The following is a 144,179-nucleotide window of genomic DNA, read 5'->3' on the forward strand; positions in this document are numbered from 1 at the left end:
AGCGCCATAAACTTGAGTAAAAATCCTGTCTTACACTCACGTACCAAACACATTGAAATAAGGCATCACTTTCTACGAGATCATGTAGAGAAAGGAGACGTTACTTTTGAACATGTAGAAAGCAAGAAGCAACTAGCTGACATCTTCACCAAACCACTAGCAACGGAGCAATATTTCAACATTCGTAGGGAATTAGGGATACTCGATATCTCTAATTTGGGATAATTACGTTTGTTTTCTCTTAATATTATTTCTTTACTTTATGTATATATCTATTTGTCTTGCTAACATGTTTTTAGCATAAAGGTAGTTCATCATCAAGCCAGGCGTCATATTGAAAAAGCGGTAACGTAATTGTTGTTCACTTCCAAAAATATTATTGATACTATAATATGCTATCAATTAACATGCTTATAGTGACCTCATGCATAAAAACTGCTCCTGCTCACATATGTGTCTCATTCTACCATTAACTACCTTTTACCTACTACACTATACATGCTAGCATTATTATCTATGGTTCTCTTGTTACTCTTCTATTCTCCTGTTTTCTCTTTTTGATGTTGACAAAGGGGGAGATAGATGCTGGATGTACGGGGGAGCTTTGTTGAGAGATTGCCCTGTTGAAAGATAGATGATGGATGTACGGGGGAGCTCTGTTGAGTCCTTGTCACTTACTACCAAAGCTTTTGACTATTGGTTTGCCATCATCAAAAAGGGGGAGTATGTGAGTACAAGATTACACTCAAAGATGTTTTTGATTTATGGCAAACTCAAATGAGCATTCAAACAACAAGGAGGAATCAGAAAAGCAAAGCATTTGATCACTCATGAAAGCACAAGGTGATCCACTATGCATATAAGTCGACTCAACACAAGCTGGACATGAAAAATGCAGAAAATCAGCAGTTAGGTCGACCTACTGTCAACCTAGGTCGACCTAAAATGAAGGAAAATCCATATACCTCTGCTAGGTCGACTCACAGACCATTTAGGTCGACTCAAAATGAAGAAATCTTCATATCAGTCTGCTAGGTCGACCTACATGGCAACTTGGTCGACCTAATCTGTGAAAATGTCCCCAGAATGCATCAGAAGAGGATTCTGGTCGACCTACTCCTTCAACAGGTCGACCTAACTGGGAGCAAAATTCTGCAAGCTCTGTTAGGTCGACCTAAGCACTACAAGTGGTCGACCTAACTGATCAAGAAAGTTCAAAAATCAGTTTTTCTTGGTTCTAACTGTTATGCAATCATATATATTGTGCAAGGGTAATTATTCAAGTAACACCAACGACTGAAAGATACACAAACGCTTCTCATCTTCGTTCTTCATCATCTCCAACACAATTACACATAATCATTCTTGCGTTGCGGGTTAGTGATGAGTTCGATAACGTCCATGGAACGGAATTGAAGATTCCTAGTGGGTGAAGGTTTGTGGGGTTTGTTGGTGAATAAAATCTGCGGGTTTTGTCCTCCACGACGGGTGGTTCTTGGGGGTTTTTATCAAGAGGCGTTCATTGAGGATTCGGCTGAGTGTAACGATTGAGGAACGGGGAGTTCAAGGAATCAAGACACTGCAGAAGGGAATCAAAGTGAAGCTCTTGGATAACCTTGATCTTGGTCAAGATTAAGGGGGAAGAAGATTCAAAGGATCGACATAATTGGTTTATCGTTTATCGCTTTGTTATCTTCTTTGTATATACTCTTTCAACATTAATGAAAGATTACCCAATTTCAATTTGGAATTGGGGGCAGACGTAGTCGTAGCGAGGACGATCGACGAACTGCCTAAACAAATATCGTGTTCTTGTCGCTTTTACTTTCTCTTTTACTTTCTGTTCATAATTGGTTATAAGTGCAAAATTGATCAACGATTCAAGTGTTAAAATTGTGAATTAAAGTTCTGCACAAACATCACAATTCACCACAACTTGAATCACTATCAATTTGAACCTATCACCAAGTGTTTGTGTTTTTGCTTAATCCAATCTTACTGCATTGCAAATCAAAGTTGTCAATCTAGAAGTTAATTGGATTTCAGTTGTTAAACGTATTGGTTAGCTATCATATTACTTCACCATCAATTCCACTTACTCTTTGGTTTTGAAACACATACGACCTTTGCAATAGCGGTCCAGAATAGACGCAAGTCGATTCAGAACCGCTTTCGCTCGAGTCTGTAGAAAAATCTGTAAAAACTTAGTGAGATCTATTCACCCCCCCCCCCTCTAGATCTATAGGCCAGCGTCTAACAGTTTAGCAGTGTGATTGGAGCCTTGATGCAGCTTTGGAATTCTGTTTGCACAAATTTTCGCCTTTGCCACTTTTTGTTTTGATTTAGGGTAAATGATTGGGGGAGGGGGAGTGTTTTGATAAATCTGCAGAAATCGCAGTATTTCGGAAGTGAACTTCCGAAATAATGTTTTCGGAAATGAACTTCCGAAATAAGTCAATTTTTTAAAAAATGACGCTTTCGGAAATGAACTTCCGAAGCAGGGGTATTTTGGAATTTTCGCTGGAGGTGACCCCCATAGGGAGGTGGCCAAAGAAATTTTCTTGGTCAAGATATCCTACAAATACTCAAAATTTGACATCAATGAATCAAAGACACCAATAATTATTTAAAAACTTAAATAAATTTTACATAATTTATAAATGTTAGTGTTAGTGTCAGACACCGACATAATTCATATTTTTTACTTTTAAAGGTCGGTGCTACATAAATTCACAGTAATTGCATTGCATCATCATCCAACGTCTAAAAGTAGTAGCTACTTCATTGGCTGAATTAAAAACAAACATCAAAAACACTAAAACCTAACTACTAACGTGTTGAAACAAAAGTGGAAAAGTTTTATTATTTAAATAAATTTTTTTTTTAACTATATCCAAAATAGGTTGTTGAGGAGCCTTTATCGTGAAGTTAGCCTTTTTATTCCATCTGTCTGTGGCAGTTTCTATCAACTAATGTCAAAGCTTATCCTATATAATAATTCCCTTGAAAGACATATGAACAAACAATTTATTAGTTTTAGTGTGGAGTCTTAACCATCATCATTTTTTATGAAAATGTGGAGATTCAATGTATCATGGGACCATCATGATGTTTTCATTTGCACGCAGTTGCATCAAGACAAAAGGAACTGGATTAAACTTTTACCATATTTGTGGTGTGTTTGTTTGGTTTTAGACGTTGAAAAGATGGTTCATTAATTCTTATATTGAGTTTTCAAATAGCTAGTTAATCATTTATTGTGTCTAATTGAAGATACTTTTAACGTATACAATACATTTATTTGACAGAAATATAAGCATGCACTTATTTGTTTGAAGAATTCAATTCAATTCAATTCCTTCAAATGATCATGTTTATAAAAACAAATCTGTGAGATATTGGATCGAACTCTAGTATGGCCGAAGGGTAGCTTCTTGGTTCGACAGGGTTAAGCATGAAGTCGAAGGTTGTTCACATGCTTGTGTCGAAGATGCTAGGGTTGTTAGCATGTTAAATTAGGTTTTAGTGTTTAAACCCTAATTTGTTAAGTTGGCTTGTTTATTAAGTTGGCTTGTGTAATGGGTCTTGTGGAAAAAGCCCATTAGTTAGTATGTTAGGTTTTATTATAAATAGCATACTAGTCTCTCATCATTGCTAAGCTGCAAATCCTAATTTAGGGTGAAAGAGGTTATTTGTTATTCTTGTAAACTTGTAATCTTGTTTTAAGAGAAAGTATATGAATAGCAGTTATAACCAATTTCTTGTGTTCTTCTTATCTTCCCTAATTCCCTATTATACTTTGTTATTGGTATCGTTTTTCACAACAAATTGGTGCGGTGAGCGTGGAGAAGATGCTTTCAACAAAGTATGAGATTGAAAAGTTCACCGGAGTGAATGATTTCGGTCTGTGGCGTTTGAAGATGAAAGCCCTACTGGTTCAGCAGGGTTGTTTGGAAGCGTTGAAGGGAGAGGCAGCCATGAATGCGGAATTGACGGCAGCGGAGAAGACGAATATGATCGAGAAAGCACACAGCGCAATTTTGTTGAGCCTTGGTGATAAGGTTCTCTGGGAGGTATCAAAGGAGACGACGGCATCAGGGTTATGGGTGAAACTTGAAAGTTTGTATATGACCAAATCGCTGGTAAATCGACTCTACCTGAAGCAAGCTTTGTATTCATTCAAGATGATTGAAGACAAAGTATTGGCTGAGCAGTTGGATATGTTCAACAAGCTGATTCTTGATCTTGAAAATATTGATGTGAAGATCGATGATGAAGATCAAGCGCTGTTACTATTGTGTTCTTTGCCTCGATCACATGCTCACTTCAAAGAAACTCTCTTGTATGGAAGGGAGTCCCTGACGTTTGAAGAAGTTCAATCAGCCTTGTACTCTAAGGATTTGAATGAACGAAAGGAGCATAAACCTTCGACTGTTGGCGAAGGTTTGGCCGTTAAAGGAAAACTCTTACGAAAGGATGGTAAGTTCGACAAGAAGAAAGGCAAAAGCCAGTCGAAGTCTTACAGTAGCGAAGCATCTGGCATTCGATGCTACCATTGTAAGAAGGAGGGTCACACAAGAAAGGTGTGCCCTGAACGCCTGAAATATCATGGAGGTAAGGATAATGGCAACGCTGCCATTGTTCAAGATGATTTCGAATCATCTGATATTCTTGTGGTTTCAAGCAGTGACTCTAAGAAGGAGTGGATTATGGATTCAGGTTGCACTTGGCACATGACTCCAAACAAAGACTTGTTCGAGGAATTATGTGATCAAGATGGTGGATCAGTATTGCTGGGAAACAACAAGGCTTGCAAGATTGCAGGTGTTGGATCTGTGAGATTCAAGCTCCATGATGAGTCAATAAGGTTGTTGACTGAAGTCAGGTATGTTCCTGATTTGAAGAGAAATCTGCTTTCTCTTGGTGAATTCGACAAGAAAGGATATGTTTTCCAAGGAGAGAAAAGTATCCTAAGAGTCATGAAGGGTTCGAAGGAAGTCTTGAGAGGCGTGAAGAAACAAGGCTTGTATACCCTTGAGGCTGAAGTTGTAAGTGTTTCAACAAATGTTGCATCCACGAAACCTTTGTCGAAAACAGAAATCTGGCACATGAGATTGGGCCATGTCAGTGAAAGGGGTCTGGTCGAATTAGGGAAATAAAATCTGCTTGGTGGAGACAAAGTCGAAAAGCTGAAGTTTTGTGAACCCTGTGTACTTGGAAAATCTTGCAGAGTGAAGTTCAACAAAGGCAAACAAAGAACACATGGATCCCTTGATTACATCCATGCTGATCTTTGAGGGCCTGCAAGGTGTCCATCACATTCAGGAGCAAGGTATTTTCTATCCATAGTAGATGATTATTCCAGAAAATTATGGGTATTCATCCAGAAGACTAATGATGAAACTTTTGAGAATTTCAAAAGTTGGAAGACTCTGGTTGAAAATCAGACTGGCAGAAAGGTCAAGAGGTTAAGAACCGACAATGGCCTTGAATTTTGCAATGAGGCATTCGACAGTTTTTGTGCTGCCTCTGGTATTGCAAAGCATAGAACTACTGCAGGTACTCCACAGCAAAATGGTTTGGCTGAAAGGTTTAATCGAACTATTTTGGAGAGAGTCAGATGCATGTTGACTAGTGCGGGGTTAAAGAAGGTGTTCTGGGCTGAGGCTGTTTCGACAGCAACATATCTGATAAACAGATGTCCTTCGACAGTGTTAGATATGAAGACACCTGAAGAAGTTTGGTCGGGACATCCACCAGATCTCGACAAACTGAGAGTATTTGGCTGCATAGCCTATCCTCACATTAGGCAAGACAAGGTCGAACCTAGAGCTCTGAAATGCATGTTCATGGGATACCCTGAAGGAGTCAAAGCTTATAGGCTATGGTGCCTAGAGCCAGGTCACAGGAGGTGTATCACCAGTCGAGATGTAGTTTTCAATGAAGCTGAAATGGCTTTCAAGAAAACTGATGATGATGGTCGAAGTGCAGAAGAGCTAGAACAGGTAGAGATTCTTGTTGAGGTGGAGCATGTTGATGCTGAATTGCATATCCCTGATGAAGTTGAAGAAGAAGTAGAAGATGCTGAGGAAGTTGAGGAAACTGACGATGACTACCTATTGTCGAGAGATAGGTCGAGAAGAGTCATAAAGGCACCTCAGAGGCTTGGGTATGCAGATCTTATAGCTTATGCCTTAATCTCTGCAAGTGAGGTTCTAGACGAAGAACCTAGAGACTACAAGGAAGTTATGAGGAGTCGAAATAAGACTGAATGGCTGAAGGCCATGGATGATGAGATGAAATCTCTTCATGATAATCATACTTGGGAACTGATCAAGAAACCTGTTGGGGCAAGGTTAGTCAGCTGTAAATGGATTTTCAAAGTTAAGGAAGGAATTGAAGGAGTGACGTCGAAAAGATACAAGGCAAGGTTAGTTGCAAGGGGTTTCACTCAGAAAGAAGGTGTCGACTTCAATGATGTGTTTTCTCCTGTTGTGAAGCATAGGTCCATTCGAATGTTACTTGCCATGGTGGCACAGTTCGATCTTGAACTGGAACAGATGGATGTGAAGACTGCGTTCTTGTATGGTGATCTAGATGAAATGATCCTGATGAGGCAACCTGAAGGGTATGTCGAAAAGGGGAAGGAAGATTGTATGTGCAAGTTAAAGAGATCTTTGTATGGGCTGAAACAATCTCCTCGATAGTGGAATAGGAGATTCGACAAGTTCATGGCACACATAAGTTTCATTAGAAGTCAGTTCGATCACTGTGTTTACTTCAGATTTCGACCTGGTAATTCATTTGTTATTTTGTTGCTTTATGTGGATGATATTCTCATAGCAAGCAACAGTGTCGAAGATGTGATGAGGGTGAAGGCTGAACTCAATAAGGAGTTCGATATGAAGGATCTGGGAGCTGCTTCCAGGATTCTTGGAATTGACATTCGAAGAGATAGAAAGAAGTCGAAGTTATGCTTATCTCAAGAGGCATATCTACGGAAGATTCTCGAAAAGTTTGGTATGTCGAATTCAAAGCCAGTTGTGACTCCAACAAACCCTCAATTCAAGCTGAGTATTGATCAGTGTCCCAGTATTGATGTCGAAAGAGCCTATATGAATAGCATCCCATATGCTAATATAGTCGGTTCTTTGATGTATGATATGGTTTGTACTAGACCCGACATAGCATACGCAGTAAGTCTTGTAAGCAGGTACATGGCAAACCCTGGAAAGGCTCACTGGCAAGCATTGAAGTGGATTTTAAGGTACATAAATGGGTCTCTGAATAGAGTCTTAATTTATGGTGGAGCCTTGGGTGAAGATAGTAAAGCAGTAATAGAAGGATATGTTGACTCTGATTATGCAGGTTGTATGGATTCCAGAGAATCTATTTCTGGATATGTTTTCACTATGTTTGGCACTGCAATTAGTTGGAAAGCAACACTTCAGAAGGTTGTTGCTCTATCAACCACTGAAGCGGAGTATATTGCCCTAACTGAAGCTGTGAAAGAAGCATTGTGGCTTGAAGGTTTTGCGAAGGAGCTGAAACTTCAAGGTCGAGGTATCACTGTTAAATGTGATAGTCAAAGTGCAATACACCTGTCGAAGAATTCAGCCTATCATGAGCGAACTAAGCACATTGATGTGAGGCTGCATTTCGTCAGAGGAGTAATCGAGCGTGGAGAAGTCCAAGTGCTGAAGGTTTCGACTGAAGACAATGTTGCTGATATGATCACCAAGACATTGCCGAGTTGCAATTTTTTCCACTGTATGCAGTTGCTAAAGCTGCACGAAGAAAGCTAGTTTGTTTCCTTGATGTTGTAGAGTTAGATCCAAGGTGGAGATTTGTGAGATATTTGATTGAACTCTAGTATGGCCGAAGGGTAGCTTCTTGGTTCGACAGGGTTAAGCATGAAGTCGAAGGTTGTTCACATGCTTGTGTCGAAGATGCTAGGGTTGTTAGCATGTTAAATTAGGTTTTAGTGTTTAAACCCTAATTTGTTAAGTTAGCTTGTTTATTAAGTTGGCTTGTCTAATGGGCCTTGTGTAAAAAGCCCATTAGTTAGTATGTTAGGTTTTATTATAAATAGCATACTAGTCTCTCATCATTGCTAAGCTGCAAATCCTAATTTAGGGTGAGAGAGGTTATTTGTTATTTTTGTAAACTTGTAATCTTGTTTTAAGAGAAAGTAAAAGAATAGCAGTTATAACCAATTTCTTGTGTTCTTCTTATCTTCCCTAATTCCCTATTATACTTTGTTATTGGTATCGTTTTTCACAACAAAATCTAACATCATTTGAGAACACTTTTTCTTTATGAAATTTTATCCAAGTTGACTTTGTCTCTCCCAACAAAATATGAATACACACACCCTTCATTTTTATTGTATGGTAGTGTTAAATACATATTATATTATATTATATTATTATGATAAATTATAAGACACGTTTTTTTTATATGAGTGTTTTTTATATGAGTTTAAAGATAGTGCACTGTCAATGTAAAACAGTTTTATACATACAATTAGTCAAAATGTTTTAATTTGTCATGTAATTTCAATTTTTTAAAATTAAAAATGAGATTTATTCTGATGCACATCACTCATTGGTTGACAGTGTAAAAACACTTTACACTGTCAATGCATTTTCTTTTTTTCATTTTTATATTTGTAATCTCTTAATGTAAGATAATGGATTAAATTTACAAAACATTAGATATTAGATAGACTAGTACCAAATAATTTTTTTGTATTTTACTGTGATTGATTATCCATGTGGTGATTAATGTTTTAAAAATCAAATCGATCATCAAATTAATAAGGGTATTGAACTATTGAACTACTGGTAAACCATATGATTAAATCAGATTAAACCAAATAATTCGGTTGAATAAATTGGTCTCTATAACAAAATTATATAGTTATTAAATTTGTCGAACCGAATGACTCGATCTCTAAAAAAATCACGACACCTAGAAAATTTCAAAATTTTCAAAATATCATAAATTCACAAGTTCATTTTTTAAATTTAAGTTCTAAAAATAGTTAGCACACACAAGAAAATATAAATCCAAATAAATTTAAAAAAAAAAATCTAATTGTAACATATACTGAATATAAAATAACTTATCTAGTAAAATTTAAGGAGGGAAATGGTTTCTAATAAGTTTTGAACAAAATATACTTATATTTTTATTTTATTTTACTTTTTAAAATTATCAAAACGATGTCGTTTTATCTAATAAAATAATAAATATTAAAGGTATTGGTTTTCCAAAACCACCGATTTTCCTATTTTAATCGATTTTGGCCAGTTCTGGCCGGTTCACACCAATTCAATAGCTTATCTCCAACAATCAGACCAGACCGATGGCCACTCCAGTTTCTGGTTTGACCAGCCGGTTCAAGCCAATTTTTAATGCACTGCATTAGACAAATAAATTTATACCAGACCTTATTTGATATGTTAATTTACTAATTAAAGTAATATAATTTTTTACTAAACAATATTATATATTGTTCTGTTGCGGAACCAGAAATTGAGAGGATGATAGAAACTGCAGCGGAGTGAGGCTTCTTAAGCACTATAACATTGAGGCATCGTGGATCAAATATTACGATCACGGTGCTCCTTGAACCAGAGAAGTTGATCTTGAATCAGTGTAGTTATTATTCAACACGGCGTATCAAAGAAAGGGGGGTTACCTGTTTGGTTAGCACTCCAACACCCAAGTCAGTTTAGGGTTCAAGATAGTGGTAGTGAAAGTGGATATTATAGATTGTGTACTTGAAAAAAATATTGTGAAGGTATTTATACCTAGGGCTTGGTGGAGCAGACTAGATAATGGACCTTGTGTAATTGGGCCTTTGGTCGGCACGAAATAATTGCCCTTAAGATTTGTCGGGCATGCTTGATGTCGGGGAAGTCTTCTAGTGGTCTTGGCCAGCCTTTAAGAATGTTTGTCCAAGCGTCGGCTAGCATACCCTGATTTGGTTTTTCAAAAGTGTGATGAGGATGTAAGCATTAAGTGCCATCACATTATTGAAACATTTCGTCATCTTTCCTTTGATGTGTGACTTGAAAAGGCATGGGGTGATGTGACGTGACTTTTTATATACTTGGGTACACTTGCATTTGGTCGCATTTCCAAGATGATATCTGACCGTTGATTCAACTTTTTTCTTGTTTTCTTGGCTTGGAAGTATTGCTCTGGTTTTTCTATCTATGCCTTTGCTTAATTATGGCAAAAAAAAGGGAGTGATTGATGTTTATAGATAAGCTAGTTTGAGCTTGTCTTGATTTGATTTCTATATGTAGCAATGTAACCACCTTGCATGATCTCTGATACTTGCTTCATTGATGATGTATGTTCTGATGTGATGTGCTTTTTTTGTAAGATTTACTCCTGCGCATCTTGTAGATATTATAAGTTGTTTTAGCCAAAGTTTGCCAAAAGGGAGATTGTTGTTCCTTTGGTTGGCTGATTTATGTAAACTAACATGGGCAACAAGATTTAATATGTGAAGAGGCATCATAAGGAAAAAATGTTCTAGCATGAGGTACAACATCTGGCCTCAGTCTGTTAGTTATATTTCGTGAGTAAATTTGAGCGTGACTGTGTTTGTTTTTAAGAAGATTGCTTTTGGAAGAAGCTTGTTAATCCAAATCAATTTAGAAAAAGATTTTGTTAAATCATAATCCATAAAGGTTGAAGAAGATTTAATTAGATATATTTTAATTAAAAATATTTGGATTTGGTTTAAATAAAAAGATTTGGATTTATTGGATTTGCATTGAAGAAAAAATTTATTTAAATATGCTTTGAAGGAAGATTTGATTTAGATTTATTATATCCAAGATTGTTTTGAAATTGATATGCAAAGATATTGTTGAAGATTTATATTGCATGAAGAGATCTTATTGGATATGTTTTTAATTACAAGATTTTGGATTTGCACTTAATGAGAAAATTTTCAATCTCTATTAAAGATGATTTAAAGTGTGATTCAGTTTTTGAAAGAGATTTATTATGAATCATTTACTTGAGAAGTTGGAATTATGTTTTATATCAAGCAAAAAAAATTGTTTGATTTGTTTAAGATCCAAAATTTTGTTATGTGGACAGATGTTATGCCAAATGTTTCAACAATTTGTGCGACATATGTCTTAGACTGTTACTTGGTGAGCAAGATTAATTAAAGTATAACTTGTCCTTTTAGGATTTGTTTCCTTTTATGTTACATCAGAGATATAAGTGTGCTAGCTTGAGTTTGGATTTGGAAAAGATCTTATTTTAGCAAGATTGCATGTGGAATGTGTAACACCCCAAATCTACCCCGCAATCAACAGGAAATATCAGAGTATAAAATCTCAAAAATAACGGAACAGAACAATTCAGGGCATCACAAAAACAACCAAAGTTACATACACATATCATGCTCATTTACTTAGATACATAAAACACATATAGGAGAACAATATCGAAGTCGTTAATCATCAATATTAAATAAGTATTCACGTCGCAACGGAAATCAAGTATCAACGACAATATAAGTCATAACATCATGGCCACATGGCACAATATACCAACAAATCTCAACATGACATAACGGAGAAGTCTTAACAAACATAAACGATAAGAAACAAAACATGAACAAGTAATCCAACGTCCCCCCGAGTGCTACGTATCAGAGCATCGACACACACCAGCTCGAGCTATAGGTACACGACTAATCCGCATCATCACCTGCACGTTACCAACGGAGGGTAACATTCAAACAGAAGGGGTGAGATATCATTCATTATAAAGGAGCGTATGATAATATTCAAAGCAGAGAAATAATCATACATTTGGTCATCACTTCTCTTCACATGTCATATACCATAATTCACATCATTCGATATATTATTCACAACAAATAGATCAAGTTCAATTAAGGCACACACGATCAATTATCACGTACAATCGACGAAGTAATCAACACTTTAGTATCACTTAACATTCATGTCATGTACACACAAACATCCAATTACGACTCTTTAAGCGACATTACTTATGCAACTCAAACAATGCAAATGCATGTGGTACCATTGGAGTGACCTCCCGTCTCAAACATCGCCATTGGGCCATAGTCGTTGCCATTTCTCAGGCTAATAGTCGTTGCCATCTTTCAGGCTAATAGTCGTTGCCATCTTTCAGGCTAATAGTCGTTGCCATTCTCAGGCTAAAAGACACTTATGCAATGGATACGACACAATAATATATATTCACCAAGAATCATATATTCACAACGTGCGACAACACCGTCTTAACCTCATCTAAACTTCGTCTAAGCATCATTACTTTTGTAGTAATTCATTGCCTCGCAACTACGACACTATATTATACCATCATTCAACAATGGCTCATCTCACAACCACATATACATCATATAACAATCCAATTCAAGAAAGATCCAAAGAGTTCCCAAAGTTATACTAAGCATATACAATAGAAAGACATCAACTAGGGTTTCACGTAGGTTCAAACGGCACTTGAAAAGGAGTTACGGTTCAAAAGTTACATCATTTCAAAGTTGGAACCATTTTTGTAAAGCAGGGTCCGCTTAGCGAAGGGGTCCAGAAGCGAAATACACACAAGGTCCGCTTAGCGAAGCACTAGGGACTCGCGATATAAGTGAAGAGTAAAACAAGGTCCGCTTAGCGGAGGCGCGATTGTGCAGAAATTCAGTAACAGTACCAGACCTGCATAATCCTCCTCCCTTCACCCATAACTCGTTCTAAACATCAATTAACCAGGTATAAGCACGAAATCTATCATCATTCATCACTACATATCAATTAAAACACATTTCAAATTATAGATTCATGCACTTTGTTCATAAGCCCTAACATCTCTACACACAACTTCCATGGATACAAACATACAATCAAATCCCACCCAAAACATCATCATACATCCCTTTAGCATGAAAGAATCCCACCCTTACCTTAGGTTTGGATTGAAGCCAACTCTATGAACTTGAATCTTGAAATTCTCCCTTTCTCTTCTCTTCACTCTTCTCTTCTATTTCTTAATTTTATGAAAAATGAGTTTCTATTCTCTAAACCTCTAAAACCCTTGTTTTAGTTAACCTTACTATCTTTCTCATGATGCTAATGGGCCTTAACTCACACCCTACACTTACTAACACCTACTTGGGCCCAATAACTCTCCTAATTCATCAACTTATATTAACTTATGCTATTTACTATTAATTCCCAAAATAACATAACTACCACATAAACACTTAATTAGCGAAATAAAACACATAGCATAACATGACATAATTAATTAAAATGCGCAAACTAAAAAAATGGGTGTTACAGAATGCTTATTTTGTTTCAATCAAGGATCTCAATCTTCCTAAATAAATATTTGATTTATCATGTGTGGTTTTGGAGGATGTGGTATGAATCAAATACAAAAAGAATAATCAAGAGACTCATATCTATTCAAAGTGATCAATCAAGATTGGTTATCATCATTACTGAAGATTGATCTCATGCACTTTTTAGAAGTCCAACTGAAATTCACGATGGGCTTTTGGAGCTAGACTTTTGTGGCTATATAAAAAGTTCATCTCCTTTATGAAAACTCGAACCTCAAGAGAAAATATATACTCATTAGGAGAATTTTATTTTAGTAAAGTCTTTGTTTTTTTGGTAATACTATGTTCCTAGATACTAATTTTATAATCCTCAGTGTTATTTTTATTCTGCCTTTATTCTGTTTGTTTCGCATTTAACTCATCATACACATTGTGACTGACATCTGTCCATGCGAAGAACAATATTTCAATGTTTGTCATATTTTACTTGGTATACCTTGGCACTTTGATAATGATATCACTTTTTGAGGATGGAATAACGTGAAATTGCTATGGCTCCTATTTTGTAGTTTGAGAAGAATCCAGGAGGTAATATATGTGTAGTTTCTTTGTGAGGACACATCGTGAAAATGAGCTTATGAGGTTGTTAAAGAAACTGCATTTTTCTGCCAAGTGGTGAGTAAATGGTTGATGAATGTTGTAAAGGAGGAAACAACAATTCTAAAAGAAGTGTTAGGGGTCCTAGAGAATTTTGGGGAATTGGCCACATATCCGCTACCAAATAATTCGCCTTCTATGCGAGATAAACGTCGGAAACTTAAATCTTTTCATATAGGGGACGATGTGATGGTGTTTTGTGTAAGGAGAGGTTTCATGCTAGTATTTACAGCAAGCTACAACCACTCAAATATGACTCGTTCATAGTGTCCCGAAAGATCAATGATAATGCTTTTTAAGATAGAACTCGAGGCCGAGTTCTCCAGAGGTGGAGGAGACTAATGTAGGAAGACTTTTTACGCCTTCCGAGTTTGTTTACAGAGAGCAGTAAATAATATTTGCTTAAAGCGTAAATGACCTTAACTCTACTGTGAAGCCATGTATGGTGATTTATCAAGAAAGGTTGTTGCTTCTATTTTGTGTTCATAAGGAGTTGTTGGATGTTGTTGAGTACAACAATTTTTGTATGATTAAGTTCTCTTTGGCCCTGGTTCTGTATTGGCTCTGTAACTTCAACAATGGTTCTGCACTATGGCATTTATTTTAGTTTTTTTTCTGTTGTGATCCTATCTTGGAAGTATTGCTCTGGTTTTTCCATCTATGCCTTTGCCAAATTATGGCAAAAATGGGGAGTTATTTATGTTTGTAGATAAACTAGAATGAGCTTGTCTTTATCTGATTTCTATATATAGCAATGTAACCACTATAACACCCCAATTTCAATTAAATTATTTTAATTGATTTATTTGTGACTTTAATGTGATTTATTTAATTATTGTATTGTTGTAATTAAATGAATAGGGAGTTTGGGTGTGTGTGTGTCCTTGAGGTGAGAGTGTGGAGAGAGATCTAGAAGTTGATAGAATTAATTTAAAATTATTTTTAAAATTAAAATAGTGGTAGTTTGTTTGATTTATTTAATTAAAATGAGAAAATAGAGAATTTGGGTAAAAAGTTGAAGCATAACCTACGTGAGGGCAGGAAATACAAATTTAAATAGATCAATACCCTAACTATTTAAGGTTAAGCATAAACTAAGTTTAAGGAGGTATTTAGACAGTAAGTGAAATTGGTCTAGAGAGGCATAAAAATAAGGAAGAACTTGAAGATTAGAGGGTGAGAGAAGAACATGCAAACTATAAAATATTTATTGCTGCTAGGAGAACCAGGTAAGGAGGGAGAACTACTTCTTTATTGAGTATATGCATGAGGGATAGAATGAGAAGTCCTTAACCTCCAATAAGATTGTTGGGTGTTTAATTAAATTTTGTAATTTAATGATGAAATAAGACACCATTTCTATGGACTCTGTGATGAGTTTTCCAAAGACATCGAAGGGTGTGATTCTATATGGGTTATAGTTGATAGGTTGACTAAATCAGCATATTTCATTCTAATTAAGATTACTTATCTGTTGTAGGGATTGGTAGAGTTATATATATTGAGAAGATTACCTACAACAACAATTTTCATTCTAGTATTGAAGTGGCACCGTTCGAGGCGTTATATGGTAGGAGGTGTAGGGCACCTTTATGTTGGTATGAGTCGGGAGAGAATGTTGTAATTGGACTTGAGATTGTTCAGCAGACCATTGAGAAGACCAAGGTAATCCAAGAGAATATGAGAGCTTCGTAGAGTCTCCAGAAGGGCTACCGTGCTAAGAAAAGGAAAGCACTTGAGTGACAGGAGGGAGAACATGTATTTTTTTAGAGTTACTCTGGTAACTAGTGTTGGCCAAGCTTTAAAGTCTCGAAAGTTCACACCATGTTTCATTGGTCCATACCAAATCTTGTAGAGGGTATGAGAGATGGCCTATCGGATTGCTTTTCCACCGCAGTTTGCTAATCTTCATGATGATTTTCACGTGTCTAAGTTGAGGAGATATATTCTGGATCCATCTCATGTGATCCCAATAGATGATGTATATGTGAGAGATAACCTGACTGTAGAGGTATCACCCATGCGGACAGGGGATCAGAAAGTGAAGTAGTTGTGTGGTAAGGAGACTGCTTTGGTGAAGGTAGATTGAGGAGGACCATGTGGTATAAACGTGACTTTGGATTTGGAGAGTCAGATGAAGGAGTCGTATCCAACTTTGTTTGCTTAAGGTAATTTTTTAGGGCGAAAATTCTTTAACTAAGGGAGAGTCCCCATTTTCAATGAAATTATTTTAATTAATTTATTTGTTACTTTTATATAATTTAATTTTATTATTGTGTTGTTGTAATTAAATGAGTAGGAAGCTTTGGGGTGTGCGTGTGTCTTTGAGGTGAGACTGTGGATTGAGAGTTAAAGGTTTATAGAACTAATTTAGAATGATTTTAATAATTAAAAGGGTTAAATATACAACACCCCCTGTAATTAGAGCTGTCAAAATGGGCTCGGCCCATTGGGCCGACCCACGAGCCCTATATTTTATCGTGGGTCGGGTCGCAAAAACCCTTTAAAAACACAACCCTATCTTTTTGGGCCAGCCCACCGGACTTATGTTTTTCACGGGCCGGGCCGGCCCATTAAAAAAATTTGTAATAATTTTAGTTAATTTTGGAGAAAAAATATTGAGTTAATGTATAATTGCATAAGAGTATTTCAATTGAAAAAGAAAAGTTAAAGAGGATGAAGATATGTTTCAAGATGACATGGTTAAGGAAATAGTTGTGAGATAAAGAGAAATTTTGATAAATATTAGAGATAATATTCAATTTTTCCATACTTTTACATAGATATCTTCATGGGATTCGTATATATGGATGTTGATTTGAGGAATATTTTAAATATCACTTAACAAAGTTTATCATTACTCTCTACTTATGTTATGTTACGTAGCTTTTATTCATTACATCCTTTCTATAAATTTAAAATTATAATATTGAAATAAAGGACTGACTGGCCCATCGGACTGGCCCACCGAGCCACATGGCCTATTAGTAACTGGGTCGGACTCATTTTTTGCAGCCCATGAAGTTATCGGGCCGACCCACTTCAGGCCCTTTATATGTTTTGGCCCCCAGGGCGGAAGCGGGCTGGGTCGGGCCGACCTATTTGATAGCTCTACCTGTAATGTTAGCGAGTTTTGATTTTAGTCCATAGTAAAGTTTTTTTTGTAATCACCCCCTTGCAATTTCCAGATTTCTTCAAATACCCCCTGACTGCCACATTGCAGCAAAGATTCACTCTTGCTACCAACGTGGTATTTCCTTTTGATTTTTAATTATTTTTGAAATCCACGTGGAAATATTTATTTTTTGAAATTTTAAAATAATTTTATTACTGTTTTTATTATGAGGGGGCAACACCCCCTTGTAATATTAGCGATTTTTTATTTACCCCCTCATAATAAAAGCAGTAACAATAAAGTTTTTTAAAAAATTAATTCCACATGGAATTATAAAAAAATTAAAAATTAAAATAAAATAACACATGGACTGCCCCATAGGCAGCAAGAGAAAATCTTTGCTGCAATGTAACAGTCAAAGGGGTCTTTGATGGTATCTGAAGATTGCAAGGGGGTGATTATAATTTTTTTTACTAGGGGCTAAAAACAAAACTCGCTAACATTACATGGGGAGTTTGTATATTTAACCCTAATCAAAATAGTGGTAATTTATTTGATTAAAATGAAAAAAATTAGAGAATTTGGGCCAAAAGTGGAAAATAAGAAAAATAGAAGGGAGGAATGAGTGAGAGAGGATTAAGTGAGGGAGAAACAAAAATTTTAAATATATTAATACCCTAATTATTTAAGGTTAAAGATAACCTGAGTCTAGGGAGGTATTTTAATAGTACATGAAATTGGTAAAGAGAGGCACAAGAATAAGGAAGAACTTGAAGGTTAGAGGGTGAGGGAAGAACATCCGAACCAGAAAATTTGCACTACTGCTAGGAGAACCTGGTAAGGGGGAGAACTACTTATCTAATGGATATATGCATGAGGGATAGAATTAGGAGTACTTAACCTCCAATAGGATTGTTAGACATTTAATTGAATTATGTAATTTGATGATGACTTGCTGTTATGTGATGGTGTTGATGATAGACATTCGTGTACTATGATATGTGTTAAATTCTGTTTTGAGTTATTGATGAAATTCCACCATTGATGAGTTTTGAAGTTACAACTTATGAGAATATGACAAGTGAGACAAATATATAGGTTTGATCGTATGTTTATGACAATGATTCAAGTTCACTGATTTTGATTTTGTTGTAATTACTAAGTAATCTTTAAGAAAATAAGGAAATTATGATAATGATTTCATATGATCCTATAAAGGCCTAAACATTTGTCATAATTACACTAATATCATTCTTAATCCTTAAAAGTTTGACCATAACTGAGTGAGTACGTGGTCCAATATCACTCAATATATGTTCTCTTCATAACAAAAATCTTAGTTTAAATTATAGATTTTTCAGTCACTCTATTTCGCAATTTATTCATGCAAATATGTACTCTAGAAAAATGTTAGTTGATGATAATATTTGAATATTATTCTAATTATTTATAATTTTCTTAGAGAAGTAGGATCATTTATCCAAAATTAATAAATAACTTAAATGTTTACAATTCAATGTTGTAGTAATTAAATTTGGTTTTCACTTCTATTAGCCAATTAATATGTTTAATTTTGGCATGATTCAAAATTGTGTGTAAGGATTTAATCTAGATTGAGTTTAGTAGTTTACCAGTCAAAGTAAATCTTGTGCAATTAATATTTGATAATTAAAATTAAAGTCATTATGAATATATTTTATATTAAATTTTTAGTAAGTGACTTAGGCTCATGTACTAAATAATGGGTTTACCGTTTATGCAGTGAATATTGTTTGAATTTGAAGTTGTTTACTAAATTTTCAGTATACAAACAGTGGAGACAATGGATGCTTTATTGTTATGGCAGACTCTCAATATGCCACATGTATTTTTTAGAGATCCCATACAAATCCTATTTTGATCCTGTTTGGAAGGATCCTCCTGAACACACCCAGTTTCGGAAGCATCTTTTCAAAGCATATCATTGCAATATTTACACCTTTATGCAACGTTAAAAAATGATTGTCAGAAGACCTATTAACAAAACAAAAGACAATGGTTAAGCAATGATTTTGTTAATATTCGTATAAATCATAGTTGATACAATTTTTAGGGCAGGGTTAGTAGATTTTTTATCAACCAACTTCTCTCTCTTAATGTTTTATGTTTGCACTCATGAAATGAATTTTTCTATAAATATCATTCAACTTTTATATAAGTATTTTCTTTTCATAACTGTTGTCATTGAGTATACTAAATTTAAAAACTAAATATAATACTTAAAACATATTTCTAGAAAAGTTCGTTTCATGAGAGCACATAGAAAATATTAAGAAAATAAAGAAGTCAATTAATAAAAATTGTATTCACAATGGCCTAACAATCGTATAGATTATAACATATACAAATAAGTAATTAAATTATTGCCTAACATTGTGTTTTGACAACAATTTTTTTTTTTTGCCCTCCAGCAACAATTCATTAAAGTTGCCTAAAGATGTAAATATTGTAGTGATATGCTCTTGAAGGATGCTTATTAAATTGGGTGCGTTTGAAATGATTCTTTGAAACATGGTCAAAATAGGATTTTTACGGGGTCATTGAGAAATGCATTGGGTGTATTAAGAATCTCTTTATTGTTATATGATTACTAATTAAAGTCTAACTTGTATTTTTGTGAAGGAAGTGGAGAAAGAAAGGTTAGCAGATTATCCATTTTAAAAAAAAAATTGGTTGTGTTTTGGGCCGCCCATAAGGCCTAGAGAAGCGAAAACCCAATGACGACCCAAAACATGTGAGCTCTTTTTCTAGAAGGGGCAAGTAATCTCTCACACAATCTGAAGACCAACTTCATCTCACACCTTGCCACGTGCATTCAATTGCCAACCACTTCTCATATTTAAAGAGGAAAACACACCACTTCACAAGTATTTAAATGCGTTCTCATTCAAACTCTACTTTTTACTCTCTTACTGACTTAAGTGTTGGAGTGATAATCTTGCAGGTCATCATCACCCTCTCCACCGCATCATAAACTTAAAACCATTGCAACAAATTATGAACCCGCTCTTTTTGATAAACTATAGTTCCAACATGGAATAAGTTGTATGTTAAGTAATTTTGAAGCATATGATGATCCTATTGATGCGACCATAAAAAATGCCTCTTTAATTTAGAAACCCTAAGTTTTAAATTTAAAATATCACATTATCTCAAATTTGGTTACTTATGGGAGGATCACAAATGTTAATCATCATTTCCTTTGATCTCTCTTCCATTTAAAAAGACATAATATTGATTATTTGAATGAATTACACGAAATTCATTGCTTGAAAAATAGAGGATATTAAAAGCATAAGCTATGTAGTTTGCATTTAAGAAAATAAAACTTTGATCGTGGAGTGCACATGATATTTCCCAAAGATGCATTTATGAAACTTTTTTACTAATGTCATTGAGAAATCCATGGAAATATTCGTGGATAAATTCTTGGTATTTTAAGACTTTTTTGAAAAGTGTTTTAACAATAAAGATTTAAAGTTAGTTAGATGTGAAAAAAGAATTTTGGTAGTAAATTGGTGGGAAATGATATTTCATCATCAATGAAGGAATTATTCTTGAGAATAAGGTCTAAAAAATGATTGGAAATAGATCAAGATAAAGCAGAGATCTTTAAGAAGTCACCCCTCTAAACTATGTAAGAGTGTTAGGATTTTATTTAAACATGTTGGATTTTACAAAAGTTTTATCAAGAATTTTTTCAAGATAACCTAACCTCTTTGTTAGTCGCAATAATATTATATAACATTGGATGACATAAAAGCCCCCGTTGATGCCCAAATGACCTACAACACCATTTAAAATATATTGTGGTGTTTGTCTTTCACAAAAAAAATACCTAAAAAATGCAAATCCAATACTAATCAACTGACTTTCCTACTACATGAACATGACCTAAAAAATTGGGGATGAAAATTGAGTAAAGAGCTAGGTGGCATACCATATATCATGTATTTATAGTGATAACACCATTTTCGTGAGTTATCTAAGTTCCTCATAGTTAAGTTTATCACTTGAATCTTAGATGGTTAACATTAGTTTTAAGTGTTTTTAGGTAAATTGTGATGTTTTGTAGCTGAGCCTACTATGTGCTCCATCTTTGTATTTTCCTTGGTTTTAATATTTTGAAGGATTAGTCAATCTGATGAGTGGTGTCACGAAAAATCTTTATTGTTGATTTCCAATTAACTTAATGTTAAAAGATATTGGTTAATGTGGCGACACCTGAAGCAAAAACTAAATTTGAGAAGATTCTATAAGTTGAACAAGTGTTGAGTTGTCAAGCTAACATATAAGGATAAAAATCTGCCAAAAGAATTAGAGTTGTCACTCTATGTACATTGTATTATACTATCCTAAGACATGTAGTACCTCTAAAGGAAGGGACATGCTTTATTCTTAGGCCAACATTTATGGATAATTAAAATAGGCCCAAGAATGGAAAATAAAGTTTTAAATAAACAGAAAACTTAGGGAATTACTTTTTCCATCATAAGCATTGCTCCCCCACCGTAGTGAAAAACCAAAATTGCCCTTACAATTCATAAATGCATCTCTGGACGCACCCCATTCATATACAACTCATTTGTTTTGAACCAGGGCCTAAGGTTATGTCAAAAAATAATACAGAAATGCATCTTCGTATAACTTAAGGAGATGCATATCCAGACATTTTTTTAATCAAATTCGCGCCGAAGTCTATCCTCTTTTCTCATTTCACTTTTACTCTCTCAACTCACAAACTCTCCCAACTCACAAACTCTCAGTTTTTTCAATGTTTCATCTATATAATGCTTGTGTGATTTAATTATAGGCATTATGATTAATAACCAAGCTAGTTTGAGGCACGACAGAGTTATGTAACATGCATCGGTTCAGAGGGAAAGAGCCTGAGTGTCGCAAGCACCAGTCGGTTCTAATTCACTTGATGGGAAGCGTCAAGTTCTTGGTCTCATGCATCCCCTCCTTCATCTTCCTGGAGGAGGCAAGTGTCACATCCTGATGCCCGATAAGCTCCACTAGTATAGGTTGAGGTACCCTAGGCACCCATGCACTCCAGAGATTTGGAGAAGGCCTGTTCGACTTATCGCCACTATTTCTATATCCGAATCATGTTGCTAGGCATATGTGACTAAGAGGTAAAATTCAATTGTATTCATTCTTTAAAATACATGTGTTATAATATTCGATATTTTTAGCGATGATTTATTTTTCAACAGGACCTTGATGCTTTAAAATGCATTAACCATGGCCGAAATATTGCGGGTCCTACGCATCCTCATGATTAGTGGTTTTAGGATGTGCTGCAACTATATGGGCCACGAGACATATGCAAGACCAGGTATATTACGATTAAACATGGTATGCTATCCGTGTTTGTTAAGAGATGGCATTCTGAGATGTCATATTTTCATCTTCCACATGGTGAGACGTCTATCACCCTGAACGATGTCTCATGCCTGCTGCATCTTCCGATAAGGGAAATATTATTAGACCACGACAATATTATTAGAGATGAGGCATTAGAGATGATGGTGACATACCTGGGAGCTGACCCAGGGCTTGCCCTGAAGGAGATAGAAGACATCCGAGGATTATATGCATATCAGCTGACATGTTGTACTTACTTGACATGTCCGTTTTTGTGATGCTGATGGGCAGATTATTCAGCATAAAGCATACACATTAAGAGCATACATGTCGTACTCGCTTGACATATGTCCGTTTTTGTGGACAAGAGTGCCACTTATGGGATATCCATTTTTGGAATTACTTCAATCGGTTAAATATGTTTTTGATCGCTACAAAATTGCCAAATTTAACTTTTAATCTTTATAAAAAAAGTCATGTTTTAGTCTCTACAAAATTATTTAAACACGTAATTTTAATCTCTATAGAAGGACTAACATTATGCAAAAATAATTTTATAAAAACTAAAATAAGACAAATTTAAGATATTTAAAAAGGACAACAACATATTTAACCTTAATTCAATTGTTTATTTATTTACTTTTATAAAAGCTATATATTTTTTTAATTTACAAAAAGCATAAAGATAAGATGAAGCGGGTATTTTTTAAAAAGGTCTTCCTAATTTTTATTTTAACAATTTTTTTTTTTTGCTTTTCGCACCCTAATTTTTAGAAGAATGAAATCCGTAATAATTCAAATTTCGTGTTAAGAGATCATAACACTTAGCATGAAGTCGTCGGTATTTCAACAATTTTGTTACCAAATACCAATACATTATACAGCGTAAAGCAATCAGTTACGTGAGCAACAGTGGTACAAAGGGTAAATTCAAAGTAGAAGAATGGTAAAATTTTCCACAACCACACCCGCAAAAGCATAACACAACACAAAGCATAGTGTTAATTTTCCTTTCAATTTCATTCATCAGCATCTCTCTCTCTCTCCACTGTCTCTCTCGTGCCAGTATTTCTCTTTCTCTTGAATTTGACGGCTCCGCTAAATTAAGCGGCAAACAACCAATCTCACACCGGTTTCCAACTCTCCATCCTTTCCCGTTTCTCTAACGTCCTTCCAAATTCAGTTTCTCCCTTTAACCGCAACCACAACCGCTCAACTTTACAAACTAACAACAGATCTGAAACAGATCCAAAATGGAGGAAGCGTTGGAACTCACACGCGCCAAAGACACCAAAGAAAGGATGGCCGGTGTGGAGCGTCTCTACCAACTTCTAGAAGCTTCTAGAAAGAGTCTCACCTCTTCTGAAGTTACTTCGCTCGTTGATTGCTGCATCGATCTTTTGAAGGATAACAACTTCCGTGTCTCTCAGGGCGCGCTTCAGTCTCTCGCCTCCGCGGTTGTTCTCTCCGGCGAGCATTTTAAGCTTCATTTTAACGCTCTTCTTCCGGCCGTTGTTGACCGTCTCGGTGATGCTAAACAGCCTGTCCGTGATGCTGCGCGGCGATTGCTTCTCACGCTCATGGAGGTTTAACTTTTACTCTTTGTTATCGATGCCGTAGTGCTGACCTTACTTGATTTTACCTTTAATTGAATTTTAATTCAAATTTGAGTGGTAATTAACGGTGGAAAATTATGATGGATAAGTTTGAGTATACTCAAGTGGAGACTCCACGGCGTCTAAATTGTTCGAAATTTTGCATGAAAGTTTTTACTCTTTATTGTTTGGTTGAGTATATCAAGTGGAGACTCGTGGTTCTGGATAGAAAATTATGACGGAAGTTGATTCATACAGACGATCTCACTTAGTGGGATAAAGCGGATTGTGTTGTGTTGCTTGTTTGAATTTATTGGCTAGTACTGTGTTTTCTTGATTTAATTAGCACGGTTAGGTCTTCAATTGTAGTGGAGGACGTCTTTCGGATCATTTTGAGTTGTTCCCTTCATTAGTTAAAGGTTCTTTAGGGTCATTTTGAGCTGTTCTCTTCATTAATTAGGTCTTCAATTGTAGTCAAGGACGTCATTAGGATCATTTTGAGTTCTTCTCTTCATTAATTAAAGGTTCTATCGAAATTCCACGATATGATTCATAGCTTCATCACAGAAAATACACTCTAGAATCGTGTTTTAAATTGTTTTGTCTCTAACCACAATAAAATAATTAATGTTAGACCATTGAATTATTATTTTGTAACTTTTTTTACTGTATCTAATTCCAGATGAGCAATACGAAACACTTAAGTAAATGTCTTCAAGTAACGTTGCAGAAGAAAATGCACGCAGGATTTCATTTTCTGTAAAAATTAAATTTGTCTTGTGCATATTACCTAGTGATATTGATAGCCATGCTCTCTATTAAGTTTACAAAAAATATGTAGCTACAGAGTGACTGTTTAGGGAAAATAATCGTTTCTAATATGGCATATGGCGAACAGGTTAATCTGGAAGGTAGAATTGCTATGTCTTATAGATCCACTTGATTTATTGCATAATGTAGAAAGCATAGCCATCAATATCACTAGGTAATATGTATAAGCTTGTAATTTATCACCAAATGAATGTAGTTTCACATGGACAGTCTGTCAAAGTTGGATTTATCTACTGTTTGACCTTTTTGAAGGTTGAGTGTTTCTTTTATGCTGCCATGCTGCATCTCTCCCTAATAGTAAAATGCACAACGTTTCATGTGTATTCTGGAGTTTATGTTCTGTTCTGCTTGCATTCTGAAAATGATTTTTTTGTACCTTTATTTTGGCATTCATTTTCAAATATTATTGTTATTTGCAGGTTTCTTCTCCTACAATAATTGTTGAAAGAGCAGGATCCTCAGCTTGGGCGCATAAAAGCTGGAGAGTCAGAGAGGAATTTACTAGAACTGTAACATCTGCAATAAATCTATTTTCATCTACCGAACTTCCACTTCAACGGGCTATCCTACCTCCTGTATTAACTTTTACAAATAAGCAGCGTCTTTCTTCGTACGATTAAATAGTTGTAGGATCTGATACTAATTCCTTCCAATACATGATCAATTGTCAGGTTTTGCAGTTGCTGAGTGACCCAAATCTTGCTGTTAGGGAAGCTGCTATTTTGTGCATTGAGGTAAGTATGGCTTATTTTGTATTGTATATTTTAACTAAAGGGTTAGGTGCCAATGGCATTATTGAGTTTATGTTAGCTACTAAAAAGGGTTATGCCATATCAAATCAATAGTTAATTTTAAATTTTCATAATCTTAATTTTAGCTAAAAGTAAAAAAATAATTGCTTGTATTGCTTTTTGCTTTTAGATGAAAAAATTAAACCAATGACATAGATATAGAAGAATAAAAATATGGAAGTGGGTATAATGTAGGACATGGTTGGATCTTTGAATTATGCTAAGTTGTGGTTTTTGGTTATTCTATAATCTCAAAGCATATTTTGTTTACTAAAATTTATGTTATTTTTCAAGGCCTGTTGCATGTGAATTTCATTGCTTTAATATTGAGAATGGATCTGGTGCTGATTTGTTCTTTTGAAAGTTTGAACTTATCCATTGATGGAAATTTGCTTGTTCTGCATATCATAAACAACTCGATTACGTTTATCTTATTTTATTTGACACTTCGGAAATTTTATCATGATGCAATACACCCAGCTCCTGAGGCTAGCAATTGTGGTTATTTAAATACAGTGAATGTTATTGTTAGTGCATTTCTTTGACATTCTCTTTTACAGGAAATGTATAAACAAGCTGGACCTCAATTTCGTGATGAGCTTCACCGCTACAATCTTCCTTCATCTTTGGTATATGTCAAACAAGAATTGATTTCCCGACTGTTTTTTTCTTATAAATATCTACCCACACAAACACATTTAAACTTATGGATTTGGACCTTTGAAGGTCGATTTACATTTTAATGTCAGCTATTGTGTGAGTTTATTAATTATATATCCATACCGTTGCATCATTTTGGTTTCAGGTGAAAGATATTAATGCCAGGCTCGAGGGGATTCAACCAAATGTTCGCTCTTCAAATGGTATTCAAAGTGGTTATGTTAGTGGAGAAATTAAGCCTTTGAATCCCAAGAAAAGTAGTCCAAAGGCGAAAAGTTCTTCAAGGGAAGCCTCTCTTTTTGGAGGTTAGAATATCTGCAATTCTTTGATCACAAACATTTCTATGTTAATTTAGTATCAATACAATTTTATACACGCATTGCGGATTTATCTTATGCATGATTTTCCTCTTTTACAGGTTAAATAATTGTATATATTTTCTTAGCTTTATGAAAAATTGTTCGTTTGAGATAGTTGCATGATAATGACATTACCGGGGCATACTTTCAAAATTTTATGATGCTGTATATGTGAAGAGGGGACGTGTTTGTTTAGTAGATCCCATTTTTGGGTTTGAGTTTATACTAGTTTATTTCCTTCTCTATCTTATCATTGAAGCTCTCATAACTTAATGTTAGAGCTTTTAGTTTTGATGATATGGGATGTTATTTCAATTGGCACTGGCTGTGTTGATTTTCCTTTTGTTTATTTGGTCAATTTCTTTTTGGAATTTTGGGATACTGTAGCTTACGTGCATCCTTGGGTAACTCCACAAGTTATGCCTGCATGATAATTGGGATTCTACCTTTAGCTTTAATTACCCTTTGCCAGGGGTCCGCCTACTTTTAGTTGTCAAATGGTGGATATTTTCTTCTGCACTTGTGAAAAGATTGACATGAGATGTAAGTGCAGAATGTGTAAAAACTTAGATTATTTTAGTGGTGAAACTTGGAATAAAATGATTGAAGGGGGAATGATATGGTTCAAACTTCAGAAGAGATAAGTAACATTCCTAGTTATAAGTTTGCAAAAAAGAATTCCACATTGCATGTAGTTAAATTCTTTGCATAGTCAAAAGTATGTTTTCAATACTTATCCATACCTTCTTAATTGGGATGGTGACACTTTAATTAATGAACTATTTAAATGTGCATTTTATTTGTTAAATCATGAGCAGCAGAAGGTGATGTCACGGAGAAACCCATAGACCCTATCAAGGTATACTCAGATAAGGAGTTAATCAGGGAAGTCGAGAAGATTGCATCTATCCTTGTGCCTGAAAAAGACTGGTCCATTCGTATTGCTGCTATGCAGAGAATTGAAGGTCTTGTTCTAGGAGGTTAGTGTTTCAAAATTCCTTTTCAGGATTGTGTACTGATCTTCATATGCTTATAATACAATATTAAGAACTTGTACCTGTCTTGGGTCTCTTAAGAGGGACAAAAGGTTGTTTTTGTAGAATATCTTTAACTTGAAGGACTAATTTGAAGGATGTTATTGGCAATGTTTTATGAATTTGGTTTTGGGTTTTTATGGGTGATAGAAACATAAGTTGAATAAATAAATGATAGAAAGGAAAATCAAATTCTATTAGGCTTGTTTGGCTTGACTTATTTAAGCTTATCTACATGCATAAACACTTGTTAGACTGTTTGAGAGAACTTTCGGAAACAACTTATGACATGTCCAGAAGTTGTTTTCGTCTTATTTTCATATAAGCTCTCCAGGATAACTTTTGAAAAAAGCTCTTAGCCTATATGCAAATAATTTGACTTTATTTTCTCTTTTGTTATAAACATAACATATTTATTAACACTTAGTCACTTATATGATAAGTTCTTATGCTAGAAGCGCTTAATTAAATTATTTATCCAAACAGGGCCTAAGACCAAAAACTACAGCTGTGAGGGATAAGAGTAAACTTTTGTCCCATTTAAAAAGGAGCATATCAGGATCCTAGTTCTACAATAAATTGATCGGATTTCAAAGCCGACATTTCAATGCTTCTATTATGTATTGAGTTATCTTTGTTTGTATATGTTGATATTTAAATATTATTTAAATGATGTAGGAATAATCTATAAATATATTGTAGAATGTTCTTAGCATATTCTTATGTAGTGAATGCTACAGAGTGTATAGTTGCCTAAATATAAAGTTTTTGTGACGCAGCCTGAATACACGCCTTATCCACATGCCTCTTGTATCTTCCTATTTTCTATCTAACGATAATGTTTTTCTTAATCAATTATTTTCTCTATATTTAAGGAAAGTAGCTCTACATTTATTGTAATTTTAATTGATTGGAGAGTTGTCTTTTTGTTTTGGTTTGTAATGATTTCTGAATTGTCATAATACTCTTCTTGTCAGGCGCTACTGATTATGCTTGTTTTCGTGGACTCCTGAAGCAACTTGGCGGACCTTTAAGTACACAATTGTCAGACAGAAGATCTAGCATTGTAAAGCAGGTGATCCAACATTTTTATTGTATTATATTGTCATTATTTAACAATAGTGTTTTTGTTTGTTAGTTAGAAATAACTGTACCGTGTCAAGGTGAAAGTTTGATTTCTTGTTCATCCTTTTCTATTTTAACACCGAGGTTTGTGAATTATCTCTGTTGAAGGCTTGAAGCAATCCTGCTTTGTGTATCTTATAGTGAAAAGTTCATTTATTCGTGGACCTTGTCATAGGTGAGGTTCTTGTTATATTTAATACTAATACCAATCTAATTTTAGCTTGTTGTTTACTGTATTATAGGCTTGCCATTTATTGTGCTTTTTGTCAAAGGAACTCCTGGGCGACTTTGAAGCATATGCTGAAATGTTTATACCAGTAAGTTCAACCAGTTATCTTTGGTTGTCATGATTGTGATACTTTCAAAACTATTGATTCTTGATCTGATAATCAGGTCCTTTTCAAGCTGGTTGTGATTACTGTGCTTGTAATTGCAGAGTCTGCAGATAACTGCATAAAAACGGTAATGTAATCCTAATGATATAATTGTTTGCATCTTTTTATGTCTTTTACTTGTTTCATTTTCACCTTTGTCATCTATCTTTCCAGATGCTGCGCAACTGCAAAGTTCCTCGCGTGCTTCCTCGTATAGCAGATTGTGCTAAAAATGACCGCAATGCAATACTTCGTGCAAGGTATGGATTGTCAACTATTGAAATGATACAAGAATTTTTTGGGTTTTTATAACTTTTTGTATTGTAGGTGTTGTGAATATGCTCTTTTGGTCCTAGAACATTGGCCGGATGCACCAGAAATACTTCGTTCAGCTGAGTTATATGAGGATATGATAAAGTGTTGCGTTTCAGATGCAATGAGTGAGGTAGAATTATAGTTTCAGGTTATTTGGCATTTAGTAAATATTTATGCATTGAAGTTGTAAATTTGACTAGCTTTTTCGTTGGACTGTTCTTCTCTCTGAGCTATGAATAATAATTTACACAACTTTGGTTGGGGTGTGTGTTTGGTTAGGAATAATTAAAATTCTGAAAAATTTGCATCAATAAAATTCATGCAAAAAAGCTGTGTCGCCGAAGAAAGGGGTCTGTTGATCTGTTCAATGCTATGTGTGTATAAACCTGCACCGCACATGCAGAAATGTAATGACTAGATCAGTTTTACTTTTCCAACATGAACATAGAGAGAAATAAGCATCCAAAAGGAAGTTGTTGTGTGAAACTCACTACTCTCACCGCATTTGGTTAGGAATAATTAAAATTCTGAAAAATATGCATCAATAAAATTCATGCAAAAATGCTGTGTCGCCGAAGAAAAGGGCCTGTTCAATGCTATGTGTGTATAAACCTGCACCGCACTTGCAGAAATGTAAGGACTAGATCAGTTTTACTTTTCCAACATGAACATAGAGAGAAATAAGCATCCAAAAGGAAGCTGTTGTGTGAAACTCACAACTCTCACCGCATTTGGTTAGGAATAATTAAAATTCTGAAAAATTTGTATCAATAAAATTCATGCAAAAATGCTGTGTCGCCGAAGAAAGGGTCTGTTCAATGCTATGTGTGTATAAACCTGCACCGCACTTGCAGAAATGTAATGACTAGATCAGTTTTACTTTTCCAACATGAACATAGAGAGAAATAACATCCAAAAGGAAGCTGTTGTGTGAAACTCACTACTCTCCTGCTGTTATGTTATGTCGCCTAGGCTCTGTTTGGATATCTTAAAAACAAACGGAGTGGAATGGAACAGAATAGAGGTTCCATTCCCTTGTTTGGATATTTTATGACAGAGCGGAACAAATTTCTTATCCCTCCCAAATCAGAGGGGAAGAAAATGGTGGGAATAAGTGATGAATTGAAATAAATACCACTCCATTCCATTCCGCTCCATCCAATTTTAAATAATCAAACGATGGAATTTTGTTATATTCCATGCCGTTTTATTCCTCCATATTCTATCTATCCAAACAAAGAAATTAGGGTGAGACATGAAATCATATTTTCTTGCATACATCTATGCTTTTTATCATTTGTAACACATTCTTTTAATTTTATTTTTTATTCTTCTATGTAAAAGGTGTCCAAATAATGTGTTTTTTTTATTCTGTTTTATTTTATAATGATTTTTGGTAAAATGTTTTGATAAATTATCATGCAGATCAGTTACTCTAAAGTCTAAACTATGATAGTTTACTGTATTATTTAGCAAGCCTTTTTATCTATCAAATTTCATATATAAACAGAAAGCTTCTAGTTATTTATTGACATTATGACATTGTTTATAGCAACCATATTACTGTTGCTATAGTACATGTGCATGCAAATGATTACTGTGTAAATTTTTTTAGGTACGGTCTACTGCAAGGATGTGCTACAGAATGTTTGCAAAAACTTGGCCAGAGCGTTGTCGTCGCCTATTTACATCCTTTGACCCTGTTATTCAACGGGTATACATTTATGATCTTGAGGGTGTTTTTCTTCCTTTATTTTGTTGTTCGAGTTATCTCTTAACGTGAATGTTAACTGCAGTTAATAAATGAAGAGGATGGAGGAATACACAAGCGACATGCTTCACCTTCCATTCGTGATAGAGGTACACTGATGTCTTTACCCAGTCAAGCCTCTGCTTCGTCTAATCCACCTGGTTATGGAACATCTGCAATTGTTGCAATGGATAGAAGTTCAAGTTTATCATCAGGGACATCTGTCTCCTCTGGCGTACTTCTTTCACAGGCTAAGTCACTTGGTAAGGGTACAGAACGTAGTTTGGAAAGTGTGTTGCATGCAAGCAAACAGAAGGTCACTGCTATTGAGAGCATGCTTAGAGGCTTGAATATATCTGATAAGCATAATCTATCGTCTCTTCGGTCATCAAGTTTGGATCTAGGTACCAAATAAGCTTGGCTGTTAAATATTTTTATTTTATTTTCAATTTTCAGGACTTTAAACTATTTGATGGTTGGTGGTAGTGGTGTGTTTCTTTTGTAAACTCTTCATGAACGGCTAAATTTTTCTCTTATTGCCCCTAGTGCAGAAGTTGACCCTCCATCGGCTCGTGATCCGCCTTTCCCAGCTGCTGTCTCTGCATCCAATCATTTGACAAGCTCTTCAACAACAGAACCTACTGCTTATGGTGTCTATAAAGGTAGTAACCGGAATGGTGGTCTGGGTTTGTCAGACATAATCACTCAAATTCAAGCTTCCAAAGATTCTGCCAAGTCATCATATCATAGTAATGTTGAAACCGAGCCATTACCATCATTATCCTCATATTCAACTAGAAGGCCTTCTGAAAGATTACATGAAAGAAGTTCTGTTGATGACATTAGTGACATTAGGGAGGCTAGGCGATTTACTAACCACAACACTGATAAGCAGTATCTGGATGCCCCTTACAGAGATGGAAACTTTAGAGAATCACATAATAGTTATGTGCCTAATTTTCAGAGGCCACTAGTGAGAAAGAATGTAGCCGGACGTATGTCTGCTGGCAGGAGGAGGAGTTTTGATGATAACCAGCTATCTCCTGCAGAGATGTCAGGTTATACAGATGGACCAGCATCTCTTCATGAAGCTTTGAGAGAAGGACTCAGGTCAGGTTCTGACTGGTCTTCTAGGGTTGCTGCCTTTAACTATCTTCACTCATTGTTGCAGCAAGGTCCAAAGGGAACTCTAGAAGTTGTTCAGAATTTTGAGAAGGTAATGAAGTTGTTTTTCCAGCACTTGGATGACCCTCACCATAAAGTTGCGCAGGCTGCTCTTTCAACACTAACAGATATTGTTCCGGCGTGTCGAAAGCCTTTTGAGGGTTACATGGAAAGAATACTACCACATGTCTTTTCTCGGTTAATTGATCCTAAAGAAGTTGTTAGGCAACCATGTTCAACAACATTGGAAGTTGTTAGCAAAACTTACAGTGTAGATTCTCTCTTACCTGCACTGTTACGTTCACTAGACGAACAAAGGTCTCCAAAGGCTAAATTGGCCGTGATTGAATTTGCAATCAATTCCTTTAACAAGCATACAATGAATGCAGAAGGCGCGGCTAATATTGGCATACTAAAATTGTGGCTTGCTAAGTTAACCCCTTTGGTTCATGACAAGAATACCAAGCTTAAAGAAGCAGCTATTACTTGCATTATATCAGTGTATACTCATTTTGATTCAATTGCAGTTCTTAATTTCATTCTGAGTTTGTCAGTGGAAGAACAAAATTCTTTGAGACGAGCCCTTAAACAGTACACTCCTCGCATTGAAGTAGAACTAATAAACTATATGCAGAATAAGAAAGAGCGACAACGATCCAAGTCTTCCTATGATCCATCTGATGTTGTAGGAACATCATCTGAAGATGGGTATGTTGGTTTCTCCAGAAAAACTCAATACCTTGGAAGATATTCGGTTGGTTCCCTAGATAGTGATGGTGGTCGGAAGTGGAGTTCCCAGGATTCAACTCTTTTGAAATCCAGTCTTGGTCCAGCAGCATCTGTTGAAAGAGAGGATCATAGTCATAATCATAACCATAACCTTGAGACTGACTCTAATTTGGACAGTCTTAGCTCAAAACCTAAAGATCTTGCATATTCAGTCAATCCAATGGGTCAAAATTTTGGCGCTCAATCTAGCCAACTTGGACAAGTGGACAGTAGAATGAATTTCGAGGGTCTTTCAACTCCTCGTCTAGATGTTAATGGTCTGATGTCATTAGATCGTTTAGATGTTGGTGATGGCTATGCACATGACGAAGAATTTTCTTCTGCATTGGAACCTAATTATCACTCAACTGAAGCTGTAAAGATTAATTCTATGACAGACACTGGGCCCAGCATTCCTCAAATTCTTCATACGGTGAGTTGTGCTACTGGTGGAGGACCAGTTGGTTTTTTAAATCTATTAGTTGAAAACAAAAGATTCCGTAGGAGATATAAAGAGTGGATGAGAGGAACTTGAAGGAAATGAACCATTCTCCATGAACAGCATAATGTAGTAAAAAAAGTAGGAAGTAAAAGAATCACATGCTCAAGTCATGGAAAATTGATCAAATAATCAAAGGAAGTAAACAATTTGTCAAAATACTGATAAAAGGAGAATGGTTTATCCTCAATTCCTCAAGGCTCTGTTTACCCAATGGAAAAAGTTATAAATGAATAAGTTCCTTAACTAAACCCCTTTAACTAGATAGCCAACTGCTCGAATAATCCCTGATTAAGTTTTCCTTTTCATCTATCCTAAACAAAAACAGAATCCCCTAACTGTCATTGGCTATAAAACCCACAAGGAAGCCAAGAACACAAAATCTAAAAGAAAGAATGGCCACCGTCATTTTTAAATCTTTAGCATTATGCTGCAGCTAGTAGGAGTGAACATAAGACAAAATTAAACCTTTGTATCCTCACCCTTCCCAAAACCTTGTTAATGAGCTGCAGGGAAATTGTCTACAGTAGTGCCAGTGGAACAAACCAAAATCTCTAGAATCAGCCTCGAGACTCTAAAAGCAGCCAAGTCAAGTTACATTGTAAAAACAAGTGTCTGCTAGTGGATACATTTTTATCCTGCTTAACAATTTTTTGGTTTATTTTGATAGTTGTATCATAAACTGTTTCACATAAAAACTCAAAAGATATAGTTATTCTACGTAGATATTCAATGCTAATGAGGGAAGCCATGTTTCAAGTAAACAGACTGCACTTCAACAGTTATTAGAAGCTTCTACTACAAATGATGAGTCTGTTTGGACCAAGGTATGCTTGATTTGATGTTGAGCGTTTCTCTTTCTTCTTGTCCCTATGTTTGGTTGTTATTGCTTATTTACCAAATGAACTCTATTTTGGAATGAAAAAGTTAATAACATCCATCAAATTTCATTAATCAAATTTGGCCTTTTGTTGTGTTACTAAATACTAATGTTGATTATTGGATAGTTAATATTGATATCAAGTAAGTCTTCTTGTATTTCTATCTTTGATACTGATGTTATAGGGTTTTATACACGGAGGAAAGAGAGAAATAAATACTTTGAATTCTGGTTATGTTTCATCACAATAGACCTAATGCTAACCTTCCTTTATTCTGCTATCGGACTCATTATTGTAAGTTCCTGGACAAACAAGATGGCTGGACTGATTATTAATCTGAAGAGCTCTTTGGCAAGGAATTCAGGATTTTAACAAAACATAAATAAAATTGAACTTGAGCTTGATGTGCAAATCAGGCCTAAATAAATCACACAACATGGAGAGCTGTTTGGATTCTTTGGAATGTTCTATAACCAGGAATATTTGGAAAATTTAAATCCATAAGAAAATTTAGGATACCCAAAAAAATATACCTTGAATTTGAAATTGAGCCAGATGTGTAACACAGCTACCATAAATAATTCATTCTGGCATGACTTATTTGTGAGATAGTGGAAGTTATCATTGGCATAATTCATAATGGGGAGACTGGTGTAAATTACTGTTAATTCATCACTGAATTAGAATAGTAAGACCAAATTGCATATGGGATAGCCTTGGCCAAAAATTTAATTTGGGAGAGTTGGGGCCAGAGAACATTTAGGATGGCCAGGGTTAAACTTAATTTAGGATAATCTGAAATCGAGATGAATTGGTCCAAGGCTGTGAAAAGTTTCAGAAGCAATAAAAAATGTATACGAACAGCCCGAAGAAAATAACCATGTAGATGATGTTTTCTTATAATCGATTTCTAGAATTAAGTAAGCTTGATGGAAAAATATGGTGGAAAGGACACAGGATGCTATCACACTTAAACCATACAATATTGAATTTGTAGGGTTTTAAGATGAGTAAGGAATATGGAAAATAATAAATACTTTAGATTGTGATTGTGGTTTAATTCAGAAGAGTATTCCTTAATATATTTTTTATACCAGTATTGGACTCCTAATTTTGATGAAATTTAAAGAAATATGGAATCATATCCAAAAGCGGTGTTTGTTTTTCAAGATATAAAATAACATTCTTGAAAATGATACTCGTAGGAAAATCATATATCGAAATTCTATTACCTAGGTAAGTTCAAAAACATGTTTTGAAGCATTTAACATTAATGGATAGATTTATATAATTTAATATGTAGCAGAAAAAGGTGGGAATGGAATTTATTATTTATAACATGGATATAATTTCAATTCCTATACCATGAGAGAGAAGATACCCACCCTTCATGGGAATAAAGATTGAAATAATTGTGGGAATCTTATTTACTTGGGAATTAATAATGCCTAAGGTGTTTTTTTGCAGAATTTTTCTCTATTTTCTAAAAATTGTAACAAACAGGAGAATGTAATGTTTTCACTTTAAATTACCTGGGAATGATTCTAGAAACCCTCAAACGAACACAAGAGAATAGTCTTATTGAAGTTTTAGGGTTTTATATAAAGTGAAGAGAGAAAGATTAAAGGCTTTATTATGTTTACTGCTTGATATCATTGAGGATTATGATTTGATACAAAAAGGCTAAACATCAACACTTATTTATATTACCACATGACTCAGAATTAACGGGACAACTGTTGGAAATTTCGCCTTCAAATTTTAAGAACTTGTTAGAGTCTAGAGGAGCTTTGGAAGAAACAACAGACTAAACGGACTAATGCTCCAATGCTCCAGGCAAGGTTGATCCTACATATGATCAGGGATGGGTCAGAAGATCGTGAATCTGGGATCGTTAAGATCCTACCAATTTTGCGAACTTATGTGTATTGCATATTTGTTCATAAATATACATATAAAACACGTAAGTTATTTATAAAAACTTCAACATTCAAATCACATCCAAAATACTTAAAATCAAAGATCACAAGATTCATAACACACCTATCACCAAAAAAAAAAGTTTCGCAACACACCAGGTAGATAATGAACAGATTGGCCGAGGAAATAAATGATTTGGTGGTTGTATTGGAAAGTTTTAAAAATTAATGGGATTAAGTAGGTATATTGGGAAGATTTTTAGAATATAATTTGGAGTTAAGGGGGAGTTAACAGGTAGATAATTCTGTTGCTGCATTCGTAGTATCCTTAGAATCTGGGCTTGGGGTCTAACCCAAACCACAAATCCGGTTTATAAAGTGAGGGTTTCTTAAGTGTTATAAACACTAAATATCTCTATAGGCAATATAGGATTAAGTACACCCTTCATATCTAGCACATGTATCAATGCTTGAGTTTTGACTATTTGTTTGTGCGCAATCAATCAATTGGTGTATAAATAGATAATTTCTGTTTGAATATGAGTAATATGTCTGGTTTAGTTAACAAAATTGCTCAATATATTTGGATTTTTTTTATCACTAAGTAATGGTCATTTTATGGTGTACTTGCAGTACTTCAATCAGATTTTGACAGTTGTGCTTGAGGTACTGGATGATTCGGATTCCTCAGTCAGAGAGCTTGCTCTTTCATTGATAGTAGAAATGCTAAAAAACCAGGTTTGTATTCCATTTTAAGCCATTTATTAGACAGCTGTTATCAGTACTTGGCACCATACATTTTTCTCCCTCTTTAAGTATAAGGCATTTTTTGGACTTCAATAATATCAAAAAAATAATCTCTAGTTTTCAAAATTACTATTTATTTTCTTACATTTATTTTTAGCAGAAAGATGCATTGGAGAATTCAGTTGAGATTGTAATTGAGAAGCTGCTTTATGTTACAAAAGATATTGTTCCTAAGGTAGCCGAAGTTGTCCTATTCTAGTTAGTCTTTTCTACTTATCCTTTATTTTCCTATAGTCTCAGTTTCTTTCATCCCTTATTCAGGTTTCAAATGAAGCAGAGCACTGTCTGACCATTGTTTTATCTCAGTATGATCCATTCAGATGTCTAAGTGTATGTATTTCTTGATTTTTTAATTCTGTAGCCACCTTATTCCCTGTAAAATGTTTGGGAAAAGAAAATGGGATTTCACCTTGTTAACTTAAAAGCTAATGCTCAATGTTTAAACTGTTTCAGGTTATTGCCCCTCTACTGGTTACCGAGGATGATAAAATGCTTGTCACTTGCATTAATTGCTTAACAAAGGTAATTGTCTCTTGAACAACCTTTTTACTATTTTGGAAATAAGCCATTGAACCAATGCTATATTTCAATATTGGGGGTATTGTGCCCATATGCTATACCAGTGTCCTGGTGATACTTGTAAAATATATCCCTCAAGTGTCCTTCATTTCTTATTTATTTTCTATCCCATGTTAATTAGCTACTACATTATATGAATAGCATAAACCAGTGAGTGATCCTTAAATTGGACATGAAGCTAAAAAACAGCATAAACCAGTGAATGATCCTTAAATTGGACTTGAAGCTTCAATCTAACCAGTGAGCTGTTCTAGCCTCCTCCGAATCATATCCAACCTTAGAGGATTCACTATATTTCCATATCTGTACCATACATCTACTACATGCCATTCTTCTTTAGAAGGGATCCATATTTATGCACAAATTAATTAGTTATGCGTTATAAACATTTATTGTGTAACAAATAACATCATATTATTCCTTTCTTCAGCTTGTGGGCAGGTTCACTCAGGAGGAACTGATGGCTCAGTTACCCTCGTTTCTACCTGCTCTTTTCGAAGCTTTTGGAAACCAAAGTGCAGATGTTCGTAAGGTACTTTGGGTCCTTTATCTGCAGTAATTTATGGCCCATCATCCCTTATATTTTTTGAAATTTGAAGTGATAATTTCTTGTCAGTCAAAGAACATTGTGATGTGGTGTATATGTAGTTATAACCACTTAATTGGCCAACAGAAAATCTGGTGCTTTAAACCTATTTGGCACCTACTTAAAACGAATTGGTACTATAAAATAGTGTCTCATACATTGATAAGAAATATATTTTGGGCAAGTAGACAACGGCGTCACTAATTGAAACATCTTGGATGATTGAGCAGAACCTGCTTTGTATTATATTAAATGCTGGACAATAAATATTCAATAAGTATAACTCAAAGTTGGGGATATGAGCATGGTTAGTTAAGTTTCCATACCTACGCACACAACAAGATAGGATTAGAAATGAAAGCATAAAGGATAAAGTTGGGTAACACTTATTGTCTCAAAAAAGGTTCAGTCTTGCCTTAGTGTGAAAAAGACTCGTAAAAGGGCATATGTGAAGAAGACAAGTACTAGTATTTGAGGTATGATTAGATTTAGAATAGTTCTTAAATGAGGCACCGGTAATATAATTCCATTGAGGATATTACCCATATATCATGTGTCCTTTTATTTATAAAAATAAATCCCGAATTAATTCCCCTCCCAATAAAAGAAGTTAATTTGCATACTTACCAGTTACCACCATCTCTATCTGCCACAACTGTCTCTGAAAAGTCACTACTTGCCCAATCATCCCATTGGAAGTACATTGTGTCTAATCATAAACATGTCTACGATATTCCAGCATAATTTGCCATGCCAAATGCATTAACAGAATAGAATGATCATTCTCTTCCGTTCTTAATTTTAGGGACTCATTTGAACAAAATCATTTTTGGAACTACTTATGCTTTCCATGTGTTGAGCACCTTGTATTTTGGTGAATATGATGGTGATTTGATCTAAACACCTGAACTTTGCATTGCACCGTCGTCCTAATATTATTTCTTTATATTTGTTTACTCTTGACAAAGTGATAAAATATAACTGAACATTAGTATTAGAAGAAAATGATAAATCCGACTGGTTCTATTCTTCGAATTTGGATTAAGGGTAATATTGTTATCGTTAGTAAATGCTAGTTTGTTTATTCTTACGTGTCCCTTGTTCCCTTTATATCCGGTTTGTTTTGTTGCTTATTTTATGTAAATGGTGCATGGTTGCAGACAGTTGTTTTCTGTTTGGTGGATATTTATATCATGCTTGGGAAAGCATTCTTGCCATATTTGCAAGGCCTCAACAGCACACAGTTGAAGCTGGTCACCATTTATGCAAATCGAATCTCACAAGCCAGGACGGGAAAAACAATTGATGCCGTTCATGATTAGCAGGTTCTTTGTGAATATTTATGCTTTTTGGGTGTTGTCTTCTTCATTGCTGTGCATTATGTATATTTGCGTGTGAGAACTTTAGAAGTGGATTTCAATTCTTTTACTCCCTCCTCACCTTTTTCTTTTTTCTATTTATATAGTTTGTTTTTTCCTTTCCTTTTTCCCTGCCAATGTTTGTTGGAATTGGGAGAGTGCTGGTGGTGGAATTTAGTGCGCAAATTGTAATCTACATTGAGAAAACATTATATTGATTGTATTGAGTGGTTTTCATAAAAGCTTCATTGGTTCAGTTTTGATTCCTCAAACGGTGAGCTTTGGATTTTTTTTTTGGGGTATGCATGTGCGAGCTAAAGAAGAAAAAGAAAAGGACTTGTAATGCATTACAGTTGTATGAATCAACTCTTGAATTTATCCGGTGAAAATATTTTATTTTAATATTGTTTTATTTGGACCGTTTCTTGTATAAATGTAAAGTGAAAAATAAAAATAAAAAACGGTTGAGTGAGATGAATTTTTAATAAAGTAATGTAACCCAAACTATTTTAGATATCAAATCATTTAGTTTTTCAGTGGGATATCTTAATAATAAAAGGGACTAACTACTGATTGAAAAGCAATATTTTGCCACTTTGAAGTTGTGCGCCTAACTACATAACTCTTGCTAAACTCCCTCTAGTAATTTGCTAACTAGTATATCAAAAACTATAATTCTATCATAGTATTTCGAGTCGATCAATTTAAATTACCTACAGTTTATATACACATTAAACCTAATAATGTTGGATGTGAGGGTGTACTGGAAAAATTAAGTCACATTTTGACAATTCGGGCTACCTACTACTTGTATCCACACGTCAAATCCTATAGGCTATAGTACTAAGTGGAGTGTATTGGAAAAAATTCAAGTATCACATTAAACTTAAAGCTTAATAAATATTTATATGAAGTGACACTCTTCACCTTACAATCTGATTTTGTAAGGATGAGTTATTCAAATTCTAATTATATTATGGTATTATGAATCTATCAATTGAGTTATCTATAATTCATGTATGTTCACAATGTCTAATAGTGTTAGATGTAAGAGAGTATTGAAAAAAATTAAGTCTCACGTATCTACGATTTGAGCCATCCGTAGTTCATATCTTGATGTGAGTGGGTGTATTGGAGAAACCCAAATTTCACATTAGTTAATGAATATCTCTTAATTTTACAAGTCAATTTTATAATGAAAAATTATGATAAACTCTATTTTTGAAAGGAAATACATTCTCATTATTAAAATTCACCACATTATTACGTTCTTGTTCCACTCAACCTAGAAAGGTGTCTCATTATTGAAATTCACCATATTGTTACGATCTTGCTCCACTCAACCTAGAAAAATGTCATACCAAATACATGTGCTTAAAACAATTTAATTTAAAATCGCCTCATAGTCTTTTCACGTGAAAATATATTACCATTATGCTCAGACTCCCTCTACTAATGTTGATATCTTTTACAATAGTCAACCCAAATGTTGACTAAGGATGATCATTAGAAGAAGCATGATCATTGATGGATACAATGAGTAGGAGCACACTCACTGAAATTGGTATGCTGAGATACTTTTCCTACAATACATAAAAAATCATTGAAGTTTGATACAACCGCGAACTATTTTTTCTTGGTACGAAGACAAAATCATAAAAAGCCATATAAAAGCCACATACAAGTGCGAAGTCTCATGTTTAAACTAACAATATCAACGTTGCCAATTGAATAGACCTTAGAACCAGCTGCTTATTATTTCTTAATGCAACCGGTTTCGGAGATACATCTTCGAACAAATTAAAATTTAACATATTTCTGAATCAGACTTTAAATCAATAAAAATAATTCGTTACATAGATACATATCTGAAATAATCTAATGTTTAACAATTAAAAGGCACATTCAAAAATACATTTTTGAAAATTGAGGGGTATTTTTAGAATTGTATAGGATACTTTTCGAATTTATAGTGGAGTTAAGAAATTCTCATTGTTTTTTTGGATAATCTAGGGGTGTTCGCGGTGCGGTTTGGGCGGTTTTAACGAAAAAAATCATCCGAACCGCAAGAGAAAAAATCGTGCAGTTTGGTTTGGTTCGATTGGCTTTTAAAAAAAATCCGAATCAAACCAAACTAATGCGGTTTGGTTTGGTTCGGTTGGTTCGATTTTTTACAAATATTTTATTGAACCATACATATACATATAGATGACAACATAACTTTGTATTTAGACATTCATACACTATCAGATAACAAAAAAACTCGTCATATTTTGACAAAATTTTTTTATTTAATATATAAAAATTAAATTACTCAAAAGTGGAATAATAAACATAAAATAATAGTATAAAACAATATAAAAATTATTAGAATGAAACAAAAAAGTAGAAGAGACGAGAGATTAGTGAAGGTGAGAAAGAAAAAACAAAAGAGTTGAGAGATTAGAGAAGAAGATGTGCGATAAAAACGAAATTGAAATAGGGAACATTTGCATAAAAATGAGAAGGTGAAAAAGAAAGAATATAAGAGAGTAGAGATTATAGAAAAATAAGGAAGATGTATGTGGCAAAGAATGCACGATAATGCTATTAGAGATTTGAGAGGATCGGGACTAAAATCATATGTGCAAGGATGAGAAAATTATTCGTAATCATAAGGTTAAGGTATAATAGATTTAAGTTTGAGTTGGATGTGAGTTAAGTAAAAGTTAGGTTGTAACATAATGCGGTTTGATTCGGTTTGGTTCGGTTTACAAAATACAAACCGCAAACCGAACCGAACCGTGCGATTTTGTTAAAAGATGACCCAAACTAATCCGAATCAAATGCGATTTTTTGCGGTTTCGGTTTGGTTTGGTTTGATTTGCGGTTTTTTATTGGGTTGGTTTGGTTTTGATCACCCCTAGATAATGCTAACTTGTGTCATAGGGGCACCAAATTAAGAATTAAATGAAGAATATCTTAGAAATTGTGCACTAATTTGCACTGATTTTGATGAAAGTATAAAATTAATTCTTTTATTAGCATTATCCTTTTCAAAATAATGTCTCTATGAGTAGATTTCTTTCAGCAATACCCATATTTTATATAGCAAAAACAAAAGGAAGCAATATTCATAAGCTTAATCAACAGATCATCTTAACTGACAACATGGTTTAATTTTTTTTTTCTTAGGCTAACTTTATGGTTTATTTTAATCTCTTCATTTAAAAAAAGTATTATATGAATTTTTTAACTCTTTAAAATATATCAAATTAATTATTTTTGTCTAATAAATAACAAATTTAAGGATCAATTTTTAAAATTTTATGTTATTAATTAAACAAATTTTTTTTAACATGATATGTTTTAAAGAATTAAAATACTAATATATTATTAACTTTTTTTAAGTTAAAAAGCTAAAATGAACTTAGAGATTTACTTATAAAACAAAAAGAAATTAAGCCTTTTATAAATAGTTAAAGTACTAGATGAAAAATAGTTGCCAATGGATAACACAAAAGCTTCAAATCTTGTCCTCCAATAAACAAAGCGATATTTGTTTTTATCTATGAACAAACTCATTAAAAGACAACAATATTCACGTCTATTTAATAATTTATGTTTAATGTCTTTATTCACAAAAGAAAAAATATAATTAACTTTTGACGTTTGTTTTATTATATTATTTGGGTCTTGCTAACGAGCATTCTAGGAAATATTCTTTAAACATATTAAATAAAGAAAATATTCTTTATAAAGTTTAACATTTTAATTTTCAATACAGTTTTAATGCATTGAACAAACGCATTTTAATAAAAACTTATCACTTTAATCACTTAAAGAGTACTTCAAGGACATTGATTAACATTTCTTCCTTTCCTGTGCTCTAATGTGAATCAAACGCCTAAACAAGTATAAGTCGAACCATAGTGACGAAGAAATTCAGAGAGTAATGAATAATGATCCTAGGGCGAACAACAATACTAGGTGGCGAATTGCTTGGAGGGAAGGTCCTACTTTAATTTTTTTGATTGAAGGTGATACTTTAATTAGAATCTTATAGCGCATTAAATATTAGTTCGCTTAAACAATGATACATACAAATATTTTTCTGTTCATTAAATAAGAGGAGTTGGTTATTCAAATTCTTTTTACAACACTCTCTCCGACACTCACTTTTTTACTGATTAAAACATGTGTAGGTCTCTCACTTTAGAAATGAATCCCACATAAAGTGGTAGAACCCACACATATTTCAACCAATAAGAAAGTGAGTAATAAAAAGAGTGTTGAAAAGAAAATGTTGCTACTAGCACTCCTCTTGCATATTTAGTTTTTTTTTTCTTCAAATCTTATAATTTTTTGATATTACTCCTCTTGCATCTTTTGAATTATACCGAACACATGATAATACTCTCAACACAAACTCGTTTATTTAAAATGAACTTTGAGAATGAAATTTAGATGTTTAGACTTTAGATTGTATCTTCCTGACACAAAGTGACATTGTTTGGGTAATAATATTCAGACAATCACGTTTTTCTCACATCAGTTTTTTAAACCATTTCATTCATGATCATATAACATTATTTTTTTTTCTAAATCCTCTAAAAAAAATCTTCCATTTTTATTCAATATTTTTGTTTGAAAACACAAATCAGTTGTATTTCGACATCATAATAGTCCAAAATTATTGGTAATGTACACATGTATCATTTATGATCATTGAATAATCTATTTTTTCTCCTTCATTGTGAATGTCATTGGGATAGTAATATCAAAAGCCTTATGGGCTGTAAAATTTGAACATTTTGAATGATTGCTTGAATTTTATTATTTTTCATTGATTGTAGGTATGACGCACCTTGATGTTGTCAACAAAACTAGTAAAATAAATCAAGTGTGACAACGGAAAAATGGTCAAATCTTGTCAAATTTTAGAATGGATGTCTCGAATTCTTCTATAGAGGAGTAATATGTTGATTTTGTCATACAGTTCAGAAGCATGTAATAGAAATTTCCATTATATGAAATATGTTGAAACTTCAACATCACACCCGATGAAGGAGAAAATTGTTTGTGTATATGGACTAATCAAGTTAGACACCTTGTAAATACCATAATTTATAAAGTTGAATATGCTCATGCTACATTGATGAACAGGTTGAGAGATAATAGCATTAATTTTTGTAAGGATTGAGAATCAACAAACAATATGATTGAACTCAAGCATAACGAGATACAAACACCACTTGCTTGCAGAATCACAATATTAGAGCATAAGTTTAAGAAAAAGAAATCTATATTCACATTTGACTGGAAATATATCTCGATCAATATTGAACTTTCTCTATCACAAAGCCATGCAAGCAAAGAAAACATGTTCAGATAGCTCCAAGTATGGTTGTACACTTAGAAGAACATACAATTTTCTGTGTGATTTTTGATAGCAATGAATATGAAACATGATATACTTATATGTATGGATGAGGTGGACATGCATTGGAAAAGGTTTTAGTTTGATGATAATGGTGTGATCAATGATAGTAAATTGAATATCTCCATTATGATAAAATTAGAGGTGATTAAGAGAAATTTTTGAAAGTTGATGATAACATGAAATTGCACATAAAAGAGCATATGCACAAGATATTCTATCCATAAACCTTTGACATAGAGCCACCCACGAAATTGGTAAAGACTAACAATGCTCCTAAGAAGGTCAAACCAACTTTAAATGATAATTCTGTCAAGTGCTCACCATCATATTTTGAACATGTCAACTCGCTTTATCTAGATTCTCCATTTTCACAATCTAACAAAAGATCTATTAGGAGTCTCCACATCATCAAAATACCGCTTCCCTCCCCTTTACAAAAAATGAGACACATTGAGGAGATACCCACTTTTATGCACAAATACATTGATCTAATTGTAGATGTTAAAGGTGACGGTAACTGTGGATTCTGTGTGGTCTTAAATTTACTAGTTATGGGAGATGAGAATCATACACTTGTGTATCAACATCTTATCAAAGAGTTGACGACCTATACGGAAGATTACACGAGGAGATACGAGAAAAAGAATAATACGATGTAATTTATGATGCTCCGATTCCTTGTGTTAACGACCCGACACCGTAGAAAAATGGATGTGTTTCCATGAAATGTGTCATCTTGTGGCAATGTATGGTTTCTCGACATTTTTTTCTACCACGAAGTTGCCCACCAAAAACCCTAATGAACAAAATATTTGTATTGGATGGTTTTCAAAATTTGCACATTTTGTACAAGTTTATTTGAAACCAGGATGTTCTTTAACAAGAATATCCCTTGAGTGGACATTTCATCCTAAAAATAGCAGAAACTTGGCTGTATACCTTTTTGAATTAGATGGAAGAGTTTGACAAGTTGAATGATCTTGAAAGAGAGTCATATAAAAAGATTAACAGGAATGTAATCAAGGGATCATGTGTTATTTGTTTTCCTTTGTTAAACTTCACTCTACAAGATTTACCAAAAACACAAGGTTCACAGAATTCCAGTTTTTCGACTTTGTCACCACATAGTAGATTTTGTTTCCCATATTCGACAAGGCTCTTTTCACTGACGTGGCCCAATCTCATATGCCATGGATTTGTCTTCAACACATGTTTTATGGAGGCAAAATCAACTGATCCAGTTACAACCTCAGCCTTAAGGGTATACAAGCCTTGTTTCTTCACGCCATTCAAGACTTCCTTCGACCTTCCATGACTTTTTGGATACATTGCTCTCCTTTAAAAACGTATCCTTTCTTATCGAATTCACCAAGAGAAATCACATTTCTCTTTAGATCAGGTACATATCTGACACTAGTCTACAACTTTATTGCTCATCATGGAACTTGAATCTCACAGATCCAATACCTGTAATTTTGTTCGCTCTGTTGTTTCCCAGCAGCACCAATCCACCATCTTTATCACATAATTCCCCAAATACGTCTTTGTTTGGAGTCATGTGCCAAGTGCAACCTAAATCCGTAATCCACTTCTTTTTAGAGTCGCCACTTGAAACCACAAGGACATCCGATGATTCAAAATTATCTTGCACAATAGTTGAATAACCATTTTACTTACCTCCATGATTATTCAGGCATTCAGAAAACACCTTTCTTGTGTGACCCTTCTTCTTATAGTGATAACGCCTAATTCCAGGAGCATCTCCACCATATAAGATTTTTTTTACCTTTACCCTTCTCCTTCTCAAACCTGCCATCGTTATTCAAGAATTTCCCCTTAATGGACAAACCTTCACCCACATATTGTGGCTTGTGCTCCTTTCGTTTATTCAAATCCTTAGATTACAAGGCCCTAATGCTTACATCTTCAAGTGCCATAAATTGAAATCATTCACACCGGTGAATTTATCAATCTCATACTTCATTGATGCCATCTTGATCCACACTCACTACACTAGTTTGATGTGATAATCGTTACACCAGTAACAAATAAAGACTATGAGAAAGATTGAGTTTTCTTGAACAAACACAAGAAACCCTTCAGTTTACGAAAAATTGGGAAGATGAAAGAAGAACAAAAAATCAGGATTGGTTAAAACCATTTTACTATTTACTTTCTCAATTAGGGAAAATCGATTACAAACAAATATCAACAAACCTTAACCCTCTCTCAAAAACCTCGGAGAGCAACCTATTTATAGGCTACAAGCTAACTTATACCCTAAGCTAACTTGAACATTAAGCTAACTAAGCAACAAGCTAACTTATACAACTACATACTAGAACACACTTCGAATACACCATGCACACCTTTGACACCTGCATGCTTGAACAAACTTCAACCATAACATGCATTTAAACCTATCGAACCATGAAGCTATCCCTATCGAGTCCAAAGTTTGATCCAATATAAGATAAGAAAAAGACCCACAAAGGGCGAGGCAGGGACAAGAGACTATAGTTGAGTCCATAGCGCCTTGATGGACACCCATTTTATAATTTGGGTCCCGTTCCCTAGACGTACCACTCTTTTGTTGAATATTCCGCCTCTCTCTAGGAATCGTCACCCAACATGAGAAAATGGGAAAATGACGTATCCTCATTCCTTAACAGTACAAACCGGGTCATTTGAGCATGTTCTCTTAAATATCAATGGATTAACCGTCCACTCTTACATCTTCTTAGTGATATGTATTATTCCTAAAGGGCCTAGGATCCAAGCGCATGAGCACTATAAATTCCTTAACACTAAAGTTGAGAAGGACAATCTCATTGTGATACAGAAAACCGTACGCACAAAGTTTTTCACCCCTTATGTGAGCTAGCTCTCAACCCCTTTACATACTTTAGAACCTTTGACAACACTTAACCATTAAGGGTTGTCAGGTATTGTACTATTTAGCAAGTCTAATTGATGCCCACCGTGGAGCTCGGTAAAAACGACTTGAGCTATACTCATCATTATTCACTGTTGCTTTCACAATCTCCTCACGAGGATGTTTAAACAAAGCTCCAATATTCGTGTCAACACCATCTCCGAAGGTTTTTTTTTGGGAGGAGAATTTCTTTCCTATTAGAGAAATTATGCTCAAAAGGTTTTTACAACCAACCTCATACCTGCTAATGCCGAAAAAATCTTGGGGAAAGAACGAGAATCCAAAACCAACTTCTCAAGTGAAGACATTGTTGGTGTTCTTGCTTACGATAATAACCACATGGTTATAATGGTTATGTACGATAATTGGGATATGAAGTGAATATTGAATGACCCTGGTAGATCAGCGGGTGTATTATTCTAGAATGCCTTCTAGAGGATCCAACTCGACCCTAACAACATCAGAGCATTCCAAGGTTTTATGTTGTTCTTTCAGGTGAAGATGTACCGGTAAAGGTCCACGTAGCACTTAAAATAACGTTCGGCTCAAAGAAGATCACCAAGATGATTGAAGTGAAGTATCTCGTAGTAGACGCCTTGCCCCCTTATAATGTCATCCTTGGAAGACCCATTCTTAATTTACAAGGGATGGCCCTGTTGTTAGCTGGAGATTTCGACATGATATTTATGTTTCGAAGAAAGAATGGCTTTTAATGGCTATTTTTAGAGTTACTATATGTCAGGAGTATTTTCTAGGTAGGAGTAAGATATAAATGGATTATCTTCAAAGTCTAAATAATAAAAGACTTAGGATATTCTGACATATTATTCACAAAGATGCGTTGCTTCGCGTCGAAGAGTTTCGAGCGGGAAGATTTGAATTTCAAAGTGTTTCGTTTGAATTAAGAAGGACGCGTGGAACTCCAGGAATTCGAAGCACATGCAAACAAGCAACGTGGCATCTCATTAGAGTAAGACCTTTAGGGTTGAATTAGTATAAATAAGGGTCTTAGTGGTAGGATCCAGGGGTGTTCATTTTGTACAAATTACTCACAAATCACTCAAGTACCAAGCGTAAGAGAAAGAGTTTTCGATGAGAAATGTGCGTGTAACACCATTATATTTTCAATATTTATCCTTTGTTTTATAAACACAAGTCATTTAAATACCTTTACATTTCCCGTCGAATCATTTACGTTTACAGTCCAATCATTTCGAATTACTTTCTGCAATTTCTTTCGTTGCATTGTATTTTATATTATCTTTTACATCAAGTCATAGATTAAGGTATTTATCTTAGAAGTAAAACCCGGAAGTATGAATTCAACTATCATAATAGACACCTTTTCGACACATGTCCTAGGATCAATCTAGTCGATCTTGCGAGTAACCAAAGTATACTTAATAATTTGGAGGACTAGCGGTTGTTTACCAGAAATCACCATAAACACCTGTCCACCCTTAATTTGAGCCTCAAATACCCATTACTTGATGGTTTGGTCGGTGTAGTTATTGGGGGCTAGGAGATTTCCTAGGAATGCTATTAGAGAAACCTATAAATGAGGATGGAGTCTGTCGCCTTAGGCACTGCCCCTCATCCAAATACACATGACACCAAAGAATTAGGATGGGACCCTATATTGGAGATAAACAATGAAATGGTTACACCAATATAATTCTTGAAATATGTCCAAATTGGCCCATTAGAGCACTAAGTTACCAAGATGAGCACCCATCTATGTGAATATGAAAAGTGGAGTTGGTCTCCCTACTCAGGTGGACCATTGACTTGTTCGCATGGGAACCTTTAGATATATCAGACATAGATACCAGAGTGGAGAGATATAGTCTCACCCTTGATCTCATTGTCAAACTAGTATCTCAAAGGAAATGCAAGGTTATCGAGGAAAAAAGGGCAGTTGTTAATGTGAAAGTACAAAAGCTGACAAGCGCCGAGTTCATAATAAAGGTAAAATACCAGTCCTGGATGGATAACATGGTTTTGGTATGGAAGTTATCAAATAAATGCCTAATGTGTGCCAACTTCATTGAATTTAATGCTACATGCCCAAAGGATTTATACCTCATACCTAATATAGATCACGTGATCGGAGAATCTTTAGGATATAAAATGCGAGTATCATGGACGCCTACTTCAGATACAACCATATTATGATGGATCCCATGGATCCACCCAAGAAAGAATTCATGTCCAATCCTGATAACTATTATTACAATGTCATGCCCTTTGGGCTCAAGAACCTAGACCTTACCTATCTGAGACTCGTGGTTACAGTGTTCTCAAAGAAGATAGAGCATAAATTGGAGGTTTATATTGGTGATATGATAATGAGTACTTTAGAAGGGGATAGTCATGCGTCAGATTGTCAATATACCTTAGAGTCAATCAGGAATTACAACATGCATTTAAATCCTAACAAGTGTTCATCGACCATCTTGATACATCCAATAAGATTTTTTTTCCTTTGTACCTTTATTTGTGTGCATTGAAACCAGATCTAGATGAAAGAATAATGGCTTAGGCTATAGAGTTGTTTGAGTATGAAATTCAATACATACTCAGTGGAAGCATCAAATCACATGTACTGGCTTATTTTCTAGTAGAGTTTAGTTCACCAATGATTGAGAAGACCCTGCCCACGTAGAATCTGTAGGTAGATGACACCTCTAATTTGAAGGAAGATGGAACATGGATAATGCTAGAGGGACCATTCAACCTGTTGATCGAGAAGTCCCTGTGAATCATGTTCAAAGCTAGCAACAATCAAGCAAAATACGAAGCTCTCTTCGCTGAAATGACCTTCTCCCTAGAGGTGGGCGCATTGAATCTTAAAGCCAATAATGATTCCCAAAGCAAAAAAAGTCATTGGGGAATATGAGATGAAGAAACCCAACTCATATAAAATCTATAAAAGGTACATGATTTATTTGAGCGTTTCAAAGCTTTTGATATAATGCATGTGCCTAGGGAATAGAATTTTAGGGAGGACCTCCTATCTAAGCTTACTAATTCAAAGAGAACACGGTACAACCGCATGGTAATTCAAGAGATCTTTGCCATCCCTAGAATCGAGGCAGGAGAGACCCACACTATCATGTTTTCCTAATCAACTAGTTGGATGAGACTCATAATACACTATATGAAATCAGACTAATTATCACAAGATAAATTAAAGTCAAAGAAAATCCACAAATGTACAGCTAAGTACATTCTAATGGTAGGCAGGCTCTACAAAACGAGAAGATCATCTCCCATGCTAAGGAGCATAGGGGAGCATGAAATCACTTTAGTCCTCGCTAAAGTATATAAAAGGGCTTTTAATAGTCATATTGTGGGACAAGCTTGGCTTATAAGATGTTAAGGACATGCTATTATTAGCCTACCTTAATGAAAGACAATATGGCATTCGTAAAAAATAGTCAACAATGCCCGAGATACATAAACCCCCATCATGCACCAACTGAACTCCTCTTCTTTATTATGAAGCCTTGTCCATTTTACCAGCGGGGCATGGATATTCTAGGTCCTTTTCCTCTGGCTCTCGTTCAGCTAAAGTTTATGATTGTTAGAGCAAATTATTTCACAAAATGGATAGAGGCTGAAGTCATATCTAAGATCACAATAAAAAGGGTTCACCATTTTTATTGATAGAAAATTACATACAGGTTTGGGTTTCTAAGGTTCATCGTTTTGGACAATGATACTTAGTTTTCCAGCATTGCCATGGTTTATTTCTTTCACAAGCGAGTGGGAAAGCATAATCAGCAAACAAGTAACACTGAAAGGGATTAAGAAGTTGGACGGCGCCAAAGGATTATGGGAGGAAGAGACTAATTTCACTCTGGTATACAGGGTATATGCCATGTTTCCTATTAAAATCGACAAGCCTTCCTGTTGAGACATGTCTTTGTGCCTTCCCAATAGGGAAAACTACAACCCAAGTAGGAAGTACCCTACCTCATCTACTAGAAGTTACCTCACAAGACCTACAAGTTCAAGGAGTTTGATGGACGTCTCATTCCCAGAACTTGGAATTTAGTAAATCTAAGTTATTATTATAGTTAATTGGTAGAAAGGAGAGTCACATATGGATGCATGAATCTCTTTGAAAAAACTATTATCATTTGCAATAACTTATTTTGGCTTTGTTGACAATATGAATGCTAGACTTTATCTAGAAGATCCTTGCCATCTTAAAATGGGAAATATGAATCGTGGACTTCTCCTGGAAGATCCTTGCTACCTTAAAATGGAAATGTGAATGCTGGTCTTTTAGTGAAAGATCCTTGCCATCTTAAAAAGTGCAATATGAATGTTGAACTCCCACGGGAAGATTCTTCCCGCCTTAAAAGAGCAATATGAATGTTAGACTCCCACTAGAATATCTTTGTCTTCCTAGAAAGGAGTAGCATAACGTCGTTTCCACACGACAACTCAACTAAAGTCTCGCATAGGGACTCATTGGGGGTCTATACTAAAGTCTCTTATTAGAGACTAAACTAAAGTATTGCTTGAAGGACTCAAATAAAATCTCGCTTGAGGGACTCAAGTAAAGTCTCGCCTTGAGGATTCAACTAAAGTCTCTTCTGAGAAACTCAACTAAAGTTTCACCTAAGGGACTCAACTGAAGTCTTGTCTAGGGCATTAAACTAAAATCTCTCACGGGGGACTCAAGTAAAGTCTTACATGAGATACTCAACTAAAATCTCACTTGGGAGACTCCACTAAAGTCTCGCTTAAGGGACTCAACTATAGTCTCACCTGAGGGACTCAACTAAAGTCTCGCTTGGGGGGCTCAACTAAAGTCACGCTTGAGGGACTCTACTAAATTCTATCCTAAGGGACTCAACTAAAGTCTCTCCTGTGGACTCAACTAAAGTCTTGCCCAAGGGACTTAGCTAAAGTCTTGACTAAGAGACTCAACTAAAGTCTCTCCTGGGAGACTAAACTAAATCTTGCTTGGGGGACTCAACTAAAGTCTCACATGAGAGATTCAACTAAAGTTTATCTTGGGGGACTCAACTAAAGTCTTACAAGAGAGACTCAACTAAAGACTATCTCGGGGGACTAAACTAAAGTCTCGCCCAAGACACTCATTTAAAGACTCGCTGGGAGACTTAATTAATGTCTTGTCTGGGTGACTCAACTAAAGTCTTGCCTGAGGGAATCAACTAAAGTCTTGCCTTGGGGAATCATATAATGTCTCACTTGGGGAACTCGACTAAAATCTCGTCAGAGGAACTCAACTAAAGTCTCGCCCAAGGGCCCCGACTAAAATTTTGTCAGAGGAGCTCAACTTGAGCCTTGTTTAAGGTGCTTAATTTAAGGGTCACTTTTGGTGTCCAAATGAAGGAAATGAAACTAAAACACTACACCCTTTATAAGTTCTCGTGCTTGAGGGACTGTGCATCTGTATATCTAAAAGGCCCACAAGGGGAGAGGCGGAGACAAGGGACTTAGTTGAGTCCATAACACCTTATTGAACGCCCATTTTGTAATTCAAGCACTCGTTTGCTAGATGTGCCAATTTTTTATTGCACACATCGCCTTTTTTTTAGGAATGGTCATGTGAGATGGGATTGAGGAAAAATGACGTGTCCCCAATTCTTAACGGTACAGACAGGGTCACTTGACCACACTCTTCAATATATCGGTGGATTAACTGTCCACTTCTACATCCTCTTAGTGGTAGTTGCTATTCTCAAAGGGGCTAGGGACCACTATAAATAGCTTAACACTAAAGTTGAAAAAAATAATCTCATAATGATACAGAAAACCACATACACATCACTTCTCATCCCATATGTGAACTAATTCTCAACCCCACAATATATCTTAAAACTCTAACCATCCTTAATTTATCACGTAGTATATATTTTTAGTAAATACAGATTCAGACAAAATTTTTACCTAATCAAATCAATAATTTTTCAGCTGAGCTAGAGCTTACAATGAACTTAATCATATAGATTTTAATCAATAAAAAATGTGTTAAAATTTATGTTAAAAGTGTGTAAATAGTTCTCTACATTTTTTTGGGTAGTATAGTACCAATGTGGGTTTAAATTTTTTGAGACTTTGCCTAAAAATGTCAATTTACACAACAAACCATATAGAGTTTTGGTTAGACACATACTAACCGTACAAAAATATGTAAACTTTTTATTTAATCACAGTTTAACTAGGTTTAAAAATAGTATATATGATTGTACTCCATTATAATTTGCTTGCATAGTATATATATAACATATGGATAAAGATTATATATATAAGAATCTAATGCTATATATAAGTAGGACTAACTAGCTAGTAGCATTCTATGATTCTGAATGCTGTTGTAGACACCACTTAAGCTATTATGCTTCTCCAGCTAGTAAATAAAGTTTTATACGTGGACATGTACACGTACACATAGTTACTTCTATTTTATTCTTTTCCTTGTATTGTAATCATTATTTTCTCTCTCTTTCCTTTTAACTCTTTTGTATTGTAAGGTTTAGGTATACACTCGATGGCTATAACGAAGAAGAAACAAAGTCACAAGTTTAATATGGTTCACTCATTTCCTCGTGCCAATGAAAATGAAAGGCAAGTAGCAAAAAAGTATCCATTAAAAATATACATGAAAATATTACTGTCTTGTTGTCTAACACAAAATAGAAAAAAGATGTCCTACAAAATTTATTCAAGATAGGAATCACCCCCCATTTTTGGCAAACTATCACTCTCCCTTAGATTTTGTGATTTTCAGCAGAATCTAAACACATAGCACATCGAATTCAAGTTGATGTGTACGTTCATCCAATTGGGCACTTCATTTTCTTTTGAATTATGTGAAATGAAAATAAATATAATTTCTCTTGAGTCTATATATATTCATGTTCATTTTTCATTTCCTATACTCATCATTAGTCTCATCAAAATCTGGAGAAAGAGTTTCTATATCCAGGTTAGTGCTAATGCTATATATACATTATACTGAAATCTACATATATATTTTTTGATGTATATTTAGAGGAAATAAACTTTTTTTTTTTGCGTAGACGTGAAAAAGTTGCGATATCGATATCTTCTAAAAAGAAAAATCGAATGACATCGCTTGAAAACTTTACATCCAAGTTAACAGCACTTGTTGTAGATGACACTGAAATCATTCGAAAAATTCATCAAAAGATGTTGAATAGTTTAGGAGTGAAAAGTGAAGGTGCGAAAAATGGAAAAGAAGCACTTGAAATTCATAGCTATGGCAAAAAATTTGACCTAATTCTCATGGATAAAGATATGCCTATCATGAATGGTCTTGAGGTATATACTAATTAGTTATTGTATTATATATTCTCCAAGTTTAGAAAAATATGCATGTGTTGATTTTATGTGTTTGTTATATGTAGGCAACAAAGGCACTTCGTGCAATGGGAATTTGTAGCACTATTGTTGGAGTGTCATCACATTCAATGGAAGAGGAAATAGTCAAGTTTATGGAAGCAGGACTAGATGAGTATCAAGAGAAGCCTTTGAACAAAGTGAAACTCAATTCTATTCTTGACAAGATCAAACACAATCTCATGTCCAATTGAAAATCCAACCCTACTATGTGATGGATGCAAGTAATTGAAGAATATGTAGTATTTGTATTTCTTTCCAATTTCCTTGTATTCTTTTTCATTTGGATCGTTTTGTAGCTCTATGTTTTTAAGAAATAAATTATTCTATCTTTTTTAGTTATTTTTTATGGATAATACGTTTCGGTGACTAATATTTGTACGATACCCGTTTAAAAGTTTAGATTAATTTTTTAATTTTTTAACTTAATATTTTTTAAATTGGTATCCGACATCTGTATGATGCAAATACAACACGTGTTGTACTATTCAAATAAGTGTTTCATAGAATTTTTTTAACTATGCGTTGTAATATTCAAATAAATAAGTTTTTTAAAATGATTTTTAACAACAAATATATAAATATAGGTTAAATAATTTTCTATATATAATATTAATATTAACATTTACATATATGTGTTGTGTCCGGTATCTACTTTGAGACTTTGATAAAATGAGATTATAAGAATCGATCGTAGTCGCGTTGCAGTCCTGTAATTTTTTTTTAATTTTAATGGATATAAATGTTGTGATATTAATTGTAATTGTTGCAATATAAATTAATTATTATTTAATTTTTTTACCATAAAAACAGTAAGTTTGCCACCTTTAAAATATAAAATCTGTGGTTCTAGTATAGGTCTACGAGATCTTGTATTTTTTCAAACACTTACCTGAACCAGTGCACAACAGTGATATCAAGATCTTACACAAAAATATATTTGTAGGGCAAGGATACAGTAAGGTTCGATAGAGACTTTTAACTTTACTATAAAAGCTTCAAGTTAGATCTTTTGCTGACGACATATGTTTCTTTCAATATAAATATTATTATAGATGTAATTTAATTTTAAGAAACCTAAAGCAAGGGCCAAGGGGCTTCAATGGCCTAGAAGTTAGGCGGGCCCTACAGGTTACGCAAAATTAGGAAAAATTTTAAGACGACCTCTTATTCAATTTATCAATGCTTGTATATTAGAGGAACTCTGATTAAAGAATGACTTCATTAATATTCTTCACTAATAGAAGATTAATTAATTATTTTTTTTTCTACGGGGATTTAGACCATCTCCAATGATGCAATCCATTTTTGAGTTCTTTATGGGTCCCACCAGCTATATCATCTCAAAATAATTTATTTAATTTTTATTTTATTGGTGTAACTCTAATGGGTCCCACAACTTTACCTCATAAATTAATTTGATTGGGTACCACAAATTTTTACTAGTTGCATTGCAATGCAACTCTACTATGACATGGCAAATTATTTCAATATTTAATTATTATATTAAGGGTTAATGAACTTTTTCGTCCCTTTAAATATTTTAAATTTCGTTTTTAGTCCCTCCAAAATTTTCCTTCAAGAAATCGTCCCTTCAAAATTTTTCTTTCGAACTATTGGTCCCTGACGTCAAATTTCGTAGCTAATCGGTGGCTAAAGTCGTAGCTAATCTCTAGCAAATTTGACATTAGGGATCAATAGTCTAGACGAAAAATTTTGAAGGGACGATTTCTTAAAGGAAAATTTTGGAGGGATTAAAAATGAAATCTGCAATATTTAGAGGGACCAAAAAATTCATTAACCCTTATATTAATATCCAGCTGGAGAACTCAAACAAAAATACCACCATTGGAGATGCTCTTAGAAGATTAATTAAGTCACTACTTAATCATTGTTTTCATTAATATTATTTGTGATGAATTTCATATAGGATTGAGCAAGTCAAATCACACTTCTCATATTTTATAAGTGGGTTAAATGACTTTCACCCCCTGCAATAGTAGCGAGATTTGATTTTCCCTCTATTAATTTTTTTTTGTCCTGGCCCCTTAACAAAAAAAATTCCAAAATAAAAAACCTTATGGAGCCAGATTCTCTCAATTTAGCATACGTGGACAGAATGTTCATGTTGATGTGGCATGGGGTGACACGCTGGCACTTTGCATTTTATAATTAGGGCAATTTGCAGGAAATCCCCAAATCACCGTCTTTTTCATAAGGTACCTCCATATCACCATATCCCCAAATCACGATTCTTCCAGATTTGTACCTCCATATCACCATCTTCTTCACGCTTCTTCATCCGTTGCATCATCTTCTTCAAACTTCTTCCTCCTTTGCATCGTCTTCTTCATACCAAATGTCTTCTAGCGAAAGTGCCGTTAGCTGCAACTCCTACAATTCGAATGTTCCTACATGTGGTTGTAGTCGTCCTATAAAGATGTGGGTAGCTAACACCGTCAAAAATCGCAACCGAAAATTCTGGAAGTGCAGAAATGCAGGGGTAAGTCGTAATGTATAAATCGTATCTATTGTATTTGCTGGGTTTAAGTCGTAATCTGGAGAGAAGAATTTTTTTGTCATTTAAGTCGTAATCGTATTGTATTGTCGTTGTAGATGGACAATAGTTGTGACCTTTTTGCTTGGGATGATGAAATCACACCTTCAGAACAAGTATGCAAACATTGTAAGTTGGCAAAAATGAAGAATGAGTTGGTAGAAGCAATGCTGGAAAAAACCAAGGTGAAGCAGGCTCATTTGAAGAGAAGAATTTCCCAACTGAAAGTGATGTTGGTGATGTCTTGGATTGTAATGGGTGTATTGTACACTTATATGTAATGTAATGTGTGTTGTTCCAAATGATGTGTAATGATTTGTAATGATGTGTATTGATGTGTTTGCTCAATCAATGATAAAAGGTCTTATATTTTGGTGAAAAGCTTGGTTTAAAATGTGTCTGCCATATTTCAGTATAACATAGGAGACATAACCATTGTTCCATTGTTCCAAAATAACAAAATTTGTTAACAAGATTTGGTTTAACAGGTCTTACATATCAAAATAACCATTGTTCCAACGTCAACCAAATTCATAATTCAGTACAACCAAAAAACATAATCATTGTACCAACATAAAACATAACCATTGTACCAACACAAAATATAAGTAAAAAACAAATGTTCACTAGCTAATTACATAACTAGGACATATCAGCATCTAATAACTTAACACTTCTTCTTTAATTTCTTCTTTCCACGCTTTGAGTCATCATCATTTTTGTCTTCATCAGTTATAGTCAATGGCTGATCTGGATTAGCACCTGGCCCTATGATTGGTTTCTTAAACCAGAATAATTTTTGTCTTTCACTTGTCCTCGTTTTTATATGCTTCTTAGGTGACATCTTTGCCTTACCTTTCCTTTGTGCATTGCCATTCACAGAAGAACATTGGGTAGAGTTAATGTCTGGAAGGCTTGATAGCAGTTCATCAGTGATGTCTCCAAAAAAATTAGTGTTGACTTGTGTTGAACCATTATCTGCAGGGTCTTGTACATGTTCAGTTTGTGGTTCAGCCTGTACCTGCCCTTCAGCCTGCCCTTCAGCCTGGCCTTCAGCTTGCCTTTCAGTTTGAACTTCAGATAGCCCTTGAGTCTGAACTTCAGATAGCCCTTGAGTTTGAACTTCAGTTGTACCAGTTTGAACTTCCACTTTCACTTTCCTCTTCATCAGTCAAAAACAGAAATTGTTAACTCAACATACATATTTGGATTTATTAATTCAACATACATGTTAAGAATAGTAGACATACCTTTCTCTTTAGTGCATTGGGATCTTGAGTTGTGCTTTTGCAAGTTTGAGCATTGTGACCAAATTTGTCACATTTAGTACACCAATAAGATACACCTGGCAATCTTCTCCTCCTTGCACCATCTTCACCACACTCTCTGATCCTTAATTTTTTTGGCCTGCCAGGACCTCTCTTGTACATAGGGGGTATTATTGGCTCAGACTGTACTTCAGGCCACATTTCTTCACCATTTATTGGGCTTATAGCAAAACTATAGCATATGGCATACTTGTCCCTGTGGTAACAATGGTCTACAAAATCTTCTGGATTTTGTTGTCTAAAACCTAGAGCAGCAATAGCATGTCTACAAGGGATACCAACCAGCTCCCAGAAATTACAACTACAAGATCTCTTAGAAATGTCAACTATAAACTTCTGACCATTATAGGAATGATTCACCTCAAAAGTCTCATCCATTGCCTAGGTGGGCAGCCAATGTCCACTAAGCATGACCTCTTTATCAAGCCTTTTCCTAGGAATTGGCATTACTTTATGAGGCCATTTTTCAGCTTTAGGGATGAGGCAGAACAACTATTCATCAAATACTTCCTAATCCACTCGCACATTGTCAAAATAGGTTTGTCTCTAACACTTAAAATGGTAGCATTAAAAGATTCAGAAATATTGTTCATCAGAACATCACACTTAGGATAAAAGGAGAAGGCATGCTTACACCAGGCCTTTGGAGGAACACCCATTAACCAGCTCCAGGCATTAGGATCTACCAACTTTAACTCATTCATCTTCTGAAGCCAACCTTGGTAGCATGTGGATTTTGCAGCTCCCATCATGAGATCTCTAATTAGGGCACCTCCTCCAATTTTTTTTTGAAATTAGCATATAAATGCCTTAAGCAAACTCTGTGCTCAATCCTTTCAAACATCTCTTCAAACACTGCAACAAGACCCTGAAATTTTACAACCATTAGCCACACATAAACCATTCATCAAACAATGCAACAAGTAATTGTAACTTAAATCATTAACACATACCTTTTGTTGGTCTGATATAAAGACATATCTGCTACTATAGCCCACATCATTCATCAACAGTTCCAAAAACCATTTCCAGCTTTCTTTTGTTTCAGTCTCAACCACCCCAAAAGCAAGTGGAAAATACTGATCATTAGGGTCCCTCCCTACAGCAATTAGTAACTGACCCCCATACTTGGTTTTCAAGTGGAAGCCATCCACACCAACAAAAGGCCTACAACCATTTAGAAATCCTTTTTTACATCCTTCAAAACAGAAATAAAAAGAACCAAATCTTGGTGGGATGCTTGGATTTGGCCTTTCAACAGTTATTGACAATGTGTTTCCAATGTTGGCTTTATGCAATTCTGCAGCATAACGCCTCAATATTGCATACTGCCTATCTGCAACTCCCTCCAACATCTTCTTGGCTATGAGTTTTGCTTTCCACGCCCTAGCCACAGTTATTCCAACCGAGTAATTTTGCCTCAGATCTTGTATAATATCAGTGATTCTAACATCCTGTGAGCTTTGCATCTTCTTCAAAACCGCCTTAGCAACCCACCTTGAATTTGCAGATCTGTTGTCTAAAACCCTAGCACATGTGTGTTTGTCTACTATGGTTTTTATAGCAAAAGTCCTCTTATGGCCCACTTTGGAGCAAAGCATTAAAAACCCACATTTGGCCTTGCACACTACCCTTACCCTATCACTTTCATTTTTGGTAAAAGTTATTTCTCTCCCATTTAATACTGACCATTCACGTATGGCATATCTAAATTCATCTAGGGAGTTGAATTGCATGCCCCACTGAAATTTAAAATCCTTATTTAAATGGTCCTTTCTAAACTTTTCAAACTTTTTGACTTTACCCTTCTCACTATCTGACAAATCTGGATCTGAACTTTCCAACTCATCACTAATATACTCATCCTCACACTTTTTCTCTTTAGGCTCACTAATAAACTCAAGGCCTTTTGTAGTCTCCTTCATAGGTAAACCTATATCAATCCCTTCAAAACCATCAAGAATTGCAGTGGCCCTCTCATCTTCACTGTCACCTAAACCTTCAACATCATCTTCATCACTTCCTTCCATCTCAACAACCTCATTGACACACCTAGGCGACCTGACTGATGCTACAGAATAATCAACATCATGCTCTATGAAAAGTTCTCCATCTATTTGATTAACACAACTATATGCAGCAAAGTCATAACAATCGTCATCCTTTTTAAGTTGAAAACAATCTTCACATATTTCACGAATTAGAGTCCATATTCTGTAAGTCCCTTCCCGGTACCCCCAATCCATCACCAACCTATGTACACTATCCATTGTAAACTCTTCTAAACGGAGTTCAGAAACTAACGACGACACACCCCCTCTGTAAATCATATCACCGTTGTTCAGAAGCACAAACTCACCACCATATTGGATTACAGCATTGAACATATCATTTGACTGAAATTATATGAAAACACATTAAAAACCAAGTCTTTAAACTTAATCATCAGGGAAGGTACCATAACCTAGCTAAATATACCTGAGCAATGTGAACGGATGGTCCATCTTCTGTTTGCTTCTCTGCATCCTTCTCCTTCTTCGTTTTCCTCCCTTGCTTCGTCTTTGACAACTTCTCCGACGGCTTTGACGGTGGCGGCACCTTCTTAGAAGCACGCTTCTTCTTCCCCATTGCAATATTTTCAGAATGGAAAACCCTAACTTTCTAAGGGGGGATTTGCAATTGGGCCTAATTATAAAATGCAAAGTGCCAGCGTGTCACCCCATGCCACATCAACATGAACATTCTGTCCACGTATGCTAAATTGAGAGAATCTGGCTCCATAAGGTTTTTCATTTTGGAATCTTTTTTTGTTAAGGGGCCAGGACAAAAAAAAATTTAATAGGGGGGAAAATCAAATCTCGCTACTATTGCAGGGGGGTGGAAGCCATTTAACCCTTTATAAGTTGATTTTATAGGATTGAGTAAGTCAAATTACACATCTTAACATGATATTTGAGTCTATTTTAAGATCTACGGGGTCATCTGATATTAGGTTTTCGCTATTAGACCATCTACCATTGTGTTAAAAGTCTCACATCAGATAATATATAGTCTGAACATGTACTTATAAGTGGGTGCAATTCTCATCTACAAGTCAATTTTGCAGGGTTAAGTTAAGTCAAACCATATTTTTTTAACATTATTAATATAATAGAAATTTTGTTCGGTCAGCTAAAAGATGTCACATACAATGTTGAAGCAATGTGTGAGACAATATGATCCGAAAAGTACGATGAACAAATAAACCAGATAAATAACACAAATAATTGGTAACTCAGTTTAGTGCAACACTACCTACGTCTGAAGGGCTGTAGCCCAATGAAAGAAAATTCACTAATTTAAGTAGTCAGTAATACACGATGGTCTCATCTGAGCTCTTTCAATTCAATGTCTTTTTTCTAATATTACATGTGAGTTTCAACTCAGATTCCCCTTGAATCTAAGATCCACTCACTTTCACTCAAACACTCTCTCAAGTATTTGCAAGAAAACAGTTATATATGGATTGGTTTAAATCATTGTTACAGATCAAATGCTCTATCTTTCTAAAATAAGAAAGACTATCAAGATGAAGTATTACACAAGTAAACACAAAAGACTTTACTAGACAAAAAAAATGGCGCTCAAAATAATTCTTTAAAACCGATGGTCTTAAATAAGGAGAACCATTGTCTTAAATAAAAAAAATACGATCCATCAGGAAAGTCTAATAGGGCTTTACCAAAACCAAGTTGAATCCAAAAACCGCAAACCAAATATTCTTTAATAAAAACCAAATCTAAATATTTTTAATTAAATTATATCCAATTAAAACATTCTTCAAATACATGATTTAGTAAAATCTTCTTCAAATTGTTTAATTTTAAATCCTTCTTCCAAACGCAATCTTTACAAACTTCTAGAAAAGTTAAAATAGAAGCAAATTTTGAAAAATTGCTGAAGCATTTCAAATCACGCAGAGAGTACGCGCCAGAGTCAATCAAAGACAAGATGTCTCACAACAAGTCAAAACATCTTGTTTAACAAGTTTCCTACAAAAATTAGTTAATCATAATAACATACTCCTATTTTGGCTACATTTAAGGCAAAACAACAAAGTAAAGATTAGCACACATCTTCTAAATTAGAGTACACAGTGGATAAGAAAATTGATCTAAGACAATAAGATTCACGCAACAAAAGCAATCATAAAAGTAATACACCACAGAAATAAAATGCGCTTATTCTCCCCCTATTTGCCTCAAAAGAGACAAAAGCTGGAGAACATAGTTAAAAGTAACAAGCCTGGTAGTGCAAATCAACCAAAATGAGCCAGGACATAAGAGTAATCCTCGAAGAAAAAAAAACTCACAAAGATGAAGTAGAATATTAATCCTCTGAAGTAGTTTCATACGCATCTTCACCATCATCTTCCTGTTAAACATATAACATACTTTTATCTCAATCCATTGGCACAATATCTTTATCAACATATGAGACAGAAGTCTGAGACATGGAGGCACCGACAGTTTGAGGGCTCAATATTTTAATGAGACCTTCACACATTTATTTTTTAGGAGTGGATATGGAAATAATTTATTCTAGAACTTTGGCTTCATGGATTAATGTCTTGAGAATGTGAATTCTCACAAGCCGTTACTCCTAGCATATCTTTAGCCATATCAGCCTCATCAACAGTAGGAATATTAGGAAGATAAATGTCAGAGACATGTTTCCTAGCAAACATTTTGTAGTTAAAGTTCAACACCCAAGGAGTTGCACAAGCTTTATCTTCACTAGTAATAAGGTCATTATTCTGACCGCTGAAACTACCACAAATTAAGGAGGTAAATCTAATTAGAATTTTAATAACATATGATTTAGCATGTTTAACCACTTTCTCAAAGGCATACTCCCCAAAGTCAAAGGAAACACTAATACCTATGTGATATAGAAGCCTAACAAGACTTGGAGTAGTACCTGATCTGTAGGAGGAGGGAGCCCAATTTGCAACTCCTATCTTATAGAAAATGACATATTTTACGCTTAGATTTGAGGTAACCAACAAACCTTTTGAAGGAAAATCTCCATTGACATTACCCATGATATATGTTTCAATGATATTTTAGGATTAAAGGCATTCAACTATGATTAGTCTTTATCTACTAAGGTATTAATTCATAACTGCAAGGGAAAAGAAAAAGAACTAACCTCTTACATTCACCTTTTTGTGCTCACTTCTATCAACATCATTGAATCCTTAGGGTAAATTAATAATGAGTTCCTTAACCAATTTTGGATAAAATAGTCCAACATTCAACAAAATTTTCAAAAATTGAGCATCATTGAAAATCTCCAAAATATCCTTGCATTTTTTAGCTTCATTAAACAGTTCCTTTTCAGGAGTAATTCTTCTATGGAAGTAAAACTTCCACTTGGCCTCACTCTCTTCATAGTGAAAAAATACATTGTCCAAGGGAACATGAGGAATATTTTTGGGAAGTTTATTTCTACCAATCACATTCTTAACTCTTTTTGCAGTTGGTTCAACTAAAACATCTTCATCTATATTGCCATCCAAAATGTCAATAACATTTTCTTTAGCATTCTACTTCATAGTGATGGCAACAATCTTTTTTCTCTTTAATATTTTGCTCTTGTCAACCTTCTGGTTAATAACTTTCTTCTTTTTGTCAGTTTAATTTTTCTTCTCAAATGTTAACTTTTTCTGTCCACAATTTTTCTTCTTTTTTCAGACAACACATTCTTTTTTTAGCTACGATCTTCTTACTTTTCCTTTAACAACGGGGAAAAATATCTTAAATAACCTTCTTAGTGTTTCTAGGTGTTTTCCTTATAGCAAAAGCTTCGTGAACTATGTCATAAACATCATTGGCCACATATTTAATAACTTCTCCAGTCTCTTCAACCATATATCCAATTTCATTGGTATTGTTACTAACATCATTTGGATATCTTTATTCACACTTTTTAAGCCTCATCATCCTTTTCAATGATATTATCCATGTCATTGACATTAGTACTAACATCTTGACTAACTTCTACATCATCCATTATCTTTACTGTTACTATCATCTCTACTAACACTTTTACTAACATCTTGACTTTCCTCCTCATTGTCATTTACCTTATTAATCACATTTACATTGTCTTCTCAACTATATTAATCATAAATGTCCTCATTGTCATCATCATTCTTTTCTTTATCGAAATCATCGGTAACATTTTCACTTTCTTTGGTAACATTTTCACAAGCAACTTTAGGGTAAAAATTAGTGGGTGTTTCATGCATGGGATCACTAGAGTCACTTTTAAAACTTAGAATCTTATCTATGAAATTCTCGATGGATGGATTATCATAATCCTTTAGGAATTTAATGGTTTGATTCAGATTATCAGCCTCATTTAAACACATAATTTCCAACCTTACTCTTCTTATCTATATTTCTAATTCACAGGGATAACATGCATATCGTTACTAGGGTTATACAGTTACAGGGACTTACGTTGGTCAGTACCAAGAAGAATCATATCGAGAGGAGCAATGTTTAGATGTGCATCATCTGGAGAGCTATAACTCTTGTCATTAGATTAAGGAGAGTTGTGAGCCTCTTAAGTTTCCATCGAACCTTTTACATTATCACGAGAACCTCAACCAACACTGGTTAGATCAAACATAGAGAGGAGAGCATGATCACCAACCTTTTTCAACTTCTTGTGTTTGAACTACCTTTGTGAAGTTCATTTTGGATTGGCTACATTTTGAAAAACAACAACATGGAGTAGTGTTCAAAGTCTTCAAGATTATTCTAGCTTGCTTAAGCTCTATGAAGATGCATAAGAGACTCATGCTGGAAACGATGCCCCAATATGTTGGTACGACATCGGTGCCTTGTGCAACAGGTCAATGTTGTTGCATTTTGGAAGAATTTCTGGTCAAAAATTGAATCAGATTTTATTGCTATTGGTTTAGCAATATGATTAGGTGATTTGTTTGACAGTTGGAAGAAAATCAATTCAGATTTAAATGGAGATTTAAATTTGAATTTAAATTGTAACAAATCATATCTAGTTGGAGAGATTTATGGAATAAATAATATCCAACAGATTCTGCATTATTTTTGGACGAAATGAAATCAAATAACCATGGAGAAAAGCCCAAAATTATTACGCTATATAAGGAACTCAAACCTGCATTGAAATACAAGCATTTAAATTGAAGATTTTAGAGTTCTAGGTTACAAGAGTCCTTGTTATTTTATGTACACCACACTATGTTTCAAAAACTTGGCATAGTTGTAGGTTTGTCTAGTTGAGTTGTAAATTCAACATCACTCATATTGTTGATTGAAGTTGATCACTAGGGTTTAATGGTTGAAACCCAAACACTAAGGGGTTAGTGTTTGAGAGAAAAAGAAAGTGAGAGAGTGTCTCATATTTAGAGGGAGTCCTAAATAAAAATTCATTGGATAGTGTTAGAAAGAGGCATTGAAAAACATATTGTTTTTGCTTGTAAGACTAATTTTATTAAACTACTAATAGTAAATTTCCTTTCATGGGTTCGAAGCCAACCCTCCTGATATAGGTGCAGGTTGTATAAAATTGGGTTACTAATTGATTGTGATATTTATTATATTTTTGCCCCATCATCATGTACAAGTTATAGTGATTTTGGTTTAACTTGCCGAAACAATTACCATAATATCGCGTGTGACATATGTCCCCCCGAGGTACATAATTTCAATAGGCATCAAAGCAGGTACCCTTGATTGTGTGGGGGAGCTCTAAGGAAGATAAAGTATGCTTAAATAGGCACAATGAAAGATAGAGGATCAGTTAACAAACCACCTATTTTGGATGGCACCAACTATGATTATTGGAAGCCAGTGATGATTGTCTTTCTCAAATTCATGGACTACAAAGTATGGAAAGATGTGATAAAAGGATGGAAACATCTAGTGGTTACTTCTGAAGATGGTATAACTAATTTGAAACTTAAAGCTAATTGGACTTATGTTGAAGATGACGAAGCTCTTGGAAATTCCAAGGATTTGATTGCTATTTTCAATGATGTGGACAAGAATATGTTCAGGTTGATCAACACATGTTCAAAGGTCAAAGAAGCATGTGAGTTTCTCAAAACTGCATATGAAGGCACATCCAGAGTTCATATGTCAAGGTTGGAGCTCCATACCACTAAGTTTGAGAATTCGAGGATGAATGAAGATGATTCTATTAGTGAATTCCACACCAAACTACGTGATATTTCTAACACCTCTTTTGCCTTAGGTGAAACGATATCTGAAGAAAAGCTTTCCAGAAAAATTCTCAAATCATTGCCTAAGAGGTTTGATATGAAAGTGACTTCTATTGAAGAAGTTCAGGAATTGAGCATCATTAAGGTTGATGAACTCATTGGTTCCTTACAAACCTTTGAGATATTCATCAATGACCGGAAGGAAAAGAAGAAAAAATGTATAGCCTTCGTTTCCTGAGGAGGAATGAAGTCAAGATGGTAAAGAAGAGAGCTTGTCAGATGCTAAAGCTCTTCTTCGAAAAAAAATCCACAATTCCTTGAAGTATCTGGACAAAAAGTGGAAGACAAATGTCCAAGAAAAGATGTCCAACATCAGACCCTAGAACAAATATTGGAGTGAAGACAAACCAAATGATGGCAAAGGTACTCAATGCTTTGAATGTAAAGGCTTTGGACACATTAAAGCAGAATGATAACACGAAAATACATCGCATATTCGACTCGATTAGCATAAATTAAGTTATCATTTTCATTTATTATGTTGCATTATATTGGCATTTTAAGTTTGTTTCAGGTATTTTCAATCCACAAGGTTTGCATAAGAAGAAAGGAAGAAATGGCTTGGAAATGACATTTTTGTAGCAGAAATAGTAGAAAATACATGACAGAAGACTGTGACGCTCGTCACAGCCTTCCTGCCGCTCGCCACAAAAGGAAAATAGGTGTGCCCCTTGGCACACATGGTGTTACGACTACCACATCTATAAAGTTGGTGTGCCCCACGACACACCAAGCGTGCCCCTCGCCACAACCCAATAGCAGTTAATTAAACTACATGGTTTTCCCACGTCAGAGGGGAGCACACCAGTATTTCTTCAACCTCCTGTGTTTCCTCATGTGACCGAGTCTCCCAGATTCAGCTCCATAACGTCACTACTCCTAGATTTTTTGAGGATAGGTAATAGCAGAGTATTATAAAAGGAAAGCAGTTTATATCAGAAACTCTCTCGTTCATTCTGCTAATTTTTCAAGTTCAGAGCTCTTTAATTTTTTCTAGTTTCTTAAGTAGTAAAATCACTTCAAATAGTAGTAGATTCCTACACTGGGAAGCTATTGAAACCATTATTTTAGGTTCTATTTTCTGTTTGATTTACATTCTCCGTGAAGCAAATGCTGCCGACATTTTGTGGAGGATTGCTTTGGGACTCGAAGATTATCGTAAATTCTGAATTTCCTTTATAAATTCCAGGTCCTTATTTTATATGCATTTACTGTTTTTATGTTTAATAATCATGATTGAGATATTATTTGTTTACTGTTATTCTGTATTGCCATCAAAAACCATGTCTAGCTAATTCCCTCAATACTGGTATGTAAAGTCATAAGAACCAAAAAGGTTCGGTAATAATTTGGCATAAATATTCATAAAATACTTTTCTGGTTTTGGTTTCCAAATTTAATATTTAAACTATTTTGCTATGAGAGTAAAATATAAACAAAGGTTAAAATTAACACAACGAGAGTTTGAGATTTTAACTGGATAGTGGTAATCGAACATTGATTTTAAATACAGCGAGAGCGCTTTAGGATCAATTAGATTCTATTTGTTTTCAAAAAGTATATTAAGATTTTGAATGAGACAACGAGAGCAAGCGTTTAGATATGATAATATAATCTAAATCAATAAACACGAGAGTGTGAGATAAAGGTTTTTAAACCAGTAGCTTCTATTGAAGGAGTGTTTCAATACTTAAAAATAATGCCAATAACTAACTGAATCCCTGAAGTCTAACGTATTGCATACCGATGTCTTGCCTTTGATTACTTAATTTAAAAACATATTTAATTCTTGTTTCCCTCTAAACAAAAAAAAATCATAGCTTTAGCTTACATAGTAACATTAAATCGTATTAAATTGATCAACAATCTCTGTGGGTTCGGTATCTTTTAAAACTACACGATTAGAGTGTGCGCTTACAGTTAGTATCCCGATAGACTCATAAAGTCGCAATCACAGAATATCACAACTTTCTAAAGAGACGGAAAAGGGATTGCCCATCTTTTGGTCTAACTCTGATAATGAAAGTGAGGGATAAACTACCAAAACATGATTGCTTATTTTGGTAGATTCGAGTATGAAGGTGAGTTCAGTTATGAAGACCTGAAGGAAGAAGAGCTTGATACATCTTTCAGGCTACGACATACCAAGTGGGAAGAAGCGTGCTTAACAATAGAGAAACATAAGAAAACCATAGGTGTTCTTCAGATGGAAACAAAGAAGCTTGCATCAACCATCAGAGGTGTAGAAAAAAATTTCTTTATTAAACTCCAAACTTGGAAACTTAATACATATTGAAAGTAATTTGAAAAATAGTTCGAGTTTACTTGATGGAATGATGGAGTTTGGAGAGATGGCCAAAAATGTGAAAAGAATAGGTTTTGGGACGAGCACAAAAAAGATGAAGATTCCCTCATAGAAGGTTGTTCAACCTGAAAAAGAAGTATGAGGTTCTAAGGTTGGACCACTGGTTAAAACATCGTGCACAACATATTTCACCTCTTCACAGTAGTAAAAAGAAGCTGCCTATAAAATGTCGCTATTATGGAAAGTTTGGACATATACAACCTTATTGCTTCGAACTACATGTATATCTTCAACATGATAGTCTAAAGAAATTGAATATTAGAGCTTGCAAGAAAGTCCATATCAAGAAGAAGTGGAAACATAATGCTAATTTAACTGGCTCCATAACATATACATCGCGTAGAGGTTTCTCTAGTGAATGACAATATTTTGTCACTCTTGGCTATAGAGCAAAAGGAAGAATCAAGAGCTCAAGGAATCTTACCAATCCTGGTCGAGAGGAGGTTCTGCTGAGGAAAAACTCAATGGCCAATATGAATAGCATAAACCATCCCTGTGATCAAAGCATATGAACTTCTACAAATCTAAAGGTGGTGACAATAACAAGGGTAAATAAGTTCTCATGAAGAAGGTCATATATGAGAAAGACATCATGGGTTTATAAGGTATTGAGATTGATAAAGAGAATACTCAGAAAAAGGAAAGACCAACCAAGATGTTTGGAAAGATGTCTCAAAATCTTACTCAGGATTCTGAATTATCTTATGAGGATTGTGTCATTAAAAGGAAGGTTGGTGGTCAGGCTGGAGGTCCTCCCAATTTTGAACAGCCTTCAGTGGTTCAGAAGAAGCTAGATAAGAATAGTGGTTACGGCATGATTCCTCCTATTATGTCTTCTCATAAGTCTGGAGGTATGATTAACCAAAAACTTGATAGGTTGTTTGGTGAAGCTGAAACTAGTGTATTGAAGTCTAGCTGTAAGATGTATGTATCAGATATTTCTCTCCACAACATCCCACTTGATATTAAGTCTGATCTAGCTGCTGGTGGAGATATGAGAAATCTTCATGACACTCTAATGTCTTATTATGAATATGCCCATGAAACAAATTTGAGAAATTTTGATGGTGGTAAGGATATGGCACACATCATGTACGACATGTTGATAAAGCCTAAAGTGCATAAGGATAATGATGATCATGTTCATGAAGATGTTGAGGTTGATATTGCTATAGCTGATGGCATTGTCAATAACCATGATCATGCATTTGAAAATGTGAAGACAATGGGTGAAAGTGTGAATGAAAGCATTTATACTACTAACGTCAAGGAGTATATATTGGTTTCAAAGAACACACAATCTATAAATAATATGACTACCAATAATGATGAAAGTGTTGAATTAGGAACCTCTATGATATATGTAGATGAATATGGAAGCCTCTATGATCCTATTGCCCATCTTAAAGTTATCAAATGGATTCCAAGACTATCATGTATTCTGAAATTCAATCTCTATCATATAGATATGAAAAGTACCTCTTTTAATAGGCACTTGAGTATGAAAACTAAATACTTTCTTCGTACCAACATAATGAAGAGAATCATGGAGAAATCAATCAAGTACCATGATAAGAGTTCTCATGAAAAGGATCATGTGGTGAAGGTGAATGATAACATTGATAATGTTTTTTGTGATTTTGATGGTTATATACCTTTTGAACAAAGGAGTTCATGATGGGTATGAACAAGTTACTAAAAATGTTGATCCCTACAAAGATATGCTAAATAGAAAGTACTTGAAGTTGATAGCTACTGAAAGGAAGACTCCATGAGAAGCTCTAATAAATGAAGAAAGTGGTCAGGTGCGGGAGGATATCAGTTGTGTTTACATGGATATCAAACTCAATGGTGGAGCATTTGTACATCTAATGAAGTCCGGGTTTGAGATGAGTTATGTTAGGAAACTCTATCACATTCCTGATCTTCAAGTAAAGCAAATAAAAGACTTCATCAATAATTCTCAAGGTTTAATTGTTTAAAGGAGTGGCACTTAACTCTTGTGGAGTAACCAAGTGCTCAAAGATATCTTGAGTAAAGTCATTTAGTGGTGCACTTTACTTTATTAATTTTATTGAGGATTGTTCTAGGAAGTTATGGTCTATGCTTTGAAGACAAAAGAACAAGTTCTGGAGACATTCAAATAATTTAATGTCTTGGTTGAGAGACAATCAGGCAAGAAGCTGAAATACATTCATACTAAAAATGGTGGTGAATATTGTGTATCATTTGATGTTTATTGCAAGCAGCAAAATGTCATATATGAAAAGACTCTTCCTAAAACTCCTCAGCTAAATGATTTAGTAGAGAGGATGAACATGGCATTAATTGAAAGATTTTGGTGTATGCTTTTTGAAGCAAATTTGCCTAAGCATTTCTAGGGTGGGGCATTGTGCATGGCAGTGCATGTTATTAATTTGACTCCTGCTGTTGCTTTGAATGATGAGGTGCCAGACAATAATTGGTTTCGCAAGAATGCAGGTATGATCATTTGAGAGTTTTTTATTATGAGGTATATGTGCATGTTCTAAAGGATGAAAGATCCAATTTGGATGCAAAGACAAGACAATGCATCTTTATTGGTTTTGATCAAGATGAATTTGGATACAAGTTTTATGATCCCATTGAGAAAAAGGAAGTTAGAAGTCGTGATGTGAAGTTCATAGAAGATCAAACCATTGAAGACATTGATAAGATGGAGAAGACTACACATGAGAAAGGTAATTGTTTATCTGATGTTGATTTAGTTCGGATTCCTGAACATGATCTGGATATTGTAGAAAATAATGTTCACAATGATGAGCAACATGAAGATGTTGGAGATTAGCATATTGGAGATGATTTTGATGTTCCTAATGATGATACTGAAGAGGAACATGAGATGTCACAAGACGAGGATTTTTGGCGATGCTCCTAATCCACCTCAAATTCAAATTTTGAGGTTAATAGGCAGAGAAAAAAATCTACCAATTATCCTTTTGATGACTATATTACTTTGACAGATGGAGGAGAACCCGAATGTTATCATGAAGCCTTGGAGAGTGAAGAAAAGAAAAATTGGTTGGATTCAATGCAAGATGAAATGAAGTCTTTGCATGATAATCACACTTTTGATTTGGTAAAGTTGACAAAAGGCAAGAATGCTTTGGAAAACAGGTGGATCTATTGGTGAATAAGAAAACAATTCTACATCTCCAAGGTATAAAGCCAGATTAGTGGCGAAAGGTTTCAGACAAAGAAATGGTGTTAATTTTAATTATATTTTTTCTCTTTTGGTGAAAATGTCATCCATTAGAACTGTGTTGAGTTTGAATGCCACTCTTGATTTAGAGGTAAAGAAAGTGGATGTCAAAATTTCTTTCCTTCATGGTGATTTGGAGGAAGAAATTCACATGAAGCAACCTGATGGTTTTATTGCTAAAGGCAAGGAAGCCTATGTGTGTAGGCTAAGAAACAGTCTATGTATGTATTTCTAATCATTGTGTCTTTGTCTAAAAATTTTGCTGATGATGATTTTACTATCTTGTTATTGTATGTTGATGGCATACTTATTGTTGGGAAAAATATTTCCATGATTGACAGGTTAAAGAAGCAATTAGGCGGGTCATTTGCCATGAAAGACCTGAGAACTACTAAGTAGATTCTTAGTATAAGAATCATTCGTAATAGGCAAGAGAAGAAACTTTGGTTGCTCCAGACACACTATGTTGAAAGAGTGTTACCGAGGTTCAAAGTGAAAAATGCTAAGATTGCAAGTACTCCTCTTGCTACTCATTTTAAATTGAGTGCTAATTAGAGTCCTTCCAATGAAGCTGAAAATAAGAAATGTAATGGATTCTTTGTGCATCTACTGTGGATAGTTTGGTGCATGCAATGGTGCGTACAAGACCTGATATTGCACATGTTATTGGTACAGTTAGTATATTTGTGTCTAATCCAGGTAGAGAGCATTTGAATTTTGTAAAATGGATTTCAGGTATCTTCGTGGTACTACCAGTTTGAGGCTTTGTTTTAGAGGTGATAAGCATACCATTGTGAGCTATAATTATTATGATATGGCTGGAGATATTGATTCTAGAAAGTCCACTTCAGGCTATTTGATTAAGTTTGCAGGGGGCTGTGGCATGGCAATCTAGATTGTAAGGTGTGTTGTATTGTCCACAGTTGAGGTAAAGTTTATTGCCACTATAGAAGCATGCGCGAAATTGCTTTGGTTGAAGAAATTATTGTAGGAGTTTGGTTTTGTCAGTAAAAATACTTTCTATTTTGTGACAGTCAAGGTGTAATTCATCTCGGTAAGAATTCAACTTTTTATAATAGGTCCAAGCATATTGATGTAAGGTATAATTAGATGTGGGATGTTTTGGATGATGGATTGTTGGAATTGGCCAAGGTTCACACAGATGATATTGGTGTTGATGTGATGACCAAGACAATACCGAGATGGATGTTCGAAACTGTCATACCCCAAAATTTGCCCATACTATTTCTCTTATACAAATTCAGATCAATGCACAAAGCTCCTAGACATACTCTCCTATGCAAAGCTCTGAGACTAGGGTTTGGTTTATTCAAAGGAAAATCAATAAATCAATGGCTCCAAGGCATCTCCTATGGCTCAATATATCCCAAATCATCTCCATGACAAGTATCAAGTCTCATCTCAAAAGATTGGGCACTCAACTGTTCAGAAAGTCAACAGTCGACTGGTTGACCTAAAAAGTCAACTGTGGTTATAGCAAAGTCAAAACTCCTGATTTTTTGTCAAGATCCTCATATGGAAGTATCATTCACCATTTGATCAAGAATTGATCATGGTTCATCAAGGAAAGATCGAAAATCAACAATTCAAAAAGTTTCTAAATTAGGGTTTTGTATAGGAAAAGTCAACTGAACTTTGACCAGCCATAACTCTCACATGGAACATCAGAAATTTCCCATCCAAAGCTCATTTTGAAGGAAATTTGATTCTCTACAAATTTATCTCTCACATGCCAAGTCCAAAAATGCTTCATTTGAGAGATATGGACTAAAACATTATAGGTCCTTTTCAAAAGTCAACAAAAAGACACTTTTTTCAAAAAGGACATAAAATGAGCATGGAAAATAATTTTGATATGAGGCTAAAGACACTGGTTAGAGGACTCTCTAAGGTTTCCAAAAAGTCCTAGAGCACCTTCATACCTCAAAAATTGAGGGAGATATGCCTTGTCAAAGTTGGACTATTTTTGAGAAAAAATGTGAAGAGAAAAAGCCTAAAACTCAAAATACTTCCAAATGGGCTTGCACCCTTTTTGTTCTATCCTCACTATAGGCCCATCCACGTGCCAAAAACAAAGGCTTTCTATTTTTACAATTTTATTAATTATTTTTTGATTTTAATCATGATTTAATTATATAAAATGTGAAAAAATAAAAGATATGATTCTACTTCAAGTTTAGGCCAAGGATTCAATCAATATTCCCCTAAAATAAGTCAAATTTCGTGCACAAAGGGATTGGTGAAAAAAGATTGAAATTGAGCCATAAATGGAAAGATTCCATAATATATTTCAATCAAATTTCAAAGAAATTTCAATCAAAGATTGGTAAAGATTTGATTCAATTTCTGTTGCCCTAAAAATTCTCTTATAAGTATCCAAGACATTTAGAATACAAGGGTTACGAATTGGCAGCCATAGAGTCCCTATTCCGAGTTCAAAAGTTCATCAAAAATTCAAGATCGAATTCTGAGTTTAAGGTCACTTCAAGGGTTTCTTGTGATTCAAACATATTCCCAAGTCACCTCTGGAGCACTCCCAATCGTCATCAAGCCTTTAAACACCAAGAACAGGGCACTGTAAGTCGTTCTTTGTCCATTTAAAAACTTACTCGATTGCTCCATAACATGCATCATAAACGAATTTTAATTGCATATCTGTGATTATTGTGATGTATTCATTGTTTCTGGAACGTTAATTTGAATTCTGGGCACGATAACCATATTTAGCCATGAACGAGTTCCTAGGGTTTTTTTAGGGCTTTTCAGTGCAGGTAATTATTGACCTAATTGAAGCCATAAGTGAATTCGTGAGGTCCAGACGATTAGAATGGTACCCTCGCGAAATATTTTTGTGCATGCTTGGACCTATTCGCAAGTGCAGGTTTGTAGCGATGGTTTGTGTCTGTTGGTAAAGGCAGGTACAGGGCAAACACGACGGAGGGAAGGTTGAAGATGAAAACGTGGCCATCCCCCATTGGCCTTGTTCACGCGCGCTGGAATTTTTGAAATCTAATGATCCCATGCGTTATGACTCACCAGCTTGCCATGCTCCCTCAACGCTCATCCGTCAGATCATCACCTAAGGCAATCCAACGCGCCATAGCATGCAGATGCATCATAGACGTCAGCGCTGTGCCACACCTGATCGCAAGCTAAGTTTTGCAATTTTTTTTATATTTAATTACATAAGTCTATTTTTTTATTTTTAATAATATATATGTTTTAATTATTTATTTTTTCTTTTGTATTAATAAAACCTAATATATTATTTTTCTTCAAATTTTTCATACAATAATAATAATTACTTTATGTATTCATATTAATATTTATATATATTTTTATATATATTATTTAATCTATTCTATTTTAATTTACCTTTAAAATCTTTAAAGAAAAAATCATAATTATTTTATTTAAATTCCAAAAATTTTATAAAATTTATTTTTATTCTCGATTTAATTTTCTTATCCCGATTTAATTAATTAGGTCGCGAGACCAATAATTAATTAAATCGTTTGTGTTTTCTTATTTAAATTCGTACCCTAATCAGGGTTTACGAATATCATGCCCTACACTGAATGTTTTATTTCTTTGCCTTGCCTTTTCAGGGTTACCTTTCAACGCTCTCCGACTACGCGCTCAACCCTTCACAAAGCTAAGTACCCTACTTATTTTAAAAGTCTATTTTGTTTCCTTTTAAAATTAGGGTTTGTCTTGCCTTCATTCTTCTGCCTTTGCCATTTTTCAGGGTTACCTTCGAGGCTTCCCGCCAACCATATCAGATCAAATCAAGCTAAGTATTTTTGTTTATTTTATTATTTTAAATTCATTATATCCTTATTTTTAGGGTTAATTCTGTTTGCCTCTGAACCGATAATGCACTCACCCCTCTGTTTATCCTTCCTTTTCCAATTTTCAGGGTTCGTCGAATGCCAAAGCTACGCGTATCGATAACCCTAAACCCTAACTCTAATATTTTCTGTTTTAATTGTTTAATTATATCCCGCTGGTTTCAATTCCCCTCTCCTCCGCTGGTTACAATTTCCCTTCCCCATATTTGTTATGTTGTTGCGTGGTTAGTAATCCTAGGGAGTGCAAGCCTTGTTAACTGAATTAGAATCACCTAATTATAAGATAATATAATTGAATATGATCACGTGATTGGTGCACACACGCACACTTTTGGGGTAACTCCTCTGTTGTCTGTTGCTTGTTGCCTGTTGCCTTATGTTTTTGCAGAATAGCCATGTCTCTCGAATACGAGGATACCTCAGCCATGTTGCCTCGATTAAAGATCATGGTCCCTAATGATGCTGCCTTCGATACACTAAAAATGATCCCGACCCTCGGAAGTTGCCTACGAAAAGGCTGAGGTATCCTCTGGCTGCCTACAACAGGTTATTCTGATCCTTCCCTTAGACTACCTGCCTCTCTATGGCATGGGTCAGTCTTATGGCGAACGATAACTCGACGACCCCTTCAACCTCCAAATGAAAGGCTTCCTGCCCTCTATGGCATGGATAGACCCTTTCACCCTGAAAGGCTAAAATAACTATTTTTTTTTCAAATTATAAGGTAATTGCCCCTAATTGCGTTGCTCTGGCTAAAATGTCTTTTATCAACTTTTTCTTAAACAAACACTATCAAGGCTACGCTCATTTACGAGCTAAAGTCCTTGTTTCTTCATCTTCTATACATTTCTAAACTTTTGGTTTCAAAACGAGCAAAGCAATTAAGAGCCCATGGGAAACCATGGATGCAAAGGGTGCCTTACACCTTCCTTTTGCATAATTACCCCCCGAACTCAAAATCTTTTTAAGGTATTTTCCTGTTCTTTTAGCCTTTCCGATATTTGGATAAAATAAAAGTCGGTGGCGACTCTTGCTTACCGCACATTTTGATTAAAAAGTCAGTTCACCGTATTACAGAAACCTATTGTGAGATCGTCGGTTTGGTGATCACCTCCACATAGTTGTGAGGGGGAGATGTGCTGAGTTTTTGGGCTCCTAACAATGTGGAGAAAAGTCCAAACTTATCAAGCTCATTTGCCTCGCTTTATAGTGGAGAGAGTTTATTGAGAATATATAAAGAGAAAGAAAGAAAGAAAGAAATAAGGGCTAGTTTTTGAAAAGAAACAACAAGAAAAAAGTGAGAGAGAAGAGAATAAAGGTTCGTGACTTCCGGTACTTCAATTTGAACGGTTGGATCGATGAGAAGTTATTTATGATGGGAGATATCAAACTCGAACAGTAACATCATTTTTTTTTTTGGTTTTTTTAGATCTCTATTTAAAGATTGTTTCTTAGTTGTTTGGCTAATTGTTGAGCACGAACTGTGCTATATATATTTTCAGACTCTTTTGTATTCTCAAATTTAATCATAGTGGAGCTTGATTGACTAAGTTATGCCCATAATTTGTACTTCTCACGTTGAGAAGATTTTTCTCATTAAAATCTATGTGTCCTTTTATTTTTGTGATTTATTCATTGTTGGATTATTTGCTATTGCTCCTCAAAGGTTCTTTCAAGTGGGATAAATTGATTATCCGTTGGATATTATTATGTTTTGAGTTGTTTTCTGTCTCGAATTTCAAACAACTATAATTTCTAATGTGCATCTAAATTTTTTGGCTTCTTTCCACACATTCCTCTCGATTAGAAAGTCTCTTAGATACAACTTTGTAATTTCGGACATGTAACCTTAATGCAACCAAAGTTGAAAAGATTCGTCGGCTTCATTCTTCCGATCACCTATAAATTATTTTATATTTATTAAATAAATAAAAAACGAATCACATACTGATGCTCAGTGCACATGTCTTTATTTAGTCACTTCTCGAAGGCTTTTTGAAGCACATGCAAGAAGTATATACTGCTCTTGTTCCCAGTCCACTTGTTCATCTTCTCCCCTATTGGTTGTTTGATCAATAGTTATCTATCCAGCTCATAGTAACACTCTTACTTACAACAACATCATCTTTGATTCTTCATTCTATTCAAGCATACAAAACCCATGTAGTCTTTAAATTGTAATAAACTAAATAAGCACACGCTTAAGTTATTAATAATGAGTTGTTTGAGAGAGTTTGAATTTATTTTATTGGAGGAAATACAAAAGAAAAAATATATAGAATTTCTATGTAGGACTTATAAATGTATATTTTTTATGTCAGCAGACAATAAGGAAAAAAACAGCTTTTGTAAGTGAGGAACAATTGATAGCCACAGAATCTAGTTAGTTAATAGGCCTCAAGGTTGATGAGACATAGTACTTGGTAGTGGAAATTGGAAAAGAAGCCATGGTCCAAGTTCACAAGTACTCTGGACATGTTAATGAATGGAATTTTTTTGTCCAAGGAAAAAACAGCATCATAAAAGTAAGTTTCATTTGCTTTATAAAAACATGCATGTTCCATTTTTTTTATAAATAGATATTCATTTTTATTTTATTAATAAGAATATCCTTTTGTATTCTTATTATATCTTCTTGTAATAATCAACCATTTGCATTTGAAAAAAATCCAAATTTAAATGGATAAGTCTATCCACATAGTATGATTTTTTTAAATGAACTACTAAGAGCACAATTATTGCAGGTTTTTTAAACTTCCCACAGAGTAACTAAAGTCATTATTGTCAAAATTAATAAATATTTGAGAAAGAATAAGGGTTGCTTAATTTGTGACGTTGGTTAGTTTGTGAACGATTTATACTCGTCAGCCAGACTCTTAATATTAATAAAAAATTGTACAAAGCCATTATGTAATATATTGTGGAGTGTAATGAGACCCATTTTAGATTTTTTATGAGTTAGATGGATATTTGAAAATTGTAGAGGAGTTGTTTAAAAAATTGAGAAGTGTGAAATAATATAAAAAATTATGTGGGTCTTATTTAAAGAAACGAAATGAATATGATGGATGTGGATACTCTAAGATTGAGAGTAGGGCTGGAAATGAGTCGAGTCGAGTCGAACTCGCCTCAGCTCAGTTTGACTCGTTAAGAATTGGCCGAGTTCGAGTTCGAGTTCGAGTTCATGACGAACTTTTTTTTCAGCTCAAACTCAACTCGTTAACAATTGACCGAGTTTGAGTTCGAGTTCGAGTTTATCTCGAACTTTTTTTCCAGGTCAAACTCGACTTGTTAGAAGTTCACAAACATCTCGATTCAACTCATTAGGTTTATCTTATTAGGTTCAACTCGCTTATTTCACGGACTTAAAGTAATTTTTTAAAGTATATTTTTTTATATATCGATTTGACATTTTAAATTAATATTTTTTAAATAAAAAATATAGAAATAAAATTAAAGTTATAAGATTGGAATTCATACGATGATAATTTTATTTGTATAATTATTTGTAGAAATATTTTGCTCACTAGAGTATATAAATTATCAATTAAAACCGTTAAATTAAAATAAAATATGATACTAAGATTTAGAGAAAATATTTAAACCTACTTTTAAATACAATATAATCTATCTCATATATAATCGAGTTGACTCATGAACCTAACGAGTCGAACTATGTACAGTTCAAGTTCAGCTCATTTAGTTAACGAACTTAGTTTTTAGCTCATACTCAGCTCATTTGGTTCATGAACCTAGTTCAACGATTTAGTTTTCGAATCGAGTTTCGAACTATGTTCGAATTAGTTTGGTTCATTGCCAGCCCTAATTGAGAGACAATGAAATGCAGAAACCACCACTCACTCTAAATATATGAGGATAAGACTTTGAGAGAAAACACGACAATTGTCTAGTTGATATTCACGATATGCAATACTTATGATAATAAAAAGTCATCTGAACTGAAAAAAGAAAAATTGCGTGAATCAATTTAATTCAATTGATTGTTAAAAATAAAAATAACTCAAATAAAAAAAACTAATGTAGATACACTTAAAAAAAAATATAATTTTGTGTATAATCATTTATATATTAATATATTAATGTACAATAAATTTATAACAATCAAAATAAATTTATAGTTTAATGTATGAACATGAATTGCATCTTATAATTTAATAGTTTGATGCATGTATAAACAAGTGTATGCATTTGACTATGTTAATATCATGACACTAATTTCTTTTTTATTATTAATATTTTATATATAAAGAGATACAAAAATAATATAAAATTAAATTATTTTTAATCTTACCTTTATTAACGTTAATAAATTAAAAATAAAACAAAAATAAATATTTAATAATTTCATTTCAATTAAAAATAATTTTATTTATAAGTAATAATATTTTGTTTTTTACATGTAAATTAAAATAAATATAATAAAAAGATATGATTATATATATATATATATATATATATATATATATATATATATATAGAGAGAGAGAGGAGGGATATATTTACTCCAGGAGTAAGTTATTATAACTTACTCCACATCTTGACCATTAATTCTTTTTAATCCAATGGTTAAAAACTATTACTTATTATTTTTAACCATTGGATTATTACTTATTATTTTTAACCATTGGATTGAAAAGAATTAATGGTCAAGATGTGGAGTAAGTTATAATAACTTACTCCTGAAGTAAATATATCCCTCCTCATATATATATATATATATATATATATATATATATATATATATATATATATATATATATATATATATATATATATATATATATATATATATATATATATAAAAGAGGGTTATATTTACTCCAAGAGTAAGTGTTGAACCCTTAGTCCAAATCATAATCATTGATTTTCATTAATTTAACGGTTTTAATTGATCATTTAATCTAATTATTTTTGGAAATATTTTTCTATATTAAACTTTAATAAAACCGTTGGATTAATGATAATCAGTGGTTATGATTTGGAGTAAGTGTTGAACACTTACTCTTGGATTAAATATAACCCTCTCATATATATATATATATATAAATATATATATATATATATATATATATATATATATACACACACTAGTACTTAGACCCGTGCGAGGCACGGATTAAATATTTTCTAAGTAAAAAAATCTCATTTTAAAAACACTTATAATTTACAAATTTTACTTATAGTTAGATTACTATCGTATAGATAAAATGTCATTATGATTAATAATATACATAAAAAATTGACTTAACTAATTTTTTTAGTAAATTATAAAATAATTTGGGCATTTATAATTTATTAATAATTTGTGTAAGTTTAAAAAAAAAAATTAACTCGTTAAATAATTGAATTAATTGTTGACTTTTTTCCATTTATAAAAATATTTACAACTTATTCCCGTTTATAAAATAATTGTATCATCAGTTGACTTTTTCCCGTTTATAAAAATATTTATAACTAAATACAATTTATAATAATAATTGTATCAACAATAAACTTTTTCATGTTTATAAAAATATTTATAACTTATTCCCGTTTATATAATTGAATTAATTAATTAATATTTTAAATGTCTCCCATAAAATTAAATATGAGTATTATCAATTAAATAATAATTAAAACTATAGTATAAATCTTTAAATTACATAAAAGAGTTTAATAAATATGTATTGATATTGGAAAAACTTGCCGAAGAAGGAAATCAAAAGATAAAAAAATATCAAATCTATTTGGAGAACGGCGGGTCGCACAACGTTATTATAAATAGTGTCAATTCGTGCTTGTGATCCAAATATGAATTAATTGTATGGTGTAGAATTATTTTATAAATTTTTTAAGGTAAATTGTGTTAATCATTAAAAATAGATATACAATTAAATAGTCTCGGCCCGTATATATTGTCTATTTTAGTAGGAAAAATAAATTAAATAGTAAAAAATTAAGTAGTCTTGGTCCTTAGGGCATGTCTATTTTAATTATTCTCGACCAGTAGAAAATGTATAAAATAGATCTTTTATTTAATATATAATAAAATGAATTGAATAAAAAGAATGAAAAATTTGTATTTTTCATAAGAAAGTTGTGTTTTTCTTACATCATAATTGTCTCATATCTAAAATAAATATTTATAGCAATTTTTAGTATAAATACAATTTTCATAAGTATATATAATTATGTATAATTTCAATGTACATATTTCTAATATTAAATTTAAATATATCATAAATATTAAGTTGTATTTTAGTTATAAACTAAAATCCGTTTTAATATGAATCTATTCAATAATAATATATAATAATATATGTTTTATTTAATAAAATTATATTATCTCATTCACTAAAACAAAAACAAAAATGTCAAACTACATTAGCCTTTAAAATAATTTACTAACACAAACAAAAAAATGACACTTATGATATTTGAAGATAAAAATTTGAATATAATAAAATATATCAAATTAATTTATTGATCTTTATATAGTAAGAGAATATAAATTGTTCAAATATTACCGTAACAAATTTTATTGTAATAAATTTGTGTATTAATAAAAAACTTTTAAAAATTTTAGAATAAATATTAACATCTTATTTTTAAAAATAAAAACTTTTTTTAATAAACTAATATTTTAATATAATTTATTACACTTTAATAGTGTTTGTAATTATAGTTAATATATTACATATATTTTTTATTAAAAAAATATCACAAATAAACAAAGTTTATAGATACAAATTATTATATATTATTTTAATAAGATAAAATTTACTTTTGATGCAAAGTAAACTTTATGTTAAACAAATTTCAAATTCTCAGTATAATATTAAATTTAATTAATTATTTAATTACTGCTTTAAATGTATACCTTGGTTATAGGTTTAATAGAATAAATGACAGTCAAATTAAGTTTTTATGTAATGGTCAATAGAAAAAAAAATAAAAACTTTGAATATAAAGGAAAGGATAATGTTGAAATAAACGAAGTAAAAAGATATGACAAAAAAAGATCTATTTCGATTTAATACAAAGTAAATTTTTTTTTACCATTGTTGTGATACACAAAAAAATGATAAAAAATTATTGTTTAATTAGATTTATTGGAACATAATGAAAATAAAAATATATATTAATAATAATAAACACTAATAATTAATATAATTATTAATAATAATAATAATTATTATTATTATTATCGATAATAATAATAATAATCAAAACTTTAATACTAAAATTAATATAGAAATTAAAATGATAAATGTAATGAGAAGGATGTATATCTACATGGTAACGACAATAAAGTTATGGATGGATTATTGTGGATTTTAAATATAAGAATAATAAGAAAATAAATTAATGGAATATGTATTAAAAAATAAAATAAAAATTCGTTTTTATTTTTTAATTGGAATACATCTATTAACAATAAAAGAACAATCTTCATCTTCAAGTCTCAAAGGTAATGTTATGGAATCCACCATTAATGCAACTGTCATCTCCTCTCAGCTTCTTAACGGTTCAGATTTTCAAATCTAGAAATTTTAACAGATAAAAAATAATAAGTAATAGTTTTCTCTCTCCATATTTAATTAGTTATTATTTTTAACCACTAAATTGAAAAGAATTAATGGTCTAGATTTGGAGTAAGTAACTTACTCCTAGAGTAAATATAATCCTTCTCAAACTATGGTCAACAAAGAAGACACCACAAATTCTGGTAAACAAATAAGACACCACAACAAACTATGGTCAACAAAGAAGACACAATTAATCTATCAATTCCACAAGAAAACAAACCGACAAAGAGTGTTGCAGCGGTACAGCATAACCATTCGACATATCTGAAACAGAAAGAAAAAAAGAGACAACCAAGCTTTACCTCTATTGTTCAAAAACTTTAAAAGTTTATGAACTTCACAAAAAAAACAATTTGTATTATGGAAATGACTCTGAAATGGGAGCAGGGTTCTCTAGAGTTTATATAGGAATACGTTAGAATCTAAAAAGTTTGTATTTTAATATATGAGGAAAATCCAAAAGCCATAAATATTTGAATCAATATGGGATGGAAATATCAAAAGGCATGAAAAACGTTGGAAATGAAAACTTAATTGATTTAGCCAAAGTGTATCATATTGGAAGCATTGGAATTGATGAATTTTGAAAATAGGTAGGTTCACGCGTGAAACAATTATTGGAAAAATAAATGATCCATAATTATTATAAAAAATATGTAAATTAAATATGCTGATAATTAATTATTAATGATAAGACCAGAGTAAATATATAATAATTTTTAAAAAATTAAATTATTAAATTAACAATTATAATAAGATTTCCTAATGTAGAAATAATAAAAATAATAAACTCTCTATAATTGTGACACTTGTCAAAATTGCCAAAATTCTCATTCTGCTTTATTATATAAATCGTAAATCGAATCGAACTACGTAATTTTGTTAAAAAATAATCTAAACACATCAGAATTGAATACAGTTTTTTAAAATTTTCAATTTGATTCGATTCGATTTGAAAAAATTTTAATAGAACCGATTCAATTTTGAACGATCCTAATTAAATACATTAATAAAAAAATGAAAAGAAATAAAATTACAGAGAATGCAATACAAAACAACGAAACTAAAAATAGAAACATATCCACTTCAAATTATACACATCAAAGTCATGTGAATCTCTAATTTGGTAAATTTAAATCTATCATGATAAAGATCTACATCATAAATTGGGGAACTGTCTCCCACAAAGTAAAGGATCTTGTGGAACACTACAATTAGCTAGATCATCAGCGCAATAGTTATCCTTTATGAGAATGTGAGAAACAAAAAATTCATACTATTGATGTGATGAAGATAATGAACCCAACACTTGTTCAACTTCGAAGAAACCTTAGTCATAAAGAAGAAAATGTATGAACCATTGAAGACGAATCATACTCTAACCATAATATGAGCAATTTATTATTAAGAGCAAACTTAGTTGCCATCATGGCAGCGTGAATGTAAGAACTAATACGGATTTAGGAGGAAAAACAACCAATGATTGCAACATTATTGTCTCTAAAATGCCCCAAACCACCGCATGACTATGAAACCCCTTAGTTGTGCCATACGTGTTACATTTATACGGATCTGGATCCTCTTCTGTCAGCTCTCCATTGCTGTCTCTCCTGTTCTCATCACAGCTATCCATCTATATGTTATCACTCTTTTCAAGACACAATTTTTTGTTTATTTCTTTTTTATGAATTCTCAACCATTTGACTAGCATATGAGAAAAAGCTGGACAAAATGAGTCGGAGATGATCCATTTCCCATTTAGACGTTCGCACTTGCGTGGTTTGTTTTAGGGCTGGACAGAAATTAAAAAACCAGCCCAAACCGACCGACCCACATGGCCCGTGTGTGCACGGTTCGGTTTAACCGGTTATTCGGGTTAGTGGTTTACCCATTTCTGAATTTACATGGATTTGAATGGACGGTAGCGGATGGTTGATTTGAGCCCATGCAAAACCGAATCCGACCGGCACATTCACTATTTCTTTTATTATTAGTTTTGGAGTAATAAACTGGATTGAAATCAATAAATTAGTTACCTGGGCCCAACCCCACACAAGACACCACCTTACTTCTATCTTCTTCTTGAGATTTAGCCGCTGCCGCACAACCCCACACTCACCATGTAACCCAGATTGCAAGAATTTATGTAGAAAATTTCTAGAGACTATATCACAGAAACAAAATGTTGCTTTTCTTTATATTTATTTGCTGTTTGGAAAACCAATCTTAAAGTTAGTTCTCTTCTAACAGTGTTTTGAGTTTCTTATAACTTTGCTGTTTGGAATTACTTCATAACCTTGTTATTCTTTTTTGGTTTTCTTAAATCTCTAAGCAAGAGATTGGGTCATAACTGAGAGATGAGATATTTCCAAGTTAAGACAACACCGATTAAACCGAGTTACCAAACCAAATCCGAGAAAATCCGAACCCAAGAAAACCGACTACCAAAACGGACGAAATTGGACATGTATTCTGTAAGTATCAGATATGCCTAAGAGGGGGGTGAATTAGGTTTTCAAAAATTAATCGGTTTTATGAGAATGTCTTTACTAATTTTTGGCTAAGTGTTTGAAGGCTTTTGATGGTTTTTATCTTTTTCTTGGTAATGGTGATGAAAGCGGTAAAAGCGAAAAGATAAAGAACACAACGATATATACTGGTTCCCCTCACAATCCGAGAGTACTCCAGTCTCCTTTCAAACACGAAAGAGATTTCACTATAGTTAGAATTATTGTACAAGCCTATGCCTACTATCTAACCTATAGGGTGATCAAAGGTTCTTAACACCTTTAAGATTAATCAACACTAATGTGGATGAAGAACAATCCTCTTCAAACACACCACTTACTTCCAACAATCCTGGATAGTAAGGAAACAATATTCTTTGAATTTTTACAAGAGTTTTTGTATGAAGTTTGTAGAGCAATATCAATCTTGGATTGATCTTCTTCTTCAAATAAACAATTCTCAAAATGAATATAAGTGTTCACAATATATGCATGAAACTTTGAATGAATTTTCAATGAAAATGTGTATAGAAAGTTTCACTTGAAAAAGAGTATTTGATGAACACTTGGAAATATTGAAAGATGAAGAATATATAGTTTATGAATTGTTAATGAAGAAGGTGATTAATGATTATGAAAGATGTAGTATTTATAATGTGTTAAACACCTCTTTGAATGGTTATTTTTCCATGAAGCAATGCAATGATTAAGTGGTATGAAAACAAATTCGTTTGAATGAAATCATGCAATGGAAAAACACACTGGTTCAGTAGGAACCGGTTCCTGCTTGGGACAACCCGGTTCCTGCTGAACGTTACAGCAGAAATATTTGAAATTTGAACTGAGGAACCGGTTCCCACCTAGGGACAACCCGGTTCCTAGTAGTAAAACACAGAGATGATGAAACTGAGAATGCTGGAAACCGGTTCCCCTATAGGGACAACTCGGTTCCTAAAACCTTTATTTTGAATTTTACATATGAAAAATGTTTTAAATGAACTCTTTAAAATATGAAACTTGTAAATGATTATGATATGCATGAAAATATATTTTGTGAACAATTATATGTCAAAGTGAGTATTGTTTATACCTTTGACGTTTTAGCTCGATTCTTGAATCTTCACAATTTCTTCAAGACTTTGAAATGATGTATTTTTGCTTAATACTTGAAATTCTTTTTGCACATCCTTTATGAAAGCTTGATGTCCATATTGTCTTCATCAAAACCAATTATGCTTGAGAAGCTTGCAATTACATTCTCCCCCTTTTTGATGATGACAACCAAGTCTTGAAAATGTTTTGAAAAATAAGTTGTTTTTGTGCTTTGAACATATGTTGAATAATGCAAGGCTCCCCCTATGTTAGTGACTCCCCCTAAATCCATGATTTCTTTTATTTATGGTGATGAGTTCATTTGATGTTATGGCCTGCATTTCTCTTTTAAAAACAAAACAACAACAAAACACATGCATATTTCTTCTCCCCCTTTGTTATTATCAAAAAGGATGGGGAAAAAGAGAGAATATATATGAAACATAACACAATTTTGAAACAACATAAACATAACATAATTAAACGATACGAAACGTAGTTTTGACGTTTACAACACAAACATAAATAATCCTAAACATCACGAAACATAAATGGAACAATGTCTAGAAAACATAAATAAAAACCTACAATAAAATAGAACATAGTAATAAAGAGCACATAATTCAATCACTTTCATTCATTTGCTCTTCATCATCATCCTCTTGTTCATCTTCTTCTTCACTTCCTTCCTCTTCCTCATAATGAGCCAAGATCCGCCTTTGAGTCCTTTGAATTTCACGCATTTGTCTCCTCATAAGATTATGCTCATAGTTGTTCTCCCGCTTGTTGTCATCAATGGAGGTTTGAAGGGAGCAAAGCTTGTTGAACATCATCTCCATTGTATAGCCACCTTCGGGAGGTTGAGGAACTTGTGGCACGGTTGGCTCAAAGTCAACTTTGTAGAAAAATCTACCTTCACGATCCGTAACAATTCCTGTATTTTTAAGAGCGGTAGCGGTGGTGATAACACACTCTTGTTCATCCATATTTTTCTTCGGTTCCCTTTGGAGGAGAACACCGGCATTCCGAACAATGTGAGAAATGGCCCTTGCATATGGTAAGCCTCCTTTAAGGGAAGCCATAAGTTGCATGTGGCGCATAATTGAAAGAGCCCAATTGACTTCAATGCCACGTCTTAGAGCAACCAAGACCATCAACTCAAACTCATTGACCCTGGAATGGTTAGAATTCTTTGGAAATAAAACATAAGCAATGATAAGATGGAGCATCCTATCACTCACCGATAAACTTGAACCGAACATGTTAAACTTGGTAGCAAGTTGTTGGCGAACCGTATCTCGTTGAGTAGGTCGGCACATATCAACAAAAGTATCAATCTTACTATATGGTTGCCAATCCTCCGGAATGTTACCTTGAAGGAGGACTAAACCCTTAGATGGAATTCCTAACACTTTTCCAAAATCCTCAACATCTAAACATATTTCTTTATTTGAAACTTCAGACAACAAAGTGAAATCATCAAACTCATCGGTCACTATCTTAAGATTATGATAAAATTCTCTAACCAAATCCGGGTAATAATCACCATGGTCAAGCACAAAGTTAGCTACCCCTGCATTAGCTAATCTAGCCGGAAAATTGAAGCTGTGATTAGGAAAGTCAGGGAGATTACCGTACTTTGCCGGAAGGAGTTTCCGACTATGAATGTTGAATGTGAGTCTCCGACTCTTGACAGTTGGATGGATCTCTTGAGGTTCTTCACTTGTCTCACCAACTTTGTTCTTCCCCTTAGCATTTCTTGTAGCTCTTGGTGGCATGGTTGAGAGTTAGGGTTTTGGTTTAGGATATTTGGATTTGTAGAGTGGAAGATGATTTGAGTGAGATATGTGGAAGAGTGGAGGATTATATAGATTTTTGAGGTAGTGGGTAATTTAATTTTGAGAGTTATGGTGAGATAATGGAGTTTTAATTTGGTTTGACAATGGAGGTGGAAGGGTTGAAGAAGATGAAGATGAATGTTGAATGAGAGTGAATGTGAGTAAATGTGTGTAAATGTGTGGTGTTAAGAGATATAATATATATTGAAGTGAAATAAATGAATAAAAGAAAATAAGCAAAATAACACTAACCACACATATTACCACGTACAGCCAAACAGGATAAGAAAATCTGGAAAAATCTACGTGGGAACCGGTTCGTCCCACATGGGAACCGGTTCCTGAGACACACAAAAACTTCGCTTTTGGTTTTTACTATGGGGAACCGGTTCCTCCCTACATGGGAACCGGTTCCTGGACATGGGAACCGGTTCCTGAGACACACAAAAACTTCGCTTTTGGTTTTTACTATGGGGAACCGGTTCCTCCCTACATGGGAACCGGTTCCTGGACAGAAAAAGTTCAAAAACTTAAATTTTATGAAATGGAAAGGATATACATCATACATAAACATCAAGACATAATATATGAATATTTATAAAGCATCTTTTGACACATAAAATGTTAGAAATATGTACCTTTGATTTATGATAATGAAGAACACATTTAAACATCACCTTCATCTAAAATTCCAAGCTCTCGTCGAATTTTATAAAACGATTCTTTTGGAAGAGGCTTGGTGAAGATATCTGCAAGTTGATTATGAGTATCTACAAAAGTGACTTCAACATCTCCTTTAAGCACATGATCGCGAAGAAAATGATGTCGAATGTCTATGTGTTTGGTTCTTGAATGCATGACCGGATTCTTTGTAATATTTATAGCACTTGTATTGTCGCATCGAAGAGGAATGCATCCGAGATCAAGTCCGTAGTCACGAAGTTGTTGCTTAAGCCAAAGAATTTGTGCACAACAACTACCCGCTGCTATGTATTCCGCTTCGGCCGTACTAAGAGCAACACATGCTTGCTTTTTACAAGCCCATGATACTAATGCATTTCCAAGAATGTGACAAGTACCACTTGTGCTTTTACGGTCAGTTTTACATCCTGCATAATCCGCGTCAGAATAACCAATTAAATTGCAAACACTACCTTTAGGATACCATAAGCCAACGTTGGTTGTTCCTTTGAGATACTTCATGATCCTTTTAACCGCCATAAGATGTGATTCCTTTGGATTTGCTTGAAAGCGAGCACAAAGACAAACACTAAACATTATGTCAGGACGGCTTGCCGTCAAATACAATAAAGAACCAATCATACCTCGATACTTAGTAATATCAATTGGAGTACCGGATTCATCTTGATCAACATATGTACCGGAGCCCATTGGAGTATTCATTGCTTTACAATTGTCCATATCAAACTTCTTCAATAGTTCTTTACAATATTTGGATTGATTGATAAAGATTCCATCTTTGAGTTGCTTAATTTGTAGTCCAAGAAAGTAGTTCATCTTTCCCATCATAGACATCTCGAATTCTCCTTGCATCATCAATGAGAATTCCTCACACATTTCTTTGTTAGTCGATCCAAAAATGATATCATCAACATAGACTTGAACCAATAAAGTGTTACTCTTGATTTTCTTAATGAACAAAGTTTTATCAACCTTACCCTTTTCACACAAAAAATTGCTAAGTCTATCATACCATGCTCTTGGTGCTTGCTTTAAGCCATAAAGAGCCTTTCTCAACTTGAAGACATGTGTAGGATTCTTGAAGTCTTCAAATCCCGGGGGTTGTTTGACATAGACTTCTTCATTGATGTAGCCATTTAAGAATGCGCTCTTGACGTCCATTTGATAAAGCTGAAAATTTAATGAACATGCATAAGCAAGTAAAAGACGAATAGCTTCTAACCTTGCAACGGGAGCAAATGTTTCTTCAAAGTCAATTCCTTCTTCTTGATTGTAACCTTGGGCCACCAATCTTGCTTTGTTTCGAACAATTATACCATTCTCATCAAGTTTGTTCTTAAACACCCATCGAGTACCTATGATGTGTTTATTACTTGGTCTAGGAACAAGTTCCCAAACTTGATTTCTCTCGAATTGATTTAATTCTTCTTGCATTGCATTTATCCATTGATCGTCTCCTAAGGCTTCATCAACTTTTGAAGGTTCAATTTGAGAAACAAAAGCCATGTGTAAGCAAGCATCTTTGAGATTTAATCTTGTTGCAACTCCTTGGCTAATATCACCAATAACTTTATCAATAGGATGATCTCTATGAGTTCTCCATTCTTTTGGTAGATCATTGGTGTTTGATTCTTGTTGTACACTTTTTTGTTGAACACTTTCTTGTTGAACACTTTCTTGTTGAACTTCCGGTGCCTTCACAATTGTATCATTTGAAAGTTCTTCCGGGGGTAAATCTAAAGGATCATCATCATCACAAACAACTATTTCCTCCTTGGAGGTGTTAGTCTCATCAAAAGATACATGCATGGATTCTTCATTAGTTAAAGTTCTTTTATTATAGATTCTATATGCTTTACTAGAGAGAGAATAACCAAGAAATATACCTTCGTCGGATTTCTCATCAAACTTACCAAGATTGTCTTTGTCATTGTTGAGAACAAAGCACTTGCATCCAAAAATGTGAAAGTGAGCAATGTTTGGCTTTCTTCCTTTGAAGAGTTCATATGGAGTCTTCTTTAAGATAGGTCTAATGATTACTCGATTTCCAACGTAGCATGTCGTACTAACCGCATCCGCCCAAAAGTATTTAGGAAGATTTGCATCACTAAGCATTGTTCTTGCAAGTTCCACTAGAAACCTATTTTTCCTTTCAACTACTCCATTTTGTTGTGGAGTTCTTGGTGCTGAAAAATTATGAGAGATACCATGTTCTTCACAAAATTCTTCAAATGATGCATTTTGAAATTCTCCACCATGATCACTTCTTATGGATACAATCTTTAATGACTTTTCATTTTGGATTTGTTTTGCATACTTCTTAAAGGCTTTAAAAGCATCACTTTTCTGCACAAGAAACAAAGTCCAAGAATATCTAGAATAATCATCAACAATAACTAAAGCGTATACATTACCTCTGAAGCTTCTTGTCCTTGATGGACCAAATAAATCCATATGCAACAATTGAAGTGGTCTTGTTGTAGTCACCACATTCTTTGGTTTGAAGGATGATTTGGTTTGCTTTCCCTTTTGACATGAGTCACATAATTTATCTTTGACAAACTTTATCTTAGGTAAGCCAATAACAAGATCATGTTTGGTTAACTTATTTAAATGATCCATATGAATATGGGCTGCTCTTTTATGCCATAACCATGAATCATTATTATTGTTTACCAAAAGACATTTTACTTTCAAAGATAAATCATTTAAAGAAATCATAAAAATGTTATTAATTCTTGTACCTTTGAGTCTTACCTCATTGGTGACTTCATCGATGACCAAGCATTCTTCCTTAGTGAATTTGATCTTGAAGCCTTTGTCACAAAGTTGGCTAATGCTTAGAAGATTATGCTTTAGTGCTTCAACATAAAGAACATCTTCTATGGATGTGAAAGGTGGTGCACCAACTTTGCCTTTGCCAAGAATTCTTCCCTTATTGTTGTCTCCATAAGTGACAAAACCCTTGGACTTTAACCTTAGATCTGAAAATTGGTTTAAGTCACCCGTCATATGCTTTGAACAACCACTATCTAGATACCATAGGTTTGAAGTGGTCTTCAAGCATGCCTACAAAACAAATTAAGTTTTGTTAGGTACCCAAGTGGCTTTGGGTCCATCATAGTTAGTTCTTTTCTTCACCCATACATAATGTCCACTAGGAACACTAAAGTTCCTTACATAACAAGCATTGGGTGTGTGACCAATAATACCACAATAAAAACAAGTAGGTTCAAAGTTACTTCTATATCTAGGAGGATAAGATTTCTTCTTAACAAAATTCTTCCTTTTAGGATAATGTTGCATTACTTTAGGCTTGATCACTTTCTCTTGAATTGGTTGGTTACTAGCCTTGACAAAGATAGTCTTGTTGGACCTTGGTTTATCAAATTTAGAGAAACCAAGTCCGCTCTTATCATTGGAGTATCTTTGTGTGCTAAGAACATTTTCCAATCCAATTTGCCCTTTTTCATATCTTTCTAAAACACGTTTTAATTGGACAATTTGGAAGGAAAGTGATTCACAATTCTTGCATGCAACATTATCTTCTTGAACACTAATCATTTTTTCTTTGTCATCTTTATGTTCTACTTCACTTATCTTAACCTTCTCTTCTAAAGATAGTATGATTTTCTTTTGAGATGAGATAGTTTTATAGAGAATTTTGCATTCTTTTAATAATTCATCTATTGCACCTTGTGCACCATTATCAAAAAGAGAATCATCATAACTAACCTCTCCTTCTTCATCGTCGGAGTGGTGTGATGCCATTAGTGCTAGGTTTGCACTTTCGTCACTATCGGAGTCCGATGAGGAACTTACTTCATTATCTTCCCATGCTATGTAGGCCTTTTTATTTTTGAACTCCTTTTTGCCTTTTGAATCCATTCTTCTTCGAAAGCTTTGGACATTCCGGCTTTATGTGTCCTTGTTTCCCACATTCATAGCATGTAACTTCTTGTGATGAAGTGGATGCTTCTTTATCTTTATGCTTTGAGAATTTCTTTCTTTTGACATAGTTAGTATTATCAATATTATTTTTATTACCATAAAATTTGCCTAACCTTTTTACAAGAAGCAAGAAGTTTTCATCTTCATCCGATGCATCTTTCATTTTACTTTCTTTTGAATCTACCTTTAATGCAATGCCTTTGGATTTCTTCTCTAAGTTCTCATGCTTTTCCAATCTTCCAAGTTCCGTCTCATATTCTTGAAGTTTTCCAAATAGTGTTGCGGAAGTAAATTTTGATAAATTTTTCTTTTCGGATATCGCCGTCACTTTTGGTTGCCACTCCCTTGTCAAAGATCTGAGCACTTTAAGATTAAGTTCTTCGGTAGTAAGAGTCTTACCAAGTGCCTTCAAGTGATTTGTCAAATGTACGAATCGTTTTTGCAAATCGAGAATAGTTTCTCCGGGCTTCATTCTAAACAGTTCGTACTCTTGGCTTAAAGTATTCAATCTTGATCTTTTAACTTCAGTAGTACCTTCATGAGTTTCTACAAGAGTATCCCAAATTTCCTTTGATGTTGTACATGCCGATACTCGGAAAAATTCATCCATACTAAGAGCGCCTTGAAGAATATTGACCGCCTTTTTGTCAGCAAGAACCCTTTTTCTATCATTATCATCCCATGACGCTTTAGGTTTCTCCGATCCAACACCATTAACGACCGTTATAGGGACATGAGGACCTTGTAGGACAGCCTCCCAAACTTCTTCTCCTTGTGCTTCTAGATGAGCCTTCATTCGGATTTTCCAAAACTCAAAATATTCACCACAAAACAATGGAGGCTTGTTGTTAGAACCACCATCTTTGAAAACTGGATTTTGATTTGCGGAAGCCATTCTAGATCTTTAGGAACAAGTTACCTATAACTTGCTCTGATGCCAAATGTAAGTATCAGATATGCCTAAGAGGGGGGGGGGGTGAATTAGGTTTTCAAAAATTAATCGGTTTTATGAGAATGTCTTTACTAATTTTTGGTTAAGTGTTTGAAGGCTTTTGATGGTTTTTATCTTTTTCTTGGTAATGGTGATGAAAGCGGTAAAAGCGAAAAGATAAAGAACACAACGATATATACTGGTTCCCCTCACAATCCAAGATTACTCCAGTCCCCTTTCAAACACGAAAGAGATTTCACTATAGTTAGAATTATTGTACAAGCCTATGCCTACTATCTAACCTATAGGGTTATCAAAGGTTCTTAACACCTTTAAGATCAATCAACACTAATGTGGATGAAGAACAATCCTCTTCAAACACACCACTTACTTCCAACAATCCTGGATAGTAAGGAAACAATATTATTTGAATTTTTACAAGAGCTTTTGTATGAAGTTTGTAGAGCAATATCAATCTTGGATTGATCTTCTTCTTCAAATAAACAATTCTCAAAATGAATATAAGTGTTCACAATATATGCATGAAACTTTGAATGAATTTTCAATGAAAATGTGTATAGAAAGTTTCAATTGAAAAAGAGTATTTGATGAACACTTGGAAATATTGAAAGATGAAGAATATATAGTTTATGAATTGTTAATGAAGAAGGTGATTAATGATTATGAAAGATGTAGTATTTATAATGTGTTAAACACCTCTTTGAATGGTTATTTTTCCATGAAGCAATGCAATGATTAAGTGGTATGAAAACAAATTCGTTTGAATGAAATCATGCAATGGAAAAACACACTGGTTCAGTAGGAACCGGTTCCTGCCTGGGACAACCCGGTTCCTGCTGAACGTTACAGCTGAAATATTTGAAATTTGAACTGAGGAACCGGTTCCCACCTAGGGACAACCCGGTTCCTAGTAGTAAAACACAGAGATGATGAAACTGAGAATGCTGGGAACCGGTTCCCCCATAGGGACAACCCGGTTCCTAAAACCTTTATTTTGAATTTTACATATGAAAAAGGTTTTAAATGAACTCTTTAAATATGAAACTTGTAGATGATTATGATATGCATGAAAATATATTTTGTGAACAATTATATGTCAAAGTGAGTATTGTTTATACCTTTGACGTTTTAGCTCGATTCTTGAATCTTCACAATTTCTTCAAGACTTTGAAATGAAGTATTTTTGCTTAATACTTGAAATTCTTTTTGCACATCCTTTATGAAAGCTTGATGTCCATATTGTCTTCATCAAAACCAATTATGCTTGAGAAGCTTGCAATTACATATTCCTCAACCGTGGGTTGGTCCGGTTGGAGGTTTTGGACCCGAAACCGAACCGATCCGACCGGTTGTCCACCCCTGGTTTGTTTTAATTCAATATAGATGCCCTCTTCATTATTTATAAGTGGTATCAAATCAAATGGCTTTTGTCAAAATGGACTATCCGACCCTAAACGGGCCAGCCCTGGCGGGCTCTGAACTTTTTAGGGTTGGGCAAAAAAGGCCCTGTGTAATATGGGCTCGAGATTTACTACCCGAACCCGGCCCTAGATGGGCTTCGGACTACCCGACCCTAAATGGACGTTCTTATTTAAAAAAATTAAAATAAAACTCCATAATATTTATTATAAATAAAGTTAAAAATTATGTTATTTTAAACATAATACATTTTTAAGTATTATATTATCTCTTATAAATACTATAATGTGTTTCTAGATACAATATATGTCTAAATTGAATAAAATAATACTTGAATATTTCTTATAAGAAAAAAAAACTAATATAATACGATAAAAAAATGTTGATTATATTAATGTAAAATATTTGAAAGAGAAAGATTCAATAGAATAGAGATAAAATTTAGTGAATTGAGAAAAATCAATATGTTATTTTGGAGTAAGATAATATAAATAATATATTTTCTTAAGATTTATAATTATGCGGGCCTAATAGACTACCCACGACCCATATGGGCTAGCCCTAATGGGTAACGGACTTTTCAGGGCTGGGTTAAAAAGGTCCTGAAAAATATGGGCTTTAATTTTAAGGCCCGAGCCCTATGATTTCTCGGGCTTGGCGAGCCGGCCCATGTGGGCTAGCCCATTTTGACAGCTCTATGGCTCAGGACACACTACTTGTATGAAAATTCTTTCTAATAAGGTGATGGTTAGACGTCGAGCGTTGTTGGAGTGTCTGTCAACGATGATACAAGTGTACGTGGGTGAAAAATGGTACACTTGTGTGTGTATGAGAGAGAGAATAATACAAGTGTGAGTTAAAAATCTCACATTGTTTAAAAAAATTGAGGTTGAGTAATATATAAGTGAAAAGACCCATGAAACTAACATTAAACTCGAACAATAATTCAGACGTCTAAGTCTTTCTCTTAGAAACAATTATCGTCTTTAATCACTTTGACTAAAATGAAATATTAGTGGTAGAATGAAAACTTTAAATTGACTATTAATTAAATTAAAATATGTAATTAGCCTTTACAAATATATCACTTTTAGTTTTACTTTGAGTAATTAAGTTTTGATGATTTGGTTCTTACAAATCTATGTCATTTGTTTTTTATCATTGTTATTTTGTTTTAGGTTTTGCGAAATTGGTTTATATTGAAATTGGCCCTTGAAATATAAATATTCGAATGACAAAAATCAAATATTCTACCTATTTTATTGACTAATTTCAATTTCTTTACTTAGACTAAAATAAAAGAATAAAGATAAAAAAATAATATATATATATATATATATATATATATATATATATATATATATATATATATATATATATATATATATATATATATATATATTGGACATATCATATGAGAATGTGAGAATGAATCTGAACCATTGGATTTTAAAATAAATGGTGGAGATTATGGGTGAATTTTTTTCTCTCTCCTACATCATTTATTTCAAAATGTAGGAGGGAGAAAAAAAAGATTCACCCATAATCTCCACCGTTTATTTTAAAATCCAATGGTTCAGATTCATTCTCACATTCTCATATAAATATGTCATTCTCATATGATACGCCCTATATATATATATATATATATATATATATATATATATATATATAGGGGACGACTCAAGTGAGAACACTTGGTTATTATGAGAAATGAGAACAATGAATCACGACCATTAAATTTGATTTTAATGGACTGAATTGATTTCTTTTTCTAAGATCCAGTCCATTAAATATTAAAGATCTTAGAAAGAGAAACCAATCCAGTCCATTAAAATCAAATTTAACGGTCGTGATTCATTGTTCTCATTTCTCATAATAACCAAGTGTTCTCACTTGAGTCGTCCCCTATATATATATATATATATATATATATATATATATATATTTGCAATGACTTATTTACACCTTAAAAGAAATAAATTGGCAATTGAAATAGAATAATAGACAGTTAGTCGATGGTCCTCGTGCTGAAGCGAGGTTAGATGAATGTAAACACAATCGATCTTATTCAACCCAATCTTTTTCAAGTCTACCAGTGTTTATTGTAGTCGTCCACACACTAGATCTAGTGAAACTCATAATAGGCATGGATAATTGGATTTTATAATTGAAGGTTGAGAAAAACACATGAAATGGAGATTTGAATTGAGTTTTCTAAAAAAAAATTCTTCTAGAAAAAATATTCACCACAATCAATGAGATAGATAAGAAATGAAGAAAGATTGACACGTTTGGTTTATACAAGTTCGCCTTAGAAAAGGTTAATCTTGTCCACCCGTCGAGGTGATTTCGCCTTAGAAAATGACTGAATCTACTAATCTTGAAAAATTACAAACAAACTCTAAGAGTTTAGAAAGACATCTTAGCCCTCTCAAGTATTAACCTAGTCACTTTAGGAATACAAATCTTAACAGATTTACAAATCTTAACAGAAATTCTTAGAAATAGATTTCTCACAAATGAGTGTTTAGAATAACCTCTCTAATATTCTTTCTTTCTCTGCTTTTTTTTCTTTGAAGATATGTATGTTGAGTTTGATTATATTTGAAACGCTTGAGTAGCTTCAGTCGTAAATTGGTAGCATGTGTAATTTTTCTTCAAAGGAGAGTGTCTCATATATATAGTCCCATGAAGATGACCGTTGAGAATGACAAGACGTTGTTTTCCTTGCAACTGATGTAACAGATCCAAAAAGATCGTGGAGGACAAAGAGCACACCAAAATCGAGTTCGTACAATACGTCCTTGCAGTAGTGGAGAAGATAGTGTACTGTTGTACTATTAAACTTCTAGTGCAAGTTTTTGATCATTCTTCTTTGAAAAGTACTTCTTATCTGAAGTAAAGAGAACATGGAAGAGATCACAAACCTATGGTATAGGATTTTTCAGTGGCTAGGGAGAATAATTGTCTTGTCGTGAGATATTATCTCATTTATGAGGTATTTTATTCTCTAGGGGGTTTGCGTAGGGTGAGAGACGGGCTTACCATAATTTGGTACTCAGGGGTAAGAGCTATTGGGAAATCTCGGAATGAGCTCATCTTTATAGGTAAGCTAAAAGACCAGGGGGGATATGGAAGATAAGAGCATATCTTTTTCTTGGAAATGGTATCTTGGTAGGTTGCTAGCCTAGCCATATTATTTTTTAACTGGCTCGCGAGTCCTATTATTAGTGTAAGCTAAAAGCGGTTCATTAGTGTGACCTATTTTTCGTGGGGTTATGGTCTTAAGTTGCTATTGGAGGAAATTGTTTTGTTTATGATGGTTATTTTTCCTAAGATCTAGCATGGTTCTATTAGTGGTTTAGGTGGCTCTTGAAAATTACAAATGATTAGGGGGGACCAAAAAACCTCTACAATTAACTTGTTGTTACAAGTGATGACGACATTTTTATAAGTAACACGTTATTCAAGATTTCATGACATGATTTTGAGACTTATGGTCTCTTTGTGCTTAAAATGCGATAAAGATATGGATCAAGATGTCCCACACATAATGGAACATTTTTCACCAAAAGTTGTTGCGCCAGTCACAATCAGGCGCCGGATTTGTTTCCTTATTTATCATCGTGTTTATGTATTTTTTGGAATCAAGAAAGAATTCCTAAAATGATCACAGATCAAGACCAAATCAGATTTATTGGGATTTAATTTATGATAGATTGCAAATCAAGTCAAATCACAATTTGGATATGCACTTTTGTGTGTTTTATTCAGCGGGAAGTTTTCAAAACCCTATTCACGAGGTGCAACTTCTCGACTCGTTATTTAAGAAATCACACTCCCTATCAGAAGAGTCAAATGTTGAGAGATCAACAAGGCATTTGTGTTTATTGAGTTTATATGGTTTATATTGTAAAACTATATTTGTTTGATCATTCTTATCTGAAGGAATACAACTTCGTTTATTGAGTTATAATAATTCCATCATTCCAACTTTTGTAATCTTTCCAACACTAGGAATAATTGTTGAGAGAAAGTGAGAGGGGTTTCATATTTAGGGGGAGTGCTAAATAGAAATTCTCGGGTAGTATTAAGAAAAAGGAAATGAACTAGAAAATTTCATCTAAGACCAATTTGTACTTTTAATAGTAATATGAGATTTCCTTTCTTGGGTTAAAACCCTCTAGACATATGTGTTATTGCACCGAATTGGGTTACCAATTCCTTGTGTCTAATTTAGTTTATTTGCATCATTATTGTTACTGCATCCGTCTTTTCATACACATTATCTCACACAATGTGTTTGACATCTTTCCAGAAGGAGAACATGATTTCAATTGGCATCATAGCAGACACCCTGTCCTGCTTTGATGAGCTCCAGTGAACTTATGAGTTTTGTTCAAATAGATAACAACAAAGAAGGAGGATTTATGAACCGGCCACCTATGCTAGATGGCACGAACTATGACTATTGGAAAGCTCGTGTGATAGCTTTTATCAAATTTATGGACAACAAAACATGGAAGGTAATCATAAAAGAGTGGACATCTAGTGGTTATTGCTCCAAATGAGACCCAATCCCTAAATCCAAAAGCATATTGGTCTAAAGATGGAGATGATGAATCTCATGGGAACTCTCATGCTCTCAATGCCATATTCAATGGATTTAACAAAAATGTCTTTCGACTTATCAACACTTGCACTGAAGCCAAAGAAGCGTGGGAGATTCTCAAAACTGCTCATAAAGGAACCTCCAAAGTTTGGATGTCCAGACTTCAACTTCTCACCGCCATGTTCGAAAACCTAAAAATGAAGGAAGATCAAACTACAACTGACTTTATGTTCATGTTCGTGAAATAGAAAACTTCTCATTTGCTCTTGGTGAAAAAATGTCTAAAGAAAAACTGGCCAGAAAAATCCTAAGATCACTTCCAAATAAGTTTGACATGAAAATGACGGTAATATAAGAAGCTCAAGACATCAGTGCTATAAAAGTGGATGAACTTTTTGGCTCATTGCTGGCTTTTAAAATAGCTCTTAGTGAAAAAAGATGAAAATAAAAGAAAGGGAGTTGCTTTCAAAGTTGATGTGGAAGAAGACAAGGAGCAAGAAGTATAAGATATTGATGAGAACATGTTCAACTCTATTAATCTACTTGCAAAAAGGTTTGGCAAAGTAATGAGAAGACTTGAAAAACGTTATAGGAACAATGTCATGACAAATGTGAAGGTAAAAGTTCTTGACAACTCAAAAGGCTTCAACTTACATCGTAGTTTCAAATATGGAGACAGTATGAACAAAGGCAAGGGTATAAAATGTCATGAATGTGAAGGCTTTTGACACGTCCGAGCAGAATGTACCTACTACCTAAGAAAACAAAAGAAGGGGGTACTATGCTACTCTTTTGGATGAAGAAACTGAATATGAGAGTGAGGATAAAAGGCTAACAATGTGATTGCCTTCACTGCTCTCCTAAGGAACAAAACAAATGACCAAAATGATGGTGAATCAAGTGATGAAGACATCTCAAATGAAGATGTTGCTAACTCATATAGATTGATGTATGTAAAATGGAAAGAATAATGCATGACAATTGAGAAACAAAAATTGTCAAATAAATATATTACTTCAAGAGAAAGCTAATCTCACTAAAATTTCTACTGACCTACGGGAATAAGTCACCCTTCTGAATAAGCTGGAAGGCATGACCAAGTCAGTGTGTATGAAAAATAGCTAGGCATATGAGTGGTGTTGGTTTTGACTACAACTATATGAATGAAGAAGAAAATAATCTTGTTCCTCTAGCACAAAAAATACATTGGGCATCCCACCACCATATTCTTCCAAATTGAGGCCACAATATCTTTGAAATCGGGATGTATGGACCATGTGTGTGTGTATTTGAATTGAGTAGTAAACATGCCCTCTTGGCGTTGGAAATCAGAGAGAATGGGGTAATGATTTGACCTATTCTTGTCGATTGTACAACAAGAAATAGAGGAGCATTTATCAATCCAAGACTGATTACAAATAACTCTACTCAACCACTTTTCAATGTGATAATGACCCTTGTGACCATTGGAGTAATTGAAAGGAACATAAGAGGTGGGAAGATGAATGGAGTGATTTGAGTTTGTCCATTTGCAGAATTCATCAGTTGGAACTCTTGCTGGTTGATGGGATCCATGATACTCATAAAATCCAATAATGGTGTTAAAGTCTCCTTGAAAATACCAAGGGGATCAATGAGAGTTATCAATAACTTGTAGTGTATACAGAGATGTTAGACCTCATATTCTTATTGATCTCTATATTGCAGATAACTTATTTCAAAGATTAAATACATTTAGAGAATTTGTACCTTTAGGCCAGACGATCCTTCGATGGAGATTATACTTGCAAGCTTCTGTTCCCTTTTGGATCTTCTAGAATCACAATCCTATCCCCCTTGACACCAGGCTTGAGAGGCTGAAAAATATATCACAAACATTTATAAGTCACTTATAAACCAATCTCACAATAAATCATACAAATTTGTCATTCAATAATAAGATCAAAATAGAGGAACTACTGTGTGTGTGTGTGAGTGTGCGTCAAAATGCCAAAAACAAAATGTCACAATGTTATAGTCAATCCAAGTATAAACCATAATACAAAAATTTTAAAATATACAAATAAAATTCCACTAGTGAGCATATATAACGCCATTGTTTCTCCTATGTCGTTGGTACTACAACACATTCTGTAACTGTGCTAAGATGGCTTATAGAGTGGTCATCTGAGGAGTGCCTTCCACAAACTCTCCCTTAGTTATGGTATCTCTCCCAATGGCCACAATGCAGTTACATATTGATAATACATCAACAACATGAACCACCCTCACATGCTCCTCCTCTAAGATCTCCTGATGAGATGGCCTTAAGGGATTTCCCTCTGCATCGGGTGTCTTGTAAGGATGTGAAACTCTATAAAACCATGTAGCCATATTTCATACAATATGGAAGAGGTGCTAACACACGACGTACATCCTCTAGCGCTAAATGATCAAAGTACATTGTAACGATCTCATCAACAACTCTAGGGAGGACAGTGGCTATAGAAGGAATGGTGAGGTATCTAGGTATACCCAAACTAGCGCAGGACTCACTTAGGCAAATTGGGGGTACATAAGCCATCCAAAGTACAATGCCACCGTCTCCAAGGGTCGTGTCTCATGGTGATCGGCATATGAAATAATGCAAATGTCATCCGGCACCATGTGGCCAATAACTACTCGAAACAACTCAGTCACCTTATTCCTTCTGAGCAAGATGATTGAGCATGCACGTGACAAAGCTCCAAAGTAGTCTTCCACATGTGCCAAGTCAGAAAGTCGTGCAAAATATTGGTGAAAAGAAATATTAGTAATATAATAATGTATCATAGTTATTATTAAATTAATATCAGTAATGGTGCAAAAAAATAGCTTAAATAGATAGTTGTTTCCAGTCATCTGTCAAATCTTCCATATACCACCCTAAGCTAGTTTAGAGTAGAGGTACAAAAAACATGAAACCACATTGTTATACTCGTGGATCCTCTCTAATTCAAAAATATATATAAGGTTGATAACATCGACATAGGTCGCACTTTTATCCACAAAAATAAGTGTGCCAACCAAAACTAAGAGGTATAACCTCAATACGCACACTTTGTGGTATGCAACTAGTGCAACGTCACCATCGGCATGCACGGTTAGAGCCAGGTGGTGCTCATACAAATCCATCAAGAAGGAAAACCTAAAGTGACATCCTCTAGTGTCATCTAACTCTTCATGAGCTTTTCCAAGGCCAACTCTCAAATAAGTCCCCATCATGTCTAGTGTCTCAAGTTTGCTAGTCCTGGAGTAGTTTAATAATTTTTCCTTGATGGAAAGATGAAAGAGACATGAGACATCATCAAGTGTGATGGACATCTCACTTATCAAAAGATAAAATGACGACATCTCTGCATGTCATCTCTCTATAAAAATAGACAATACGCCATGGTTAGTATAATCATATCCAGTCCTACATAAATCTTGCAACCTAGATAGTTGCATGACATCTTGAAAACATTGCTCATCAGGTTGCGCCAGCTTTGCAACCTTCATATCATGGCCGATACACTTTAATGTATCACTGTACTGCATAAAATAAATGCATAGTTAAATAATTAAAATATTATATCACAAATGTTTAAAAGAGTATTATTTGTTTTTGCTCTCTTGCAAAAATAGAAATATGAAGGATGAGAGAAAGGCGCGAGTTTATTTAAATAGATGCATCTCAATTTCAATCTTCATATTAAATCAGACTTTGGAATCTATATTATTTTTAAACTGTGTGGTCTTGATTTCATTCTATATTTGATATGTTAGACGCATCTGAATTCCAACCTCAAGAATTTTTTAATATCTAGTTTTGAAGATTATTCTATTCTCCAAAAATAGTATGTATTTGAAGTGCGCTTGAATTTTAAAATTCAAAATTAAGAGTTATTTTTTTTACAAAATTCAAAGTTAACTTAAGAGTTATTTTAAAATTTCAGCAAAATATGTGAATGACATATAGGGTGTGATGAGTAACCCCTTCTTTTAATCCTTAGCGGAAAGTTTCCGATTTTGTATTATAGTGTTGTTTGAAGTGCATCTTCATTTTATTTACTAATAACATGGTGCCACATTACTAGAATTACAATTAAATAGGTTTATATAAAAACTCAATTTAAACGATCGTAATTGTATAATAAGAATTAAAAATATATTAGCCCAAAATACTAAAAAAAACAAATTATAACAAATCCAGAATACTGATATGGTGTAAAAAGTAAACCTATTATTAAGTTGGGTGGAAATGAAGGATAAGATTGTCGAGGAATGTCACTCTTAAAATTAAACATGTCACTTCTCGGAGCTATGTTTTTATTATTATACCATTGTCTAAAGTCACTAATTTTAAAAAATATATGTTTTTATCGGAAATTTCGAAAAAATACTAGATTTTTTAAAAAAAGTATAAATTTTTACCGGTTTTTTCGAAATTTTCGGTATTTTTTAAAAAAAAAAGTGATACCGAAACTGTGGCTGGATGGAATCCTTCGCGATGGAAATGCTGGGATATTTTATGTGAGCAAGCCTAAATTTCTGGTATACCGGAAATTTGAAATTTCTGGTATGTACCGGAAATTTGAAATTTTCGGTATGTACCGAGAATTTGAAATTAACTAAAATTTCCGGTATGATCTACCAGAAATTTCAAATTATCTAAAATTTACGGTATGATATACCGAAAAAATTTTTATGAACTGGAATTTTCGGTAAGTTGCACCGAAAATTTGACAATGCATACCGAAATTTTTTTCAAAAGTTCTTTGTCTCTCAATATTTTTGTTGAACATTTTTCAAAAAAATAAAATTGAATTAAAAAGATATAGAGGTGTCAAGTATAAAAAAGGGGTGGCATATAGATTTTTCATGATAAGATTGTCTGGAAATTCACAACTGCGGCCCAGTTCTACAAACTCTGATTGGACCCAATTAATTGATTTTTGTTCTTAAACGAAATTTTGTGAGAACCGAAAAAAAAAAGTGATTATATTTTCTTCACCAAGAAAAGTGAATATTGTGATAAGTAAAATTATTTTAATTTTTTCAAAATGATGTGTTTTCAAATATGATTAAATATTTATTTGAAAAAAAATCAATATTGTTAGTTATATAATAAAGTGCATAGCTGCAATAATCACATACATTAAATGTTGAAAAATAAAAAATTATAAATACAAACTTGCTCTACTTCATATCAAATGTTTACAAGTTTTTACTATTTAAGTTGTATTTATGGAACTTTTGATATGACTTTATATAACATATTAAATTTAACAAAATATTTTTTATTATATCACATATGATGAAAGATTTTCTACAAAATATTTTATTGAGAAATTTGAGCAGGCTAATAAGTGTCCTAATGACACTTTTTAAGTATGATCGTTAGTTAAAGAATAAAAAAAAATCCACCTTTTGAATTGAAAAATATAAACCTAATTTTTTTTATAAAAAATAAATAAATCACTTTTCAATTGAATATTTGTATATTTAATTGTTTAATCATTACTTAAGGACATTCATTATATATTTTTCAAATATATAAATATAAAATAGAGTTTCAACTGCCTCACAACTAGGGGTGGGAATAGACCAGATCGATTAACAGGGGCCTACGGCCCAACTTACATAGGCCTATGTCAAGCCAGACTTTTTATATAAATAAAAAAGTCTAGGCTTTTTATATTGTATTTTGTATTTTGAATTAAAATATAAAAATAAATATTAGTTATCTTAAAGAAATTATGAAAATAAGATGAAAAAAAAATTTATTAACAATGTCATAAGTTATTTCCATAAGTTTTTTCAAACAAATAGTATCACAAAATTTATACTACTAAGGAAACTCAAATAAATCAATGCAAACAAACATTTAATCTCATTGATCTTTTAATTTGTTAGTCTATATAAATTTGAGTTGAATGACTTATTTACGAATGTTCAAATGAATAGGCTTTTAAGTAGGCTAACGAGCCAATCACGCCTTCAAAAAGGCCATACTCAGGCTAAAAAAATAAACCTACGATATACTACAGGTCAAGCTTAGGCTTTAAATTTTTTAGCAGGTCAGACTCAGGCTTGGAAAAGCCGAGCTCAGTCGAGCCTATTCCTATCCCTACTCACAACTAGAATCTATTCCTAAGTCCCCTTCTAAAACCCTAAGCTAATTTCACTTGTAAAACATATAATCCTTGAGCTTCACTGGTGGTGTACGAGGATTTAACATGTCACCCCTAAAATTATATAAGGCACCCCTCATTTTCTTTATTCCAGAAATGCCTCTAATGAAACACAAACAATTTTTGGACGAAATTTTTGGTAGACTCTTTTAAAATTTCCAGTACAACCAAAATTTTCGGTACCCCTGCTAAATTTCCGGTACCCCTTCACTGAAACAAATTAAAAAAAGGGAAAAAAATTAAAAATATTACAAAATACTGAAAATAAGACATTTACTAGTAATATACCCATGCGTCCGCACGGGTAAAAATTATTTAGTAGTGTAAAATTATACTGTAAATTGAGAGTTATGTTTATATATGTTTAGCTGCTTAGAATTTAATTGGTCGTGTCCCATGACACTTCATAAAGTATTTCATTCACATTTTTAACATTAAAGACAAGTGCAAATGTGTGATAACTCAACACCTACTAAATAACAAATTATATTGAGAGTAAGAATGAATTGGTTATTCAATCATACTACAATGAAAAGATTTAAATACATATTAATATTTAAAATATTTCATCATTGAAAGAGTCAATTTATGTATTCTTTTTGTCTAAATTTAATTGATTGTGTCCAGTGTCACTTTATCAAGTGCAAATTAACATTTATACATATTATATTGTTTGGATCTAATTTGTTGTGTGCCATAAGATTAAAGACAAGTGCAAAGTTATAATGAGCAAGATGTAATATGATTTTGAGATAAATATTGTAAGAATCATAACAAAGCTAAATAATAATTGTCATTCATTTGTGTATTTATATGAAATTGTTAATTAAAATAAAATAGGTATCGTGTTGATAGTGCCCCGTAGTAAAAATAGAAATTTTGACATTTGAAAATAAGAATTTTGTGTCAAATAAAGACAATTGTTAATTAAAATAAAATAGGTATTTTGCTGATAATGCCCCGTGAGTAAAATAAAAGTTTTGACATTTAAAAATAAGAATTTTGTGTCTCAAATAAAGACAATTGTTAATTAAAATAAAATAGGTATTTTACTGATAATGCCCCGTCAGTAAAGTAGAAACTTTGACATTTAAAAACAATTTTTTAATAATCATAAAATAATTATGTTTTCGGTTGAATAAATTTTTACGTGTTCCTCTTCGTTCCATTAAAAAAAATCCAGTTTATTAATTTATTTATGTTTAGAAAAATAAAAAGGGAAAAAAATCTAGGAGAAAAAATTAAAATGAAAATTGTGAAGTGTGTAGGGTGTTTAATAGAGAGAGTGAAAGATAGAAATAGTTTTATTTGTAAAAGGATGGAAAATATAATTTGAAATGAAAAAGTGGTTTTGCATTGCAAAGTGTCAACACTTTATTGAATAGGGAGTGTGATTATATTGATCTTTATGTAAATACTAATATACCCTTTTTGCTTTGTAATTTTTGAAAGAGTGAATGACATTTTTGGTAGAATGGTGGCATCTTCTAATAATAGCTAGATAGTAGATTGTTAAAGAACAAGAACTTATGTCTAAAAATTTAGTGAGAGTCTGCCTTCTCTCTAACTTTCCGGTTAGGGTTAAGGGTGGTTTTTTCCAATGGTTCCTCAAATAGCATCGCAAACAACAAGGGAAGGAGGATGGACAAGGGTGATGGGCAGCCATGGCAGAAGGAGCAGGGTAGCTAAGTGGGATGTGGCGGGAGGGGAGAGAGGTAGAAGAAAAGCGGAAGAGGGTGAGTTCAGACCAACTACTACAATCTTCATTACAGAGTTTGATAATAACTGGAATGCGAAGGTCTTGTTCTTCGAATTTAAAGAGCTGGGTGAGATAGACGAAGTGGTTATTCCACCAAAAAGAGATAGGCGTGGGAGAAGATATGGATTTGTACGATTTTTCAATGTTGAGGATGTGAAACTGTTGGCTATTAAGATGGATAACTTAGTTCTTGAAGGGAGGAAACTTTTTGCAAACTTGCCTAGGTTTCTGAGAGTCATCAAGGAGGATGTTAGTTTGAAACGTAAGGTAGGTGTTGTTGCAGAGGCGAGCGTATTAGGGGCTAAGGGAGGTTGGAAGCAAGGACAAGGTGCTTTCGGTAGCACAAGTGGTAGTTTCTCAAATAAGAATCGATCGTTTGTGGATGTTTTATAGAACAAAAGTGATATAAGAAGAACTAGTGGTGTTGAGAATATAGCTAATATTTTGCATTTCTCATCTGAGAAAGAAGAGTGTAATCTATATAGAAAGGCTTACATAGGAATCATCAAGAACCCAGGGGAGGACGTTGATCTAAAACAATTGTTTTTTGAAGAAGGTATATTTTCCATTAGAGTAACTCATGTGAGTAACTCCTTTGGAAGATTTGGTTTCAGGAGAGACTGAGTTATTTATAGAGGATCGGAGGGTTTGGTGGGAACAATGGTTCAATAACATAATACCATGGGAACCATTAGATGTGGATAAAGACAGAATAATTTGGCTAAGGATTAAAGGCATCCCGTGTCATGCAAGGGGTGAAAAATTGTTCAAATCCTTAGCAGAAACCAGAGGAAGCTACATTAAGTGTGATGATGAGACGTCGACGAAGATAAGAATGGATGAGGCTAGAATATGTATAAAATTTGGGTGGAACGAGAAGATAGATGGAACAGTGAAAATGTTTGTAGATGGAGTTCCCTTATACGTTACCATGAAAGAAGATCCGTCCCTTTTTAAGGTGCATGGAAGAAGGATCTTGGAAGAGTCAGAAACGGTTTCTCTTGTTTCCATGGAGGACTTTGGCTCTGAAGAGGCGGAGGAGAACTAGAAACTGCCAGAGGAGGTAGGGAGGTTTGATGATTCAGATTTGGATGGGAAGTATGGAGAGAAGATTGACATCGAGAATGAAAATTGTAGTGTCAGACATGATGTTACTCGAGAAAAGGAAAGGTCTTTTATCTAAGGGCAAAAACGTGGTATTTGACTTACATGAACAGGAAGATGTGTCATTTCAGGAGGCAGAAGTCAAAAAGTAGAGTAAGGGATTCGGCAGAGTGTGATAATCCTTTGGTTAATTACCATGTGCCTAGTGGGACCGAAATTGGAGTTTCTAGAGTTTGTTGGATAAATATGGGCCGGGGGAGAAAGAGTGTTATCACTTAGGCTCATTGTCTTTTAATAAGGCCTGTCAAAACTTACGCCTAAATAAGCCCAATAAGAAAAATAAGAAATCAGTAAGAAATTTGGGGGAAAATGTTAACATATCCTCATCGTTCTATGCGTGCATAGCACCAAGGGGAGGAAGTAAAGCGAAGAAAGGAGGAGACCAGCAGACAGCGTTTGATTCTGTTAACGACTCAATCTCCATTTGTGAGTCCTACACATGTAATTCTATTTCTGAATCTGATATTCTTCGCTGCAATAATAGAATGTCTAGTAAGTCTGATGTGGGGAAGAAGGTTTGGAGTTATATCATTGAATTGGGGGTGGTGAGTGGTAAGGAAGACTATATGAATGAGATTCTGATAGAAGATATGGAATTGAGAAATAAGGAGGGTCTGAAGAGTAAGAAGGTGAATCAAACTTTGTTATCATGAATTTATATTCATATAACATCAGGGGTGGTGGAATTCCTTCCAAAAGGAAGAGAATCAGTTATCTGATTCAATCTAATAAAGTATAGGTGTGTTTTATCCAAGAGACAAAAATCTCTAATTTCAATGATTCTGTAGCGTATGATTTATGGGGCAGTAAATATGTAGAGTGGACGGCAAGCAATTCGATAGGCATTGTGGGAGGCATGGTAATATTGTGGAAGAGAGGCTCTTTGTATTTAAATTACATCTTTAATGGCAAAGGTTGTGTAGGTATCAACATAAATTGGGAGGGGTTGGTCTATAATTTGGTGAATGTTTATGCTCCTTGTAGTATGATGGAAAGAAGGTTATTATGGAATTCTTTGGTGGAGAAGAAGAACTCTAGAGGATCAGAGGAATGGCACGTGGTGGGAGATTTAAATGAGGTCGTGAAAAGAGAAGAAAGAAAAGGAGAAGGAGGTACCCGTTTCACCAAAGGTATGGAGGAGTTTCCTAATTTCATTGGGTCTATGGACTTGGTTGAAATCCCGTGTGCTGGAGGAAAGTTCACTTGGTTCAAGATAACGGTAAGGCCATGAGTAGAATTGATAGGTTTTTACTCTCGAGGAAGTTAATAGAAGTTTGGATGGTGATTGATCAAAGAATAGAAAGGAGGGATATATCCGATCATGCGCCTATTCGATTGAACTTGGGGAACATTGATTGGGGGCCTAAACCCTTTAGGTTTAATAATACGTGGATTAAACATGGAAGGTTTAAGGCTTTCATATAGGATGAGTGGGATAAAATGAAGTTCAATGGAAGGGGATATTTCATCTTGTATGAGAAGTTAAAAAGATTAAGATTGATTCTCCGGTGTTGGAATCGTGAAGTTTTTGGTTGGGAGGAGGAGGAGGCGGGCAAAATAAACGAATTAGACAAGTTAATTGAGGAGAACATGGGAGGAAATGTGGAGCCTTTAGTTCATGATAGAAAAGAAGCTTCTAAAGAGCTATGGAATTGTTTGAATGTGAAAGAAAGCATTCTTCGATTGAAATCAAGAAATTTATGGTTGAAAGAGGGTGATAAGAATTCTAGATTTTTTCACAATGCTATTAAGGAAAAACAAAGACGAAACGCCATTACATCTTTGGAAAGAAAGGAAGGTAGGGTGGAAGGTGTAGAGAATATTAAAGAAGGGGTTAAAAACTATTTTCATAACTTTTTCAAGGAAGAGGATCATGAGAGACCTATACTGGAGGGCCTTTCTTTTAATAGTTTGAATGAGAATGAAATGGCCTGGTTGGAGAGACCGTTTACGGAAGAGGAAGTGAAAGAAGCCGTGTGGTCTTGTGATGGCAACAAAAGTCCCGGACCAGATGGTTTCTCTTTGGAGTTTTTCAAATCAAATTGGGAAATGCTCAAAGTTGATGTTTTTAATTTTATGAAGGATTTTCATGAAAGGGCTAGATTAACAAAGTCTTGTACGTCGTATTTCATTACTCTTATACCTAAAGTGAAAAATCCTCAATCCTTGAATGAATACCGTCCTATTTGTCTTGTGGGTAGTATGTACAAGATTATGGCTAAGTGTTTGGCAACAAGGTTGAGAGGGATGGTTGGGAAGTTAGTTTCGAGCAATCAAACGGCTTTTATATTGGGGAGAAACATTGCGGATGGAGTTTTAGTGGTGAATGAGGTGTTGGACTTAGCTAAAAGAAATAAAAGAAGTTGTGTGGCGTTGAAAGTTGATTTCGAGAAGGCGTATGATCGAGTTAGTTGGAACTTTGTGAGAAATATTTTAAGGAGGATGGGGTTCGGTGCGCGTTGGATGAGATGGATGAAGGGCTTTATTTTCACTAATTCGTTATTCGTCCTCATCAATGGAAGTACAACAAAGGATTTCAAAGTGGAGAAAGGTTTAAGGCAAGGTGGCCCGTTGTCACCTTTTTTGTTCGTTTTAGTCATAGAGGCTCTTACGGCTCTAATGAGGAAATCTAAAGAAATTGAAGAATTCAGTGGTTTCAAGGTCAATGGTGAAAAGGAGGTTGATATGCTTCAATTTGCGGACGACACTATTATTTTAGCCGAAGGTGATACCGCAAACTTGTGGAGTTTAAAAGCAATTCTTAGAGGGTTTGAATTGATGTCGGGATTAAGGATTAATTTTCACAAGAGCAATCTTTACGGTATTAACATAGGTGATTGGTTTATGGAAGCCGCATCCTCTTTTCTCTCATGTAAAGTGGGAAGCTTGCCTTTCAAGTTCCTAGGGGTAAGGGTCGGCGACAATCCTAGGAAGAGATCCATGCAGACAAATTTAATGTTAATGTTGCGGAAGAGGTTGGCAGTGTGGAGAGGTCTTCATCTCAGCAACGCGGGTAGAGTGGCGTTGATAAATTTGGTCTTAAATGCGATACCTATCTACTCGTTATCCTTCTACAAGGCCTTAAAAAAGGTGTTAAATGAGATTAGAACAATTCAAAGCAAGTTTCTTTGGAGCGGGAGTGATGTCAAAAAGTCGATTAATTGGATTAGTTGGGATACGGTGTGTAAATCTCATGAAGAATGAGGTTTGGGAGTTAAAAATGTGGAGATTATGAATGCAGTCTTGATTAGTAAATGGAAATGGAGGATATTAACGGACAAGGAAGCGGTGTGGCGAGAGATTCTTGAATCTAGATATGGAAATTTAAAGTTGAAGGTTTTAATTGGGGATATTTCCGTCGTGAAGAAGAGTGATTCTATTTGGTGGATATATCTCATCTTATCAGACAATTATGAGAATTTACAAGAAAATCATTTTTCTGGTGTTGTTGCGTATAGTGTAGGGAACGGGGGCTGACATCCCTTTTTGGTATGCAAGCTAGACGGGAGAGCAGCCGCTCATAGAAGCTTTTTCTGAGCTGTTCCAATATGCAAATAACCATATGGTGGTTGTGTTGAATGCAAGTACTTTCGTTGAGGGCAGTTGGAATTGGAATGCGGAGACGATTTTTACCGCTGGCTGTGATTGGAGCGCTGAGGCATTTTTTCCTGCTGGCAGCGCAGGGATTGGTGGGTTGCAGCAAGAATTGCTTGCGATTCTGCAGCAGAATTGCCCTAAGGAGACCGGGGAAGACGAGTTCACATGGCAGCCAAATAATGATGGTGTGTTCTCGGTTAAATCTTGCTATGTGCGTTTCAAGGAAAAACTCTCGGGGCCAGCTCTTAACCAAACTACGGTAAAGGCTTTAACTCATCTATGGAAGATTAAAGTTCCTTCAAAAAATTTGTTCTTTGGTTGGCAGTTTATCCATAATAGAATAGCTACTAAAGATCACTTGATTAAGAGGGGAATATTGGTGGAGGGAAATGATTCTTTGTGTGTTTTTTGTCTTATGGAAGAAGAATCTCTTATGCATTTGTTTTGGAGTTGTGAGGTTTTGTTTGCGTATATGGCGGAGGGTGTACGTGTGGTTTGGAGCCTTCACGAGTATGTCTTTAGAGGAGTTTGTGAATTTCTTCCATCACTGCGATAAGCTGGCTAGCAAGACAAAGAGGACTATAGGAGCGGTTATTTGGCTATCGTCGATTTGGTGTTTATGGCTAAAGAGGAATGCGGTTATTTTCAAAAACGGGACCTTTAGTTTCATTGAATGTATGTCAGAGATAGTTTTCACTGCTTGGAGTTGGCTTTGTTCTTTTTATAATCAGGTGGATTCTTGTAATTTCTATACTTGGAATATTCTACCGCTCTCATTTTGAGTAGTCGGAGCTTTTCGGTTTGTTTTATCGGGCGGAGTATCCCTTATACTCCCTATAATTCCATTGTTTATTAAAAGAATTATCGAAAATTTCAAAATTCCCGATATATAATTTTCTAAAATTCCCGAAAATTTAAAATTTTCGGTGGCAATATACTAGAAATTTTGAAATTTCCGGTTTGATTATACCGGAAATTTTATAAAAAAACAGGAAATCTTACTGTTAGTCATCAAATTTCCGGTATCGCCTGTGAATTTGAAAAATGCGGTATGTCACGTAAATTTGAAAATGTTTTAGAATTTTTACATGTTGGACATTTTGGTCTTTTCATTGTGTTTGAGGGTACCTTGGGGTGACATGTTAAATCCTTCTGGTGTATGAATGACACGTTTGGGCTTGGTGTTGATTGGCCCAACATCATTAGACTCGTTGGGCATATCACCAGTTGGCCCATCTCTAGTAGCTAGAGCTGTCAAATGGGTCGGCCCGGCCCAGTCCGGCCCAGCCTGATGGGCCAACGTGTTTTAATGGGCTGGCCCGGCCCAGCCCATTTGTTAAATGGGCCACATAAAATGAGTCCGGCCCATTTTTCAAAAGCCCGTGCGGCCCGATGGGCCAGCCCGGCCCGTATTTCAATATTATAATTTTAATTTTATAAAAAGGATGTAATGAATAAATGCAATACAAGATAAGTAGAAAGTCATCATAAACGTATATAAGTGATGTTTAAAATATTTATGCATAAATATATATGAATACCACAAAATCATCCATGTAAAAGTATAAAATAACTTAATATTATCATCAATACTTATCAAATCTTCTCTACATCTCACAACCATTTCCTTGATCACATCATTTTGAAAATATATCTTGATCCTCTTTAACTTTTATTTATGACTTGAAAACACATTTATAAAATCATATCTTATCTCAATCTTTTTTCTCCAAAATTTACCAAAATCTTTTTTTAATGGGCCAGCCCGAAGCCCGCTTGGCCCGGCCCGGCCCAGCCCATAAAAAACATAGGCCCGGTGGGCTGGCCCAAAAAGATAGGGTCATGTTTTTTTAAGGTATTTTGCGGCCCGGCCCGCGCTAAATTGTAGGGCTTATAGGCCGGCCCAATGGACCGAGCCCATTTTGACAGCTCTACTAGTAGCCAAAGGGGATAGGTATGTAACATTCCGCAACGGAACAGAAAGCATAACAATATTGTAGTTCTCTATTCTCTCATCCTTTGTCACAAGTTCTCTATGCAACATGTGTATCACCCACAATAGTGTAATGTTTTGACATGCATCAAAAACACCTCACCATAGATCCCTCTATGCTTAACTTCATTTCTTCAAACACTTATAAAAACAAACCTTCACCAATGTGTTACACCTTATTAGAAGTAGTGATTACCCACTGGATCATTTTAAAATGTACAATTAACATTGACTTTCATTATCATCCCAATCAACCCTATTTCATATTGCCAACGATAAACATTGTGGTATACTATTTAGTATTTTAATATTAGGAACGACAAACATGATGATATATTATTTAAGGCGATAAAGAATGCGTTAAAATTGTACATAGAAAAAGCGCGTAAGAAAAAGAATAAGATTTACATATAGAGATAGATAATGAAAAGTGGAGATTTGAAATGGAATTTTTTTTAGTATTATATTTACACTTTTGTCAATAACTAAACAATGGACTTTTAACCTTGTTTTTTTTTTATGAAGGTGGAGTTGTAAATTTGTTTAAATTAGTCTATTAAAAATATTTACATAAATTATATTATTTAAAACATCAATTCATTAATATACACTTACATTGAAGTAAATTTTACACGGTCCGAACATGTTTCAGTTTTAAATTTTTTTTTTATATTTTTAAAAATAAGTTTTATAAAAATTGTTTTTTAAAATGTTACCATTTTTTTTATATTCTTGTTTTCTAAATTAAAATACTAATTTTAACATCTTATAAATAAACATATAGCATTGAAAATTAAAACATAATCAAAATTGCAATTTTTTAAAAAATAATATATTTAAAAAATAATTTTTATTAAAATTTACTTACAAAAATTTCAAAATTGAATAATTTTTTGAAATTTAAATATAAAAAATTAATAAAATAATAAAATATTTAAAATAATATTTTAAAATTAACTATTCAAATCAAATTTTTATTTAAAGCCTTTATAAAAAAAATTTGTAAATATTTTTTACACAATTATATAATGCTATAAAAATCAGTTTTTAAAAGAAAAATCAAAACAAACGTATCCATTTCTGTAATTGCCTGGCAAGATTTAATTATTGTTTGATTTTTATTTCAACTACACCTAAAATAATATAAATGTGTGATTTGGGTATAAAATGTTTTATAATATACTCCTCTATCCCAAAATAAGTATTTTTTTTTAATAAAAAGCCGTCTCTAAATAATGTTTTTTTATTTTTCTAATGTAATATTAATTAAATTTTATCAATTTTATTCTTAATAATTATTGTTTACACTCTTTAGAAGTTATGACAATATACAATAATCAATAATAATTAAAGTTAATTTTATAAAAATATTACTTTTGTTGACTCAATGATTATTTTTTTTTTTAATATATCGATAACAACCTAACAACTTTAAAAGACTTTTTTTTAGACGGAGAGGATAACAACATAAAACAATAACATAAAAATTAAATTAATTGAAAAATTCTATCACATTTTATTCAAATAATAAATTTTAACATAAATAATTTCAACTCCTTTTAAAAAAAATCCTTTTGTCAGTCAAAAATTTGTCATCCGAACACGTTCCAAAGAAGAAAAAAGAGAGAGGAGAAAATGAATGCAAAGCGTCAAAAAAGTGTTTCGTCCTTTAGCTTAGCATTATTCGAAGAGAAACAGTTTTCTTATCTCTGGGTTTTTGTGGCCTCGCTCGTCTGCTGTTCTGTTCTTCTGACTTTTTCTCTGTTACTGTATTTATTTCTAAGGCCAATCAACATACATGCAACCCCAAAACTAAACTTAAATTACAATATTCAATTTCTACTGCAAACTGTGTAACTCGTCGCCAATGGATCAACAAGGGTTACTTCGCCCTAAGAAACCCTTCATGTAACTTCTCATTTCATCTTTTTTCTCTTTCTATTCTTTTTTTTTTTTAATTTTTAATTAACCAAAGAGTTATGAAAATTGAAACAGTGCAGACGATGAGATCATAGAGCTACTATGGCAAAACGGTCAAGTTGTCACGCAGACTCAAAACAACCGCCATATCAACAAACCACCGCCGGTGACAAACTCTGACGACTCCACTCCCGGCGGAAGGGAGAATCAACATCTCTTCATGCAAGAAGGAGAAATGGCTTCGTGGCTTCATTATCCTAATGATGATGATTCTCCTTTCGATCCATCTTTCTGCGCCGATTTTACCATGATAACTCCACAACGGAGGTCCGAGCCGGTGCCTCCGAACTTCGCATACTTTGCGAGGCACGGTGTTAGAGCTGAACCAGAACCGTTGTCTAGAAGGGAATCAACAATAGTAGATTCGTGTGACACGCCGGCTGTGATGCTAACGGCGGTATCGGAGACGCTAAGAAGCTCAGCTGAGCCAACGGAAGTAGAAACCGGCTTGACGGCGCCTTCAACGACGTTTGACGAACCAGATGGTTCGAGTAGCGATGTAGAACCGGTTCGGGAGGTAGCGGAACGGGACCGGAAGCGGAAGGGAAGGGAGGAAGAGGAATGGAAGTATCAAAACGAGGTGAATGAGTTAACTCAGTGCTGTTTAGTTTGTTGTGTCATTTTCAGTATTCAATTGTAAATTCCCTATGAGGTGTCGTTACACAGTTTCACAGTTACACAGTTACACAGATCAACGCATCATAAAAGTAAAGTAATGCATTCACCTAAGTAAAGTAATGCATTCGCCTAATATGCCACGTGTATGGTCATAATTTAATGATATAGGATATGCATAATACTCCATCTATTCAAAAATTGTTTAAAATTTTTGAATGATAGTTGTGCCACCAATTCCCTTTACCATAACCTTGAATTCAATTCAAGTGTCATTGGTTAGGTTAATATATACGAGAAATGACAGTTTTGAGTAGATATGGGGCCTTAAATGTCATGGGAAGTTTTGAGTAGATTTGGTGGCTGCATGATCTCATGATCATTTTGAAAGCTGCATTGTGCGTCAACCTCTTAACATATAGGCTGTCATGATGCTGTGTATGAGCCACTTAGCTGGTCTAAAGTTCTCTGAATGCATATTCTATTCAATGGAAAAGTTCTACAAATATGAACATTTAGAAAAGGCATTATGTATGGTACATGGTTTTTACGGGTGAAACATTCCACACCCTTATATGAATCGATAGAATACCTTAGTAGTCGAACTAAGTAGAAATTTTTAGCTGAACATAAATACTGGTGAAACATTCCACACCCTTATATGAATCGATAGAATAACTTAGTAGTCGAAGTAAGTAGAAATTTTTAGCTGAACATAAATACATACCAGGTACTCATCATGATATTTTTTGTTCCGATGCTGGTCAGAAAAGGTGTAGGCATTATTATGAATGAGGATGATGGTAGACTAGGCAAGTAATGTTAACGAATAATACATGCTCCGAAACAGAAAACAAGTGATTCAGTATATTTGGCATTGGGGGAGAGGACATGTGACTGTAATGACATGTTATTTTACAACGTAACTTTTTAAAATTTTTATCTTTGATTGTTTTCCTCCAATTTGTTCAAACTAATTTCATTTGCAACCTCTATATTCTTATTTCTATTTGTCTTGCTTTAAAAGGATATTGATTTTGAATATGCGGAAGCCAAAAATAAAACCAGTGGAACATCAACAAAGAGATCTCGTGCTGCTGAGGTCCATAGTCTCTCAGAGAGGGTCTGTTGTCTCTCCAAACATTTCTTTGAGTTCATATATTTTATGTCGTTTATTTTAACTTGAAAGTTTTCACTTTGCATTACATGCAGAGGCGCCGTGATCGGATTAATGAAAAGATGAAAGCTCTGCAAGAACTTATACCTCGATCTAATAAGGTAAACTGATTTTTAAGATTTCCCAGTTCTTTATTTTGTTGATGATATAAGAGGCGGGATTTTAGATTTTATTTCCTTCCTCATTTTTATTTCTAATTTTTCTCCTACTCGTAATTCATAGTCTGACAAAGCGTCTATGCTGGATGAGGCAATTGAGTACTTGAAGTCACTGCAGTTACAAGTTCAGGTAGATTCCTCTACGTGTTTGTGATCTTTACAAACAGCCATGCAACTATAGTACCAAGTTGGTCATGTAGTTTCATTTTTTAAACAGAGAATACATCATATGCAGATGATGTCCATGGGATGTGGCATGGTACCAATGATGTTTCCTGGAATCCAGCAGTGTATGCCATCAATTGGAATGGGAATAAACAGGCCAGTAATGCCGTTTCCCAATATGTTTTCTGGTTCTGTTTTGCCTGCAAATTTTGGACCAAGGTTCACAATACCTCCTTTCCACACGCCGCATGTTCCTACACCTGATTCATTCACAATGTCAGCAGCAAATCTGGTAGATAAGAACATGCCCACATCAGTTGGAACACATGATTCAAATAAGTCAGGTATCCCAAACGTCACTGATCCTTATCCACAATACCTTGGACCTCACCAGACGCAGTTTCAGTTAATGCAGGTATTTTCCTCTAATGCTATTTCTTATTAGGAGTTTTTTAAATAATGTGTGAAGTAACTTCTTGCACATGAGATCCGTTGGATTTGAAAAACAAAACTTAACTAGTAAGAAAACTTTTGTTTTGCAAAGTTTCATTGTAACTTTGTTTTTTCCAAAGAAATATCAAAATGATGTAAATGTTTATGAGTCCATTTCCATGTGTAGAATCAGACAATGAACCAACCAAATGCCAGCAAGTTAGAAAGCCGCCAGTCAGGTAAATTACTGTATCTTAGTGTTTTTCCGGATTTGGTTAGCTTAGGTGAATATAAAAGAATGGTTTATTATTTTGAGTCTTAGTATGTTCCTGTGTTGTTTACCATTTCAATAAAGTCTTCTATCTTCCGGAACCAATTTACCTTCAATTTGAATTTATACTGAATCCTTATTATCGAATTTGTGCTGAATCCTTATTATACGGTAGTATTAAACTTGGCAGCTTCTAAGTATCTCCATTTTTTATTGATGATGTCCAGGAGATAAATGATAATTTGATAGTTACAATCAAGAGCTTACGGAAATGGTGCTGCTTATTATTGTATAGCTGTTACCGCCACTAGCTATCAAAATGGTACTACTAGAATTATTGTAAAGTCAATATTTTACAGAACATGGATAACTATGCATAATAAAAAATGGATTGCATATTGCAGTTATATTTTCTGCCACCCATATGCCAAGTTTTGTAGTGTAACAGAAGGACCTTTTTATCAGTTCTCAGTTGCAAGCTAATCTATGCATTACACCGCTAACATGTAAATTATTGTAACATAGTTTTCTCTGGTTTTTTGTCTTCCCTCATTGACACTTTTTCTTTTTACAAATTAATTTGCCAAGTTTAATACCACCGTATAATAAGGATTCAATATAAATTTGAATCGAAGGTAAATTGATTCTGGTATGGAAAAGGACTCATAAACGTTAACATTGTTGTGATCTTTCTTTGGAAAAAACAAAGTTTCAATGAAACTTTGCAAAACAAAAGTTTTCTTATTAGTTAAGTTAAAAGTAAAATATCAAGTTTTACACAATAATATCGAAGAAGTTTTGTTTTTCAAATCCAACGGATCTCATGTGCAAGAAGTTACTTCACATATTATTTAAAATAAATCCCAATCAGAAATAGCATTAGTGGATAAAATACATGCATTAACTGAAACTGCGTCTGGTGGGGTTCAAGGTATTGTTGATAAGGATCAGTGAAGTATAGGATACCAGACTTATTTGAATTATGTGTTCCAACTAAGGTGGGCATATTATTATCTACCTGATTTGCTGCTGGCATTGTGAATGAATCAGGTGTAGGAACATGCGGCGTGTGGAAAGGAGGCATTGCGAACCTTGGTCCAAAATTTGCAAGCAATGCAGAACCAGAAAACACATTAGGAAACGACATTACTGACATGTTTATTCCCATTCCAATTGGTGTCCATATACTGTTGTATTTCGGGAAACATCATAGGTACCATGCCACATCCGATGGACATCATCTGCATAACTTGTACGCTATGTTTAAGAAATGAAACTACATGACCAACTTAGTACTATAGTCACATGATCGTTTGTAAAGATCACAATACATTTAGTTGTACTCTCTGGTTAAGAAATGAAACTACATGACCAACTTAGTACTATAGTCGCATGACCGTTTGTAAAGATCACATATACATAGAGGAATCTACCTGTACTTGTAATTGCAGTGACTTCAAGTACTCAATTGCCTCATCCAGGCTGGGGGTGTTCATTGGTTCGGGCAAATCCGAACCAACCGGAATCCAAGTGTTTGGTTCGGGCATTTTTTTAGTTCGGGAGGAAATCGAACCACACCAATGAAATCCGTTGTTAATTGGTTCGGGCATCGGATTTTCAAAACTCTACCTGCGGACCCGTCTATCCGAACCAACCATAACTAATTTGAACAGTTTATATCATAATTATCATGGAAATTAGTATAAAGTATTCAACTTCAAGAAGAAAAAAATGAAATTCTATTTGAGACATTTATAATTTATATGGAGAAACGAAAAAAAGTTAGGAATTTTATATTATTATTGAAATTTAGTGGATGTAGTTTAGATATTTTTTAAAAATACTTGTACACATTTGTTGTTAGTGTATCCGATCAGTCCAACCTAAACCAGCCCGTTGTTTCTCAGTTTGGTTCAGTTTGGACTTTATTGCAAATGTGTGCAAATCCAATCCAAATCAATCCATATATTTTTGACTGGTTTGAGCATTGAATACTCTCAAAACCGAATCAAACCGGTCCGTGAACACCCCTACATCCAACATTGATGCTTAGTCAGACTATGATTAGAGAGTAGGACAAAAATTAAAAATATAAATTAAGAAGGAAAGAAAATGTAAAATCCTGCCCCTTATATCATCACTATTCATAATTTGCATATAATTTATATATATACATGCATAATTCATCAATTAATTATATAATAATGAATTAACTTATCACCAATAATCAATTAACATCCAAATTCATCAATCCATTCGATCATTGTAATTAAAGTTATTTCATAATCGTTAATCATCACGTAATATTACACCTTAAGAAAAACAATTAAATCAGACCCTTAATTGCACCTTTATTCTCTTAGGGCCTCGCCATGAGATAGTAATATGTGTTAGCTTTCCAATGGTTCAATCCACGTCTCAAACGGAGTCACGAAATTCAAGTTATGATGAAAACTATATTTTAACAAAAGCAGCCTAATCAGTGAAGGCTGGATCGTCACCGTAGCTGGCCCCGGTAAGTTCTTTTACGATGCCCTACATTGTTGTAGAATGCAGAATTTTATGTTTTTCATCGTTGAAGGTCTATCGGACCTCCAATTTCGATTCTTTAAAAATCCAGACACTCAGAATTCGACACACAATAATTATATAATAATTAAACAACAAGGAACACAAAATATATAGATCCAACATCAAATAATCATCAATCAATCATGAAATTAAGGTTATGCTTTCAAAACTCCAAGCACACAATAATTACATCAAGAAATTTTTGAATTCAATCACCAATCGATGTATAAAATTCACCATATTGCAGAGCACGTAAATCACACATTAACATGATAAATAAGATGAATTCCTCATACACACATCACAATTCATGAAAACACAATTGTGCAATAAATCCTATTGGAGGGTGATGACCCCTCTCTACCCCATTATGTAATACACGCATAGAAGAACAATTTTCCCTTACCTAAATTTCCAGCAAGCACACGTTCAAAACTCTTGGTTATGGTTGTCTCTTTTCACTAATTTTCCAAAATTCTACGTACTAACAAGTTTGACTTTCACTAAACCCTTTTTATTTCAAAAACCTAATTTAACCTTTTACTAATTACATTGATCGGTCACCATTTCTACCTAATTCCCGTCATGCATTTGGTCTAAATATGTCGATTCGGTAACACTTTGATTTGAGTTTTATTGTTTTTGCTTAAGTATTTCATGTTTGTTTGGGTTACGTGATTACTGTGCATTGTGTTTTAATTTGAGTTATTTAGATGCTTTTGATGCCTTTTGGTTGTTAGTGTTATGGTTTCAGGTTTAGTTGAACGGTCTAAGGTACTAATGCAACGATGGATGAAGATTGGCAAGTACTAAAGATGAAAATGATGAAGAATTGGAGGCCAACACGGCCCGTGTCACCTGACACGACCCAAGTCAGAAAGTTGCAAATCTCCCACACAAAAACCAGTGGGATGAAATGGGTGCCCGTGTTGCCTGGCACGGCTCGTGTCAGCAGGTCTGAAGTAGAAGAAACAAATATCAAGTCTGGAAGCCAACACGGTCGGCCGTGTTTCCTGGCACGGTCCGTGTTGGCAGGCGCGTCAGATTTTATATTTTAGGTTTTTGTTCATTAAACTTAGTCTTAAGGGTACTTTAGACATTCTACTAGGATGGCATTTGCACTGAGACTATTTAGGTTAGTTTTTGAGAATTTTTAGGGACTTTTGCATTATACGATTGAAAATCACACAAGAGAGAAGATAGCTTCATCAAGAGTTTTGGAGACGGAGAGATTCAAGGGTTTCCACCATTGAAGATCAAAATCACCATTATTTTTTAGTAATGTCTAAATTATTTATTATGTCTTTCTTGAATATTATGAGAGGCTAAACCCCCCAATGCTAGGGGGTGGTCCTGATTTGGTTTATGTAATGACTATGAATTCTTGAGTTAATCAATCAATTAGTTTATGTTTTTAAATTTAATTATGCAATGTGTTTATGCTTTCTTTTTCGGTCAAATAGAGAATAATTAAGGACTGACAGATACAGGAATGTAGTCGTTAGGGTTTTTGCATAATTGGATTATATTAGATATCACCTAGGACTAGGGATACCCTATAAGCACCATATATAACCTTGATAATACCATTGCTTGAATTCATTCTTTATCTTCATGGGTATTGGGATTAAGACTGAATGTTCAAGGGTTTTTCACTAAGGACTGAGGGAAAAACATTCTGGAGGTTGGTAATTGAAAATACATAAATTACTTTGAGTAAATTGAGTTTCATAGCATTCCAAGCCAAATCAACCATTCACCCTAGCATGTCTTTACTTTTGATAAGAAAAGTCAATTTATTTTCTCATTATTATTTCTTCGCAAGGATTTAATCCAACCAAACCGAAACTTCAGTTTTTGTTCAATTGTATCAATATTTAAAGATATTTCCTTCGCAGTCCTCAGGATCGATACTTGGGGTAAACCTATTATTACTACATTGGTGAAAATAGTACACTTGCTATTTTTCTGATCAAGTTTTTGGCGTCGTTGCCGGGGGATGCCAAAATACAGATTTTTATCTTAGTTCGATTGAAATTTTGTTGCTCGTTAACTAAAATTTTATTTTTCGTACTTTATTATTTATTACTATTATTTGTCTAGTTTGTTTATGCGAGGTAGGTCCTTAGCTGATTTTCCTTTTGATGCAGAACCTGAAAGAACATTGCATGCTAGGCTAAGGAAAGCTAAACGAGGAGAACTGGAAGTCGTGGAAGGAAAGGAAGAAGAAGAGGTTTCAGTTCATTTAGAGCATTCAGATTCAGATACCGAAACAATTGTTGAGAGAATGGCAACTGATCCACCACCAGTTGAGAGACTTCTTGGTGACTATGGCAGAAATAATGCACCGGCTGGTCGAATGACCATTGTAAACCAACCGGTGAATGCAACATAATTTTAGCTGCATCCTAGCACAATCAATAAACTTGAAAGGCGGTCTTTTTCTGGAAGGGTGAACGAAGATGCAAATAAACATCTTCAAAGGTTTCTGACTATGAGTACCACGCTGAAGATAGACAGGCATAATGAGGAAGCGAAGAAGTTACGTATGTTGCCTTTCGCTTTAACTGATGAGGCCGAAGAATGGTTCTATTCACTACCTGCGAGTAGTATTACCACCTGGGACGAGGTGAAGAAGGCTTTTCTGAGTGAATACTTTCCTGCGTGAGTGTCATTGAGAAAAAGATATGACATTCTTAACTTCAAGGAGAAAGAGGGTGAAGCACTAGGGAGGCTTATAAAAGATTCAAAAGACTCCTATTGGCTTGTCCTACTCACAATATGGATGATACTGCGCAAATGCAAATGTTCGTTAATGGTCTAAGACTAAAGACAAGGCAGATTCTAGATTCAGCTGTCGGTGGCTTATCCAACTTTGCAACAGCCACTGGTATGAAGAAGATCATTGAAGTAATCGTTGCAAATAAGCATTTGGAACTATATGACAGGGTTACAAGCAAACCAGAAGACGTAATTGATTTAAAGTTGGAATCTTACAAGAAGGTAAATATTGAAGAGACAATTGCTGCAGAGGTGAAAAAAAGGTTGAAGGCGTTGAACATAGGTACTCAAAAAGTGGCTCAAGTCCAACAATCACTAAGAGATATTTGTGGGATTTTTAATGGACCACACAATACCATTTATTATCTTGCAACTCCACAACAGATTGAGGAGATCAAGTTCTTGAAGCAAAATAATCCCTACTCAAACACCTACATTCTTGGGTGGAAAAATCATCCCAATTTTGCATGGAGAGATTAGAAAGGGAATATGTAACAACAGGGTCAGAACCAATATCAAAATCAATATCAGCAACAACCGCAACAACAGGTACCGAAGAAGGCATATTGGGAGTTGGAAATTGAAAAAATGGCAACTCACCAAATTCAGTTCCAAGAAGAAACCAGAAACAATCAGAAGAACACTTCAGACTCTATAAAAAATTTAGAGGTCCAGATGGGTCAAATAGCACAACAATTGGCAAATGCTCAAACACCAGGTGGTCTACCAAGTGCAACCATAAAAAATCCAATAGATAATCATATTGTGAAAGGTATTGTGACAAGAAGTGGTAAGACTGTGAGAAATGTTGAAGAACAGGAGATTAAAGATGAAGGATTACTTGAAGTTGATCTGGAAATTAGAGATGACTAGAAACAAAATGAGCAAGTTGTAACACCACCGAATGTTGAGAAAAAGAAACAGACTGAATCAAAGCATAAGATTGTTCTTCCTTATCCTTCAAGAACGAAGAAGAAAGATCTTAATGAGAAGAATTTTGAGAAATTTTTATAATTGTTCAAGAAGCTTGAGATCAACATCTCGTTTGCTAAGGCATTGGAACACATGCCAATTTATGCCAAGTTCATGAAAGATATCATCTCCAAGAAGCGCTCCATAGAGACTGAGCCGGTTATGCTAACTGAAAGGTGTAGTGCTATTTTGCAGGGTCTGAAAGTCCCTCTAAAGAAGAAGGAAAAGGTGCAATTATTATTCCATGCGCCATAGGGGATAGATCATTCAAAAAGGCACTTATTTATCTTGGTGCCGGTGTAAGCCTTATACCGCTATCAATTTATAACAATTTGGGGATTGGAGAAGTAAAAGACACAATGATGACATTGTAGTTTGCTGATAACTCACACAAAAGACCTCATGGAATTGCAACTGATGTTCTTATGAAGATTGATAAGTTTATGTTTCCGGTTGACTCCGTGGTTCTTGATATGCCTGAGGATGAGGAAATTCCAATAACTTTGGGAAGACCTTTTCTAGAGATAGGAAGGGTGATGATAGATTTGGAGGAAGGTACGATGACCCTTAAGGTCTATGATGAAGTTCTAAAGATTAATGTGAGAGAGTCAATGAAATTCAAAGAAGAAACAAGTATAAGAAAGAGCATTGAAGTGTTGGGCACCGTGTTCGTCAAATTAGTGAATAGCCAGGTACCTAAATTTCCTCTTGAAAGAGTTTTGAGTTTTTCTAATTTTGAGAAAGATGAAGACACAAATGAAAAATAAGTAGAAGTACTTGATATGATGGAAGCTCAAGCTCAGCGGCAAAAATCTAAACCACACCGGTGGGAAGATTCGAGACCACAACAATCTCTTGAGGAAAAGACAGAAACAAATAAGGGGACAAAGTTGAAACAATTGCCTGAAAATCTTAAGTACATTTTTCTTGATTCTGATAAGAAGTGTCCAGCAATTATTAATTCGGGCCTGAAAGATGTTCAAGAAGAGAAGCTCATAAAGGTACTTAAGAGATACAAGGGTGCAATTGGATGGGCTATTCAAGACTTAAAAGGTATCATCCCTACAGTGTTCTTGCACAAGATCTTAATGGAAGGTGATTAGAAGCCGGTAGTTCAACCTTATAGGAGACTTAATCCAGCTATGAAGGAGGTTGTGCGCAAGGAAGTAGTTAAGTTGTTGGATGCGGGTCTTATTTACCTTATATTTGACAGCTCATGGGTGAGTCTTGTTCACGTGGTACCGAAAAAAGGGAGGAACAACTGTTTTTATGAGTGAGAAAAATGAATTGATTCTAACCAGGACAATCACAAGTTGGAGAGATGTCAGTAAACAAACTTGATTCTCAAATAGGAGAAGTGTCGCTTTATGGTCAGAGAGGGCATAATGTTAGGTCACAAGATTTCTCATAGAGGCATTGAGGTGGACAAAGCTAAAGTGGAGGTGATAGCAAATTTTCCCCCACCAGTAAATGAAAAAGGTATCATAAGTTTCTTAGGACATGCGGGATTCTACTGTAGGTTCATAAGAGATTTCTCCAAGATTGTTAAGCCACTTACCAGCTTGCTTGTGAAACACACCCCATTCCTTTTTGACAAAAAGTGTGGAGAAGATTTTGAGACATTGAAGAGCAGGTTAGTATCTGCCCCTATAGTTATCTCTCCTGATTGGTCTCTACCGTTTGAGATCATGTGTGATGCAAGTGATATAGCAGTAGGGGCAGTGCTCGGTCAAAGAAAGGAAAATCTCTTGCATGTGATCTACTATGCAAGTCATGTGTTGAATCCTGCTCAGATGAATTATGCTACCACAAAAAAGAAGTTGTTGGCAGTGGTGTATGCCTTCGACAAATTCAGGTCCTACTTATTAGGGACGAATGTAATTTTTTATATTGACAATGCTGCTTTGAAATATCTTTTTTATAAACACTAATCAAAACCAAGGTTGCTCAGATGGATTCTACTCTTGCAAGATTTTAATCTGGAGATTCAGGACAAAAGGGTGTGTGAAAACACTGTTGCTGATCACTTATCCCGGATGTTTCCGATCAAAGAAACAGAAGAGACACACCCAATCAAGAATGAATTTGTTAACGAACAAATCCTAGTTGTGGTTGGTGTTCCGTGTTTTGCAGATTATGCAAATTATGTGGTAGGTGGCGTTATCCTTGTTGATTTTGACTATAACAGAAAGAAATTTTTTTTGCATGATTGCAGGTTCTATTTATGGGATCAACCATTCCTTTACAAGAAGGGAATTGACGGATTAGTGCGAAGATGTGTTCCAGAGGAAGAAAAGAGAGAGATACTAGTAGCATGTCACAACTCTGAAAATGGAGGGCATTTTAGCGGAGATAAAACAGTTGCAAAATTCCTTCAGTCTGGGTTATATTTTCCCATCTTGTTCAAAGATGCTCAAGGCATTGTGAAGGAGTGTGACGGGTGTCAGAGAACATGTAACATCTCTAAGAGAAACTAGATGCCCCAGAAAGGTATGCTTGAAGTTGAATTGTTTGATGTATGAGGCATTGATTTCATGGGTCCGTTTCCACCATCATTTGGGAAAAATTACATCCTTGTGGTTGTCGACTATGTCTCTAAGTGGGTTGAAGCAGTAGCTCTTCCTACAAATGATGCCAAGGTGGTAGTAAACTTCCTCAAGAATAACATCTTCTCAAGATTTGGGGTTCCCAGAGCACTAATAGGCGATGAAGGCACCCATTTCTTGAATACGTTGATGGAGAATCTGTTGAAGAAGTACAATGTGAAGCACAAAATTGCCACTGCATATCACCCTCAAACGAGTGGTCAGGTTGAAGTTTCAAACAGGAAAATAAAGCAGATTCTCGAAAAGACTGTCAGTGCTTCTAGAAAGGATTGGTCAATGAAGCTGGAAGATGCACTGTGGGTATACAAAACATCATTCAAAACTCCGATAGGTATGTCTCCGTATCAGTTGGTTTATGGTAAAGCGTGTCATTTGCCACTCGAACTTGAGCCCAAGGCATTTTGGACCTCCAAATTCCTAATTATGATCTTTTGAAAGGTGGTGAATCTCGAGTTCTTCAACTCCATGAGTTAGAAGAGTTTAGGAACCAAGCTTATGAGAATGACAATATCTATAAAGAAACAACAAATAAATTGCATGATCAAAAGACTCAGAAAAAGGAATTTTGGGAATGGCAATTGATATTGCTGTTTAATTCCAGGTTAAAGCTATTTCTTGGAAAATTGAAATCAAGATGGTCTGGACCGTTTGTGGTGAATAAAGTTTTTCCTCATGGGGCTATAGAGTTGAGGAGTGACAAGAATAGAGACATTTTCAAATTCAATGGCCAAAGGTTGAAACCATATTGTACCGGACAAGAACCAGGGACCATTGATAATGTTCGTCTTACTTGATGGGATGAACGACCGTCGAGCCATGCGATGTTAAACGAAGCGCTTCGTGGGAGGCAACTCATGTGTTTTTACTAATATTTTTCCTTTGTTTTGTTGGTGTGTGCGTGTGTTTTGTTCAGGTATAAGCAGTGTAGTACAGCAGAACGAAGATTATGGAGAGAAAGGTTGCGAAGAAATAGAAAAGAGGGAAGAAAACAGAGTGACACGACCTACCGTACGAGGGCACACGACCCGTGTTAGACACATTTTTTTTCCATTTATTTTCCAGGGGCCCAACATGTCTGATCGTGCGGGACAAAATGGCCCGTGTTGGGCAAGCTGATTGGCCCATACATTTTTCCAAAGGAGTAACACGGCCAACCGTGCGAGCTGACACAGACCTTGTTGCTGAGCGTGACATATTTTTTTTTTAAAAAAAATTAATTGAGTCGTGGGTGGGACCCTGTAATACGGTGGTAGAACTGACTTTTTGAAATGTTACGGATAGCAAGAGTCGCCACCGACTTTTATTTTATCCAATTGGAAAGGCAAAAAGAACATGAAAGACCTTTTAGAAAGATTTTGAGTTCGGGGGGTAAGTTATACAAAGGGAAGGTATAAGCACCCTTTGTATCCATGGTTATCCATGAGCTCTTAACTGCTTAGCTCACTTTATTTGTTTGAATTGTTTGAAAAAGGTGTAGTGTGTGAATAGAAAAAGAATTTGAATAAGGACTTTAGCTTGTAAAATAAGCGTAGACTTTTGAATTGATTTGAAAAGAGGTGTATGAAAGTAATTTGAAAGTTTGATTTGAGTAAGCATTTAAGAGCACCTACGCTAAGATTGTTTTCTTGTTCTTTAAGTATTTCGTTTGAAAGGGCTATCCATACCATAAAGAGGGCAGGTAGTCCTTTCATTGGATGTATCGGTCATCGTGGGTTATCGTTCGCCATAAGACTGTCCATACCATAAAGAGGGCAGGTAGTCTCAGGGAAGGATATAATAGTCATTTAGGAAACAGTAAGGACACCTTAGCATTCGAAGGGACGGTCATCATTTTACCGAGGCAACATAGAGGGACTAGATCTCATATGATGATTTTATTCGTAGGCAGCAGACTAAGGTATCCTCGTATTCGAGGGACTTGACTATTTTTGAATCAAAAGGCAACATGCAACAAAAGAGGTTACCCTAAAGGTGTGTGTGTGCAATCAATCATGTGGTTAATTCAGATATTTTATCTTGTAAGTTAGTGAGATAAATCGATTTTAACAAGGCTTGCACTCCCTAGGATTACTAACCATAGCAGAAAATAAAACAGAATTAAATGTCCTACGCTATTACAATAAACACCTATAGGGCAGAAAAATAAAGGCAGGAAAGTAAACCTAAACTATTACAATAAAACCCTGTGGGTAAAAGATAAAGGCAGTAAGTAGAAACCCTATGCTATCACAAGGCTTCGGGGCAGATACAATATAGTGAAGAAATGAGCGCGAAAATAAAGCCTAATTAACTATTACAAGCCACAAAGGCAAACCACAAAAATAAGACAGGATAAACTCGAATGATTGCAATGGAAAATTAAAAGGCAAAATTAAAAGGGTTTTTTAGGAAACCAAACAGGTAAAAACCTAAAGAATTTAATTATCGGTTAAATCTTAAGTGAAACCCTAATCCTAGTTAAATCAAAAGTTAACCCTAATTGTTCTAATTAATTAAATTAACCTAATTAAATAATTATTCTAAATTATTTAATTATTTAACCTAAAATTAACACCCAAGTAAAGGAAAGACTAAATTACTAATTTAAATTATTAATCTAAAATTATTAACTAAATTTAATTAATAAAAAAACAATTTTTTATCAACTAGAAGACAAGTTCATTATTTTAGTTTGAAAAAATATTTTCTAGTTAAAAGAAACATATAAAATCAAAATAAAATAAAGAAATTAGCAAACTTAGCCTTTTTGATTCAGCATGGTTGGCTCTTGGAGGTCTTTGGTACACTTGCGCATTCAAAGGCGTTGGATCCAGGCTTAATGAGATCCTAGGGCTCTGTTTTGAAGCTACATGGTGAGGCTCCGTGGGCGTGGCGTACCAGATTAAGAAACTGAATAATTCACAAAAGAAATATATGGGGAGATAGGGATCGAACCCACGCCCCCTTTCACACGCTGCTTTTTACCAACTCAACCAAGCAACAATCTTGTTTAATAAACGCATTCAAATAATAATATATAAAAACAACACAATTAATTGGAAAACGCCCACGAGATTTTAAATGGACCAGTGACATGGTGACACGCACCCTTCTTCTTCCCCAAGACCGTCGTTTTAGGTCACCAGTTTTCGCCTACGGACAGAGTCCGTCACCATACGTCCTGCACTTAACAAAAACTCATACAAACGTAAAAAATTAGTAGAGAAGCCATGGATTAATTCGTTTGAGTCTCCTGAGCACAATGGTGCCAACGTTTTGGCCTAATTTTGCTTCAAACTAAAAGCCCTAATTCGAAGCTCTGAAACCTAACAATGGAAAAATCTTAAACCTGCATGTAAACTTCAATTGAAACACCCAGAAAGCTTCTAAACATGATTATAAGCATGAATCTACAATCAAAATATGTTTATGCCATGTAAATCAATGTAATCGAGTTTATTAAAAGTGGAGCAAACCGTGATGAATCGTAGATGATTCTGAGTGCCTCAACCTTGGAGAACGACTGGGAATTGTTCAGAGATGTCCTGGGAACGTGTTTTCATCCTCTAAACACCTTGAATCAAGCTCTTTCCCCAACAACCAGTTTGACTTTCTTTGAGTTTTTTTAAGGTTGGTTAGGGTTCTTTTCTGCAGAAAATTCGTGTCTTGAGGGTCTGCAGTTGTTCACCTTATATGGTAGAAGAGTTTAGGGCAACAAAACCTGATTAAATATCTTCGAATCTTTGATTGCCATTAAAAAAGATTGATTGAAAATTTGTTTTAAAAGTTTCTAATCTTGACCTTAATTGATCCAATTTGATCCAATCACCATGTGCACGAAATTATATTGGCAATATGACTTAAATGTTGATTGTATTTGATCACCATATGCCTTTAAATCATATCTTTTATTTTTTTACTTGATTTATTTGAATTTAATCACTTTTTAAATGAATAAAAATTCATAATAAATCAAATAAACCATATAAATTCGTGGAAATTGAATTTGCAGTCTTGGATAACTTGAGGATGAAGATTGGGCCAAAAAAGATTGGGCTTATTTGCATAAAAACTCATTTTGGACCATATTTACTTCACATTTTTCACTCAAATTAGTCCAACTTTGACCAGGCATATCTCCCTCAATTTTTAAGATATAGGAGCTTCCTAGGACTTTTTGGAAAGCTCAAGATGTCCTCTACAAGCCATTTTGGAACATTTTTTCCATTTGGAGATTTTATCTTGTTGATATGGGCTTTGACAAAAAAACTACTTTTGGTTGACTTTCAAACAAGACCTATAATCTTTTGGACCATATATCTTAAATAAAGAATTTTTAGCCTTGGCATTGGAGAGACAAAGTTGTAAAGAATTCAATTTCCTTTAAAATAGGCTTTGGTTGGGAAATTTCTGATGTTCCATGTGAAAGTTATGGCTGGTCAAAGTTCAGTTGACTTTTAGGTCAAAAACCCTAATTTAGAAACTTTGGAGTTTTGTTGATTTCTGAACTTTTCTTGATGAATCATGATCAACCCTTGATCAAATGATGAATGCTACTTCAAAATATTGATTTTGACCAAAAATCAAGAATTTTGACTGTATTTTGACCACAGTTGACTTTTAGGTCAAATCAGTCGACTGTTGATTATTCGAGCAGTTGACTGAGCAATCTTGTGAGTCAGAGCTTGAAACTTGGTGTGAGGATTCTTTGAGGAATATGAGAAGCCAAGAAGTCCACTTGAGGTATTCAGAACCTGATTTTACCTTGAGAGAAGCAAAACCCTAGTTGTGGGGATTGTTGGTAAGTGAGCTTATTCCTCAGTGCTTGAGCCAAATTATTTGAAATATGATGGCCAAATTTTGGGTTATGAAAGACCCACTCGATTCTAATTAACTTTTATCTCTCCCCCACTCACAATTCATCATTTTCTTCATCCCTAACCTTCTTTCTCTCTTAAAAAACCTAAACCTCTATAACTACTCTCATCTTCAAGCTCGCCTTTCACCATCATCCATCCTCCAACTTTCAAAGTTCCTTCATAAAAGTTGGGTCGTTTTCCATCCTCTACGCGGGGACGGTAATTGTTTTTCCTAATTCCACAGTTTTTGTTTGCTTAATTTTTTTTCAGGTACCAAAATGCCCCCGAAGAGAGCTGAGAGAGGGAAAGCCGTAGCAGAGACCTCAAGGCCGAGACAAAGGGCCAGACGAACTCCTAATGCACAAAATATTATCTTTGAGGAGGAAGAGCATGTTCAGAGGTATAGGGCTCCCCTTAAACGTAAGCTTGTACCGATAAGGTATGTGTGTGACAGTACAATGCATGCTTTAGGTATGTTAGATGATGTATCAGAAATGTTTAATAATTTGGTAATTCTGGAATTTATGCATAATGATGTGCCCACGTATGAGCGTATTACTTTTGATTTCTTGAGCACGGTAAAGTTTAAATTAGAAAAGCAGTGGACTGGTTCCTCCACGGAATACTTCGGTACCATGACTATCAGGTTGTATAATGAGGACTATTCCGTGTCTGTTATACAATTGGGTCAGTGCCTCCAATTACCATTGGTGGAACCAGGAGTTGTACCATCTGAGTTTCGTGCAGGTGAATTTTGGGCCGTAATTATAGGTATGCCTCAGTATGAACCCCGGAGCGCCAAGGCCTCTTCAATTCAAAACCCTTGTTTCAGGTATGCACAAAAGGGTTTGGATTTTTCCTTGTTTGAACGCGGCGGTAACACAGGAGTGACGGAAAAAATGGAGTTTTTTATGATGCTCGCCATGGTAAATGATGACCCGGTCAATGTGGCAGCATTTGCAGCTGACCACTTATGTACTATGGGGTATGATTATTCAAATTGCTGAATGGTGTGGTTGTAGATAGGTAATGGATAGGGAAACCCCAGTGCAAGATTTGAGCAAGCTTTACCTTAATGCTCTGTGCTTGCAGGGGATGCTTGAGGTAGGTCGTCAAGGCTATATGTTGGTAAGTCGGACACGGCGGCTGTTGAGACTGCCCAACACTGACAGTACTAATATTGTTAATAATGTTAATTGGTTGTATGTTGCTGCTGACCCCGAGGATGGGGCATATGATGATATTATTGCAGGCGAGGCAATGGAAGAAAATGCACCAGCAAAAGAGCGGGGTCTTCCTCCATCCCGAACTTCACACCAACGGGGTGCGGGATCCTCCTATTCAGGATAGGATCGTTGGGGTAGATACACACAGAGATGAACCATTTCCGTACTAAGCAAATCCGCCAAGGTGTAGAGCTATTCCGGTAAGGCACAGAAATTGACAGGATGGTTGCAGAGCAACTCCGTCAGGGGGCTGCTATTGATGATGTGCAGGCCATGCTACATCAACAGATGTTGCACTTCCCGCAGCATCCTCCTCCGCCTCAGTAGACACTTTAAGTCCTTCCCGCATTTGACCCAAAACATTGAGGTCAATGTTTAGTTCATGTGTGGGAGGGGTTCTTTTCATTTGCTTTTAGTTATTTTCCGTTTTTATTGTGTTTTGTTTTTGTTTGAATTTTAGCATTGATTTCAGTTTATCTGTGTGTGGTGTTGATATTGTGTTAAAAATTGATTGATGGACGTCGAATGAATGTTGGAAGGGTAGTTAAGGGATGAAAGGTACAACCTGAACTTACTCTCCTGAGGCACCCTGGAAGTTGACACAGCCGAAATAAAAAAATATTTTTGGATGCAACTTGGTGATACAGGACCAAGAGGGTTGTATGGTGTACCTTAGCTGGAAAAGAAGCCACATGATACGAGTAGTGCGTTGGAACCTATAAGCTTATCCAACATGGTGAGGTTACAAAAAGCCAAACGCAACAGATGGTCATCATGAGAGTTTAGTCAGGCATGACTTTATCACTCTGATTTTGCATATTTTCTGTTGACATAGCACAATAAGAGGACACACACTGAGGCATTTGTTTGTTTTACCACCTGAGTCGTTCTAGCCATCATTATTCATATGTCTATCCTTTGTTACCCCTGTTAGGCCATATCCAATTTTTTGTTATAACCGCATTTGTAAACCCATAGCCAAACACTTCCAACCCCTTGCTCGGCATCAATGTTGTAGTTTTCAAAGTTGTGCAAAAAAATATAAGTTTGGGGTGGTAATCATCAAAGAAGCAGGCAAGTGTAAAGGAAAAGAAAAAAAAATAAAAATAAAAATAAAAAGTCAAAAGGAAAAGAAAAAGAAACACTTGCCCGAATGAAACACTCAATTACATTTAGCACTGAAAATGAGTGAAGCAAAAGAGTCTAAGTCGAATAGACCCCCAGTGTAACAAGTTGAGCACAAAGACAAGAAACACAACATGAATGTCGATCCCTAACCCATCTGTTTATCATTTTCCTTGTTTATCCCACAGTACCTTGGCCCAGTTACAACTCGAAAGACCTCAAAAAGTGTGTGAACTTTGTTTGTGTAGTGAAGATATAATTTATTCAAAATTAAGAGTTAATACAACATACCTTGATTTTGTGAGTGCAAGACATTTTAACCCTGCGAGATTTGGTGAGAAGTGTGAAAAATCTTACAGGTGAAAAGGTACTCTGATGTGGAAGCGTGGTAGTAAGTTCGGTTTGACGAGCCAGAGACTTTATCAGGAAGGTAGAAGCAAAGTGCGAATAATAGCGGCGGTCTTGTGGAAAGTAAAGTCCAGGTTGACCTCTGCTTGGTCTCTTACATCATTGAGGAAAAGCAATGAGATAAGTTTGGGGCTGTGATCAGTCACCATTTCTACCTAAATTCCGTCATGCATTTGGCCTAAATCTGTCGATTCGGTAACACTTTGATTTGAGTTTTATTGTTTTTGCTTAAGTATTTCATGTTTATTTGTGTTACGTGATTACTGTGCATCGTGTTTTAATTTGAGTTATTTAGATGCTTTTGATGCCTTTTGGTTGGTAGTGTTCAGGTTTCAAGTTTAGTTGAACGGTCTAAGGTGCTAATGCAACGATGGATGAAGATTGGCAAGTCCTAAAGATGAAAAATGATGAAGAACTAGAGGCCAACACGGCCCGTGTCAGAAAATTGCAAATCTACCACACAAAAACCAGGGGGCTGACATGGGTGCCCGTGTTTCCTGGCACGGCCCGTGTCAAAGAAGAAAAAAATCTCAAGTTTGGAAGCCAACACGGCCCGTGCCAGAGAAGAAAAAATCTCAAGTTTGGAAGCTAACACGGCCGTCTGTGTTGCCTGGCACGGCCCGTGTTGGCAGGCGCGTCAGATTTTATATTTTAGGTTTTTGTTCATTAAACTTAGTCTTAAGGGTACTTTAGACATTCTACTAGGCTGGGATTTGCACTGAGACTATTTAGGTTAGTTTTTGAGAACTTTTTAGGGACTTTTGCATTATACGATTAAAAATCACACAAGAGAGAAGATAGCTTCATCAAGAGTTTTGGAGACTGAGGGATTCAAGGGTTTCCACCATTGAAGATCAAAATCACCATTATTTTTTAGTAATGTCTAAATTCTTTATTATGTCTTTCTTGAATATTATGAGAGGCTAAACCCCCAAATGCTATGGGGTGGTCCTGATTTGGTTTATGTAATGACTATGAATTATTGAGTTAATCAATCATTTTGTTTATGTTTTTCAATTTAATTATGCAATGTGTTTATGCTTTCTCTTTCGGTCAAATAGAGAATGATCAAGGACTGGCAGGTACATGACTGTAGTTGTTAGGGTTTTTGCATAATTAGATTATAGTAGATATCACCTAGGACTAGGAATACCCTATAAGCACCATATATAACCTTGATAATACCATTTATTGAATTCATTCTTTATCTTCATGGGTATTGAGATTAAGACTGAGTGTTTAAGGGTTTTTCACTAAGGACTTAGGGAAAAACATTCTGGAGGTTGGTAATTGAAAATACATAAATTACATTGAGTAAATTGAGTTTCATAGCAATTCCAGCCAAATCAACCATTCACCCTAGCATGCCTTTACTTTTGATAAGAAAAGTCAATTTATTTTCTCATTATTATTTCTTCGCAAGGATTTAATCCAACCAAACCAAAACTTCAGTTTTTGTTCAATTGGATCAATATTAAAAATTGGTATTTCCTAAGCAGTCCTCGAGATCTATACTTGGGGTAAATCTATTATTACTACATCGGTGAAAATAGTACACTTGTTATTTTTCTGATCATACACCTTGGCCCAACTTCTTTTATAATTCTCACCATTTCCCTTATTTTCCCATAGTTTCTATTTTCCATCCAAAACCTCTACTTTCTAATTATTTTAATATTATTCCATTATTTTAAATCAACTAAAATCATACTAACTTCCAATAATACCCATAAAACTATATAGCACATAATATCACTAAAATAATCAATTAAACCACCAAATAAATATAAACAAATATTGAATTAGTTAAAACTAATTACGCAAAATCGGGGGTTACAACTTTCCCCACTTACAAAAATTTAGCCCTAAAAAATTACCTAAAATGAACAGAGTCGGGTACGACTCTCTCATCTGACTCTTCACCTCCCACGTCACACTTCCACCAGCAGGTCCTCTCTACACAACCTTTACTAATGAAATCTCCTTACCTCTCAAGTGATTCACTTCTTTACCCTTTATTCTCAAGGGAGATGCCTCAAGAATCAAGTTCTCTCTAAGTTGCACATCATCTATTTGAATCACACGAGACTGATCCTGAATGTGCTTCTGCATTTGAGACACGTGAAAGACTTCAAGAAAAATTGAAAGAAATGACGGTAATGAAACTATGTATGCCACCTCTCATACTCTCTAGAGGATCTGATATGGACCAATAAAATAGGGCACGAGTTTTCAAGATTTCAATGTTAGACCCACACCAGTTACTATATTAACTCTAAAAAACACATGGTTTCCCTCTTGGAACCCAAGTGTTTTCCTTCATTTATCATGGTAACTCTTCTGTCGACTTTGCGAAGCTCTCATTTTCTCTTGGATCAGCTTGATCTTTTCGGTGGTCTGCTAAAGAATTCCAGGTCCGAGTAGAGCACTCTCACTAGATTCGTACCAAAACAATGGAGTCCTACATCTCCTTCCAAACTAAACTTCACATGGAGCCATCCCAATACTAAAATAAAATCTATTGTTGTAGGTGAATTCCATCAACGACAAGTAGATATTTGAATTACCTCCCTACTCTAGCACACAAGCTCTCAACATATCTTCCAAGGATCAGATAGTCATTTTCGTTTGACCGTCTACTCTGCAAATGATTGATGTCAATAATATTAAAATATATATAATTTATAAGTTTATCAGACTCATTTTTTAGTAAGTGTAAAATAACAATTTATATGAAATTTTCATTTTCATGATAGAATTATGAAAAATTATGGGTTAAATATACAAAATCCCCCTGTAATGTTAGCGAGTTTTTATTTTAGCCCTTGTAAAAAAAGTTTTTGATCCCCCCTTAACTTATCTAGATTCCCTCACTAAACCCGCCAATTGCCACTTGTTCATCCAGATTCTCCATCTTTTTTTCCAATGTGGCTTATTTGTTTTAAAATATTCCACCGTGGCAGTTCCATCGTGGCATATTTGTTTTAAAAGCTTCCAGAAGACCAGATTCTTCATTATTTTACTATGCCTTCATCAATTTGTGAATTTAGGGTTCATCGTCCCCTTTCTCTCTTTACCAGTAGTGGAACAAAAGTTTGCTAGGGTTCATCGTTCAGAGTTTCTCTCTTCATCCAAGTCGTGTTCTTCATCTCAATCCAGGTCATGTTCTTCGTCTCAATCATGGGTGATAGCAATGCATCTTCCGTTGGTAACTGTGTTGGATGGGGCTTGCCAACATATGGCAGTAAAGAGGCAATGAAGATGTGGGTATCAAACACCATTGATAACCCAAAACGAAATTTTTTGGAAATGTAGAAATCCATTGGTAAGTGTTTGTTTTTGTTTGTAATCATATACTATTATCAGTTAGTCGTATTTATGTGTTAATCATATTTGCAGAATGGATGTTGATTATTCTTGTGGGACGATGAGATGTGTGAGGTTCATAGGAATGAATTGATTCCCTTTAGATGCTCTGAGATGACAAAGGAATATGTGAAGGAAATTTTGAAGGACATTGTTAAGGAGAATTGGGGTGTAGAAGGCAGTTCAGAGAAGACTATAAAATTAAAGAAAAAGTCTGTAATGGAGAAGAAAAGGAACTATAACTTGATGCTTGCACTTGCTTTGTCCTGGATGTTGTTTTCAATAGTCTTTAAGTTTATGTAATTTAGGGTAATGATTTCAAAAGTAAATCAATTAATGTAATGAAGAGTTATTTCAAAAGAGTATCAATTTACATAATGAAGTGTATCATCATTTTGTTTTCTTGGAAAGGCAATTTATGTTTCATTTAATTTAGTGCATCTTCATCAATAGTGTTTCTATGATTCCATGTTTCTATGCTGCAGTGGTATAAACAAGAATCCATAAATATGAGATTACATAGCTAAGGAATAAAGAAGATAGGTTTGTTATATCAGTACAAACACAAACTTATTACCATAGCTTTAACTTAAGCATAAAGTGACATTATCTCTGATACATCAGACCAAACATTGTATGTATATTACAATCATTACTAGCACTACCTCTGATACATCAGTACAAACACAAACTAAAATGACATTACAGGTTTGTTACATCAATTACATCATCACAAAATAACATTAGAGGTCTGTTACATTATAGGTCTTTAACGTCAGCACAAAATAAAACATATCCCAATGACAACTGTTGCACCCCAAAATTGGCCTCTTTCTCCGTGCTATAAGTTGTGAATGGCGTTTATTTCGTCGTTCGAAAATCAAAAGGAAAATTATAAAGAGTTTCTTATGCATGATGTGTGCGATCGTTAATTCACTGAGATTCATTGGATTTCATGCCAAGGTGTTCTTATGTGCTTCAATTGCTATCTTCTTCAAGGATTCCTTAAGGCAATATTGTCACGTTGGATTGCAGTCGAATGCGAATTATGGCATAAAAAGTGAAACGGCGATCAAAGTTGTTGTTCGTTGCTTTTAATGCAAGTAATTTGGTACATTGATTGAATTATGATCTCGGTGAAGTGAAGTTCATTCAAGTGAGGTTTTGGGTTTGTTATAATTCAAAGATTGGATTGAGATTTTTTTAAGGTGTGCTGAGATGGAAAATTAATTCGCTTTGGTTTGATTGGTATGCAATCTACAAGATCAAAAATTCCTTATAATGTTCATTCAAAATGCATTTGGAGAAAAAAGGATTTTGTTCATTGTTATTTCCAAAACCAATTCCATACAAAAACCATTACAAAAATTATGCAAATCAAGGTCCATGAACCAAAGCCCAAATTACAATCAAGCATTTCCATTACAAATATTCCAAGTCCATGTTCAAATATACAATTCATCATGATTCATTACATAAATTACAACAAAGCAGAATTCTGCAAGAGACCATGACACCAAGCTAGCATTCATAAAACCGAGTCGGTCATTCATTAACAAAGCAGCACCTTACTGCATAAGAAAACGATCCCGAACCAATTCCGCAGCTAACTTCAATCAAACAGCCACACCTCAAAACCTGCTTGCACTTCCAATAAAACCAACCTTCACTCTCTCATTCATCTATAATCAACACTCTTCAATTTTATCGCTCTCTCCATTCAATCTCATAACAGAACCGAATCAATAACAAACTTCACCTCTCTCTCAGAACTCTCTCTCACTCGATCCAGAATCCTTCACACTTCACCTCACAATTCTGAGAACACAATTCTTTTTCGGGTATCTTCATCATCCTCTACCACAAGAAACCAAAAAAGACTATCATAACAGAAATCAGAAAGGAAGAATGTAACAAACTCTAACAGAAATTCTCTGAATTCCCTCTCTCGATTAAATATTCTTCTTCACCATAATCATCGCTCCATAATCATCTTCTTCATTCATCAACATCCATCATTCTTTCCTCTCTGACTCAAATCCATCATCCTCGTCACTGTGAACAACAAATTCAGCATCGTCACGCCTTCACAGAAAAACGCAGGAACGAAAAGAAAAAGAATCCGAAAAAGAAGAAAAAGGAAAATGTAACAACCTGTAACAAACTTGGAACGCTCCTTCAATCTTCTTCACAAACTCAACACCATAACCGAGCCTCTTGATCTCTTCAATCTACACTCACGATTCATTCATCACACGTAACAGAAAAAGCGTAATCAATCAGAACCTCATCTTCAACCAACTACAACATCAATCCGTGAATATTCAAGAACGACTCTGCAACTTCGCATCATCGTCACGTTACAACAACGTTCATCATCATCTTCATCGTTTTCAAACAACATCGCGAGACCTTCAATTTGCTTTCACCTACAACAACACCGCGGCTGAATCATCAATAACGCAAAGAAGAAAATTGAATCAGAAGAGGAGAAGATGAATTCACGGAAGAAAGAGGGAGTAGATCGAAGAGGAACGGACGAACCTTACCTGAGCTCTCGAACAGCATTCGGACTTCGCTTCATCTTCATCAAATTGAAAGAGGCATTAGATTTGTCTCCGGTTGGTATGATAGGAAGAGAGAACAATCGGAAAGGGCGAGGGTCTGATCGGAGAAGGTGAAGCCGGCGCGCCGTCGCGAGAGGAAAGCGGCGGTGTTCGTTCGCAT

The 144,179-nt window shown here is 34.4% G+C and overlaps 5 protein-coding genes across 10 annotated transcripts; 4 read left to right on the top strand and 1 right to left on the bottom strand.

Moving 5' to 3' along the window:
• Positions 1 to 23,453: 23,453 nt before the first annotated feature.
• On the top strand, positions 23,454 to 40,350 carry LOC131610055 (CLIP-associated protein-like). 3 transcript variants are annotated; one of them, XM_058881921.1, is made up of 21 exons: positions 23,454 to 24,139; positions 25,399 to 25,554; positions 25,651 to 25,713; positions 26,331 to 26,399; positions 26,576 to 26,735; positions 27,611 to 27,769; positions 28,801 to 28,898; positions 29,191 to 29,265; positions 29,342 to 29,410; positions 29,497 to 29,582; positions 29,650 to 29,767; positions 31,253 to 31,351; positions 31,434 to 31,791; positions 31,939 to 33,752; positions 34,544 to 34,645; positions 37,252 to 37,356; positions 37,523 to 37,600; positions 37,687 to 37,755; positions 37,879 to 37,947; positions 38,435 to 38,536; positions 39,751 to 40,350. In XM_058881921.1, the coding sequence occupies exons 1-21, from the start codon at positions 23,807 to 23,809 to the stop codon at positions 39,910 to 39,912; spliced, it is 4,344 nt and encodes a 1,447-aa protein (XP_058737904.1). In that variant the 5' UTR covers positions 23,454 to 23,806; the 3' UTR covers positions 39,913 to 40,350. The 3 variants fall into 3 exon arrangements, with proteins under 3 accessions (XP_058737904.1, XP_058737902.1, XP_058737903.1); XM_058881919.1 differs by having other exon boundaries at positions 23,455 to 24,139; positions 27,608 to 27,769; XM_058881920.1 differs by having other exon boundaries at positions 23,456 to 24,139; positions 27,608 to 27,769; positions 37,526 to 37,600.
• Positions 40,351 to 54,834: 14,484 nt separating this feature from the next.
• LOC131612427 (two-component response regulator 24-like) lies at positions 54,835 to 56,002 on the top strand. Its single transcript, XM_058884220.1, has 3 exons — positions 54,835 to 55,275; positions 55,370 to 55,631; positions 55,718 to 56,002. Exons 1-3 carry the CDS (start codon positions 55,205 to 55,207, stop codon positions 55,901 to 55,903), a joined length of 519 nt encoding a protein of 172 aa, XP_058740203.1. The 5' UTR covers positions 54,835 to 55,204; the 3' UTR covers positions 55,904 to 56,002.
• A 2,066-nt stretch (positions 56,003 to 58,068) lies between these two features.
• LOC131614713 (uncharacterized) lies at positions 58,069 to 58,547 on the top strand. The gene is made up of 2 exons (XM_058886271.1): positions 58,069 to 58,212; positions 58,326 to 58,547. Exons 1-2 carry the CDS (start codon positions 58,069 to 58,071, stop codon positions 58,545 to 58,547), a joined length of 366 nt encoding a protein of 121 aa, XP_058742254.1.
• Positions 58,548 to 60,357: 1,810 nt separating this feature from the next.
• Positions 60,358 to 62,222, bottom strand: LOC131614714 (uncharacterized). Its single transcript, XM_058886272.1, has 3 exons — positions 62,073 to 62,222; positions 60,548 to 61,990; positions 60,358 to 60,462 (listed from the first exon to the last, which is right to left on the bottom strand). The coding sequence occupies exons 1-3, from the start codon at positions 62,220 to 62,222 to the stop codon at positions 60,358 to 60,360; spliced, it is 1,698 nt and encodes a 565-aa protein (XP_058742255.1).
• A 56,182-nt stretch (positions 62,223 to 118,404) lies between these two features.
• Positions 118,405 to 123,593, top strand: LOC131610057 (transcription factor PIF1-like). 4 transcript variants are annotated; one of them, XR_009286395.1, is made up of 9 exons: positions 118,413 to 118,669; positions 118,757 to 119,321; positions 120,384 to 120,479; positions 120,569 to 120,634; positions 120,756 to 120,821; positions 120,909 to 121,271; positions 121,476 to 121,527; positions 121,787 to 121,881; positions 122,610 to 122,732. XR_009286395.1 is itself a non-coding variant. In XM_058881922.1 (8 exons), the coding sequence occupies exons 1-8, from the start codon at positions 118,629 to 118,631 to the stop codon at positions 122,831 to 122,833; spliced, it is 1,473 nt and encodes a 490-aa protein (XP_058737905.1). In that variant the 5' UTR covers positions 118,405 to 118,628; the 3' UTR covers positions 122,834 to 123,593. The 4 variants fall into 4 exon arrangements, 3 of the variants coding, with proteins under 3 accessions (XP_058737905.1, XP_058737906.1, XP_058737907.1); XM_058881922.1 differs by lacking the exon at positions 121,787 to 121,881 and having other exon boundaries at positions 118,405 to 118,669; positions 122,610 to 123,593; XM_058881923.1 differs by lacking the exon at positions 121,787 to 121,881 and having other exon boundaries at positions 118,405 to 118,669; positions 120,927 to 121,271; positions 122,610 to 123,593.
• The last annotated feature ends 20,586 nt before the right edge of the window (positions 123,594 to 144,179 follow it).

The sequence above is a fragment of the Vicia villosa genome, linkage group LG6 (genome assembly GCF_029867415.1).
Source record: "Vicia villosa cultivar HV-30 ecotype Madison, WI linkage group LG6, Vvil1.0, whole genome shotgun sequence".
Lineage (NCBI taxonomy): Eukaryota > Viridiplantae > Streptophyta > Magnoliopsida > Fabales > Fabaceae > Vicia > Vicia villosa.

Excerpts from the sequence above, each read along its gene's own strand:
- LOC131610055 (XM_058881919.1), top strand. The coding sequence starts at position 23,807 with ATGGAGGAAGCGTTGGAACTCACACGCGCCAAAGACACCAAAGAAAGG. Across the intron at positions 26,736-27,607 it reads GGAAGCCTCTCTTTTTGGAG|CAGAAGGTGATGTCACGGAG; the intron begins GTTAGAATATCT and ends AATCATGAGCAG. Across the intron at positions 37,357-37,522 it reads TAGAAATGCTAAAAAACCAG|CAGAAAGATGCATTGGAGAA; the intron begins GTTTGTATTCCA and ends ATTTATTTTTAG.
- LOC131612427 (XM_058884220.1), top strand. The coding sequence starts at position 55,205 with ATGTTCATTTTTCATTTCCTATACTCATCATTAGTCTCATCAAAATCT. Across the intron at positions 55,276-55,369 it reads GAAAGAGTTTCTATATCCAG|ACGTGAAAAAGTTGCGATAT; the intron begins GTTAGTGCTAAT and ends TTTTTTGCGTAG. Across the intron at positions 55,632-55,717 it reads CTATCATGAATGGTCTTGAG|GCAACAAAGGCACTTCGTGC; the intron begins GTATATACTAAT and ends TGTTATATGTAG.
- LOC131614713 (XM_058886271.1), top strand. The coding sequence starts at position 58,069 with ATGTCTTCTAGCGAAAGTGCCGTTAGCTGCAACTCCTACAATTCGAAT. Across the intron at positions 58,213-58,325 it reads GGAAGTGCAGAAATGCAGGG|ATGGACAATAGTTGTGACCT; the intron begins GTAAGTCGTAAT and ends TTGTCGTTGTAG.
- LOC131614714 (XM_058886272.1), bottom strand. The coding sequence starts at position 62,222 with ATGGGGAAGAAGAAGCGTGCTTCTAAGAAGGTGCCGCCACCGTCAAAG. Across the intron at positions 61,991-62,072 it reads CATCCGTTCACATTGCTCAG|TCAAATGATATGTTCAATGC; the intron begins GTATATTTAGCT and ends ATATAATTTCAG. Across the intron at positions 60,463-60,547 it reads TTATATCAGACCAACAAAAG|GGTCTTGTTGCAGTGTTTGA; the intron begins GTATGTGTTAAT and ends GTAAAATTTCAG.
- LOC131610057 (XM_058881922.1), top strand. The coding sequence starts at position 118,629 with ATGGATCAACAAGGGTTACTTCGCCCTAAGAAACCCTTCAT. Across the intron at positions 120,635-120,755 it reads TTATACCTCGATCTAATAAG|TCTGACAAAGCGTCTATGCT; the intron begins GTAAACTGATTT and ends CGTAATTCATAG. Across the intron at positions 120,822-120,908 it reads CACTGCAGTTACAAGTTCAG|AGAATACATCATATGCAGAT; the intron begins GTAGATTCCTCT and ends TTTTTTAAACAG.